The sequence below is a fragment of the Podarcis cretensis genome (genome assembly GCF_951804945.1).
Source record: "Podarcis cretensis genome assembly, chromosome: 14".
NCBI lineage: Eukaryota > Metazoa > Chordata > Lepidosauria > Squamata > Lacertidae > Podarcis > Podarcis cretensis.
This window is the reverse complement of record NC_137183.1, coordinates 31,001,943-31,105,580: the sequence shown is the minus strand read 5'-3', so window position 1 is coordinate 31,105,580 and position 103,638 is coordinate 31,001,943. Positions and strand designations below refer to the sequence as shown.

The 103,638-nt window shown below is 48.5% G+C and overlaps 5 protein-coding genes across 7 annotated transcripts; 2 read left to right on the top strand and 3 right to left on the bottom strand.

Moving 5' to 3' along the window:
- The first annotated feature begins 10,225 nt into the window (after positions 1 to 10,225).
- Positions 10,226 to 48,584, top strand: TNRC6A (trinucleotide repeat containing adaptor 6A). Of its 2 annotated transcripts, XM_079952730.1 has the most exons (24): positions 10,226 to 10,349; positions 12,256 to 12,303; positions 21,965 to 22,055; positions 22,546 to 22,567; positions 27,012 to 27,383; positions 28,464 to 31,100; positions 32,063 to 32,227; positions 32,550 to 32,731; positions 32,886 to 32,966; positions 33,203 to 33,254; positions 34,064 to 34,206; positions 35,281 to 35,430; positions 37,495 to 37,626; positions 38,009 to 38,137; positions 38,225 to 38,320; positions 39,654 to 39,876; positions 41,004 to 41,135; positions 42,246 to 42,404; positions 42,943 to 43,083; positions 43,884 to 43,997; positions 44,219 to 44,437; positions 45,043 to 45,113; positions 45,249 to 45,388; positions 46,377 to 48,584. In XM_079952730.1, the coding sequence occupies exons 1-24, from the start codon at positions 10,345 to 10,347 to the stop codon at positions 46,756 to 46,758; spliced, it is 5,886 nt and encodes a 1,961-aa protein (XP_079808856.1). In that variant the 5' UTR covers positions 10,226 to 10,344; the 3' UTR covers positions 46,759 to 48,584. The 2 variants fall into 2 exon arrangements, with proteins under 2 accessions (XP_079808856.1, XP_079808857.1); XM_079952731.1 differs by lacking the exon at positions 35,281 to 35,430.
- LOC307202624 (uncharacterized protein) lies at positions 47,667 to 66,707 on the bottom strand. Its single transcript, XM_079952758.1, has 11 exons — positions 66,115 to 66,707; positions 65,759 to 66,010; positions 58,948 to 61,212; positions 57,725 to 57,837; positions 57,002 to 57,060; positions 55,624 to 55,772; positions 55,099 to 55,264; positions 54,802 to 54,993; positions 52,177 to 52,407; positions 50,119 to 50,275; positions 47,667 to 49,326 (listed from the first exon to the last, which is right to left on the bottom strand). Exons 1-11 carry the CDS (start codon positions 66,197 to 66,199, stop codon positions 49,252 to 49,254), a joined length of 3,744 nt encoding a protein of 1,247 aa, XP_079808884.1. The 5' UTR covers positions 66,200 to 66,707; the 3' UTR covers positions 47,667 to 49,251.
- An 852-nt stretch (positions 66,708 to 67,559) lies between these two features.
- NDUFAB1 (NADH:ubiquinone oxidoreductase subunit AB1) lies at positions 67,560 to 72,333 on the bottom strand. The gene is made up of 5 exons (XM_079953613.1): positions 72,115 to 72,333; positions 70,870 to 70,992; positions 70,302 to 70,389; positions 68,562 to 68,671; positions 67,560 to 67,734 (listed from the first exon to the last, which is right to left on the bottom strand). The coding sequence occupies exons 1-4, from the start codon at positions 72,298 to 72,300 to the stop codon at positions 68,580 to 68,582; spliced, it is 489 nt and encodes a 162-aa protein (XP_079809739.1). The 5' UTR covers positions 72,301 to 72,333; the 3' UTR covers positions 67,560 to 67,734; positions 68,562 to 68,579.
- A 1,420-nt stretch (positions 72,334 to 73,753) lies between these two features.
- Positions 73,754 to 90,379, bottom strand: PALB2 (partner and localizer of BRCA2; the record flags this gene model as incomplete). Its single annotated transcript, XM_079952875.1, has 14 exons — positions 73,754 to 74,454; positions 75,281 to 75,429; positions 76,032 to 76,119; positions 77,118 to 77,234; positions 77,412 to 77,573; positions 78,746 to 78,831; positions 79,118 to 79,279; positions 80,251 to 80,325; positions 81,819 to 82,560; positions 83,390 to 85,049; positions 86,329 to 86,428; positions 86,908 to 86,967; positions 89,926 to 90,123; positions 90,359 to 90,379. The coding sequence occupies 14 exons, from the start codon at positions 90,377 to 90,379 to the stop codon at positions 74,220 to 74,222; spliced, it is 3,855 nt and encodes a 1,284-aa protein (XP_079809001.1). The 3' UTR covers positions 73,754 to 74,219.
- Positions 90,380 to 90,421: 42 nt separating this feature from the next.
- On the top strand, positions 90,422 to 101,364 carry DCTN5 (dynactin subunit 5). Of its 2 annotated transcripts, XR_013833128.1 has the most exons (7): positions 90,422 to 90,582; positions 91,703 to 91,771; positions 92,396 to 92,514; positions 93,880 to 93,991; positions 99,501 to 99,603; positions 99,743 to 99,923; positions 99,960 to 101,364. XR_013833128.1 is itself a non-coding variant. In XM_079953579.1 (6 exons), exons 1-6 carry the CDS (start codon positions 90,535 to 90,537, stop codon positions 99,838 to 99,840), a joined length of 549 nt encoding a protein of 182 aa, XP_079809705.1. In that variant the 5' UTR covers positions 90,422 to 90,534; the 3' UTR covers positions 99,841 to 101,364. The 2 variants fall into 2 exon arrangements, 1 of the variants encoding a protein (XP_079809705.1); XM_079953579.1 differs by having other exon boundaries at positions 99,743 to 101,364.
- Positions 101,365 to 103,638: the final 2,274 nt, after the last annotated feature.

Below are 103,638 nucleotides of genomic sequence, written 5' to 3'. Positions count from 1 at the left end.
ATTAACTGGCATTATTAAGCACATGGCGCAATGCGCCGCCGTCGCCACAGCAGCGGCCCTTTCCAAGAGCAGCATTCCAGCAGGACAGGGAAATTCTGGGTTCCAAAAGGCAGGTGTTGGAGTGGCTAGCGAGATTGTCAAACTGCTAGGTCCAGGGTTCAGATCCCTGCTCCTCCACAAGGTTTACAGAGGGGCTCTGGGCCTCACTCTCTCTCTTTCGCAACCTAATCTACCTCACAGGGCTGTTGTAAGGATAAAGGGGGGCACTATGCATGTTACTCTGAGCAGTTCACAGCAGGAAGGATGGATTTAAAATGCAATGATGTTTTGCCCTGCAGCAAAGCGGCCACCAACCTGCTCTGTCATGAGCAGAGTTGCCAATTGAGCAGAAAAATATTTTGCTCAGCGGGTTGTTTGTGTTTGTTTGCTTTTTGAGTTGCAAGCCCCACGAGGAACAGTTGAGGGAGTTGGGTATGTTTAGCCTGGAGAAGACTCTGAGGTGACAGGATAGCCATCTTCAAATAGTTGAAGGGTTGTCACATGGAAGATGGAACAAGTTTGTTTTCTGCTGCTTCCGAGGGAAAGACCTGAATCAGTGGATTCAAGTGATCAAAAAAATGAGATTCTGACTAAACGTTAGGAAGAACTGTCTGATGATAAGAGCTGTTTGACAGTGGAAAGGACTCACTTGGAAGGTGGTGGACTCTCCATTGGAGGTTTTTAAGCAGAGGTTGTATGGCCATCTGTCAGGGTGGGATGATGTGCTATAAATGTGGTTTAAACGTATGGTGCGCTTTCATGCACAATCAGTAGCATAGGAAGGCGGGGGTGGGGCACACTGGGTGTCACAGTGGCTGGAGGGCCCGGCTTGGATAGGGCTATCTTCCAAAAAAAAAAAAAAAAGCTCAAGAACTTTGGACGATCTCCAAACTTCAACTTGTTTTCATTCATCATCACTGACCATCATTCACCCCCATTCATAAATGTTTGAAAAGTCCAGGGATGCAGTCAGATGACCAGGGAAACAGGCAAGGCAGGAATCCCACTCAAGTTTGCTTTTGCTTAACTGTCTTTCTCGCCACCCCCATTCTGGAGATACAGTTTTGTGCAAAGGACCTAATGGATCTTAATCTGGAGAACAGGTCGACATGCCCACATTCTCACACAGTGCAATTTGTCAAGCTAACAAGACCCGCAGAGGTACCACACATGATTCATTAGACTGCTATATCTGGAGAAGAGGTGGAGCTCAGTGGTTAGTGGAGCATCTGCCCTGCATGCAGAAGCCCCCAAATTCAATTGTTGGCATTTCCCAGTAAGACCTGGAAAGAGTTTCTGCTTGAAAACCTGGAGAGCTGCTGCCAGTCAGTGCAGACAACACTGAGCTAGATGGACTGTTGGCCTGACTTGGTGTACAGCAGTTTCCTGTGTTCCATAGGTTTATATGATTAACTATGGGATGTACATGTGTGGACTCGCAGACACCTAGGGAAGCATCTGAGAACCTCCTGGTAAGCTGTCTGTATGGATCTCCAAGTAAGATCCATGATCTGTAGTTGAGATTCTGGGTGTCCCCAGACTGCCACTGTTGTTTCAGTAGGGATTCAAGCACCTACCATAATTTTAGGTTTACACAGTTAAAGTGAATTATTAAAGCACCCTGTTGCCCTAGCGCAACAAACCCACTTGAAAAATAAAATAAAAACTATGGTTTCAGAAAAAAGTGATGGAGAAACTCATAGAAAATGAACAAACGGTTGACGGGAAGACATATAAACACCTCACAAGCTCTAGTCAGGATGCAGGACGACTGCTGCTCATTCTCATTTCTCATCCAGCCATTCTGCAAACAAATCAGGATAGATGAGGGATAAACATGTCCTCTAGAGGAGGCCCAAGTAAAAACCAGGACAAATGTGTAGCCGCCATGCCTCTTTCTTTCCAGAAGACAATAATGAGGAGCACTGTGTGAATTTTGGGCACCCTATCTTGAAAATTATATTCAATGAATTAGAGAGAGTCTGTGCGGGGAAGGAAGAGGTGCATGAAGGAACCCCTTTTTATTTTGGGCGCCCCCAATTTGCTTCTGAGCTAATTGAGGGGATGACAGACCAGCTATGGAACATGTGAAGTGCACTGGGTGTGCACAGAGTGTTTCCCACCATCACTGAATAATCACTGCCGGCTATGTTACATGTTTTGGGATGGGTAGGGAAATGGCAGCGATTCCCCCCTCAAATCCAGGCTGCAGTGTCCAGTCCCTGCCTGCAGGAGGCAGCAAAACACCTCCTTATTGCTTGCACATAATCTCCAGTCTTCCTGTGTTGTGTTTGCATGTATGGCTGTAATGCAATTTATTTATTTTTTTAATCATTTTCTTTTACATGTTGCAGCTTCAGGCGCTGCACTCATCTGTGCTTAGAGAGCAGCTGTCCGGGTTTACAGTGGGCATATGGGTACACCTTCACCAGTTGCATAAAAGATCCTGGAGTTTTCCACCACCACAGCTTCACCTCCAACTGCAGCAGGAGGTGGCCATTCAACATGGAATCATAGAACTGTAGAATTCGGAAGGGGCCCAAAGGTACATCTAGTCTATGGTTACCAGATTTTTTTTTCAATGAATAGGGGACACACTTTTTTGTTGTTTTTGAAGCTGAGTAGCAACAGGGAGTCAGTAGTGGGGATGGTGAGGCAAAAGACCCTGGGCCCAAGCACACATGCATATTGTATAAAGATGCAAAGCCCTTCTTTCGCACCCTGTGAAACATAAATGCGCAGTTTTTTCAAAAACTGGGCAACGGTGCACCGCGTGCCTGTGACTTCTGAGCCTTCCCCTGTCTCCTACCCCTCCTTCCCCTCAGGGGAGTCTTGGGAGTCAGGGGAAGATGGCCATTGCCCAGGAGGGGCCAGCCTGGTAGCGCAGTTGGCTCTGGCTGGCTTCAGGAGCTGCTTGCTGCCGTGGTGCAGGAAAAATGGTGGGTGCCATGGCGGAGAGCAGCAAGCAGCTCCTGAAGCCAGCCAGAGCCAACTGCGCTACCAGGCTGGCTCTGGGCTACTGAGGCTGCCGCTGCCACGTTTCCCGGGGACAGATTTGCAAATCTGGGGACGGGAATTTGTCCGGGGACAGATTTGCAAATCCGGGGACTGTCCCTGGGAACTGGGGACGTCTGGTAGCCCTAATCTAGTCCAACCCCCCGTGATGCAAGAATCACAGTACTATGGAATTATTTGACAGGATTTGTGGAGAGTATAGATAGAGGTGGGGGCCCAAGAGCCACATTCCCCTTTGGCCTGTTGTCTGGGAGTCCCATTGCAGCAGTGGTTGTGGTGGCCACATTTTGTGTCATTTGCAAATGGTTCAGTCCCCAACGTCTCCAGCTAAGAGGTTGTGGAAGAATCGTTGAGTTGGAAGGGACCACGAAGGGCCATCTAGTCTAACCCCTGCAATGCAGGAATCTTTTGCCCAACAGGGGCTCAAACCCAGGACCCTGAGATAAAGAGCCTCATGCTCTACCAACTGAGCTATCCCAGCAGTTGGAAGACCCATGGAAACTAATAAACATGACTGACTCAGGCCCATTCATTTCAATACATCTACTCTGAGCAACTGCTGACTACAAACCTCTGTCTTATTTTCAAGCAGTTCTCGGACGCTCCATAGTTTGCCATTCGTTCCGTGCACGCGCCCCCCCCTTGCTCCGACAACCAGGTGGGTTCGTCTGAGATCGGGTAACACCTAGGAATTACTTTCTGCAAATCCTATTACAGAATAAGTGCATGTGGGTGTTTAAAAATCCAAAACGCAAAACGTGCAAGCTTTGGGAAGTGGCTGAGGCATGTCTCTTGTTGTGCAGGGCCCAACATCAAGTACTCAGTAAGAATTTACTTTAAAAGGAAAAAAAAGAAAAAGAATTAACTGTACAGCTAACTTGCAGTACAACTAGCATATGTGTCTACTCAGAAGTCTCTTTGTATTTAATGCATCTAACTTCCAGTAAGTATCATCATCATCATCATCATCTTTAATTTGTATACCGCCTTTCTATCTTACAATACTCAAGGCGGTTTACAAGCTAAAGGGGAAAAAAATGTACATCTTATAACAATCTAATGCAACACAAAAATGTGATAATAAAACAACTTTAAAATAGGCAACCTCCATCAAAAAAGTAACATTCAACAATCATTAGAATAGTATCATCAGCACAGGTTGGCAGCCTAGGCTTTGCTTTAAGCAGGATAACTCTGAATACCAGTTGCTGGGAAACACAAGAGGGGAGAGGACTCTTGTACCCGGGTCCTGCTTGCTGGCTTCCCACAGGCACCTGGTTGGCCCCTGTGAGAATAGGATGCTGGACTAGATGGGCCCGCTGTGTCCTGACCCAGCTACAGGACCCTTGCTGTAAAACCTCCAGGCCCAGAGGCAATCTATCTAGATTCCTAGGTTCAGAGGGACATTTGGCCACAGCAAGACACAGATGCTGGACTAGATGCACACACACCCCCCTTTGGCCTGAACCAGCTGACTCTCCTTATGTCCATATGTTAGAGTTGTCATTGGGGGGGGGGGAATAGGGTCCTTATGCCCTTAACAGCTGTATCTCCACAGGACCAACAGAATATGGCTGGCTTCCCTATGGTAAGCATGAGTTTGCCCAGAGGTTGGGTGGGGAGCACCATGGCAGCCATTTTGTGACTGGCACCCACAGTACTCCTCAAAATTTGAAATGCGCCTTCTGTTCAAAATTTGTCTTAAGCAGAGGGGGAACTGTGTCTTGTTTTGAGAAGTGGTGGTGTGGAAAGTTGAAAAGAGATTGAGACACACAGAGAGGAGTAACTATATTCTGTGTCAATGAATCTAACCCCTGAGGGGAACGTAGAGGGGGAAACAAGAGGAATGTGCAAAGAGGCAGCCCTTGAATGAGGCACATAACTATTATTATGTTCCAAGAAAAGGGAACTCGTTTCTGATAAAAGCCTATGGAAGAGCTACAGATTGATTTCAGAGACTTTCCTTCCTTCCATGCTGTATTTCTCCTCTGCTTTGTTTTCTTCCTCCCCTTTCCCACGAAGAGAGAAACGAACGAATGCCAGCTACTTTAATGTTCATTAAAACAAGATAAATTAGTCGTGCATGAATAACAAGGCCAGTTTGTAAGCTCCTGCGTAGCATCGAAGTGAATGATTAAACATTAGAAATAACTTTCTGATGGTAACTCTGGAATGGATGTCCACAGAAGGTGGGTGGACTCTCCTTCGTTGGAGGTTTTTAGAGAGAGGTTGCGTGGCCATCTGCCAGGGGTTCTTGGTTCCTGCATTGTACGGGGCTGCACAAAATGAACATTGGGGTCCCTTCCAACTCCACAATTCTTTGAAAGTAAGAACTAGGTTTCTAGATCAGGTCAAGGTCCATCCAGCTCCCTGTATCCTGTTGCCAAGAGCAGAAGCTTTTGGGGGAAGCCCATGTGGAAGGCACAACACTGATCACCGTTCCCCTCGTTTGTGCTCGGCAAATGCTTCTGGGTGGTAGGCTGCCCCTGTACATGGAGGTTCTACCAACTGCCATGATGGTCAACAGGACACCCTCCCCTGGGCGGCCATTCTGGGTGCCCATCCTCCTCAAACAGCCGCTAGTGCTACACTTGGGCTCCATGCCAACATTCCTCCGCTTGCAGATGGTGGTGCTGAGCCCAACTGGAGCACACAGGTTCTCCTCCTCCTCCTTCTACCCCCCCCCCCCCGCCGTCTGGGCCGCCTTGGTCTCCATGGCAACCTGCATTCCCTTCTGCGGTGCTTCTTGCCTGTGCTTCCCAGCTCCCCCCCATTTGTATTCTGCTCCTTTGTCTCCTATTACAGGTTGGCAAGTTGCCAGGCCAGGCATCCATTTCAAAAGCAGCCTTTGTTTTTATGGGCAAAATGGCTAGTCAGGAGTGGACAGGAGCAGCAGAGAGGAGGAGGCTGGACATCGCGGGGGGGGGGGGGGGAGCAGGACCACATGCACACACACCTCACCTGCAGCCTGGAAATATCACCTAGACAAGGCAGCCGCCTGGTTAAGGGAAGCCTAGTTGATTAATCCTATGAATTTTAATTGATCAATCCAGCCTTCCCTAAGCTGGTGCCCATTCGTGTTTCAGATTGCGAGCCTCATCAAGAGTTACCGTCCAAAGCCTCTGGGGGCACCAGCTTGGGGAAGGCTGAATGAATCCATCCGTTATATCTGGATAAAATCTGTGTTTTTGGAGAAACAGCTCTCCAAAGGTAGTGCATGTCACTAATTTGGAGAAATGTGTTTTTGTGTGTGGCTGTGTCCTCACAAACACTGCAGGAAATGGGAGGGCCTGGCTATGCATGGAGAGAGTATGAAATTGAGAGTAGAGCATTGCCCTCATCTCCAGTTTGTAGGCTTCCCACAAGCTTCTGGCCAGCCACTGTGAGAACAGGATGCTGAACTACTTGGGCCATTGGCCTGATCCAGCAGCCTCCTCTTAGGAGGTCTTTATGGTGGGAGCAGGGCTACTTAACCCTATCCCTTTTGCCCACTCAATACTGGCCCTCCCAGCTGCTCCCCCCACCCGACCCTGTGCCTTTTCCCCAATTGGGGAGAAAAGCAATTTTGATTTGACTAACAGTCAATCACCGAGCCTAGGACTTGCCGATCAAAAGGCTGGCGGTTCAAATCCCCGCGACGGGGTGAGCTCCCATTGCTCGGTCCCTGCTCCTGCCAACCTAGCAGTTCGAAAGCACGTCAAAGTGCAAGTAGATAAATAGGTACCACTCCAGCGGGAAGGTAAACGGCATTTCCATGCACTGCTCTGGTTTGCCAGAAGCGGCTTAGTCATGCTGGCCACATGACCCGGAAGCTGTACGCCGGCTCCTTTGGCCAATAAAGCGAGATGAACGCCACAACCCCAGAGTCGGCCACGACTGGACCTAATGGTCAGGGGTCCCTTTACCTTTTTAACAGTAGACAGGGAAAGGGTTAAACAGCAGGGGGGGCCCTCCAGCCCTCTCCTCCTGCTTTCAACCCCCCACATCACCTGGAGTTTGGCCCATAAAAGGGAAGGATCCCATTCTCATTTTATCAGCCCTACTTGGGCTCTTCTCCTGTGCAATGGTGGTCAGGCTGGAGATGAACCAGAAACCCACAGGTTCTTCCCAGGCTTGGCTTCATTTTTTTGTTTTGCTTCAGCAGCTGTTTTGACCGCAGCTCAAAAAATAAATAGGTGCACAGCCTGACCCAGACTGACTCAACCAGAAGCATCGCTCAGAAGTAGTGGGATTGACTCCTGAGTTCACAGAACTCAACTAAGATTAGTTTAATCAAAGGACTGGCATGATATTCTGCTTCTTCTCTTTTCTGAGAGAGAGACTGACTCCAGGATCGAGGGCCAGGCTTCAATTCATTGCCCGTGCTTTCTTCAGCTTTCTCTTCTTGGCCCCAGCCAAATATGGGCAGGATTTGGTGTACACAATGAATCACCCGCTGGACTCTAATTTGAACATTCTCTGAATGGATCAGGGGCAACACGAACCTCATGTTAAAATTACGCCCACTGTGTTGTGCATCAAGGACTCGTTGCCACACAACTAATTTAGACACAAATCAAATATGTTTCCAAAAACTATCGGTTTGCTCATGGTTTTTCCATTCTCCTCTCCTTAAGATGCTAGACAAAGGCCACAGGAAATTCACCCCATTCCCTTGATTTTCCCCTATTGATGTTTTCTCAGAAGCCTTGACTACAAATTGCAGACCCAGGAAGATAAAGGAAGGGGGGGCAATGCTTTGATTGTTATGCTTCAAGTGTTCTGTGAATCCTGCGAGTCTCTTGTATTTAAATGCTGTTTTTGTGCCTTGACTCAAAATAAATCAAGCTGGTGATGGCAGGAATTATGTGATCTCTCTGACTGTGGAGCATAAGAGCAGAGTTGTAACTGGAGATAGATAGGCTGAGGAATACACATTTGACTGGTGGCCTCATATTGTGGTTATTCCTTATTAGATTTTTTTTTATCCAGGCTGTTATTGAACTTATGCTTCACTGAAATCAATGAGCAAATATAGTAATGAATTAATTTAAGTCATATTGATTTCAAAGGGATCTAAGGTCAGATCCAGATCATGACCTGTTAACAGCTTGCAAAGGAACTCAAGGACAGCTCAGTTGTTGGGATGCCTCCAGCCTGTCACTAACTTGGAGGAGGGTTCAAAGTGCATACCGGAATTTTAGGCTTGTGCAATTAAAGGAGATTAAAGTGTTCTGTTGCCCTAGCAAAACAAATTTAAAAATGAACTTTTTGCAGTTTGGAAAGTGACAAGAAAATCAGGACAAATGCTCATTGTTGTATAACTGTCCCATAAATAAATCAGAGTGGATGCTCAATAAAGACTGGTCATCATGTAACTTCTGCATAAACTTTCTATAAGCAAATCAAGATGAATGCTCAGTAAACAGGAAATCTGGAGGAACCCTTGGTCTCAGATAAGGGAAACCCACTGCCAGCAGAAATCCCTCCTAGGCTATGAAGCTCACTGACAAACCTTGGGCAAAATAGTTTCTCTATTTCTCTCCCTGTCTCTCATAGCCCAACCTCATAACTTTCACAGGACAGCTGCAGGGCTAAAACACATTCTGAGACTGGCTGGGGCTGATGGGAGTTGTAGTCTAAAACATCTGGATGACATCAGGATCGTGAAGGCTGATATAAACAACGACAAGGCTAATTACACTGAACAGTTGTAATTGCTCAGATCATCAATTGTATTTCTGAACAGCACGAAAAACATCAACTCCTTAAGTTGTTAGAAGCAAAGCATCAGAGAGACAGAGAAATGCTGATAAGATGCCATATCTCTGGCAGGCTTATGGGCAAGAGTAGCTCATTAATGGGGCAGGCAGCAGAGAGTCAGCTTAACTTATCCAGAGGTGCCATCTCTTATTCTCTTGGTGAAGGAGGGAGGGAAAGGGGAGTTGCTACCCTTGACCTAACCTTGACCAACAGGGAAGAACTGACCGAAGGAGTGGAAGTGGCAGGAACCTCGAGGGAAAGTGACCGTGTCATCTTGGGATTTGTGATAGAAAGACATAGTCAAGTGTACACCATGGAAGGCCAAGTTCACACAGCTCAAGCAACAGTTGGGTAGGATGCCATTGGTACACATTAAAAGAGGGAGGGAGGTTATAAAAAGTGAAATACTGAAGGCACAGCCACAAGCTGCGGAGGGTGGGGTGGGGGGCTGAGACAGCTAAAGGAGCACAACTGTGGCGTTAAAGGGACATGTATGGGAGATGGGAGGAAGGCCACATTACCAGGGAAGGGCCATTGCTCAAGGGTAGAACATGTGCTTTGAATGCAGAAAGCATTGGCTCTGTCTCCCGAGGCATCGCCAGTTAGGGCCGGGAGAGAAATTCCTGCCTGAAACCCTGGAGAGCCGCTGCCAGTCCGTGTAGGCCAGGGGTGGCCAACACCCAAGACACTGCGATCTACGCACAGAGTTAAAAACTGCCAGTGATCTACCCCCTTTTGGGGGGCTCAGGTCAAGGTTGTTGCGCTTTTTTTAGGAAGGAGGGAAGCCCCGCTTTTTGGAGGTGCAGGGCTGTTGAGCTTTTTTTTTTTTTAAGGGGAGCCAAAGTTGTTGAGCTTCTTTGGGGGGAGCCAGTGATCTACCAGTGATCTCCCACAGACGTCCAGTGATCTACTGGTAGATCACGATCTACCCGTTAGACGTGCCTGGTGTAGGCAATATTGAGCGAGATGGACCCAAGCCTACCTTGCAGGGTCGCTGTGTGAATAAAATGGAGTGCGGGGAGGGGGAGCGTGTGCGCCACCTAGCGCTCCTTAGAGGAAAAGAGGCGCGCTATAATAAATGCAGCAACTGAGCTGATGAATAAGCCGCTTCCCTACATCCACGGAGGGGACTCTTTTGCCCCTTCTTCCTCCACATTTTTTCTAACACTTCGTTCCACGGCGGATCCGCCGCGCCAATTCGACCTCCCTCCCTCCCTCCCGCCCTCTCCCGCCCGTTGCTAGGGCGCCATGTTGGCGACGACGGGAGCCCCGCCGGAAGTGCTTCCCGTCGACGGGGGGAGGCGGGGCGTCCGCTTCCGGGGCGTGGCGGCGACGGGGCTGCTGGGGAGTCTCCTCCGTGAGGGAGGCTGGAAATGGCGGCGGCTGGGAGGGGGGAGAAGAAGAAGAGGCGGAGGCGGAGGCGGCCGACCCGGGTGGAGCAGCAGCAGCAGGAGGCAGCCGAGGCCACCCTGCCGGGGACCCCCAGGCCGGGGCGCCGGGAATAAGAGGCGGAGCAGGCGACACCCCCGCCGCCCCCCCCCAAAGCACATGCGGTAAGGAGGGGGCGCCATGGTCCGGGTTAGGGGGGTGTCGTTTGCAGGACAAGGTGCAGCCGGGACAAAATTTTCCTCTCAGATATATCTCCCCAGCACCTTAAAAAAAAAAGCCCCTCACTAAACATGGCGCGCGAGGGCCGGGCCTGCCCCCCCCCATTTTGCTGCTGCGCCAGCACTCCGCCTTGCACAGAGCTGCCCGAGAGAGAAATGCGCGCCCCGCCGCCGCCGCCGCCCCGTGCCCGCGCTTTGCGTGCGCCTTCGCCCCGGGGAGGCTGCAAAGCGGTGCATGGCGCCCGGGGGGAGGAGAGGGAAGAGAGAGTGGGAAAAGAGAAAGAGAGAGTCTCCTCTTCTGTTTACTTCAGCTGCAAATGCAAGAAAGCGTGAAAGGGGGGGCCCCTGCGAGGAAGCGGAAATTTCGCTCGCCCCCCCCCCTCCCCGCGCCGGCCCGCAGCAGAGGATGGCGCGAGAGGAGGAGGAGTGCAGCGCAGGCAGCCGTCCACCCATCCTGCGCTCATTGCAGACAGGAGGCGGTGGGTGCCCTTATGCCAAATGAGAAATACTTGCAATGAGGCTGGGGTGCAGCCTGCTCGCCCCAGATTTGCCCAGATGGAAGGAAAGGATGTCTACCCCACCCAAAAAATAGCATCTAAGTAGAACTAAAGGGGTGCATGGGCAGAGGATGTGCTTTCAGTCGAGCTCCCTAGGGTGCATTCTTAGATGGAGAGGAGGGGTGCCCCTGTTGTAATAAATAGCATAAAAGTCTGTGCCACCCTGTTGACCTGACAGTGGCTGTACCCTTAGGATGCCCTCTGTAGATCCCTGCAGGGTGAGCAGCGTTGAAGGGCCTCAATAGAGTACAAGTTGCTGAGCTTTTAGCTCTTTAGCTGCCAGCACCACTTAAGTTCTGAAACACCCCCCCCCCCTTATTTTAATTGAATGAACACTGGTGAGGTATGAAAATACCACCCCATCCATTTGTTGGGCACACATTTGTATACAGTAGCAGCTGCGTCTTTAGCAAAACAGCTGATACAAGTACGTATGTCTCCATGTTCTGTTGCAGGTAGAATCTGGCCTAACCATTAATCCACTTCCTATAATTCCTTTGCTCTGAGCCCAGAGGGTGGGAAGTTACAGCATGTTTCCAACTCAGCCAGAGACATATTTTGGACATATTAAGAGCACTTAATGTTGTGGTTCTATGTTTGGTGCCTAGGCCTCAGTCCCACCTAGGGCAGAGTGTTGCAAGTATGGTGTACCCTACATGCAGTGAATGTTCTTGTGGAGCACATCAAGCAATAGCAATTTCTGTTCTGAAGCTATATTATTAATAAACTTTCTGTTTGCTAATCTTACAAGCTGGTGCTGAGCTGTATAGTTCTAGCTTTTTTGGGACAGGGCTTCTCAATGCATTCCAGCTTTGTCTCTGGTGCTATCTGAGTCTATCCTGTTAGCTGCTTTTGCGGGCCTCACTTATCTTTCACCTGCACCTTCACATTAGTGCATCTGATTAAATGGGTCGTTGCTTACAACAACTTCAGTTTTAAATGTGTCGATTTTGAAGGTGCCACAAAGCTCCTTCCTTGGGTTTTCTTGCAAGCGGTTGACATGGTTGTCTTCCTGTTGGTGCCAGAAATACATGTTGTGCTTAGAACGGGACTGATGAGGGTTTTCAGCTGCTGAACTCTTGCTGCACCAACGTGTGTGTTCGTGTTCACTGCTTTTCTCAACCAGCTAGTGCATATGTATATTTTTATTCATTGCATATTCATTTCTCATTTAACTGTGCACAATAAAACAATCCTTTAAATCATTGGTCAGACAAGTATGCCTGTATTTGTACTTCTGATTTGTTACTGCCTGGGCTTGTTTTCTTGATGGGGATATGTGTGTTCTTTTTCAGAGTGTTGGAAGCTAAAGCTACCAAAGAAGTCGAAAGAAAACTAAGCAGGTAAGTCATAAATAAAAGGGCAGAGAATGAATTGAAGGGCATGTAGGAATTGGGTGCTTAGACAATTGACAGTTTGCGTTATTTGTTTTAAAGAAATGTGGTGAAACCTCCTTACAAAAAGTAATTGAGCAGAGGGGTCCTTTGTGAAGCGGCGTCCTCCACTCCTTTAAATATCTTGCCGAACATATTTTCTTTTGCTACATTTAAACTGTTGCCAGAAGCAAGCAAGAGCAAAAAATGAATGCAGGGTTTGTTTGCTGTGTGTGTTTTTCATCCTTGCCTAGCCAAATGGATTTTTATTGGCTGGAAATCATCGCTGGCCTTGAACTCAACACAAGCCGCATCTTGTGAAATAAACATTTGTTCCTTTCTATGTGCTGTATTAAGGAGTGTGAGAAGTAGCTGCTTGCTAATAGCCAGGGAAATTTGAAACTTCCCATTACTACAGTAGTAATGGGAGTTTACAGTAGTAAACTTTGGAGTTAGCTTAAGAGAATGGGGGGTAAATATCTGACCAAAGTATTTTTCAGTACTTTTGTGCTCCTCCTTTATCTTTGCAAAGAGGTAGACCACTATTCCCATAGTGCAGCTAGGCAATTGAGAATGAGGTCACTCAGATCGAAACCCTGCAAAGTACCGGTACCTGCTCAAGAGCTTTCTGTTTTCTTGCATTACGCATGTATGTCAGATAGTATTCTTTTTGCACTTGTAAGGAACTGATCTTTTAGTGTGGTAGCACCTACACTTTGGAATTCCCTGCCTATTGATATCAAGCAGGTGCCTTCACTGTACCCATTTGGGCACCTGCTTAAAGCATTTCTGCATATGTAAGCCTGTCCAGTTACGTAGATGTTGATGTGTTTTAGTTTCTTTTGCTTTTAGTTATTTTGATATGTCTTTAATTGTTTTAAACTTTTTATTTAGGATTTAAATATTTATTGTATACTGCTTAGTAGTTTTGTAAACTGCTTAAGTGCTATATACATTTCGTTAAATAGAAACTAAAAGCACTTTTGATTAGGGATGCCTACCCAAATATGTTAAAAGTTGACCTGTGTTTTATTTAGTAATTTTAGCTTAACTACTGATTTTAATTACATTCTGAATTTTTTTGAAAACAAATACACCTATTAACTTTTTTTTTAAAAAAAGTATTGCATATTTCTCTTTTTTATACACTATTTACAGTTAAGCCATGTACAGATGGTTAAATAATAGTGTCTAGCCCCACCCAGACCCCCCCCTCACCTTGCCGCACTCTGTGTTTGATAACTGCCCTCCCCCTTAACTGGCCACAATTTGGTCTTAGCCAATAGACAGGAAGTTAATTATTTTAAATGTCTGTATACCTCATTTCAGCTCTAACAGCCTCCTGAGCATCCCCCCCCCCCCCAAAAAAAAACCCTGACTGAGTTTGCAGAGCAGAAATCAAGGCTACTACATCTTGCCTTGGTTTTGGTTTTTTAATGTATAGTAATTGTGATAGTTCTGCACATCAGTAGAAGGTCAAGAAGAGTAGTTTATTGTTAATCTACTGAACGTTGCCATTTAATTCTTAGAAACATAGAAACAAGCATATGAGCCATCACTGAGCTGTGGCCCTCTCTACTCCCAACAGTTTCCAGCTGCCATTCATATTTCAGTACTAGTTGGTCGCTGTAATACTGGGAGGTGAAAAGTTCCGATTCTTGCTACGTTTTGTAATCCAGGGCTGAGCTGATGTTTAATGGCTGCTTGGAGCCTTTCCCAAGTTCACGAAAATAAAATAAATACTTCAACAATAAAACCCATATGCAATAACAGCATGAAAATGAACAAGAGCTATAATGAAAGCATTCAACTTTGCATTGTCACAAGTGAGGAGTAAATAAGAAGGAATATATGTAATCCCTTTCAAGGGAGGTGTTCGTACTTCTGCTTTTGAAGAAAAGCATGCTCCCAGTTGAAACTCTCATCTGCAAATGCCACCAAAAAGGGCCCTGTCCTCCCCACTCCCCAGTTCCTTCTAGTCTCTATTCGCCTTGGAAGGAAGGGCCCACTTTTCTGTCCTAGAAAAGAAAACAGTTGAGAACTCTGATTTATGCAAAGGACTTTGCTCACACGATTCTTGCCGTGAAGCAGGTAGAGAAGCAAGTGTAAAAATGCTAAACTCTCCAAGGATGCCTTTGTCATTGTGAACACAGCTGTAGTTTTCTTGGTCAAATCTGTTGCTGCAGGCGTGTTTAAAGTGAAACTGGCAGTGGAAGGATAGTGTGTTTCATTACAGAAGGATTTTTATAGGGTGTCATGGGACTCCTATCAAGCAAATGAATGGTCAGGGGCCTTACACCTCACTGGCAGAGGGTGGTTTAATTGCAGTATCATTTTTACCCCTCTAATCTATGCGCGCGTGCAGCTAGGGTAAATTTGAAATAATGGTACTGCTTATACTGAAATCACCCAACCTGGCATCTCTGGTGCTAAATAAATAATTGCAACAGAAGAAATGCTGACTAACATTAGAACTTAATGCCATCAAAGCATAACCTGCCGCTGCTACACCCCTATTGGGGTTTAGAAGTGAAACTTCTAAAGGACACGAACTTTCTTTAAAGCAATCAGCACCTTGCTGCGTAAAAACAGTATAATAAATGTTGCATTTGTGGTGAGGATGTTTAGAGTGTGTGACATAAGCTATCTGGCCAGAGCTTAGGAGCTCATGCAAGGGGGCTCTGTAACAAATTTTCAGAGTGTTCAATAATGGTCTGAGTCTCCTTCCTGAGCCAATTGCTGCTGCCTACAGCACTGCTCGTGCTGTGGAGTGGTTCATCATAGACAGGCAGGAATCTTAATGAAACTCTGAGCAGAGTTTCTAAGCATGTGGTCAGATCTAGGGCTGGGCGATAGCTTGTTTTCAATGTTGCAATATATCAGTTAAACATCTTGATATATCACAATATCTGAAATAAGGAAGGAACTTTGCAGAGGCGAACAGGACAATGTCCTGGCAGCTGCTACTACTTAGGGGTCTAAAACAGATAAATGACAATATTATCAATCATCCCACACTCAGTTTCATCAGCAGGCAAGCCAAAATGCATCCCAACAGGACTTTTGGGTTTGGGTTTGGCTACCAAATGGTCCTGTTCAGACAATCCAAAGTACAGCGATGAGTCATAGTGAATAGAAATAATATGGGACTGCCACACTGCCAGCAGGCCTGCTAGGAAGCAGCAGCGGCAGCAGCGGCATAAACAGCTTGCCATGATTGCGGTATGTGTCAGCAGTAGCAGTGATAACCTGCAAGGCCTGGCGGTGGCGGCAGCAAAATCAGTGGTGGCCTGCAAGTCCTCTTGGCAGTGCCAGGATCTGGCGGCAGTAGCAGCCTGCGAGGCCTTGCAACGGCAGCACAAACAGTGGCACAATGTTTTGCTGGTGAGTTATCACAATGTTGAAAACCAGATATCGCCTAGGCCTTACACACATTGTGATTTGCAATATATTGCCAGCTCAAATATTATGAAACAATTATTAGGATGTGAATTTCAAAGCGGTTTTGGATGATATATCACCCAGCTCTAGTCAGTTCTTGCCATTTGTTATGCCCTCTGAAGGCACACTGGCTTCAGAGAAAACTAATGATTTTCCTCCTTTAAGGATCTGAATGAACTCCCTTGGCAAAATATGCTGTTAAGGTGGTGGCTCAACAATTGTGCTTGTGTACTCTGTTTGGGGCAAAAATACTGACGTGTTCATTGAACCTTCAGGAAATTGTCCCCCCTCCCATTAATTTAATAAATGTTTCTGCACCATCTAACTTGACATGGAAACCCCATTGGATATGATTGTCTGACATAAACCCTCCACACTATTTTCTTTCTTAAGATCATTTATACCCTACTTTTGACCCTTTTGAAATTGTAAATCACAGCAAATCACAGCAGGGATGTGGGCACACAAATCCCAAACAGCTGTGAAACATAAAAAAAAGAAGAGCTGTTTTGACATTGACTTGAGCGTGCAAAATGAAACAGACTTGTGGAACCTACTGCCCTGTGTGATCTGACGGTCTAGGAGCTGCTACTGAGAAGGCCTGATTTTACGTCTCAATCTTCCGCATGCTACAAGATGGCAGTACATATAATCGAGTTACTTCTAATGACTGAAATGTCTGGGGTAGGTTTACAGGACAGTGGAAACTTGGCCTGCAGCAGTTAGTGCAGAGATCTGTTGGGATTGCAATCCACAGCTGATTTATTTTGGGTTGCATCCAAAGTAGCTCTCAGTAACACATTCCGTCAGTGCAAGAGTTTCAGTTTGTGCATTGGGATGTCACTCGCCCCTGCAGAATCTTTCCTGGGGTTCCCCAAGACTCTTTAGTAGATTTGGAGAGGGTGCATGTGGGGAGAGAGGGAAAGTCCGTCTGGGCAAGTGTACACCCTTGCACTGACTGGACTGTTAGTTGTATACTGCCCCTTATTATTACATTTAGGTTCCAGCTCTCTTCCAGGGAGCTCAGGGTGGAGCACATAATTCTCCCCCTCTCCACAACATCCCTGTGATGTAGATTAGGCTGAGCAATTGTGACTGACCCAAGGCCTCCCAGTGGCCTTCATGGCTGGGTGGGGATTTGTGCCTTGCTCTGCCAGGTCTTAGTCTGCTTATAGGACTGCTGCCCAAACAGTTCGTGTGCCATCCTTCTCATGAAATAATTTAAAATATTTATTGTTTATTTACAGTATTTATAGCCCCGCTCTTCGTAATAAAACAGAGAAAAACAACATGCAGAAATTTTAAAAAACATATAAACAGGACCAATAAACAACCAGACAATTCTGTTATAAGGTCAACAAGCAAAATTGCAACAACATAAATTAATATTTCCAATTTATTGAAGTACAGGCCTCAAGTTCAGCTGGGTTGCCAGGTAGTGATGTGCAGGTGGATTTGGTGGCCTTCTTATCTCCCTAGCAGCCAGCACAGGCAGTGTTCCGGAACCTTCAAGGTCTTGGCCTAAGTGGATGCTATAAATGACTTCCAAGTATTTAGAGGTTCACCATCGGAAGTTGTGATGAGTCAGAAGGGGCTGTGCAAGCAGCTCCATTTAACCCCTTCCAGTGCTTGGATGCTGCTTGAGTCAAGAGCAACAATGCCAACCTCCTCCTGCCATTATTATTATTATTATTATTATTATTATTATTATTCAGATGATGGCTTACCCCACCTTCCAACTTGATTGCCATTGCTGCTTGACCATAACTTTTGCAGAGTTTCTAGCTTCCCTTCTTCTGGGTACCTTGACTTCCAGTGCAAGTCATACAGACCATATGTCTCATATTCCGCTTCGCTTGCCCCCAAAGTAAGAGTGCTGTGAATGAGTTGGCTGTGTATGGATAGTTTGCTCAGCTCCATTGCTGATTTGCGGGAGTCCTTGAGCCAGAGGTGATTAATGTTTGCTTAAAGGTTTTGTCGTCTTGACCCCAAAGCTTTGAACTAATCATTAGTTGCATTTCTAAGATGGGTATTCCATAAATGCACCAAGCAAAAGGCACATAATTTGCGTGAGGCCAGCTGCCTTAAGGCCTGGAATCTAGCACAGGCGGATGTCTGTTTCAGCTCTTTGATTTGCCCTTTTGTTCTTAAACCGAATGTAACTGATTCTTGGGAAGGTTGGCTTCTGCTTGACACTTTGATGTTTGTGAATGAAATTGCCTGTTGAGCCTTTGTAAACAGACTGCCTGGGTGCTTAAACATACAAAGGGTATTCGAAGGTAAAATGTGAGCTCAGAGGTGTCCAGGGAGAAAGTTTGTACAGCATTTTTGCATCTTATGTGTAATAAACTTGTGAGATTTTGACCGTATGCAGTCGAAGGCAAGCTGATTGAAATTGTGCAAGTTAAAATCCTAGCAAGGCAGAGAGATGGGGATATGCCTGTAGTATATCTCACTTTCAGCAAAGCATTTGACAGACACTTTGTGATAGCCTTCTTGATAAGACAGTAAAATCACGGGCTGGGCTTTTGTTCCCAACCAAAAGCTACCCTCCCGTCTTTGATTTTCTTCTGTGATTCATTCTCTAGAGGTGCAAAGGACATGCTATTTTAAATATTTAACAAGAGTTAAATACAGCTTGATTGTAAATAGAACCTCCAAGACAGGCATGTGCTTGTCCATCTCCATCCGTTTGTCAGGCAAGATCCCTAAGGGGAGACGGGAAAGCATCCTCACACAGCCGCTCTGAACAGTGGATCTCAGTAGAAAAGACCAACACTGCCTCTTGCTTAAACTTATGTCCCGGGATAAAACCCTCAAAAAAAGCTCAGCTTCAATCTTTAAAAAAAAAAGCTCAACAACTTTGGTCGGCCCTCACACGTGTTCACTTCATCAAATCTTGCTCTCTATGAAAAAAGTGTGGGCACCCCTGCTCTAAGAGGTGTATGACCAATATTTAAATGATCAATACAAGACAGTTAAAGGCAGGTATATTAAATATAAATAAAATATAATTAAAATCAACTGCTCAGCTAAAAACATTTAAACACATATCTGGATACATGCCTGAACAAAAATAATTTTAGCAGTGTGGAAAAGAGTACACCAAAGGCACTTTTTCTGATGTCACAGTGTTTCCTGAGTATTGATACTGGTTAAGTATCAAGTGAGAGGCAGTGTGGTGTAGTTTGAAAGCACATCAAGGTAGATAAATAGGTACTGCTCTGGCAGGAAGGTAAATGGCATTTCTGTGCGCTGCTCTGGTTTGCCGGATCTCTTTCAGGTCTATCCTGAGTGTATGCATGCTCCTAGTTTATCTGAAGTTGGTAGAAGAAAAGATTGCTTGCTTAGTTTGTCTTGCATAGTACTGCGATAGACAGTACCTAATTACTTCCATATGAAGATTTATCAGGCTGCAGCGCAAAAGGTGTGAATAGTGTGTGTACATTCAGTTGTCTGGGCTTCTTTGAACTCTGGGTGTGAGCTGATCCCTGGGTGTGGTCTTGTGCAGGCAAACCTCATTATCTGTGGATTAAATCGCCTCCCTATCTGCTTATGCATGCTGCTTTATAACACCAATGGCCCCCTGGGTCCCCACAATTTGGAGTGTCAAGTCTCAAGAGGACTTGAATTGTAATGCAAGCATGATTTGCGCATGCACACGCGCGCACACACACACGTGTGTGTGTGTGTGTGTGTGTGTGTGTGTGTGTGTATCACATTGTGATTGCTTGGATCTATTGACTACTTGGGTAAATGCTACACATCTGTAAAAGGTTTTCAGTGGAGCATATTATGAGGGGGACAAACATGCTTGCTTTCGGTCTAATTTACTGTCCCTGTAATTGCCTTAAATTGAGACTTTGGGGTTGGTTGGTTGCAACAAGATGCGATAATTGAGGACATGTGGCACTTAAGTGGGTCAAAACGAGGCCAATAAAACTAGGAGTAGAATTCCATTACAGCTGGAAGGGCTTCATAAAGCAACAATTGTCAAGCTGTTTGCTTAGACCCATTGAGTCAGGCTAGCGCCATCTTGTGGAGTCTGCTGTGCCTTTTTGTTGACGCAGGGAGCAGACTGACTTGGCAGCAACTTGAATCCCCTCACAGTCCCCACCTTGCCCTACCAGGACCAAGCTATACCTAGCATGCAATCATGTGCCACCTTGCCCAATACTAGCTAATTAGTGAAAAGCAGCCTCTGGAGGCTTGCAGTCTTCAGTGGAGCACAGAGTGAAAAGGCTGCTTAACCCGTCTGGCTGCTTTCTACTCTAAATAACTCCTTCCCCAGCTATGCTCATGGAGGTAAGGGACTTAGCTCACTTAAGGGGAGAAAAGCAGCTGAAAGGATTAAGCAGCCAGCCCCCCCTGCCAATGCCCTGTGATTGCAGCTGCCTTTTGTCAATTAATGCAGGTGGAGTGTCCTGAGGGTGGGTCTGTTTCCTGCTCAGTGATTCACCTTTGTCTTCTTCAGCACAGCTCCATGTGGAAGGAATTGGTTTGGAAGAGAGCCTCCCATGGCAATTCAGAAAGTGATTTCCTGGCCTTGCCTGTTGTTGTTTGGCTTAATGACCCTCTCTACTTCAACGCAATTTTCATATTTCCCCCTTACTTTTAAGGCAGTTATTGTTACGTATCTTACTGTTTTAAGATCTGTCCCATTCCTTTTTCTTGATGTGTTATGGCTGTTACGGAAGGGGGGGGCATGTCTTCTTCACCTTCTTCGCTACAATATATTTGCTCAATTTCTCTAGGACTCCATCACCCCTCCCCTGTCCTCCATAATCCCTCAAGGTGTCAAGACCCTAATCCTGTCAGATGGTCCAGTCAAGCCCTTCCTCCGGGCAATGCTAGGTAACGGGCGATGCATATCTGTGCCATTGTCTTGCCATCACCTGTACTCAGGAAACGTTTATGCATATCTCTTTACTCTATGCAACCCCTACCTTACTGAAGTGCTGATCTATGCAACCCCTACCTTACTGAAGTGCTGATCTGCGCGACCCCTACCTTACTGAAGTGCTGATCTGCGCGACCCCTACCTTACTGAAGTGATGATCTGTGTAAACCCCCACCCACCTTCCTGAAGTGCTGATCTGTGTAATCCCACCTCTTGTGATGTATTCGTGACGTTTTTTGCACTGTATTCTGGGACATGGAGGGAGTTTCAAAAACTCATGTCACCCCTTTCTCACTGTTCAATCTCGCCTTGAACCTGTTGCGCAATAAACTTGGATCTTCTGCTGCTTGCTCCTGTCTCCGGCTGAGCTCATTTTCCTCCGCAGGGACCCACGGACTTAGTCCGATGAGCTGGGTGGCAGAGCAGCCTCGCACCCAGATTTTGCCGTAACATGGCTTTTTCAGTTGTGAGCCTCTCTTAGCGGTACAAAATTTAGTACTGATTTAGTTATTTAATTAATTTGAACAGCAGGAGCTGTAAATATATAGACAAAGTTGTTTTGTGGTTTTGGCAATGTGATGCCTTTAGCTGGGCGAGCTGGTGTCTGCCTTCTCTTCCACACCCAACCTTGTATGCTTCTTGTGAGGGCAGAACTCAAAATATTTCACCATCCTGCAGGCCTCTCTTACCTTCGCTACCTTTTCCCCAAACCCCACGGCCTCTTTTTTTTGGTTGCTAAATTTGGGAGAAGTGGAGGGTTTGTTGTTTGTGCAGCTTAGTTGCCAGCACTTTCTTGCGCTACCCTTCCTTGGTTTGGGAGCCTGCGAGGCACTACAGACCTTCCTTGCCTCTGAAAACCCCTTCCTTTTCAGTGGGCAGCAGTTCCTCCTTTCCCTTGTTTCTAGTTTTGCCTTCGAGTAAGTGTAACAAATAAAATATTGAAGATTAAAAAAAAATTGCGTGACTTGCACCTTGTTAAAAGCATTTCTAGTTCGAATTCAAACTGAATTAAAAAGTGCACGCCATAGTTCTTTGTATGCTTGCAGAATTAAAAGGTATATCTAGGAAGATACTGCTAGGATTATTAAAGTTAGAGTAACAGACATCTTAATGCTTTTCAGTATAGTAGGCAGAACTGGACTTATAATTCCTAGCAAATTAGTGTGGGTTGTATCCAAGTAAGTTTTACCCACAGTAGACCCAGAGTAGAATAAATTGAGGTCCATGCCCCGCAGGGAAGACATTGGCTGTGTGTCTTTGGAGATCTAATTGCAGCCCTGTCCTCCTCAGGGAATTGGTGCAAGAGGAGGAAGAACAGTTGATGGAAGAAAGGAAAAAGAGGAAAGACGACAAGAAGAAGAAAGAAGCTGCTCAGAAAAAGGTGAGTCAGAAACTAAGGCACTTAGTGGGTTGGAAATGCCACCAACTTTGGCAGTTTTGAAATGCGCTTAGGCAGATGCATGGAGGAGGAGATTCTTGATGGCTACTAGTCATGATGGAACAGCAGGAGCATCTTATTGGCCACTGTGAGAAACAGGGTGCTTGACTGGACAGGAGCCCTTTGATCTGATCCAGCTTCAGGACTCTTTTATGGGCCTAAAATGTATGTGTTTGTAAACCTCGCATTGCATGATTATCAGATGTTTTAGCCTTTAATGCTGGGAGTTCTTTGCACATAGGGGGAGAATCCTTCAACTTTAAAGGGATCTGACTACAGTTTTATAGGGAGGAGGGGAGACAACCTTGCTTCATATTTATGTTGAGAAAGGGTGCGTATGCTGATAATGCCCTATAAGCTGCCAGTTTGTGCCCAGAGTTGGGAAAGCAAGTCTCTGATAATCATTAATTGGGTTGTTGTTGTTGTTTTTCAGGCCGCTGAACAAAAAAACAAAGGTGAGTTATTTTATTGTTATTGGCTTGGCATAACTTTGATACGACTCTTTGTCTGGTGAAGAGCTTTGAGTGCGCCTTTGGTGGGCTGGAGATTCCTCCATGAGAAAGCCTACAACCTGGCTTTTTAGTGATGAAGCCTTTTCTATTTGAGACACCACCTTTTTTCTTTCCAGAGGGGCGCATAAAAGAATCCTCACACCTTTGAGCTTCCCCCAGCCCATGTCATGTTGAACACTGAACCCCTATTCTAAAGTACAGGCTGGAAGAGATGAGCAAAGAGCTTTGAAATAGGAGAGGAGGAAAGTGCATGGGAGAGAAATTCCTGCCCCATGCCTTAATTCAGGCATCCCCAAACTCAGCTCTCCACCTGTTTTGGGTCTACAATTCCCATCATCCCTGACCACTGGTCCTGTTAGCTAGGGATGATGGGAGTTGTAGTCCCAAAACATATGGAGGGCCCAGTTTGGGGATGCCTGCATTAACTCTTGTAATTCAAAGCCCTTTCCTAGTTGTTCGAGGCTGGAGAGCAAAGTCCCCCTCCCCAGACCCAGTGGTCTTCCTTAGATACCAGATATTGTTGCACATTTTAAATGCCTGCATTCTGTCTAAAAGCAGGAAATTTGGAACAACATCCAAGGATGTCCACCTGCTTGCACAACGGAAATCTGCTTGTGCAATGTCGCTTCTGGTTTCTTTGATTTTCCCCTCCTGCACCCCTCCATGCACTCACAAACTTGCTCTGGAGGGTCACCAAAACTCCGGAGCAGATTTTTTGGGTGTGGGTAAAGCTTCAGGGGAGGAATGGAAGGAGAAGCCCCACTGCAAAGGCAGACACCCTCTCATGCTATGTTGGCTCTCACCTATGCTTTTGTTTATTGGGGTTTTTTAAAAAAAACTGTATCTTGTACTTAAATTCCTCTTGTTAGGAGATATTTCCATGATAGTACTGCAGATTGCACAAATACATTTGCTCTGCAAATCTTTTGCTGAGCAGATTGATTTTTTTGTGTCCCTTGATGTCTGGAGTCATCTAATGTTTTGTTTCAGATTGCATTAAGTGCAAAGCAGAGGAAAAGAGGGATTTGGGGGCAGTTATAAGACTTGAAAAAGGCTTCCTTTCTTTCAATTTAATTTTACTTTTCTCATGAGTGAAACTGGCTAAGAGTCCTTTTGGCATTATAAGGGTGCTCTGAGTAGTATCTTCCAAAATACTAGGCATCTTAGATCGATTAGGAAACAAAAGCTTTTGTATACTTCTTAAGTATACTTAAGAATGGTGCATTTTGAATAATAGGCTAATTTGCTTCACTTAAGGGTGTCAGACCAGCTTGTAGTACACACGTGCCCAGGGTGGATAAAAATTAATTAACTTTTTAAGAATTAAAGGTGCCGCTTTAATTTAGAAAAGCAACAATAGCCTGGTTTAAAAGAAAAATCTGATCCCATATGTCAGTCTTTTTGGTGGAATTACTTCAATAAGTGTACATAGGATTCAGCTTTAGCCTGCAAGTAAGTGATCTTGCTTAGTCTACTTACATGTGCACTTACATGTGTAAACAAAAGACTATTGTTTTCAAGTGGTTATAATTTTGCAGTGCAACGCTAATATGGGCGGTATTGTAACAAATTCTGGATTTTGCTTCTTGACTTGTAATTAAGGTCCTGCTTAATTACAGACTGCAGTGCTTTAAATATTATAGTGCCTAGTTAGTATGGATTTTGTTCAGGAAGTATGTATACATTTTGAAATTGGAAACCTGATTGAAGACTGCAATCCACAGGCAGCAGGCACAGGAATGCTTTTGAATACCGATTGCTGGGAACCACAGGAGGGGAGAGTGCTCTAGCTCTCAAATCCTGCTTGCAGGTTTCCGACAGGCATCTGGTTGGCCACTGTGAGAACAGGATGCTGGACAAGATGGGCCCATTTGGCCTGATCTAGTGGGCTCTTGATGTTCTTAGGGGATCTTGTACAATCCCATAGCTAGGTCTATGGCACTCACCCTACTTTCAGCAGGCCCTCAATCGGCCTTTTGCCATCTTTAGGATTGCTCTGACAATCACTTAAATTAGTCTTTCTTAAGGTTTACATAAATATACCCTACTGGAGCCTGGTGGCATGTTTCGTTTGTTTGTTCCAGTTGTGATGGATGAATCAGAATTGTAGAGTTGGAAGGGACCCCAAGGATCTTCTAGTTCAGGGGCCGGCAACCTAAGGCCCATGGGCCACAAGCGGCCCACAGGGGGTCATTTAACCAGACCCCGAGCCGCCCATTCGGCAAGTCCCTGCGCGCTGCGCTAAATCGGTGCAGCATGGCGCAGGGACTTGCTTCCGCCGTGCGGGAAATGGCGCAGACACTGGAAATCACATCAGTGCAGATGCTGGAAATCGCGTGCGTACATGCATGCTATCCCCCCCATGGAGGGATTTCTGCTGGAGTGAACCAGCCCAGGCAAGGTAAACCTTGCCAACCCCTGCTCCACAACCTCCTGAGGGAGACCATTCCACTGTGGAACAGCTCTTACTGTCAGAAAGTTTTTTCCCTGATGTTTAATTGGGATCTCCTTTCTTGTCATTTGAAGCCTTACGTTTGAGTTGTGTGACAGCCCTTGAGATATTTGAAGATGGCTATCGTATCTCCTCTCAGTAAACATACCCAGCTCCTTCGACCCTTCCCCATAAGGCTTGATTTCCAGACCCTTGATAATCTTGGTTGCCCTCCTGTGTGCACATTCCAGCTTTTCAACATCTTCCTTAAATTAAAACTTTCTTTCCTATAAAGTAGTATAAAGTGCCCCTTTTCTTATTAAACCTAAAGTTGGTTTCCTTTCACATCAGAACTCCCAGAAAATCTTGCACACTCTTAACTGTGCTTTGGTGAGCCATTGCTCTTTTATCTGTAAAAGGGCAGGTATTTCCTGTCAAAAGTCCCCACCTTGACTCATTTCCTGTTCCTTCTCATGGCTCTAGGGGAGTCAACTGCAGCTATCCATCCTCCCCAGGGGCCTCCATTGGAACTTTTGCATTTTGCATGTCTCATCTTGGTGATATGAAATCCACATGTGCCCTTTAGCACCCCCAGACTGGCAGCTCAGTGAGGCACTCAAAAGGAAAGTACGTTGCTATGTTTGTAAGTGACAGTGAAAGCAGAGAGGTCTAAATGCAGCCTGCTTTGTGCCAAAAAAAGGAGTGAAACCAACACTTGCAGGGTGGTTCTTCAGCTAGTGAAACTGTTTCCTGTCTGCACTGAAGATGTTAAAGCAACTGTAGTTTTGTTTTCATGCCTAAGTGAAGACTTGAGAGAAGAGTTCTACTCACTAACTAGCCCTGTAAAACTATACCCTTCCAGCAGTTAAGTGATGTTTATGCAGCACATTGAATGTGCTTCTTCTAATCTCTATTGTAGAGTTTTAAAAAAAAATTAAAAACAGGTTTTAAAAAATTAAGACAAACAAGGCTTATGCTTCTTGAAAACATGTTCTTTGCTCATCTTCCTTGCTATTAAGTTTAGAGGCAAGTCAAGGGCTGCACAACTGCTTTAAAGTTTCTGTTTAGTTCTAAGAATTTTTCCAGGGAGAATTGGAAGTAGGAAATTGAATGGTTTTCTTATGAAAGTTAACTGAAGCCATATTTGAGCATGCAAGTGTGTGAGCCTGGGTTGCATTGGAGACAAACAATCACTCATCTCTAGTAACTCGTGGACATACATTGGTAATTGAACATGAAGATCACCCCTCAAGTCTGCCTTTCCTCCATCCTTTTTTGCTTTTTCTTCTTTCTGACTACCAACATGGATTGAGTTCCTCCTGGTGCCTGTTTCTCCATGAGATTTGTCCAGGCCAAACTTGTCTTTTTTCCCAGAGATGCTCAAGCCAGCTGTTTATTCTGTTCCTGACCCCTCCGCTCTAAGCCACTGGGGTGCTTCATCATACCCATCATCCCAGCGGTTCCATTGCCACTGGGGAAGGGGAGGGTTTTCCAGCAAGAGCAGGAGCCACCTAGTCTGTCATGTATATAAAGCATACAGTCAAACCTTGGAACTTGAACATAATCCGTTCTAGAAGAACATTCGATTTCAGAATTGTTCAGGTTCTGAGGCACGGCTTCCGATTGGTTGCAAGAGCTTCTTGCACTCAAGCGGAAGCCATGTCGGACGTTTGAGTTCTGAGGAACGTTCTGGGTTTTTGGCGTTTGGGAGCCAAAACATTCAAAAACGGAGCCGTTTGAGAATCAAGGTTTGACTGTATAGCTAACGCCTTTTTAAATCCCTTGTGTAAGTTCTATGTTTTAGAAGTCTTTTTGAGAACAAGCAATTGTGTGTTTTGTTGAATAAATATTTGTTGTTGTTTTTTAAGGGTCTCCTAAAACAATTTACTAACATCTGCTCTTCCTCCCTCTTCTCTCTCCCTCCCCCATCAAACATCTTGCTTTGGGCAAGTGCAGTGCCGGAACCTGCCAAGCCCAGTGTCAATCAGCTATTACCTGCCACCTCCACTGCCGGCACAACCACAGCAACCAGCAGTGTTGGTGGCAGTAATAATGCCAAGAGGGCTTTGGTCAGCAGTCAGCAGCAGCAGCAGCAGCAGCAGCAGTCGTCATCGTCCTTGCCTCGCTACCCACCTCGCGAAGTCCCTCCGCGGTTCCGGCACCAGGAGCAGAAGCAACTCTTGAAGCGAGGGCAGCCACTGCCAGGGATCGCTGCAACCCTGGGGGCGGCATCTAAACTGCTGAACGGCCAGTCCGAAGGGAGTCCAGTAACAAGCGAGCAACCTGCAGTGGGTGGTGAAGGGCAGAGCAGCAGCAAGAAGCAAGCAGGTGAGGTGGCGAAGACTTCCCAATGAAAGGGACAAGTGCCTGTAAACTCTCTGGCTCATTTGACAGGGGGGCTGCATGCTTTGGAGGAAGGCCCAACCTAGCTCTTTTCCATGCTCCTTAAGACCCATTTCGCCTTTCTAAATGTCACAACTCTGCAGAAACCGGATGTTCTTTTCCTGTGCTTCATGCCAAGACTGCAGCTGCAGAACCTGCCAAGGCACAACACATGGTCTCTCTGCCCTCACTTGTGTCACCTGCCTTTCCACACTTGGGGGGAGTGGAGCGGGCAGGAGGAATAATACACTTGCTGACATCAGTTCTTCCTTCACACTTGTGACCAGAGGAGCGCTAGAGAGTTTCTCCACTTAAGAATATAGGACTGTTCTCAATGTAGTAGGAAGGTTGGTGCACCCATTGTGTGACTTAACATTTTGAAGAGGAGCATAATGGGGGCACATGTTTTCTATATGCCAGCAGTTTACTCTCAGAGTGATAAGAGGCTGGATGTTAAGAAGTCTGCACAGACAGCAAGCTGTTGTGGGCACTTGTCAGTTGATCAGAGTGACCAGAGAAGGTGAATGAATCTGGAGCCCTGAACAGGGATGAGTTGACCATTGCGAGACCACAGCAGACCAGAGAAGGCCATAAAAGTCTAAGCAAGAGAGCTCCAGAGCTTGGCCAGAGTTCTTAACAAGAGGGAGGGGCCAAGATGAGCTCCATAGCCAAGGCACTGTTCCACCATTCCACTAGCTGCACTTCAGCTACCAGTGGGATGTGGTGAGACACCTCTTCTATAGATCTTAATGAGTGGAGAAGGGGGAGAGGCAAGTCATTTTAGGTATCGGGGCTCATTTCACTTGTGGAATATATGGACATACCTGTGCCTGCCCTTTTGCTAAGAATATTGCAAGTACCTAAGCCATGTACTTTTGCAACATCTTGTGGTCCTAGTTTTCCAGAATTCTGGAGAGTCTTCTTGCCTCTGTTTCTTTGCTCACTGTACTGAATGTTTCTTTTTTGCTGTACCATTTCCAATGCTGATGATGACGATGTCTTGTCTTCTCCTCCTCCTCCTCCTAGATCTGAACCACAGCACACTAGGATCCCATTATGAGAACTCTCAGTGGGGAACAGTCTCTTCCAGTGGTGACTCCAGCACAAACTGGGATAAAGTTATTGTAGACGGCTCAGACAAGGAGGCATGGCCCTCAATCACCGGCAGTGACGTGGAGCTGGCTTCAGAATGTACGGACACTGACTCTGCTTCTGCCTCGAGTTCTGGGTCAGAGAGGAACCTCATCGCCATGGCTTCAAGGGGCCCGGGCAGTGAAGTGAATGGCCTGCGGAACGGCGGCAGCGGCCACTGTCCTCAGGCCAAGTTTGGCAACAGTAGCAACAGCAATAACGTGGGCAACGGGAGCGTTGGCAGGTCGTGGGGTGTGTCTCTCGGCTCCTTCGTGAGCTCCTGCTCGCCGATGCCCGCCGATGCTCCTAATGGCATGTCGGAAAGTAGCAACAATAGAATGAACACTTGGAGCGCGCTCAACTCATCCAATGGAGGATTAAATCCCAGCACTTTGAATTCCAACGGCCACCGCAGTGCCTGGCCTGTCTTGGAGAACAATGGGCATGCCCTGAAAGGGCCCGGAGGAAGCGGTAGCTGCAGCACAGGTTTAGGTCAGATAGCGAACAATCAGAGTATGAACTCGTCCAGCCTTGGCGGCTCCTGGGCCAGCCTCCAGGAAAACTGTGATCCCCAAGCGAATGGTACAAGGAAGGCTTCGTGGAGTGGGCAGCCTCAGAGCCTTAACCCCGAAGTGAATGGACCAAATAATAATAACACTACTAACTTTATGACCTCTAGTTTACCAAACCCTGCTGGTTCGATGCAGGTGACTGAACCGGCAAGTAGTAATACAGGGCCTGGGGCCTGGTGCGTGAGTGCCAAGAGCAGTCGGCCTCAGCCCCAGGCCTCCTCTCCAGTAATAAGCAGCACTTCCGTTTCTCACCTGAGCAATGGTGAAGCAAAAAATGGTGGAACTCCCAGTACTCTGTGGGGCACCTACAGCCCCGCTTACTCCGGAGACACCTGTTCAAACAGCCAAGCCAATAGCGACACTGTGAATGCAAACCTAATGCAGCCTGGGCTCAGCGGGACCAGCAGCACTAACTTTGAAATCAATGGGGAGAAAGGAGCAGGGGCGTGGGAGGCGGCAGGCGGGGGGGCCAGCACCCAGAATGTGGTGTGGGGGAGTGGGATTGGAATGGGCTCTGGAGGAGGAGGAGGAGGAGGCAGCGGCGGCCGGAGGGGTCCTGCCCAAAGCACCACCTTAGCTGACGGAGAGTGGAACAAACTTCCAAGCAACCCTCACGCCTCCAAGGGCGGCAGCGGGAACAGTAAGAAGTTTACAAACATGCGGAAATCTTCTGAGGAGGAGAGTGCCGCAGTCGACATCCAGAGTTTTGCAGCAATTCAGAATGTGGAGCAGAACGGCGGGTGGACGAAAAGCAGTATTGGGGATAGCGACGGCAGTACCGAGAGCCCCGAGGAAAGATCCGCCACGGAAGGGGCGAACCGCGAAAGGAGGAAAGCTGACCAGCACGCGTTGCTCCAGAGCATAGTGAACAGGACAGATCTGGACCCCCGGGTCCTTTCCAATTCCGGTTGGGGACAGACTCCGATCAAACAAAACACTGCCTGGGACACAGAGGTTTCTTCAAGAGGGGAGAAGAAGACTGACAATGGGACAGAGGCCTGGGGGGGCTGTATGGCCCAAGCCTGCGGCTCAGGGGGCCTCACAGAGAGGTCCAGCTTACATGGCAACAACGCTCCATCCAGCCAGGGTTGGGGCGATCCAAAGTCTGCTACAAGGTGGGGGGACTCCAAAGTCTCCAGCACCCAGGGGGGGTGGGAAGAGGGCTCTGCTTCTACTGCACAGGCCAAGGGCAATCAATCATGGGGGAGCGGCAAAGAGGACAGGTGCTCATCATCGCAGTGGAGCGACCCAGACAAGCTCAAGCAGGGGTGGGGAGATGGGCAGAAGGCAAGCCCCGGGTGGGCAGCCCCAGCTGTCGACGGCTGGGGGGAGAACCTGAGAAGCAATCATTGGGGCGAGGTGAAGAAATCCAGTTCCGGCAGCAGCGACAGCGACAAGTCGACCTCTGGCTGGAAAGAGCTGGGCAAGTCCAGCGCTGCACACTGGGGGGGTGGCGGCGGCAACAACAACGCCAAGCCAACGAGCTGCACAGGATGGGACGAGTCTGCCAAGCCAAGCCAAAGCCAGGGGTGGGGAGAATCTCCTAAGCCAAGCCGCTCCCAGAGCTGGGGGGGAGAGGCACCCTCCAAGCGCCCTCCTTCCCCAGACTGGAGCAAGCAACAAGAGGTGGGCTGCTGGGGGGCACCGTCTGCGGCAAGCAAGCCGCCGGCCGCAGGATGGCTGGGAGGACCAATGCCGTCCGCAGCCAAGGAAGAGGAGCCCACCGGGTGGGAGGAGCCATCCCCTGAGTCCATTCGCCGCAAAATGGAGATTGACGATGGAACTTCCGCTTGGGGCGACCCGAGCAAGTACAACTACAAGAATGTGAACATGTGGAACAAGAACACTCTGAACAGTGGCAGCGGCTGTTCAGACCAGCAGGCACAGGGACTGCAGCAAGGGCTTTCTTCAAGCGCCATGAGCAGCATGGATACTGGTGGCGGCAGTGGCAGCAGCTCTGGTAAGTCTCCATTTTCCATGATCTGCCTGACTGAGACAACCCTCAGGCGCTACTTGCGGGGGGAGGAAGGCTACTGGAGTGTCTCTTGAAAAGCATTGTTGTTTGTTTCGCTCCAAAAAGCTAGCGGGAAGTCCAGAATATACCGTGGCTTCCAGGTGTGGTTTGTCTGGAGAGAAACAAACCATCTTCCCATGTTCAGGTATCACAAGTCAGGCTCCGGCTCATTTCCTGGTGGAGAAACAGGAGCAGGGCAGAAGCAGAGCAAGCACTATATTAGCTGCATTGCACAAGCATGCTGCTCATTTGTGTTTAACCATTGTTTGTTTTTAAGCTATGGTGTAAAGTTGGGTGCAAACCATGGTTTATAAAATTGTGTAGAGAAGTAGCCAGAAAATCATTCAGTGGTACATCTTAGCCTTGTCAAATCAATGAAAACTCACGGTTGTTGAAAGGTCCTGGGAGATTTGCAGAAGGTTGACTGATTTTGGTGTCTTGCCTTTCAAACAATACAAAGATACCACCACCACCACCACCCTTCAGCTGTCTTCTAGTCAATTCCTACTTATATTTTGTTTTAATTGCAAGGAGCAAAATAAGAATTTATATCCTTTTCTGTGAATATTTTGGGGGGGGTGAACAAGTGCCACACATAGCATTTTTCTTGCTCGTTGATCAACAGACATTAATCATTAACACAGCAAATGGGGCAACCCAGTCAGATGGGCAGGTTATAAATATAAATATTATTATTATTATTAGATCATCTTCTTTGAAGATCACTTTGCGTTGGTGGTAGGATAATGTGAGCTTTCCATTTGGTTATAGAACAGCTTTCCTCACAATGGAACTGAAATTGTTACTAAAAACGTCACTAAATTTTCCTTAAACAATCCAAAAGTTAGCCTAGCCATGTGTTGCCTGGCTTTGGGACCAGCTAATAAATGTGAACCTCTTTTTGAAAGGTTGGGGAGAGCCTCTTCCTGCTCCTGTTACTGTAGACAATGGCACATCAGCTTGGGGCAAGCCTGTTGATGCTGGTACGAGCTGGGGAGAATCAGTCGGTGATGCTATGAGTGCCGGTAGCTGGGGGAACACATCTGCTGGGCAGCAGGCTCCTCATAAACCTGGTACGTGCTTTTCTAGGTGGGCTGGAAGTGGGGAACTGCACTAGGGAAGTTGCCAGCTGTCAAGGTCTGGGGGGTGCAGGGAACCAAGGGTGTGTTTGTTTGGAGAGCTGAATTAAGAAGGGAGGCCCTATGACTTGGGTCTGGGAGATCTGCATTCAGATCTCTCCTTCGTCACTGGCTGCTGTTAGCTTGACTCTTGTTCTTTGTAAAATGTGAATAACAGCTCCCCAGGTGATAGTGCTGCGTAGTGGCTATAGTGAGGGCAGGGGGACGTGTTGTATCTGATGAGTAAAAAGTGATTTATTTATTTTATCACAATCAGGACCTAAGTCTATGCAAGTTCCAGATGGCTGGTGTGGGGGCGACATGCCTTTGCCAGGAAGCCATCAGTCGAACTGGGAGGAAGAGGACGACGTTGAGATTGGGATGTGGAACAGCAACTCTGCCCAAGATGCGAACGCCTCTCTACACTGGCCACCATACCCTAAAAAGATGCCTTCTAAGGTAACCGAGTTTAGCTGCAGAGCAAGACAGAGAAAAGCTCCCTCTGCCTCTTAAACTACCTGAAGCCTGTGCCCCATTAAAGTCCTATGTAGGTGTTGATCAGTAGCCATATATCTAATAATGGAGTTTCCATGCTGTTTATGGTTACTTGTAGGGAACAATGAAAAATGGAAACAAGCAAGACGAAACGTGGATCAATCCATTTGTGAAACAGTTTGTGAATCTCGGCTTCCATGTAAGTCCTGAAGTGGGGCGTGTGTGGCAGGGCAAGGACTCATCCCATGGCAATTCATTCTTTTTCCAGCCCTGCTTCATAGTGCCTGCTTTTTTCACTTTTTGCTAAGATGCACTCTGTAATCTTCTGCCTGCCTTCCTGCCTTCCCTCCCTCATGAAAAGCAGAAGGGGTAGCTTGGAGTATACCAGTAAGCAGAGGCAGACTGTAATTAAGCTCCTCTTGGTTATTCCTTTAGAGAGAGTCACCAGAAGAAATGATGCAGAGCAATAAGATGGATGTATCTGGAGGTAAGTGCAGGCATGGGGTTGTGGTGGGATGAATGAAAGGTGACACAAGATAGAAGGGGGTGCAGAGTATCTCAGTGATAGAGTGCTGGCTTGGCATGCAGAAGGCTCCAGGTTCAATTCCCAATGGCAGCATCTTCTGGTAGGACTGGGAAGGACTAGCCTCTACCAGTCCATTTAGACGGGCCAGTGATCTGTCTCGTAAAGACAACTTCCTAGGTTCCTGTTTATTTGTGGTCTTTTAAAAATGGTGTGCATTTCTAGCCCAATTGGCTCAGGCCTTGTTAAAAAATCAGCAATCCCAGTTATCACTTGCGCCCTAAAGCAAATGAAATTGAGAGTATTGTTGTCAAAAAAGACTCCGTTTCACCTGCGTTGTCTTCGCAGGAATTTGCTGTGCACAGTTTGGACTGCTATTTTCATCCTGGCTGGGGCTGATGGGAGTTGCAGTCCGAAACAGCTGAAGGGTGTCAGGTTGGGGAAGGTTGCTTTAGGACAGGGGCACCCAAACTTTTTTCAAAGAGGGCCAGATTTGATGAAGTGAACATGTGCGAGGGCCAGCCACAGTTGTTGAGCTTTTTTTAAGGATTGTTTAAGGATTGAAGTTGGTGAGCTTTTTTAAGGATTTTACACCAGGTCATATATTGCCTCGGGGGCCGGATAAATCAACCGGCAGGCAGGACTTTGGACATGCCTGCTTTAGGAGAACTTTTTGTGCCCGTGGAGTTTAAGCAAGAGGCAGTGTTAGTCTTTTCTGTTGAGATCCACTGTTCAGAGCAGCTGTGTGAGGATGCTTTCCCATCTCCCCTTAGGGATCTTGCCTGACAAACGGATGGAGATGGACAAGCACAGCCTGAATGCTGGAGAGTACAGCCGGGTGATAGGAAAAGGCCCTGGCGCCCGTCCTCAGATTTCCAAAGAGTCTTCCGTGGATCGAAATCCTTACTTTGATAAGGTGAGAGAGCCTGTCTCCTCCCAAGGGACAGTAAAAAAACAATTGCTGCTGTACTCAATAAAATGATTGCTCCTGTACTAAAAAATAAATAAATTGCTGTGTTACTGAAGAGTTGCATTGCGCTCCTCACTATGTCTACTCCAAAGTAAGTATTCTTAATTCAGTGGGGCTTCCTCCCAGATAAATAGGATTCAGATTGCAGCTGTAGTGTGCTTCTGCTTAACCTTTAATTTTAATTCTAGGCTGCCCATCTCCAAATGAGTGAGTGGGAGACTGACTCTGGTGCCTCTAGAACCCAGAGCAGGGGAAGATTCTGAGGGACGCTGATGTGTTTTCACTGAAAATAGTTTGCAGGGTTGGGGGACTAAGTTCAGTGCATAAAATGAAAGCCCAGCATCCTCCACCAGGAGCATCTAATGCTGTTGCTTTTGCTATGAGTCATAGGCCCTTAAGAGAGGAGTCTGCACTCCCCTTTTCTCAATCAGGGTGGGCATCTCAGGAAAGCATTTTTACTTCTGTTGTGCTTAATGTTTGGTTTAGTGAACCGCTTTGAGTTCACCTTCCTCCAACAATGTGACTCATAAATATTATTATTAGATATTCCACAAACTCATCCTTTTGGCTCAGGATTGCTGCTAGCGCAACAGGACTCCCCCTGCTCTGTGTCTGCCAAATGGGCTTGGGAGGGATGGGGAAAGCCCTACAATAGATTGGGGGGGTGGTGTTCCATTGCACTAGCAGCCATCCTTTCACTGATGGGACCCTGACTTCATGCTATGCTGAATACAACCCACTATTATTTTATCAATTTTATTTTTTAATTTTTTTTTGGTAAACTGCTTAGAGGTTTTCTTACAAATCGAACAGTATATAAAATAACAGAGTATCTGCCATCTGCTTAGAGAACCATCTGGCTCTGGACTGCAGTGGCACTAACCTCCTCTCTCCTGTTTTCTGACTTTTTCTCCCCACCCCGTTGATGCTGGACTTGTCTGCCTCTTCCTGTCCGTCTATCCGTCCTGCTGCTTGGCTTGCTGTCCAACCCTTGCTCCTTCAACTTGTCTGCCCAACCAGGATGGCCTTGTTGTAGCAGACGATTCCCAGAACATGCAGTTTATGTCCAATCAGAACGTGAAGTTTCCCCCTTCAAACAGTGCACTACCTAACCAGGCCCTTGGCTCCCTAACAGGGCTGGGTATGCAAAACTTGAATTCTGTTAGACAGGTAAGGCTGTGAGCATCCTCTTTACATGATGTTTCAACAAAGCCATTGGGTACTTCCTCAGATTTTAGCATGCTGTCTCATCCCCCTTGATTTACAGACATTTAGAAAAGATGAATGGCAGCTTAAACCTTTTGGTCCTCTTCCAGTTAGTGCACACATGGTTTTATAAAACCTGCAACCCTCTAGATCAGTGTTTCCCAAACTTAGAATAATCATGTGCCCCTTTCTGCAGGTTTAGTCTTACCGGCAAACCCCTTCTGGGGCAAAGTTCATTTGTGGGTATTTTTCATAATAATATTTTATCTCGACTAGAGAAAATTCTTTTGTGTACCCTTAGAAACCCTTTCATGTACCACACCTTGGGAAACACTGCTCTAGATGCATATTTATTGTAGCCTCTCCAGATCAAATATCTTTCAGGCAGGAGAATCTTCTGTCATCCTCTAGATCAGGTTTCCCAGATCCGTCCTTGGTGCCATACAAAGTGTGTGGTGGCTGCTGTTGTGCTTGCTGGCTTCCCTCCCCCAGGGTTCAGTCATTGTAAAAACAGCCACTGTCGGAGAGCACCTTCCTTCCTTTTCATTTGCCTCATTACACCATCTCCTCTTTATATGTGCCTGTTACTCTCCTCTGCTTCTCATTCATAGTTTCTTTTTAACTTCTCAACCCTCCGACCGCTGTCCGCGTATTTGCAATAGCATATGGAGAACTGAAGGCAGCACTGAATCATAGATTCATAGGTACCCCAAGGGTCACCTAGTCGCAACTCCGCACAGTGCAGGAACCAGACCCTTGGGTAGACAGGGCTTGTGTTTACAGCCCCATCTGTGGGCTGTGTTTGCCTATTTTTGCAAGCACAGGCTTAGCTTTTGTGTTCTGGTTGTTGTTGGCATGTTCACTTTAGTCCAGAAAGGGTGGTTGGGTGAGAAGAGAAGGAGTTGTGCCACTGCAGTATGTCTTGGAGGCTCCCTTCTTCCCTCAGGGCATCCCCCTCATTAACCAAGGATCCTGTTACTGGTGAAGGACCTGGTGGGTTCCCAGTGTCTCCTGTGGCAGATAGATTTATCATACTGACTGGAGTTCCATTGTGGTGCTGTAGCTTGAACTATAGGTTTAAGACATTGTTTCCTAAACTCAGGTCTCCAGCTGTTTTCAAACTACAATTCCCATCATCTCTGACCACTGGTCTTGCCAGCTAGGAATGATGGGATTTGTGGTCCAAAAAAACAACTGGAGACCCAAGTTTGGGAAAAACTGGTCTTAAGACATGGAAGAGCCTGATTCAAATTTCCCCTGAGCTTTGAAAGATCACTAACTGGCTTAGGCAAATCCCAATCCCTTCACTTGAACCTACATCCCACTTCCATCGTAAGGACAGTGTGTATGTGCCCACACACCTAGGCAGTGCTTTTTTTCTGGGGGGACGCAGTGGTACATGTACCCTTAAACATTTTGTGAATCTAAGATTGGCAGTATTTCAATATGAGTAGGAAAATGAGAGTAGTCCCTAAACATTTTTTTTCAGGGAGAAAAAAAGCACTGCACTAGGCATGCTTCCCTCAGCTCCTTGCAGGAGTGCTGGGATGCAGGCATTCTTTTTTGCTTCCAGGCAAAAGAGTTTCAGGGTCTACTAAGAGTCAAGGGTATAAGAATGTCAAAAGAGCTCTGCAGCAGTTGGAGCCTCACAGTGGCCAAGCAGATGCCCCAGTGGGAGGAAGCCCACAAAGTAGCTCTGTAGAATTCAGAGGGAGATGGAAACTTGGTCTTACTCTCTGGTTTCAGGGTGATGCTTGTTTGCCTCAACGTACATCTCAGCTCCAAGCTCACCTTCTTAGAAATGCCGCCTTCCTACCAAAACAGCACTAGGCTGAACAGTTGTCCGTTTCCCTACATGTGCTGAATGCAACGCTTAAGGGCAATGCAAGAAGCAGCTTCAGTAGCCGGCAGACCATACTTTCTGTCACTCCTGACCTAAGCTGCCACTTTATGGTTATGTACTCCTGCTCCTGTCTTGGGAGAGGGTGGGAACAGCTGCTCAGCCCTCTTTTTACATTCTCTCTGCAGAATGGCAACCCCAGTATGTTTGGAAATCTAGCAGCACAGCCCCGGAGTATGCAGCCGTCTCCAGCACAGCCTCTTAACTCATCTCAGCCTAATCCACGTGCTCAAGTGCCTCCTCCATTGCTCTCCCCTCAGGTGAGGCTTGTGAAAGAGAAGGCCTGGCTTGATGTTGGTTGGATGGGTGTGCTAGTTTTGTAAAGACATCCCTCTCTTCAAAAATGATGGCTGCCAGGCTTGGTCCCAATAGCACCTGCCCTGGTACAAGCAAACACAAGTCACATTCTCCACCTCCCACCTCTCCTCTTCTCCCTTCCACATCCCATTACGGGACTCCCCACCCCCAAGTTTTTAAAGAGCTAAGTAAAGGGCCTCCAAGCCAAGCAAGGCTGCCAGTATCTGCTGGGGCAGCTCTTCCTGCTTATGGTGAGAAGGTGTTGGTTGTGTGCGTGTCTCCCTCCCTCTATCCTAGCCAACTTCCAACCTTCATGTCATTGTCATGCTTTCCCCCGCTTTGTAGGTTCCAGTATCCTTGCTGAAGTATGCACCAAACAACGGGGGCCTGAATCCACTCTTCGGCCCGCAACAGGTAGCCATGTTGAACCAACTCTCCCAGCTCAACCAGCTTTCCCAGATCTCCCAGTTACAAGTAAGTGATACACTTCCTCCCCCAACTTTGCTTAGAAAGTGCTCATCCTCCCTGACTCTGCCCTGACTTCTTCCTGACTTTTTGCAGCGATTGCTGGCCCAGCAGAGGAAAGTGCCGAGCCAGAGAAACATGTCCTCTGCTGGGGGTGGCGGCCGCCAGGAGCAGCAGCAGCAGCAGCAGCAGGTAGGGTTTGGGGAACCTTTTTGTTTTCTCTTTCATTTTTAATATTGGTTCTGCCTTCTATTGACCTGAATTGATCGGGAAAGATCAGGTTGAATTGGGTCTTTCTCCGCTGACCCATACATTATCCCCTTCTTCACAAATCTCTTGTTGCCAGTTCAGGGCTGTTTGCCTGAGAACTGGAATATTTCACTGGAACGGTGGACAGCCCCTTGTAAAAGCTAGGGTGCACTTAGCAACGCACCTTGGCAAAATAGGTGAATCATCTGTTGTGGAAGAACTAGCTCACTTCTTGGAAGAACCCAGGGGTTGTAGGTTCGAGCCGCATGTTGGGCAAAAGATTCCTGCACTGCAGGAGGACCCCAGAGTGGATGGGGAAACCCAGCCAGATGGGCAGGGTATAAATCATGAATTATTATTATTATTATTATTATTATTATTATTATTATTATTATTATCAACATCATCCCTTCCAACTCCACGATTCTATGATTATCCTGTTTTCCTTCCTGCTGCCTTCATGCATGGTCAAAGGAGCGTTTCTTTTTTCTCTCTCTGCTGGATAAAGTTATTCTAAAGGTTGTTCTAATCAGACCACTTTATTTCAAAGAACAAGTGCAAGTTCACCACCTATGTTTTGCAGCCCAGATCAAGGACTCGCTTTGTTTAAATATTGTACGTTAACAGTGACTATTTTGCAGGTTGAAAAGAAGATAGGTTTTATTTGCAAATAACAAAATTATTTTCACATCCATTGCCAGCAATACATAGACAACATTATTTAAGATTTCATCCATATTGCAGATTCAAGTCATGTTGGTTGTGTGTGTTTTCTGAATTATCTCTGCTGCTCTGTTTGACTATTACAAGAATGATTATTATGGCCTTTTTCGCTGGATGCTTAAGGTTGTAATGGCAGAAAGTCTGTAGAACATATGACCTACTAGACTGAATTAGAAGTTTAGGATGCCGTTTTAGACAGAGTCAGGCCATCCAGCTCAGTACTGTGTACAACACTGACTGGCAGTAATGGCTTTCCAGGATTTCAAATGGGGGGGGGGTCTACCTGGGCATTGAACCTGGGACCTTCTGCACACACTGAGCAGCTCAGGTGCTGATAACACCAAGGTTGCAGGTTCGATTCTTGCATTGCAGGGAGTTGGATTAGATGGTCCTGAGAGTCCCTTCAAGCTCTACAGTTCCATGATTCTATAGCCGCCTGCTATATATGCTGTGGCTTCTGTTTCACAGCTACAGTGGAGCCACTTCCTAGTTGTGCAGGCCTCAGACAGGACACCTGTCTCAAATCCATTTTTTCCCCTCTCTCTGCTTGAAGAGTCGCGCTCTCAATATGCAGCAACAGATGATGCAACAGTCTTGTCAGCTGGATCCAAACCTACTCATGAAGCAGCAGCAGCAGCAACAGCAGCTGCTTCCATCCCAACAGCAGCTCCATCATTCTGCCATGAAGTCTTTTGTGGAGAACGTTGTGCCCCACGCCAACCCAGAGCTGCAGAAAGGGCCGTCACAAATCAATGCATTCAGCAACTTTCCCATAGGTGAGTGTCCTCTCCACCTCGTCTTATGGCTAATCTGCATCAGGTGACCAAGGCTGTGAGCTGGGTCAGTGCTTGGTCTTAGCCTCTCTCAAAAGAGAGCCAGTGGCTGCTTGGCTAAGCCTCTTGTCTCTGATTCTGCAGCCAGCATTAACAATCCTGCTAGTCGGTTACCTAGCTTTCTTTTGGTGCCTGACTTCACCAGGTTAAAGACATAATTCTCAATCCTCAATGGAAATCCTCAATGGAGGTCCCCCTTTAGGTTCCTCAACGGAAACAGGATTCCCAGTTGCAAGTGAATGTATAATTTAACAGGTTTTCCATTCAATTCCATTGAATCAGCTGCTTTGATCGGCAGAATTCAATATTTTAGTGTGGCAGCACCTACACTGTGGAACTCCCTGCCTATTGACATCAGGCCAGCGCCTGCTAGAAACATTTTTATTTAGATAAGCCTACCCCAAGGTTTAGAATGTTGATGTGAGCTTTAATCTGTATTTAGCCTATGGCTATTTTAACGTGTTTGAAAGTCTAAAATTTATTGTTAATTCCTTCTTATTGATAAATGTTATAAATTGAATAAATAAAATTGTTTCCTCCCAAGATTCAATTTGAATTCCACTCTTCAGTTTGAGGCTTAATTACTAGAGCCTTCTGAAAAGTGTCCCGTCTTGCTGTTTAAGAGCTGCTGCTTCTGTTTTGCTGAGGGACAGTCTCCCAGCTCAAAAAATCACAATGCCTCTTTTGGGACCTGAGTACAGAAGCAGCTGGTATTCATAGTGAATCCTGCCTCTTGACGCTGCCGTAAAACTTAGGGAACAAGTTGTACTACCAAAGTGATTAAGGTTTTAAATGATAATTTTAAGTTATATTTTAGTGATCAAGATTTAATATACTTTTTAAACTGCCGCTATATCTGAATTGTCTCTGTCATACCCAATTGCACTTCAATGTATTCCTGTTGTGTTTTATGATTTTCCTGATATTGTAAGTGACCCAGAACTGGTCTGTGATGATAATAATAAACTCTGCCTCTTGACAGTGAAGTTAGCAGGAGGCCTGTTTTATTCAGACTGCTATGCTTAGCTGAACTGGAGTCCAGGGAGTGTAACCCAATTTCTTCACTGCAGGATTGAACTCAAACTTGAATGTAAATATGGACTTGGGCAGTATTAAGGAGCCACAGTCCCGGCTGAGAAAATGGATGACTGTGGACAGTATTTCTGCTAACACATCGTTGGATCAAAATGCCAGCAAAAACGGTGAGTGGAATGCAAGGGAGGGGGAGCAAAGAGGGCCCCAAACACTGTCTTCCAGGTGCAAAGAGGACCTCCTGAAGATGGGTGCTGCAGAGAGAAGAGGTGTAATTTGTGGGTGTTCATTGTGAAAGGTGGCAATAAAGCTTTCATACCATACACCTTTTATTCTGACTAAAGTAGGCATCCTCAACCTCGGCCCTCCAGATGTTTTTGGCCTACAACTCCCATGATCCCTAGCTAGCAGGACCACTGGTCAGGGATGATAGGAATTGTAGTCTCAAAACATCTGGAGGGCCAAGTTTAAGGAAGCCTGGACTAAAGGATGCAAATCGGTACAATACCTGAAAGGCTGCATATTTTGGATGCTTCTTTTTCTAAATTTAAGAGTTGATTTGGCGCTCAAAACTTTTTTTCCCCAAAAATCCTTTGAGGTTTATGCAAAATGTGATGAGAGTGGCAAGAGGAGAGAAGAGTGGGCTGTGAGTAGGCAGGGGAAATGGACCGGGGGCTGCACAGGGGTAAAATTTTAGAAGACGTCTGAAGGCAGTCCTGTTTAGGGAAGTTTTTAATGTTTTATTTTTTACTGTGTTTTTAATATCCTGTTGGAAGCCGCCCCGAGTGGCTGGGGAAACCCAGCCAGATGGGTGGGGTATATTATTATTATTATTATTATTATTATTATTATTATTATTATTTCCCCAGCCACTCTGGGTGGCTCCTTGCATAGTTATTTTCTCAGAGAGGCCCTTGCATGGTTTGAAGCATAATACCACAGTCACACTGGGGTGTATTTTTTTGTTTGCCAAAGAAAGCCGATGGTCTTGGGAATTTGAAGCAGTTGCCTGCCAGTTTCTGCCCATGCAAGCACATCTCATTCGCCTTGGCTGCCAGCCATAGCTAATTTAGAGGAGAATGAAGACCTTACCCTGGACCAGGATGACACCTGAGTGCAAGTGGGGATGTGACATGCTACACCTTGGCAGGGACTGGAGGACTACTTTTGACTTAACTCAGAATGATGTTCTGAACTGTGGGTGTAAAGGAAGGGGTTAATCTTGTGGTTGCTGTTGGCAGCTCAGTGGCCAAACTGATCAGCAGTCTCCTCTCTTCCAGGTGCTATTTCAAGTGGCTTTAGGTTGGAGGAAACTCCCTTTGTTCCCTACGACTTCATGAACAGCAGTAACTCACCAGCCAGCCCTCCTGGATCGATTGGGGACGGCTGGCCACGTGCCAAATCGCCTAACGGTTCTAGCAGTGTCAATTGGCCACCAGGTGGGTGACTTGCACCAGTCTGTTCCTCCAAGATTTGGGGCCTGGGGCACAGGAAACCAAGTTCTTCCCTTCTTGGGCGGGGGAAGATGGTGGAAGCAACTGGTTGAAGGGGGACTTGAGAAGTCTTTAGGGAAGGGTAGAGGAGATCACCTACGTGCCTTCTCTGGCCGTGACAATAAATTATGGACCTGAGAGGCAGCTGGAAATAATAGTTTTGTGCTAGGAAGTTCCACAAGTTAAGTCTGTGATGGGGAGGAGAAGGAGATGCATGTGATCTTGCAGCTGTGAAGGAGACTACAAAGGTGCTCCTAAGAGGACGCATTTCTCTCCAAACTTTGAAAGAACTCGGGGGAAAGCCCAAATCTTTTTCTGAGAATTATCGGAGAAGGATCAGTCCCGTTGTGAGTTGAAGTGGGTCCCCCATCCCTGCCCTTCCCCTGCAGTCTGAAATAACAGCCTTGCCCCACTGGCCTTCAGCATTCACTCGGAGGCTGAATTGGGCCCAATAGTTCTCCTGATACTTTTTTCAAAATGCTAGAATTTCGTCCTGGTGAGCCGTGGAAAGGTTATCCAAACATCGACCCTGAAACTGACCCGTACATCACTCCCGGCAGCGTCACAAACAATCTGTCGATTAACACTGTGCGGGAGGCCGACCACCTCAGGGACAGGAACAGCGGTATGTATCTGGGAGCAGAGGCTGGTCACTTGAGAATTCTGCACAAAAAGAGCCCCTTCAGTGGTCCAAAGGTTGTGCCAGTTTGTATTTTTCTGAGCTTTTTGTTAACATGCCTGATTTAAGTGGCTTGGTCTTTGGCAAGTCTCTAGAGGAAGGAAATCCTGCAGCTCTTGAGACCTTTGCTGAGTCCTTCTCCATACCCAGCACAAGGAGCTGGCCAGGTCTCACTTGACCTGACCTGAGCAAGAAGGGTTCCCCCAGCCCCTCTCAAAGATTCTTGGTGCTCTCCACCATGGAGACATTCTGGAAAGCCCAGGTGTGAGGCAATCGGGTCCACTTGGATTTTGCACGTCCTCCATTCTCCTGCAGTTGGGTGAAGCAAGCCTTGCATGCTGCTTCTGCAAAACTGCAGCCCTGGTGGAACTCATTAGCCAGTGTGCATCTTGGCAAGAGTGGGAGAAGAGGGCTGGAACGCCATCGCCTTAGGGTGTCCCCCCCCCCTTGAGTAACTTGCATCCAGCCATGGCTTGATCCCTGAGTTGAGGTCTGTTGGTCTGAGCAGTGCTGGGGGAAGAAGGGTTCCTGTGGGCAGGAGAGAACTGAGCTGTGCCTGGGTGACCAGAGCTGCACCCACCTCGCTGGGCTCTGCGTTCCAGTTTGCAGCAGGGTTCAGCCCTGGAACCTGCATTTCAGTGGCTGCGGCGCATGTGAAGAAACAAGGGTGCCTGTCTCTCCCTTGCTGCTGGTGTCCTCCAGGGCTCCTCCAGGGGAGTGATGAGCTGTTGACTTTTTCCTGATAGGGTCATCCTCATCTCTGAACACCACGCTGCCTTCAACTAGTGCCTGGTCATCCATTCGTGCCTCCAACTACAATGTTTCCCTCAGCAGTACAGCACAAAGCACTTCTTCTTCAGGTGAGGTCGGGTGCGTCACACACACCCCGGTGCACAGGCTATGTCTGCCTCCTCCTCTCAGATGCCGCCATGAACTCCTGCTTCTCCACCCAGCCCTTATCTGCCCAGAGTCGTGTGTTGGCCGGATCAGCCCACAGGGAAGATTGGGGAGGGGCACCAGGAACAGCTCTCCTTTTCCATTCTTATTTTTTTCACATGCCTCTGGTTTCCTTTCCTCCCAGCCAGAAACAGTGACTCCAAATCGACGTGGTCTCCTGCTTCCATTAACAACACCTCTCTGGCTCACGAGCTGTGGAAGGTTCCTTTGCCACCCAAGAGCATCACCGCTCCCTCGCGCCCACCGCCAGGACTGACCGGGCAGAAGCTGCCTCTGTCCTCGTGGGAGAACTCTGCGCGGCTCGGGGGCAGCTGGAGCAATTCCGATGCCAGATATACCCCTGGTGAGGGTCTGGGTTGCCTTTGGCCAGGCTGGCTTTTTGCCTACAGGAGTGAGAAAGAGAGGAGGGTGGGGTCTGCGGAAGGAGAAAGAACACCTTTCCTTGCTTTCGGTTCTTGAGGCTGCGGGAGAGCTGCCTTGTCACAGCTGGTAGCATTGCCTGCCAGAAGGGCAACCCAAGATGGTGGCGAGGGGGGCCCTGGAAATTAGGATCATGGGCCATCAATCAGGAGCTGAAACAGGGCCTGAAGTTCAGACCCTCCCTGCACTCTGCACTCTGTCCTCTCTCAAATCTCCTTGCTTCTTGCAGCATCTCCAGAGCCAGCCTTCTGAACTGACTGGTGGCTGGGAACATGGCAGCCTGAGGCCATGGTCAATAAGCTCTGTACCACAGTTACCTTTCTGTTGCAAAGTCACTGTTGCTCTAAAGTGGCTGGTTTGATTCCCACACACGAAATAGAAGCCTTCGGCCTCATTCGCTATGGGATGAAATCTGGCCCTTTACCGGGTGGGGCAGAGGACCTTTTAAAAAAACCTGGCTTTCCCATGTGGGACCTGCAGGCACCTTTTTCCACGACGGCAGTGCCATTTTTCTCTTGCTTCTGGCAGGTTCAAGCTGGGGTGAGAGCAGCTCAGGGAGAATAACCAACTGTCTTGTCCTGAAGAACCTCACACCTCAGGTGAGTGAGGGCACAGCTTGGCCTTGTGCCAGGAGCCTGCAGGGAGGTTTGGGCCCTGTTCCCCTTGCCCTGAGGTCTCAGGCAGGTAGAGACAGTGAGTGATTGTGTGTGCCTCCCCCCCCCCGCCCTATCCAGATTGATGGCTCCACCCTGCGGACACTGTGCATGCAGCACGGGCCGCTGATCACATTCCACCTGAACCTGCCCCACGGCAATGCATTGGTCCGCTACAGTTCAAAAGAAGAGGTGGTGAAGGCACAAAAATCTCTCCACATGTAAGTACGGCCAGAAGCCTGGGAGGGAGGAAATGGGGAGGTGCTTTTCTGTCCTGCTCCATTGGGGTTGGGTGGGTGCGGTGTGCAGAAGGCAAGGATTGGGTCCTCGGGAAGCTGAGAGCAGCAGCGTCTAGCTGGCACACTTCTGTGTAAGCGGGTGGTCCCTTACAATGCCCCTCACTGAGCAGGGCACAGACGTTTCCCATAAGAAACGTTCATCCTTAGGATCGACTCTGTTTTAGATACACTGCTGGAGATGCATTTGCTATGAGTGATGGAGGGCAGGGCATGATTTAAAAGACAAAACTCTTAAAATTGCTTTGAGCACAGGGTAGTCTGAGGGCTGCAGATAGAACTGATCTCCTAGAAACACCAGAACCTGCCTTGGGCTGTGTCACACCACTGGTCCATCGAACTCTGCATTGTCCCCACACTGGCTGGCAGCAGTGGCTCTCTTTTCAGACAAGGGAGTCTCCCCCCCCCAGCTCTCCCTAGAAATGACCTGGGGGGCTGAACCTGGGACCTTCTGCCCTGTCCCTGAGCTACGCTGCTTCCCCTGAAAAATAAGATGCTAGTCCTCATGTTTCTGAATTAAGGGCTGGTCTTAACTGGAAGCTGCCTTATACTGAGTTAGACCCTTGGTTCCATCTAGCTCTGTATGGTCTACTCTGGCTAGCAGGGGTTCTCTGGGGTTTCAGGCAAGGGGGTCTTTTCCCAGCCTTACCTGCAGATGACATGGGGGGCAGTGTTTGAACCAGGGGCCTTTTGCATGCAGAGCAGGTGTTCTACCACTCTCCTGCCTCAGAAGGGCCTGACTGGCGCAAGCCAGAGCCTGAATAGTGGGAACAGGGATGCCTGCTGCAATCTCTGTGCGCGAGGAAGGCAGGTGGGCTGGAGTAGTGGAGGATGAGTCGGGGAAGAGAAGATGCAGCCTGCTTTCGAGGGCTTGTGCCCGCCTCAACCCATTTCTGGGCCTCTTTCCGGACAGGTGTGTCCTCGGGAACACTACGATCCTTGCTGATTTTGCCAGTGAAGAGGAGATCAGCCGCTTCTTTGCACAAGGCCAGTCTCTCTCCCCCTCCCCTGCCTGGCAGTCTGTGGGCACAAGTCAGACCCGCCTGGGGCGCCTCGATGGCTCCCACGCATTTTCCAACCGCAACGACCTAAACAGCCACTGGAATGGTGCTGGGCTTTCAGGAACGGGCAGCGGAGACCTCCACGGCACATCCCTCTGGGGGAGCCCTAACTATTCCACAAGCCTCTGGGGTTCCCTGGGCAGCAACGACACCAGGGGAGGGCTGAGCAGCCCGTCCCCCCTCAATGCTTTCCTCTCCGTTGACCACCTGGGGGCCGGAGGGGAGTCCATGTAGCCACCTCTTCTTCTTTCAGTGAACAAAACTGTGACCTCAAAGCAGCACTAAATTTGGACTCCCTCTCCCCCCATCCCTCCCCGCCAACCCACCCTCCCCACTTGCAGCCTCCAGGGGTCACCTGTGGAAACGGTTACTTCGTGCGCACATTTCCTCCCCTCTTCCCCACCCCCTTTGTTTTAGCCCAAAACATCCCAGTTTGAATACTTGAATCGTGCAGGCCAATAATTATAATGTGAAAAAGTTATAGATTTTACACTTCCAGGATATAGTGCTATACATAGTTTAAAGAAAAAACAAAACTACGTAGAATCAGCTTGCTTTTCATGTGTTCCATCGCTTTTTTATTTTATTTTATTATTTTTATTTTTTGCTTTGTGGATTCATCATCATTGTCATCATCATTCTTACTATTTTTGCAACTTGCTGATGATGGAGTTTGAGCTTTCTTAGGCTTTGCACAGACTCTGTCCTTCTCCCTGCCCCACAATCGTCAAGGTGGGGGCAGCAGCAGCAGCAGCACCTCACGGGTGGCGCTTCCTGGAGGACAGACAGAAGGATGCTCCTTGCTTTGGACCAGGCTGTGCCCCACTATGCCTTGACGCCTGCCTGCCCACCTAGCCGCCACGTGGTGGCCCTCCAGCGCCCAACAATCGAATGATGAGACTGGTACCTAGGATGCCAAGCGGAAAAGCCTTGCACCTGTTTGTTCATGTGGAATTAAACTAAAGAATGGAGCTCTGCAGTTTCTGAAACTGCACGCACAGCTATGACTGGCAACCCGGCCTGCTTGTCTGGGCAGGGGGTCCTGCACTTTCAATAGGCATTTGGTATTTTTGTTTTTGTTTTATTTTGGGGGGGCTCCTGTGTTGGGGTGCTGCCTTGTTTACAGAAATCTTTTATTTTCCTTTTTTTTCTTTTTCTTTTGAGAAACAATGTTTACTCGACCATCACTTAAATATTTTTTAAAAACAAAAAAAAAATTGTGGATGTTAAAAGATGCTTTCTATCTCTGGGAATAACGAGCAGTGTTTGGCCATGTTCCATTTGTGTTTTTTCTATTCCCACCTCCTAAATCTAAGAGCATGGCTCTCAGGAAAAACCAAGGTCCCTACGTAAAACTCCTTGTAGTTTCTTATAGGAAAATAACTTTTAGCACTGATTACTACTTGCTCTGTAAACCTTCTTCTGCCAAAAATTGCTTCAAATCGCTGGAGTTCGACATGCTGTGCTTTCCAATGCTGTCTTTTTAATAGTGTGGGGTGGGAGAGGGGTGCTTGGCTCTTCATCTCTAGTTTCCCCCCAATTTTTGTAAAGCCGGCCCCCTTGTTCTTTTCCTCCTCCCCCTCCCCCCCCTTTGGTGTGGCCCTTCTTCCTGCTCTCGTGACTGTGTTCAGTGTTTAACCTTAAAGCTGAAGTAACTATGCAGACTGTAACCAAGAACTTGGGCTTACAGAATTTTGTTGTATAAATTTTAAATGTTTTAAAAGTTCCTGCAAATACTTTTCTTGTGAAAGTGTTAAAATCATCTTCTCTTTTGCCACAAATGGTGTTATTACCTGAAGCTTGTTTAGTTGGAGGATGAAAGACTAAACAAGGATAAAAAAAAGAAAAGAAACCAATTTTTTTAACTGTGCTGAAAGACGCTCTCATTTCATTGCCTTGATTCTAACTGTTGTGTCTGAAGATGCAAAAGTCGCCAGTGGCTTTTTAACTGTTTACAAATAGAGTGTGATTGTAAAATGTACAGTTTGGGTTGTGTTCTAATTATGAAGTTTCTCCAGATATTAATAAATCATGACATTTTTTGGCTGCTTACCATGGAACGGTCTCATTCGTGATTTGTATTGTTTGTCCGTGTGTCTCCCCTCTTCCCCCTGGACCCTCTGCTATTGGGGCACAGGCAGATTTGCTAGATTATGCTAGGTTAACAAGGGTTTAGTATTTGTGTGTTTCCTTTTAGGGCCAGCTCCCATCTTGACAGGACACTTAGAAATTGAGGAGCGTGTGGGGAAAAAATGCTGGGTTTTGGTTTGGTTTTTTAAACTCTGGCGTTTAATACTTCCATTACAGCAACTTGCACAAAACGAAACAGTAACTGCTCTTCCTCCTCGCCCTTTAATCCAGTTACTTGTCCAGCTTTTTCTGTCAAGGAGATTCCTGTCTCCAAATAGGAACTAACTCCTGCGTCCAAATAGGAACTAACTGCTCAGTCTTGTCCCAGTGTTTGATTCCAGTTCTGTGCTGTTCCTCCCAAGAGTAACTACTCGTAAAAATAAAAATAAAAAATTCAACACCAAACCAGTAAGGCTAGTTTACTTGATGGTTGAGCCTCCTCAAGCCTTTGCATTGAAAACTGACATCAGCCACCTGCCTTGATGGCCTTGCACTGTTCGCAGGGTTCAAAGCCACCTCAATCTCTGAGCTGGTCAGGTAGAAATTAAAAGGTTGGTTTCGAGCATGTTGACACGTCCTGTGTCTGACTGGAAGGATTCAGGCTGTCCAGCTTCTCTCCAGGTTGACCAGCTCCATTCCCTCGCAGTAAGAGTGAGGCCTCTGGGCTTTGTGCTGCGGAAAGGAGAGACAGTGGGGCTCCAGGGATTGTTTTGTACTGGGAATGCCGCAGGGGGCTAATTTGGCTGAAAGGGCCCAACCCCTCTCTCCCCTTCCTGCTGATTTCTATTATTATTTATTGAATTTATATACCACTTTACACCTTGGGGAGGGGTCTCAGGGTGTTTCACAGAATAAAATCAAGATATAAAACCACAAAATACATAATTAAAATAAAAACAACAACCCAATAGCGCCCCCCCCAAAAAAAAAACAACCAACACATTTTAAAAGGGCATAGGATGTACCGTAAATCAGATCAAAGGCCTGGTTAAAAAGGAACGTTTTCGCCTGGCGCCTAAAGGTGCATAATGAAGGCACCAGGCAAGCATTCCAGAGATGGGGAGCCACTGCAGAGAAGGCCCATTTTCGTTTTCTAGGGCCAATGAGCAGATGCCACAATGTAGGATTATTGCTTTATGGGTGAGCAGCCAGACAATTTACTGGTTGTTGCCAAACTGATGGAGTGACCTTGAACAAAAGTCTCTTCTCGTAGTCTCCACCATAATCAAGTTACATGAGCAAATTTATATCTTATACCCTCTGGCCCCCTTGGAGATTCATCATAACATGCAAATAAGGGTTTTTCTGTTTGTTTTGCAATATGGAAACGAATAGTTGTGTTTCATCAGAGTTCTGTGCCAAACTACCCTGTGCGCTTCCATGCCAAAGCGCCACCTCTCCAAACTAGAGACCCACAGCCCAGGGAAGTGTACCTGCTTTCCCCCTGCCCTGGGCCTCACTCACCACTTGCTCCCTGGAGGGGTTGTGCAGAGCAGGGCAAGGGCTCCACTGAATAGGTTCCATGGGCCAGCTGGAGACGGAGACTTCACTGGCCTTCCCGGAGTCTATCATAGGGTCATTCATGCTGTTGGAGCTCACATCCCAATGGTTGTAATGAGCGCTAAAAAGATTGGAAGGAAGATGTCCAAGATGCAAAATGGGAGGAAGCCTTATCTACACATGCTAGACTGTACTGGGGCATTAGATGCAAGGAAACACACATTAAAATGTGGAACACCCAACTCTCTTCCTTGGAAGCCCATGACTTTCCCCGAGGAATGAAAGTAAGGCCAGCATTTTGCCACATCCTACTGAAAAGTGATTTAAAGCGCACCAGGATCAACTACGGTGGTGGTTCAGGGAGAAAGAGTTGTAGATTTTGTCAAATGCCAATGCAGTTCTTCCACTGGCTTTCCACCCACTCCAGGGTTCACCAGAGCTTTTGGAAAAGGGGAAGTAGCACAAGTAGTTGTGCTGCAACTACTGGATGCAGCCCAGTGTCTCTCTGTTGATAAGGAACTACTGCTATGATGCATTCTCAGGAAGGATATTTGAGGTGGTCTGCTTCTGAATAATGAATACCAGTTGCTGGAAGCCACAAGAGGGGAGGGGGCTCTTGTGCTGGGGTCCTGCTTAATGGATTTCCCATTGGGGCATCTGGTTGGCCACTGTGAGAACAGGATGCTGGAAGGGATGGGCCCCTGGTGGCACCCCTTTGGCCTCATCCAGCAGCTGGGCTTATCTTTAAACCCTTCTCCACTTCTTAGCCGTAATAAAATAATGGGATTCAGGCATCTGACCCAACTCTAATCGATGAGATAGTTGGGCATGTGACTTTGACCCTGAATGGTTAAAACCTCTTCTCCTAGTTTCCCCTCTTGAGCCCTATCTCCCCACCAAGCATCTACCCCCACCCAGCAGAAGGAAGATCCATGGTTAGATCAATGCTTGCATTCCAAGATTTGAGGTGGGAGGAGGAGGGGCTGGGGAGAGCAAGCTGAAGGGAGGAAGCTGAAAGTCAGATGCTGCCTTGGGAAAAGCAGCCAAGAAATTGGAGCACAAGGCTGCAGTCTAGCAGTGTGGGGGCTTATCTCTGCATTTCTGCCACCGGTTATCAAACTTTTCCTGAGTTCCTCTTTCCATGGCACTATTAGAGGCCTTTATGTTTGGGGAGGTTTTTTCCCTTTAGCACCAAACAAACCAGCAGAAGTGGAAAGTTTATGCCAGCTGCTTGGCCTCAGGCCAGCCAGGAGGTTAGCTGTGACAATTGAAGGTCAGTCCTCTGGGCTCAGCCTGTCCTTTCCTTGGGGAGTTCCCACCTCCCTGCCCAGCCTGCTCTCCACCCTGTGGGCTGTTGCCTGCTGCTGGGGATCAAGCATGATTTGCTTGCTGGGGGGTGGGAAGTCGCTAAGCAATGGAAGACCTTTGCATGTGCTAGTCTATATGTACAGAGGGCAAATGAAGGTGGTTTGTGCAGCTCATCTTTTAAAAAACAGGAGGATGAATTTACAATTGCCAAACACAGAGGAAGTTGTCTTGATCTGGTCAGACCGCTGGCCCACCTACAGTCTCCTTCACTGACTTGAGAGCGGCTCTTTGGGGTTTCAAGCTGATATATTAAAAAAATGGGCGTTTGCTTTTACAGCCCAACTCTCCATCAAGGGATTCAGAGTCCATTATCGGTCAGAGAAGAATGGATGGAGGTAGGAACCAGTCAAAGCAAAGCACATCTTTATTTTCCTGTTGCAACTGAGTCCCCCGCCCACCCCCATCTTTGCACGGAGGTGAGGCGCATCCAGAAGAAAGGTGTGTACGGTCTCTCCCAGCCCTACCTGCAGATGCCGCTGGGGATTGACCCTGGGACGTTCTGCATGCCAAGCAGGTGTCCCATCACTTAGAAACTTGAAACTAAACACTGTATGCCCCTGTGCCATTACAGCTGCAGTCCTTGACCCCCCTTTTCACCAGAACCCTTCGTGCACCAACCTTTACACCACCCACCATGGCTGCAGTGACGGTTACCTCGGCCGGCCTGTGGCCCCGATGCAGGGGGCATCCTGCGGCTGCTTGCAGTAGCCGTCGGGGCCCATGCAGTCGTCCTGGCAGCTGCAGCAGGCTGTGTCCAGGATCTGCAAGTGCAGCAGTTCTTCCGAGTTGCTGAAGGCCGGGTTGTCCAAAGAGACTGCTGAGGCCAGCCAAGGCTCCGACCAGTAGTGGGCCGAGACATCGTCAAGGCGGCAGAAGCGGCGGTAGCTGGAGGGGTCAAGAGTTTATGATCCCTTATGTTGCTATGAGTCATAGAATCGTAGAGTTGGGATCCCCGAGGGTCATCTAGTCCAACCCCCCATGTAATGGAAATTAATCTAAAATCCTCATACTGTAAATACAATTATTTAAAAAAGCAAAAACAAAACATGCTGAAGTAGCATGTTGTTGGGAAGTCCTTGGTAATTAAAAATTATATGCTGGTGGATGGTAGGAAACCTCATAGCAGTTTAGAAAAAGAAATTATTAGTAAAAGAAATTAAAACATTCAAGAAAATTAAAATGGCCAATATACGCACCATCATTCTAAAAGCCTGAGCAGGGTTGTCTAAACAAAAATGTTTCTAACAGCAGGCACAGAAAAGAGTACAGTGGTACCTCAGGTTACATACGCTTCAGGTTACAGACTCCACTAACCCAGAAATATTACCTCAGGTTAAGAACTTTGCTTCAGGATAAGAACAGAAATTGTGTTCTGGTGGCGCTGCAGCAGCGGGAGGCCCCATTAGCTAAAGTGGTACCTCAGGTTCAGAACAGTTTCAGGTTAAGAACAGACCTCCGGAACGAATTAAGTACTTAACCTGAGGTACCACTGTACAATGAAGGTCCCTGCCTGATGTCATGAGTCTGGGAGTTCCAGACTGTAGGTGCCGCCACACTAAAATATCTATTTCTTACAAATGTGGAACAGGTATTATGTGACACCTGTAACAGTGCCAGTTCTGCAGGTCAAAGTGGGTGAGAGGATGTTTATGGGGGTTAGGCAAGATGCCCACAGTGAGACCTTCTGCCCAATCTTTTCATTCTAGGAGTGAGATTGCACTCTGCATATGCTCAGAGCATAGAAAGGGGACTGTACTCTGCATATGCTCAGAGCCTAGAAAGGGGATTACACTCTGCATATGCTCAGAGCCTGTAGCCAGTGATTCAAGCCTGGAGTGCTAAAGAGCTCAGGCTGAAATGAATCCCCCCCCCCCCCCGTCTCTCTCTCAACACAAAGCTCAGTTACACACTCTCTACCCCTTCACACCCCACCCCCGGATTTCCCTTGGAGTTCAGCCAGAAGCTGCTGGCTGTTTGCTTTTCCCTTGAAAGCAGGCCTGGCGGGAGGAAATAGACCCCTCAGCTCAGCCTAGCAGCCCCCGTCCCATTTCCCACCCACCCACAGCCCCACACTAGATGGAAAAAGACAAGAGCCCTGAGATCTATGGGTGAAGGGTGGTATACTAATCTAATAAATAATAATAAGGAAAAAGCAATAAGTGAACAGTCCTGTGAGCCCAACAAGGCCCAGAGAAAGGGAAGCAGCAGAGACTCAGCACTGCAAACCGCCCCTGTGGGTGCCCTTTCTAAGTGAAGAGGTTAATGAGGAATGTCATGAATAGGGGGGAAGACATCATAGAATTGCAGAGCTGGAAGGGGCCTCTAAGGGTCATCTAGCCCAACCCTCTGCAATGCAGGAATCACAGCTAAAGAAGCATGGACAGGTTGCCACCCAACCTCTGCTTAAAAACCTTTGATGAAGGAAAGTCCTTCCAAGGTCAGGGCCAGATTAAGGTCTTTAGATGCCCTAACCACTTAACAAGATTTGGGTGCCCCTATATATATCCGATTCAAAATACAAAATTCAATTCAAAATATAAACAATAACAAACCATAAAATAAAATTTTATTTATTGAAATGAAAGAAAACCTACAATAAGGATGGAAAATAATGTTTATCTTTGTATACTTTATAGTTGAAAAGTTTTCTCCTACTTTTTTTAATTGCATGGATCAGATCCTCAAAACTAATCTTACCTTAACGCGTACACTTCTGTACTTAGTAGAGATAAGACATCAAGCCTGCCTTGTTGCACAATTGTTCTTTTGGGATTTTTAATAAGTGGACCCTCTGGATAGGAACTTAATTCATTCTGGCGGTCTGTATGTACCCTGAAAAGTCCGCAACATGAGGCGCTGCTTCTGCGCACGCACGTGGCGCGATAGAGCGCTTCTGCACATGCGGCGAAACCCGGAAGTATACACGTCCAGGTTTGCTGCGTTCACAACCCAAAAAGTTACGTTACCCGAAGGTAACATAACCCAAGGATCCACTGTACTTGAACTGAGAAAACGAATGCTCAGCTGAGCAATTTGTGACCGTTTATTGTCAAAAATCCAGCAATGGAAAATGTCTAACCCTAAACCCCTTCCCTTGATGCTTATTTAGCTCCATGCTTAAACCAGCCCTGTTCAAGGTAGTCAGTGCCACTGTCAAGGCAGTGCATGGATTAAACTGGCAGGGAAGGCAGGAAACCAATGGGAGGAGTGCCCCAGTTTCTCTCTCTTCCTTCCACCTACATGGAGTTCAGGAAGGGAGGAGAAGGGGCAGGGTCTCACCTGCTCTTGGTCTGATCCGCTCTGGCCTCCAGCAGCAGCATACGAACCCGGCGGATCACCAGGCCGGCAATGGCAGCTCCAACCACCACCAGACTCAGCAAGAGGCCACAGGCAACCCCCAGCAAGCCCTGCTGGGTCACCTTGTAATCGCAGCGCACCCCCAGGAACCAGAAGTCACTGCCCACGGGACACCTGGGGAACACAAGGGGAAAACCATCAGACAGAGGCCTTGAAGGCAGAGGTGTGTGTACAGGAGCAGAGGGACTGGGTGCAAGGCCTGTGCGCTGTGACACTCACTGGCAGACAGGCATGTGGTTGACGGCATGGGTGCAGATGCCCTCGTTCTTGCAGTAGTCGCGGTGGCATGCAGAGGTGCAGACGGCACTCCCGTCTTCCCTGGTGGAGACACACTCGTAGCCGGCTTGGCAGGCAAAGAGCACGGAGCAGAGGTCCAGGTGCCGCTCTGTAAGAACAGGCAACAGCTCAGTGGCAGAGCCCCTGCTTGGCATGCAGAAGGCCCCACGTTCTGTCACCAGGTAGGGCTGGGAGAGACTCCGCCCGAGAACCCTGGAAATCCGCTGCCAGTCAGCATAGACCTAGGTGGGACCACTGGTAAAAGGCAGCTAGCTTCTGATGTGTCTATGGAAAGCAGCCACTTGGTTTAAAATCTTGAGGACTAGAAACTTGTGGGGAGGGAGCCACTGCTCAGTGGGAGAGCCGCTGCTTTGCAGGTGTGCAGGTTCTGTCCCCAGCGGCATCTCCTGGGCAACTGATGTCGGCTGGGTTGGGAAATGGGCAAATTGCCCGTCAGCGAAAGCTTACCCAGCGTCGTGCTCTGCAGCACCCGGGCATTGCCAACCCAGAGCCCTGGCCGCAAGCGCTCCGAGAGGGATGAGCGATTCAGAGCAGCCCACAAGCCGGGGGCCGCTACCAGGAAGAGGGCATCAAATGCCACCACCACACTCCCGGGCCTGCAGAGAGAATAAGAGAAGCTATGGTTTTCCCAGTAGTGATGTATGGAAGTGAGAGCTGGACCATAAAGAAGGCTGATCGCCGAAGAATTGATGCTTTTGAATTATGGTGCTGGAGGAGACTCTTGAGAGTCCCATGGACTGCAAGAAGATCAAACCGCTCCATTCTGAAGGAAATCAGCCCTGAGTGCTCACTGGAAGGACAGATTGTGAAGCTGAGGCTCCAGTACTTTGGCCACCTCATGAGAAGAGAAGACTCCCTGGAGAAGACCCTGATGTTGGGAAAGATGGAGGGCACAAGGAGAAGGGGGCGACAGAGGACGAGATGGTTGGATAGTGTTTTCGAGGTTACCAGCATGAGTCTGACCAAGCTGCGGGGGGCAGTGGAGGACAGGAGTGCCTGGCGTTCTCTGGTCCATGGGGTCACGAAGAGTCGGACACGACTAAACGACTAAACAACAACAACAAAGAATTGCAGAGGTGGAAGGGTATTCCAAGGACAATCTAGTCCCATGTAATACACAGAAGGTGGCAGCAGAGGCAGCCCCATCTGAGTCCTGAGATACACACACACATACAGTGGCACCTCAGGTTACATGCGCTTCAGGTTACAGACTCCACTAACCCAGAAATAGTAGCTTGGGTTAAGAACTTTGCTTCAGGATGAGAACAGAAATTGTGCTTCAGCGGTGCGGCGGCAGCAGGAGGCCCCATTAGCTAAAGTGGTGCTTCAGGTTGAGAATAGTTTCAGGTTAAGTATGGACCTCTGGAACGAATTAAGTATTTAACCCGAGGTACCACTGTACTACCATTCCTAACACAGGAAGTTTCAGGGTCTAGTCATCACCCATAAGCGAAATTATTTTGCAGGGACAGGTTTGGAAATGTGACTCATGAATGCACCAAATACTTTAGGAAATTCCTTGAGTTCCGCGTGTTTTTAAAGGCCTTCCTGCAACCAGCCTCTCCTGGTGATCCAACTCTGCCATCAGATGGAGCTAGCCAGTAAGTTGCCTTCTTCCCTGCCCACCTCCTGCACCCTCAGAGATTCCTCAGAGTCATCAAGGCCTTCCTAATGTCATCTGCCTTCCAAGGAGCCACCCAGGACAATTTTCAACTTTTGCATTTTCACCTGCTACACAATGGTGTCAGTTATCTTGCCCTCCCTAAGCCCTGGGATACGGCAGACAAGAAAACCCAAAGAGAGAGATGGATGGATGGATAGATACCGGATTGCCTTCACTTCTAGTCGCTGAAATCCTGGCAGAGAATCGAAGAGAGGTGTGACCTTAGAGAGAGAAAGGGGGAAGGGGAAGGAAGGGTAATCAATTAGTCATTGATTTATGGAGCTTCCATCTCCAACCCTTCACCAAAACAGATCCCAGGTGGGTTTGCTAACATGAAATAAATCATGCATTAAATACAATTAAATTATAACACCTGCAACAAAACAGACACAATTTATTTTTTTAAATCCCTCAGGCATTAAAACAATGAAGCATCACCAGTTCAAAATAATAAACTCTAGGAGGGGCTGGAGAACCTCAGACCTGGAGATGAAATGTGGCCCTCCAGTCCTCTTCACCTGGCCCTTGGAACTATCATCAGGCCCCACCCACTTTCCCCAGGCCACACCCCTCATTGGCCCATGCTTCACGCCCTCCTTGAGTGCTTCTGCCCAAGTGGAATGATTTCCTTGTACTCTAATCATGTCTCTTGCTTGCCTGGATGAAGATGAGAGGGAAGGGTGCATAGAAACTAGCCGAGTGTTCAAAGGCCAGATTTGCATTTGCAGCCCCGCCAACTTTTGCCTCTAGTCCCGCCTCGCCCCCATGGCCATGTGGCCCTGGGAAGGTTGACCAGCAGGGAATGTGGCCTTTAGGCTCTAGGACCTTGGGCAACCCAGATAAAATCCCACCCAAGTCCTAGGTAAACAGACACGGCTAACCCACCGTTTCATTGACGCTGAGCACCAGGCCCTGGTACTCGAGTGAGTCAGGGTTCCAGAAGCTTCTGGAAAACTCCATGGCCAGGACCAGCTCACAAGGGATATGCAGGAGAGTGGCTGCAGGAAGGGAGGAGAAGGAAAATAGGACCCACCTCAGCCCAGGGTTGGGGGTGAGGGAAGGAGGGACAGAGAAAGAGAAAGAGAGAAGAGATTATTTAGTAGTGATTCCTGCTTTGTACATATGAGTCTACGATTCGATTACCACCTTCAGGGCCCCAAGTGATGTCAGCTGCCACAGCATGGCAGGATGGTGAGGGTGGATCCACCTGCCCCACAAGTGTAGGGAGCACAGAGGCTGCAGGCGTATAGCATTAAAAAGGAGAGCCAGGAGTCTCTGCAACAGAAAACTTGCTTCAAAGAGGCCAATGGCCACAGCTGTAGCTGGACCAGGAGAATGGGTGTAGAAACTGAGTATTTTTTACAGGTTTTGTTTTCATTTTATGCCCATGCTTGTGGGTTTCCCACAATGGGCACTGGGTCAGCTATTGTCAGAACATGGTGCTAGGTGGGGTCCCGTTTGGCCTGACCAGGAAGTCATCTTATGTTTTTACATTCAGACCCAGACCAGCTTAGTTCCAGCAAGGTGGTGGGGCCTCCTGTGTGTTAAATTCTACCTGAGGATGGCTGGTCCATTAGGGCAAATGGGTACAGCTGCCGTACGCCCAGATTTCCCTTGGAAAATCCTCTGCCAGCCCCCACCTTCTGCCTTTTAACTTAACAACCAATCCAGAGGGCAGCCCTGGCTGTCCTCTTCCTCCTCCCCACTTCTGTAAAACTCATCAGGGAAGAGGAAAGGGTTGAAACTAGAAACAGTTAACTCCAGCTATTTGTGACCTCTCTGCCTTCAGCCTTACCAGGCCCAACAAGCACTACAGAATCATAGAAAGGTGGAGTAGGAAGGGACCCCAGGGGCCACCTAGTCCAGGCCCCTGCATGGCAGGAATCAGAGAGGGGGAAATCCCCGTCAGATGGCCAACCAACCTCTGCTTAGAAAACTCCAGTGAATGAGAGTCCACCGCCTTCGCAGACAGTCCTTTCCAGTCCCCACTAAACCTCGGTTTACCAGGAACTCACCTGCCACAGTACCCCCTCCTAGCTTGCCAACCTTGCCCCCCAGATCAGCTCTGCTTCCCTCCCTCGGTTTGCAGAGAGAGGTGCCCCACTGACCTTTCAGGCGGGGCAGCTGATTCTCTGCCACAAAGACCTGGTGGGCTCTGGGGCGGCCTTCCCTGGGCACGGCTGGCTCCAGTTGCGTTGTGGACTTCTCTGGGGTGGCTGGTGAGAGCCGGGTGCTGGCAACGACAGGTTCCTCCCTTGCAGTGCTCTTTGGTCCTGGAGCTGGCATAGGCGGCTGTGTGTGCCCACTGCTCCCTGTTGGAGTGGCTGTTGTTCGGACAAGATCCTCCAGACTAAGCGGAGAACGGGCAATCTCCCTGATAGAGCCACCTTCGGCTGTGGCGCTGGGCCTCTTCCCCCATTCCCAGCTCCTTGTCCTGCCTGGAGAGGTCCACAGCCGGTGGGTCACAGGCATGGTCCCAGTGGCTCCTATCTTGCTTGTGGGCACAGCCGTTCCAGAGCCCAAACTGGAGGAATTGGCTGCTTGGGAGTGAAGCTCTGGATTCAGCGAAGGAGCTGTGCTCACATCATCTCCCTCTGTAGTGAGCAAGGCAGCCTCAGAGCCCGCTGGGGTTTTGGTTGGGCTGGGAGTCCAGCCAGCGGTGGCACCCTTTCCTTGGAGGCTGCTGGTGCTGGTGAAGGGCTCTGCTGCCTCTGTGGCTTGCCAAAGGGACCCCTCTCTTGTTGCCTGCTGGGTGGGGCGTGTTGTGGCTTTATGAGGGCCCTCCCTGGCGTCACTAGGCACCCCTGTTCTTTCTCTGTAATTGACAGAGACCTCCATTGGAGTGGGGACCATGGTGGGCAAGGTGCCCTCTTCTGCAGCCCCCTTGGGATTAAGCTGCTTTGGCTGTGAGGATGGCTGTTCAGGATCGCCCCCTTTTGTGGGCCAGGTGCTGCCAGGCTCCAAGGGGCTCTGAGATCCAGGCTCTTCTGTGGCTGTGGAAGCCCCGCTGGAGGCAATCTCCGCAGCCGTGAACGGGTCTGTGGCGTTCTGAAACATAGGCATGTCTGCGCTGGTATGGCCACCTGCTCTGGAAGCTCTTGGTTCTTCCATGACACCACCCAGGCCCACAGACGAGGTGAGCAATGTGGACCCAGTAGGGAGGTTGCTGGCAGAAGCAGGATGGGTGGCAGAGTCTGCCAACCTCAGGGGCAAAGCTGTCCCCAAGTGGAAAGATGAGGATGAGTGGGGAGCCACCTCTGTACGATGTGGGGATTCTGCAGAAGTAGGCTGAGCATCCACTACAGGCTGTGCTGCCCTCATGGCTTCTGTGAAATTGTGCACCAGGGCTGTTCCACTGGGGACAAAATTGCCTGTGCTTATGGCTTCCTGGGTTGTCTCCATCGTGTGACCCAACCCTGCCCTGGAACTCGGCGGTGTTGGGAGTGGAGCCAGGGTGGGGCCAGGATCAGAGGGTCCCATGGCACCCCAAGACTCGTGAGATCGGGTTTCTGGCTCCACGCCTGGTGTGCTGCCCCCTGGCCCCTCAGCACCCACCACAGACGGGGCTGTGCTCCAGCCCTGTGGCAATATTTGTGTTGTGATGGTTGCCACATCCTCTTCCTGGGCTGCCCCAGTACCAGCCGCAACTGGCTGTGGAGTGGAAGCCAGAAGAAGGGTCTCCTGAGTCTCTGCAGTGGGTGATTGGGTCTCCTGGGGCCTCAGGCTGCTGGCTCTGGTGGGCATCTTCAGGTCATCTGTAGGGCCCACGCTGCGTGTCTCATTCCCACCCGTCGTAGCACTTGGGGGTCCCTGGCTCTCCGGCCAAGGGTGCTGAGGCTCAGCCTGGGTCTGTGTAGCAGCTTGCACTTTGGAGGCCAGAAGCAGAGAGGGGCTGGTGGACTGCCAGACCTCAGGGGCTTCCTCTCCAGCTCCAGGGCTGGAGGATTCTTCCAAAAGAGAAGAGGGCCAGGAATTTTGACCTGCAGCATCCTTTGGGGAAATGGGCCCAGGAAGCAACGCTGAGAAGGTCACAGGCTTGGTTGTGATGAGGCGTGGACTTGGTTGGGGCAGCCCACCAACCCCCAATGTGCTCTCTTGAGTGGGGAACTGAGTGCCTCTCCCAGTGGCAACTGCTGCTCTGCTTTCTTCCACCTCCGTTGGCCTCCTCGATGTTTCTTCTTGGCTGGCATCAAGGACAGCAGATCCAGTCTGCAAGTCTGGGTGCGACACAGTGGGGACAGCAGCATCAGTGGATGAGGGAAGATGCCAGGTGATGCCAGAGGGCTCAGCACTGCCATGGAGGAGGGTCTTCAGCTTCTTACTGGTGCTTTGCCCTACAGGTAGAGAGTCCTGCAGCCCAGAGAAATCTGACCCTGTGGGGTGGAGGGAAAGCAGAGGCAGTGAGCTCCCTGGGGGGAAGTCGAGGGGTAGCACCATCTTCACTGCCACCCCTACAGGCAGAAAAGCAGAGGCGTCTTCGGGATCTGAGCTGCAAATGTCAGCAAGTGCCCTTTGTTCAACCAGACGCAAGGAGGTTAAAGCACCGGGAGGTACCAGGCAGTGGTGTTGCACTGATGCTACACGCTGGCAGCCCCGGGAGGGTGAATAAGCCAAAGCCCCCCAACCTCCTGTTCCAAAAATGCATTTAAACACAGAGCTCTCTCGGTGCAACTGTAAAGCTCCCTTGTTATTTTTGCAATTGGATGCTGGATGTACAGTGGTACCTCGGGTTACAGACGCTTCAGGTTACAGACTCCGCTAACCCAGAAATAGTACCTCGGGTTAAGAACTTTGCTTCAGGATAAGAACAGAAATCGTGCTCCGGTGGTGAGGCAGCAGCAGGAGGCCCCATTAGCTAAAGTGGTGCTTCAGGTTAAGAACAGTTTCAGGTTAAGAACGGACCTCCCGAATGAATTAAGTTCTTAACCCGAGCTACCACTGTAGTTGTTTATGCAACCTTGCTATATTTATAGCACTGAAGTGTTTTGTTTTGTTTTTGTCTGGTGTTCTCTATACTGTTGTGGTGTTTTGTTGCTATTAGGAAATTATTTTTGCACTTTGATTTTGAAATGCTCTCCTCTTTTCTTTGTTGTAAGCTGCTTTGAGCATGGAAAAGCAGCATATAAGGAGAATGAATGAATGATTTGCTTTTGATCTGGTTTTGCTGATTTGGGGGTGGAGCAGCTGCCCTGCTTCTCACCGGATTTCTGCACCACGCATGGACACCACACACACATCCGGACCGTAGTGACACAGCTCTCAATCCCAAGATGAAGTTGAGAACCGAAACCTTATGCAAGAACATGGGGTGGGGCAGAAATCTCCCCCCAGCCTCCCAGGGGCCACAGCGTAGCTATTGGGTAAGAATGGCTCTGGAGCTGCCATCTCAGTGGCAGAATATTCGACAGAAGCCCAGCTAATAATCCAGAACAGGCACTCAAGACAACCCACCCAGATATTCTGCATCACTCTCTCTGTGTTGCCAAGGCAACAAGCTTTCTCTGGCACAGACCGCTATCTGACACGGCTGGTTCGGAGCAGGAGGCTGGCATCGTGTCTGCTGTGGAAGAAATCCACGTTCTGTATGAGGAACTCCTGGATCCTCTGCATTCATACGCTCACATCCGAGACACAGGACTTGATGGGTGGGGGCAAAGCAGAAGGCAGAGACCCCAGGGAATGAGGAAGGGTGTGCATCAGCAACTGTAGGATAAGTGCCACTACTCTTTCCTGCATCCACACACACAGCTGCGATGTCATCCATCATAGTGAACATCTGGATTCAGGCAGAGCATCATACACCCCATGGTTATCAGTCTCTGATACGCTTACAATGACTACTTCTCGTCTGATTGCCAGTGGGGAAGGAAAATCCTCCCTCCTCCCTCCTCCCTCCCCCCTAAGCAGCCAGGTTGTCCTTAGAGCACTGCATGTCACTCATACAGATGGACTGAGAGAGATAAGCCCAGGCCAGTAAGAGCCTGCGGTATATTAAGTTGGCAGCCAGACCACCGGGCCAGTCTAGGCTGCCCATGACCTCGCTGATTAAGAGCTGAGTGAAACCTTGAAGCCTTTGCCCTCCTACTCTCCACCTAAGGTTGAACAATCAAAGAGGGGCATTGTATCAGCCCTGCGTCTCTTGTCCTGAAGATGGGGGGCAGAATACGGCCCTCCCTGACTATCTGGCCCTCACCTGCCTTGCCATCTCCTCAAGTGCCCTTGAAGTGTAAAGATGTCACTTTGCTTGCCTGGATGGAAGACAAGAGCTGTGCAGAAATATCTGACTTTTGTGTGGCTGGAAAGTAGAAAAGTGGAGAATGGCGGTGGAAACTGCTGTTTTGCCTCTGGCCACACTCACTTTGACCCACGACTGTCCACACCTGGCATGTGGCCCCCAGAAGGTTGCTCGTAAGGCAATGTGGCCCTCAGGCTCAAAAATGTTCCCCATACTTTGTCTTACAGAGGGGAAGGTACATGCCTAGCCACACTCTTCCAAAGGAACAGAGTCACAACACGCTGCCCTCCTCCCATCTCAACCTAGAGATTAGCAACTAGATGCCTGTTGACTACATAAGTGTGCTATGAATTTGTCTGGCATTGCTTTCTTCTAAACACAACCATGTGTCAAGGGCGAGAGCTTGGTTCCTCCATCGACGAAAACCCTAAGCAAAGGTAAAGGAGAGTTTGGGTCACTAGCAAAAGGTTTTCGTTGGGGTTGGTAGGCAAGCATGAGATGGACGTATTTAATCTAGGGATTGTGAAGGAAGGTTAGCCATGGATGGGAACCCCAACGGCTCTGCTGGGATCCCACAGAGGCAGCTGCTTCCTACTGTGGTTCTGTTGCTTTTTCCCTCTTGCATAATATTTCCATTCTACTCAGTCTAGGAATGCAGCTCTAAGAAAGATACCCAGCTCTGGCACAAAGCCAGCACCAACCCCAAAAGACCTGCCTGCAGCTAACTGCACACCCACACAGATACATCCTTGCAGCACCATAAGGTGAGACGATGTCTTTCTGGAGTGGAGATAGGAGTCGAGCAAGGAGACAGGCGGCGGCAAAGGTGCAGATACCTGTAGACAGAGCAGCACCCTGCAGACCAGACCCCTCCTGGAACATAGCAAGGGGGGAGAAAGAAAAGCCATGTGCAGTGCTCCTTCCTGCCCCACGAAGGAGCCACAACCAGCCTCCAGAACATGGCAGACATTAGGAAGAACATGGGGCCTCACAGCCAGGCATTATCCTTTGGGGGTGCTGCCAGGGTAAGGCTTGGGGGCAGAGGTCCAGGCCCCACCCCCAACTTAGCAGAAGGAGCAGCTGGCTTCCCGAAACGCAGCAAGAGCAGCGTGGGACATTTTGAAGCCAGTGAAAAAATGCACATGGCCATCAAAAGGGGATGGTGCTTGTGGGTGCTTTAAAGCTATGAACTCCATTGTCCACAGTTGGAGGCTGCTGTGCTTCTGAATACCAGTTGCTGGAAACCAGAGCAGGGAAGAGCACTCTTGGGCTTGGGTCCTGCCTATGTGTTTCCCACTGGGGCATCTGGTAGGCCACGGTGAGAACAGGATGCTGGACTAGATGGGCCACGGACGTGATCCAGAAGGTTCTTTTTATTTACTTATGTTCTTTTAAAAAATTGGCACCCCCTTCTACTTTCTGCCTTCCATTGTTTGTCATCGCTGCAGCACCCCCTGTGGTGCCCTTTCGGCTTGGTACACAGTGTGGTAAAAGGTAAAGGTAAAGGGACCCCTGACCATTAGGTCCAGTCGTGGCCAACTCTGGGGTTGCGGCACTCATCTCACTTTATTGGCCAAGGGAGCCGGCGTACAGCTTCCAGGTCATGTGGCCAGCATGACTAAGCTGCTTCTGGCGAACCAGAGCAGCGCACAGAAACGCAGGTAACCTTCCTGCCGGAGCGGTACCTATTTATCTACTTGCACTTTGACGTGCTTTCAAACTGCTAGGTTGGCAGGAGCTGGGACTGAGCAAAGGGAGCTCACCCGTCACGGGGATTAGAATTCCCCTAAATCTGCCCCTGATGCTGCTGTCCTACCTTACTAGGCTGTTGTCAAGATTAAAATATGAAAAGCCCCATGAACATTCTAATGCATTAAACAATTACAGTACTGCACATGACCATCATACTTATGTAAGCAGTTTAGCTATTAAAAAAAAAAAATTAAGTGTGGCATGTAAATCTTCCTAAATGATGAGCAGTAATTTATTAATGACTGGGTTTGTGCCAAAATGTTGGAACATCAGGTGTATCTTCCATGAAGCAGGGGACTGGGGAGCTACCCTGTGGCTCCCAGATGATGCTGAGTTCTCATCACCGCAAACCAGCACAGCCAAAAGTCAAGGATGATGATGGGAGATGGAGTCCAGACACATGGGGGGGGGGGTGAGCACAGACAAGCCACTTCAGTGATCAAAATTGGGGTGGGGGAGCCCTGCAGCACCAATGACTCCCAAATTCACCCTCCCCACACCAGCCCCAAGTTTAGACCTGCCAAATCTCCACCACCCACACTGGATACCCGCTGCTGGCAGTTCCAGGCAGGCAACAAGTGGGGGAGGGGGGTCCTCGGGCGAGCGAGACGCCTTCTTGGGGTGCCCCATGCCTGGGGCCACTTGTCTCCCCCAGGGGGCGACCTTCGGCTCCAGCGTCCCCAGCGGTGCCCAGCACCTCAGCCGGCGAAGAAGGGCTGTTGCCCGATTTTGGAGGGCGCTGACAACATCATCCGAGAGAAGCGGGTCTCTGAGCGTGTGCAGAGAGCGCCCTAAGCCTTGTCCACCCCCGGCAGACAGTACCCGGCGGGGCGGGGTCTTCCCCGATGCCAAGGACAGCGAGACCGATGGCCAGCCGGGCGACCTTCTGGAGCCCCCTCGAGGGAAGGGAGAAAAAGGGAAGGGGTCCTTACCGGAGGAGGGGGTGACGGCGAGGCCAGGCTGAGGGGTCCTACCGGCGCCTTGCTGGTCCCCGCGGGGCCGCCGACGCTGCCGCCCGCCGTCCCGGCCGCCCCCCTCGAAGTCCACCTGCAGCGGGTCTGGCAGGGCCGCCGCCGCCTCCTGCCCCTCGACGGGGAGCGGCTGTCTGGGGAGGAGATCCGAGCAGGGGGGCCCCTCGGGGGCGGCCGAGGCGTCCAGGCGTTGCTCGCAGCCTCCGGAGCGCCCTGCGCGGAGAGAGACAGAGGGGGGCAGGAGAGGAGCCCGCGGTGCCCCGCTGTGCCCGACGGAGCGCCCGGCCCACACCGCGCCCCCCTCGCCCGCGCCTTACCTGCGGCGGCCAGCAGGGCCAGGAGCGCCACGAGAGAGCAGCGGAGGCGGCGGCAGCAGCAGCAGCAGCGGCGGTGGAGGTCCATGCTGCGCGCCTGGCTCCCTCCGAAGCGCGCCGCCGTCGCTGCCAGGAAGCGGAGCCCCCCCCCCCCTCCGCCCTGCTCGCCACCTCCCGTGCGCGACACGAGCCAGCGAGCGCGCGGCGGGCACAAAAGGAGGAGGCGGAGAAGCAGCAGCAGCAGCAGCAGCCGCCGCCGCCCCAGACCCGGAAAGCGGAGCCCCCCGGCTTGGAGACGGGAAGTCCCCGCCTGCCCCCAACTCCGGGACGTCCGCGGTGGCACGACGGGAGGAGGCGAGGGAGGCAGCAGCCCCAGAGCTTGCCGGCGCACGTGGGGAGGAAAAGTTGCTCTCTGGGCATCTGCAGAGTGCCCTGACTCCCCACGCCTCCCCTTCGAGGGAGGGGCGTGTGGGGCCGAGAGCAACCGAGGGGGTCTCCTGGTTGCCTTCTCCGGGGCAGGCGCTCGGTGACTTCGACTGACGCCCTGCTCGGGACTTCAATCCCAGGGACTCCCTGGCCCTCTCGGAGCCTCTGTCGAGCAGGCCAGTTGCAAGGAGAGACAGTTCAGGCGCTTGTGGCCAAATGTGGCACACCAGGCTTCTCTCTCTGGCCCTAGGGAGCACACACCCCCTCCCCATGCTCCTTCCTCCTTGGCTAAAATGTGTCCTTGAACTCTCCAATACCTCTGTTTGCGGAGCAGGTGCAGGTGGGGAAACTGTACAGAAATTAGCATTAGTTGCTCTGGCATTAGTGTGCCCATCACTATTATGTGGTTGTCCAGAGGAGCATGTGGAAAAGTGTCCCTGCCCCAACCCCTCTCCCTTGCTTGGAAATCAAGTTGCCTCCACTTGGCAGTGCAGGAGCAAGAGGCCTTGGTAGCTGAGCAGTTGGCCACCACTATGTCCCATCATGCTAGCTCAATGAAGGGTGCGGTGTAGCCTGCCTGTTGCTGGCCCATAACTCCCACCATCCCTGCCCATTGGCCATCATGGCTGGGGCAGATAGGAGCGAAGGCTTCCTGGTGGGCCACAAAACCCCCACACCCCTGCTCCAAACACAACAGAAGAGTAAGTCCCAACAGGACAAAGCTCTTGAATTGGCAGGAACTGGCTACAGAACACATGGGGCTCCAGAGGGCCTTTGCAGAGCATCTAAGCCAGGGATGGGTGTGGAGACCTCTGGGCCAAAGGCTCACAGGACCCTCCCTGAGCCATAGTTTCACCCCTCACCAGCTCAGCTTAGCACATTCCTTGAGTTTTTCTGCCTGGCTGGAATGTGTCCTTGAACTCTGGACACAAAGTCTGGATGGAGGATAGAGAGGGGGGGGTGTAGAAATCAGACACACAATACACGCATGCTTGGAACCAGTGAAAATCAGAATAAAGGAGTCAGTATCAGTCTTTTTATTTTGGAGGCCAACATATATTACACAGCTTTAAATACAGCAGCCAACAGGACTATTCCTCTGAGTGTAATAGTGATTCAATACAGCACAGAGCTTCCATGACACGGTCCCCTCTTCCTGCTGACATCATCCTAGCCCTCAGGACAGAACAGAGTTGCCTGTGGATGGGAGAGGGAGACATGTATGGCTTAGAAACTCAAAAAGATCACTGAGAAGTAACACACAGTGAAATACTTCCTTATAAACTAGGGGGTTCCACTTCCTTTTGACATGCTTTTGACTGATCATAAAGGAAAGAGAGGTTGTTATAGAGCTAAAACTCAATCTCTCATTCTACCTCCACCCCTGGTCACCCTTTCAACTTCCAATGCCAGTTATTGCTGCCTCTCCACTCTGGAACAGCCTTCACTTACTCTTCTTTCAATTTGCCTTGCATTTTATTTTAGAATAAAGTGCTCCCTTTTCCTGAAAAGCTCTAGTCTAGGGGCACTCGGCTACCTAGGCATAATGGGACCTTTGCTGTGCTCCTCTGCATTTGGTAAAATGCGCTAGGCCAGCTTGTAGTAGCCTCAACTGTGACAACGTCACAGGGGGATGATGTTCCCTTAGCACCAGAGTAACTTCCCACAGCTGCGTGTTGCTTATTCCATGAACATGGAAAGGTGGATTACGGACACAGATAGAGGGCTGTGTCCTCAAGCAAGTGTAGGAGAGGCAGCAGGCTTCCAAGGCCTTCCCAAGCAAATCATGAATCAAAGAATCCACTCTCCCAAATAAGTTTTAATGGGGGCTGCTCCATGCTACCCAAGATTCTCTATCTAGCAGAGGCTGATGCCTTTGCATGAAGAGCATGAAGTCCTCCCCAAGACATCCATCTTCTGCTTCCCTTGCATCAGATGCCCTCTGAACGAGGAGAGCATCACTCCATGCAGGTTTTCTACCACAAGACCATTGCACACTCCTTCCAGCAGGAGTCTCTACTTACTCAGCTCAACACAAACAATTATTCGTACACGTCCTGCTTATCGGCAATGTAATCTACAATCTCTTGCGGACACATCAGCTTCTCTGCTTCCACATCAGGGATTTCAAATCCTGAAAAAGATTTGGCCTGTTTAGTCCAGAGGTGAAGGAATCTCAGTCAACAAGACAAGGGATCATGATGTAGTTTTTCAAAGGAGGGTCATAAGGGGTGCCATGTAGTGCAGGAAAGTTAACAGAATGATATATGTCCCCTGGGAGTCAGGGTGTAAACATACAAGAACAGCTCGTAAGCACATTATTGCTTATGAGATTCTCCCGGACACTCCTTTAAGTGCTACTAAAGAGTAATGGGTGGGAAAGGGAATTTAACAGAAGCAATTTATGCAACTACCAAAGAGCATCACTATAGTTTGGGTCCCCAAATCTTTAAGAATGTAGTATAAACAGCGACAACTGGGCAACACTGGCCTGTAAGTGCTCCAACTGGAAAACAGCCTCTACCAAAGGTGTCATGAACTTTGAAGAACCACAAACTCAGGATAAAAGGCAGAAACGTGCTAAGAGGAGGGCACGTTTGGCAAATCCTCATCGTGATCAACTCTCACCCGAAAACCTATGGCCCCACTGTGAAAGGATGTGCGGATCCAGAACTGGCCTCCACAGTCACCTATGCACACACCATATTCATGGAAAACAATTTTACACGGCTACAAGTGATCACAAAAAAGTAGAAGTTTGGGTAACGTACCAGGCCCCTTATATCAGTGAAAGGAGTTCAGCAAGCTGGGATGTGCTAAAATGCATGAGCTCCATCTTTTCCCAGTAGTCTTGTCAGAAATGCAACTGGAGATGGACCACAACCCAGTGGCAGAAACCTCCCTCCCTCTTCTTTTTCTAGATGAAGGTAGTCCCTGGTTCAGCTACTGGCATCTGTACTTAAAAGGATCAGGGAAGCAGCTGATGGGGATGTCTCTCTCTGCTGGAGGCTCTGGAGCGCTGCTGCCAGAGTAGATGATACTGGACTTGAAAGACAAATAATCTGACCTGGTATAAATTCCTACAAGTCCAAATCACATATCAGTATGCAAAGCAGTGCAAGATGGTTGAACCTAAGCAAGGAAGTGGTGCAATGATGGATATGCCATGAAGCACAGAATTGTGGGAAACACCAATAGAGAGAGAAACTAAGTGAGTGTAAATTTATAGTAAAAGTTTAAATATGAGAGGAAAGGGAAATGTGTGCAGATCTAAGGAGAATAAAAGGATTGTCACGTTAAAAGCCTAGTTGGGCAGTTTGTATAATGGTGTGAGTAGCCAACATGGTGTTCTCCAGATGTTGTTAAACGACAACTCACAGCAACCCCAGCCCAGTCAGGGATGATGAAAGTTAACAGCACAGCAACATCTGGAGAGCAGCATGTTGGCTATTCCTGCTAGAATGAACACCCAGACTGCTTTGCCAAAGGAATGCCACAGAGCTGATGTTCCCTGACACTGTGACAGAGACATCAAAGGGCACACCAGGTGGGCTGTTGCCAATGTTATGGACGACGAAAACATCTGCATTCAAGGCCTTACTAGCTCAGATACTCAGAGCAACTGCCCAGGAGTGTTACTTTGTTATGTATTAAAGTCCATTTATTTCTCAATTAAGTCTGAGCTCCACAGCAGGCACACTCTGACCTTGTGACATTCTAACAGGCACATCTTGTGATGTATTTGGACACATCAAACACATTACCAAATTCATCTTCCATTGCCATGATGATCTCCACTTGGTCCAAGCTGTCCAAGCCCAGGTCTTTCATGAAGTGGGAAGTTACTGAGAGCTGGAAGACAAAATAGAAAACCCCACATTGTGGTATAATAGACAATGTCCATAACCATCCAAATAATGTCAAAAGTAAGAAAATAGGGGCCAAAGACTCCAGGGAGATTTGGGTTTTACTACATAGAGGTATTCTCTCCACTCCGTCCAGAACATTGTTCTGACTTTGTTCCCATTACTGGACAATCTTAAAGTGAAATTGTCCCCCCTTTATTGTTCATTTCCTATTTCCTCTTGGTGTCTGTATGCTCACTTGTTTCATTAAGCCAGAGAGACAACTTTCTTCCTATCATCTGCTATGGCCATAACAGATGACCTGTTTGGGCTGGCACAAAGTTTTAGGAAGATAGGGAAGACACCTTTGTGGTTCATTCAAAGGTGCAGTTTGCTCCAGTGCAAAATGTATGTTAATCATACACATGAAGAATCCGGGACTCAAGAAAAAGAGGGTCAAAACAGAAGCTGCAACCCAGTTACTCACTTTTTCTGGATCTATCTTATCATACAGTTTCAGGACGTAAAGAACTCGATCTTTGATGTTATCCAGGGTCAAAGGAGGCATCTCAGAGTAATGACGACATAATTGAAGCAACGATCCAGAGACCTATAGGAGAAGCCAGAGATATGTTTTTCATGATTTGGGAATATCCTCAGCACCCTCACCTGAAATACTAACTCTTTACAGGTGACACCTAAAAAGAACTGGTCATTAAAGCTCCCCAGATATTCATAGATGGAGACACTGCAGTGTGCATGTCTGATTTTGAAACACAGCTCCTGAAAATCTGAGCCTGATAAATCATTCTCAAGTCCTAAAATTTATGGCAAACTAAATGTGCCTTCAAAAAAACAACTTGGGCTGAAAAGCAGAGTCTCAGAATATAATTCCTAGGGATCAGATGCCACAGGAAACTCCAAAAGCAAGGAGGGCAGTGAAAGGCGTTTTCTACTGGGCATTTGCTGCCTTGGTGTGCACACAAAATCTCCCATTTCATGGCGAAGCTCCTTGTGCTTGTGATGGAAGCCCGGCCTACAATCCAGGGCCTGTGTGGTTCAGTGCCCAGAGTGCTGGACTAGGACCAGGGATACCTCAAAGTTCAAAATCCTCAACGCAGCCACAGAGCTTACTGGGCAACATTGGGCTGGTCTCTCTCTCTCTGTTGAACCTTCCTCAAAGGGCTGCTGTGAGGATAAAAGGAGATGGAAGAACCATCCTTGCCACCGTGAGCTCCTTGGAGGGGAGGCGTAGCACATACATAGATTCATTTATTTATTTCATAAAAGTTACATACCGCTTGATTGTAAAAAAACAACGAAATGAGCTTTAAATCTCAAAGTGGTAACAAATGCAAGAATAAACGAAACTGGGACTACCCCACCAAGGAAGCAGCAGCAGCAGCAGAATCATCTCCCCATGGCAGAAGTAAAAAGGCCAAGAAAGGCCACGAGGGGGAGGCACCACCCTCATGCAGCGGGGAGTCGGTGCTGCTTCAGGTTTTGACCCCGTTCTTTGTTGCTATTCTTGATCCAGCTTTAGCTGTGTTAATTAATATCATTATTTTCGGCCATTTGTTGGTTGAAAGGCGGGGTAGGAAAACGATAAAACCCCGAATCTTGCGCGATCCGCTGGGCTGGGTTCCAGACCACCCCCCGAGTCGGGATCGCGGGCGGCCTGCAAAGCCGAACCCTGCGCTGCACCGGACGGGCTCCCGCCTGTGCTCTTCACCTGCGGCGTCAGCCTGGCGGGTCCCGGCGGCAGGAGGGGGGCCAAGAAAGCGAGGCGGGAGGCGGGCGGTAGCGGGAGGCTGAGACGTCCGAGCGGCGAGGAGGCGGCGGAGAAGAAGCTGCGGCTCCCGCTGCAGCACCGGCGGCGGAGGCAGGTGGAGGAGAGCAGGAGGACACGGGCCGCCATGATGACCCCGCGAATGCGCCTGCGCCGGCGCCCACAATGCCCCGCGCCAGCCAGCCCGCTCGCCCGCCGGGCTTCAAGGGTATTGAGGGGAGGCTCCCGGCATGCAGCGCGCCGTGTTTGCATATGCAAAGCAAGCCCCGCCCTCCCCTCAGGCTCATGTGGTGGCTCCTCCTCTTGCCCCGTCCCGTGACTCAAATGACAAGTAACGGACCTCAGTTAATTTCAATGGGTCTACTCCGAGTAAAACTGGAGTAGAATCGATAGCCCTGCAGGCTGCCTCATTGCCCTCTTCCCTCCTGCAGCCCTAAGGTTCACTGCCAGATAGCACCTCCTTTGCATGCAGAAGGTCCCAGATAGGGCTGTGGATATTCTTCTGGTGAACTACTGCCAACCCGGGCAGACAATATGGAGCTAAAACAAAATAAAAATTTTTCCCTTCCAGTAGCACCTTAAAGACCAACTAAGGGACGCAGGTGGCGCTGTGGGTTAAAGCCTCAGCGCCTAGGGCTTGCCGATCGAAAGGTCGGCGGTTCGAATCCCTGCGGCGGGGTGCGCTCCCGCTGCTCGGTCCCAGCGCCTGCCAACCTAGCAGTTCGAAAGCACCTCCGGGTGCAAGTAGATAAATAGGGACCGCTTACCAGCGGGAAGGTAAACGGCGTTTCCGTGTGCGGCTCTGGCTCGCCAGAGCAGCGATGTCACGCTGGCCACGTGACCCGGAAGTGTCTCCGGACAGCGCTGGCCCCTGGCCTCTTAAGTGAGATGGGCGCACAACCCCAGAGTCTGTCAAGACTGGCCCGTACGGGCAGGGGTACCTTTACCTTTACCTTAAGTTAGTTCTTGGTATGAGCTTTCGTGTGCATGCACACTTCTTCAGATACACTGAAACAGATGTCACCAGACCCTTCTATATAGTGAGAAGGTGGGGAGGGGTATTACTCAGAAGGGTGGTGGGATTGGGTGATTGGCAGATAACTGTGATGAGCCTGTTGACGACTCTTAACGACTGCAATAGGTCTTACAGGAAAAAGCAAGGGGTGAGAAGGTGAAAAATGGCTTTGTCATGTATAATGAGATAAGAATCCAATGTCTTTGTTCAGACCAGGTCTCTCTATGGTTTTAAGTTTGGTAATCAGTTGCAATTCAGCAGCTTCTCTTTCCAGTCTATTTCTGAAATTCCTTTGTAATAGAACAGCTACTTTGAGATCTTGTATAGAATGTCCCGGGAGATTGAAGTGTTCTCCTACTGGTTTCTCTGTCTTGTGATTCCTGATGTCAGATTTATGTCCGTTTATTCTTTGGCGTAAGGTTTGGCCAACACTTGCTTTCTTCTTCCCTCCCCATTCCCTTTTCCTTTTCTGTTGTGTCTATTACTTCTTCCTTTTCTATTGGTTCTATTACCATTGTGAGGCTGGGTGAATGGACTGCCTTATCTTTCAATGATACACATACAGCATTTGGAAAATTTTAGGCAATTTATAAGTGTTTAGAAACAAACCCGTCACCTAGAAAACTTTATACATTTTTTGAAAAAGAAATTTTAATATTATATTTAAGACACTCCAGAAAATGTTTTTAACAGTTCAAAGCCTGCCCAAGAGGGTGAACAGTAAGAACAATATATTTTGCACAATGCTGTGCCCAGGGAAGCCCATTGGGGTATGCAGAGAAAACGTTCAAAGTGGATCGTGCCCATTATCAATTCCTGAGACCAGCCTTCTGGGATAAAACTACCATTGGCCCCAGCAGGCATAACTATACTGGCAATGCCAGAATAAACAGAATATAACTTTCTCCTAGGGCTACTTCATAACACTTTTGAAATTGGTTTATTCCTGAAAGCATTCAACTTTTCGGAGAAATGGATCCCCTAGTCCTTACATGTTGTTCAAGTGCAGGAAATCTTGTCCAAATTAACTCATCTAACCAAGCGAGTCCCTCAAAGCTGTTGTGTAACTGTAAATGTAAACACTGCCGTCCTTTTGCCCAGCCAGTAGACAAGTGTCAGTTACAGACCATCTGGCGAGAGACCAGCTCCCTTCAGAGTTGGGGGGCAGCAGAGCCATGCACTGCCCCCAAAATAAATCCCAGACAGCAATGGTTCCAGATGTTAGCACAGCTGCTGCAGAAGCGCCCTTCACTTCACCCTCCAAGTACCTAGAGCCAAAAGCAATATCCAGATTAATGCTGCCCCATAACATAACTATTTTTTTAAAAAAATAAAGTAGAACTAAAATTCAAGAGTATAAAGTCAAAATAAAAAGAAGAAACACAGAGGACTCACATGTTTAAAAACAGATTTAACATTTTTCTACAACTTTATACAAGGCTGTTTTCTTAAAATCACAACAGTGCAGTAAAATCTGGATCCTTAAAAAGCCTGCTTAAATAGAAGTGGAAGTTACAGCATGTTTTAATGATCCTCATCATCAACCAGGAAAAAAAGCTGTTTGTGGAAGAGGTCCAGGATGTTCAAAGGGCAGAGAAGGGGGCAGGCAGAAAGTGGTCTGCACTTGAATGGTAACCCATCATGACACACGCCAGCAGAGGCTTCATTAGGAACTCCTGACATGAAGAGCTGCAGAGGAAGCAGCTCCCTTCACCAGAGTCCAGGAAGCTCCAGTACTTAAAATCAGATTTACACAGGAGGCTGGCAGGAAGGAGGCAGTGCCTTCCCAGTGACCTAGAGCTACAGAAGCATCAACAGGAATGTAGCTCCACTGGGCTGGAAAGAAAGTGGGGGAGGGGAAGCATATGCCTTGAATACAGGACATCCCCAGTCCTTGCTGCGCCCAGTTAACGTTATCAGAGGTAGCAGGACTGGGAGAAACCTCTGCCAGAGAGCCTGGGAGCTGCTGCCAGCCAGAGTAGGAAGAAATGAGCTAAATGGGCAGTCAGATCCCCATACCCTAGTTTGGCTGCAATCTGCTCTAACTGCTGGTTTTATGGGTGGAAACAACAACAGCAAACAACAACAACTTGCCTTCCTGTGATTCCCAGGGGAAGGGATAAGGACATCAGCCTGGCACTCCTCGCTGTCTTGGGGTTGAGCACAACCACCTGGAAGGCAGGGTTCAGCCATGAGTTGCTCTCCTTGGCATGCGGGTGGCTCAGAACTATGAACAGGAGGCCCTGATCCACAAGGAAGGAAAAGCAAGTAGAAATGTCAATTCAGCAAGCAACAAAAGTAGCAGCGACTGGTGGTGGAATTGTGGGGAGGGAGAGGAGATCCCAGGCTCAGGAAAGTGGTACCCCCTTAACAAGACTGTGACTCTGTTTCTAACCCACCTCTAAGACTCAAGGCATGCTGCAGTCTGAAAGCTGCACTGAAAGCAGAGCTTCTGTTAAAATCTCAGATCGGGAAACGTTTTGGTCTGGCTCTTAGATGCCAATCCAGAAACATTTTAACCCAGGGAACAGAAAGCTATATTGATGGAGACTTTGCTGATGCCTTACACTGCAATGGGATGTAGGAGGGAAGGCAAGCTCCTAGGAATGCAGAACTAAAGGGATTTAGGGCCTTCAAGGTCAAAGTTGGACCTTGGTGGTGTCTAGAGCTAGGAAGCTAGTGCAACACAAAGACCAGAACATCAGGGGAGGGCACAGGAGAGGTAAGTGCAAGGGTGCAACTTGAATCCCAGATCCCCTTTTCCCCAAGATGCCTTGCTCCTTGACCCAGCCCAAACTGCAGCACTGTGTATTTCACAGAGCAGAACCTGCTTTAAGAGATATACCGAGTCAGAATAGGCTTTGTGGCAGACAGATCCTGGGTAGGAAGAACCAAGGGGAACCTTCCTCAGCAGCTGCCCAGTTGTCAAGTTCCTGCAAAAGGAGAAAGCAAATGTCACCTGCTCCTGTACAGAGTGCAACAAAGGGGGGGGGGTAAGAACCAAACAGTGAAAATGTTCTGGAAGGCCTGTAAACAACATCTTGATAGACAGGATAACCCCAAGACTAATTGTTAGTTGCTGCAAAAATGAGGTCACGTATGTTTATCTGCTTTGAAGCCTTAGTTCTGATTCAGTTAGGAGAGGAGAGACTTCTCCCGCCGGCTGCCTGTCAGCTACTCCCTTATCTAAGGAGATGGATGTGAGCTGGGAAGGGGCCTCTAAGCCAGGGGTATTAACTGGGCTACTGATGCCAGCTTGTGTAGCTTGCTTTGTGTACAAAGAAGGGCCTATGGCTCAGTGGTAGTGCACCTGTTTTGCATTCAAAAAGTCTTGGGTAAAATTTCTAGCCCCTCCAGGTAGGGCTGGGAGACACTCCCCAGTCTGAAACCCAAGAGAGTTTCAGTCACTTCCAGGTTTCGATCGTTTGGGAGCCAAATGTTCGAGAACTAGGCTGTTCAAAAACCAAGGTACAACTGTATTAGTATTATTATTAGTAATAGTAATATACCACTCCATACCCACAAGTCTCAGGACTGTTCACAGGAAATCCACTATCAATCATTACTTTCTGGGCTTGCCAAGATTAGCATGTTAAAAATATTGTTTCCACCCCACCCCAAAATTAAAACAATATAACACAAATGTATGCTGTTGAATTACCAAGTCTTAATTTTAAAAAATAATTTTAAAATATTTAAAGTGTCCTTTACTAGCCTCCTCTCCCCACAAACAAATATTTCCTCCCATGTGACTGGGGGTGGAATATACGTTTATAAAATTGCAGTGTACCTTTTTTTCTGGTTTCCTTATGAAATATAAGTCAAACATCAGAGTCTCATTAATTTAGGACACTGGGAAGTTTTTAGATTTAGATTTAGAGAAAAACTTTGTTCTGGCAGTGGTGCAAGTAAACTCCATACAGATGCTTACCAGAGCACCAAGCAATCTGTGGTAGTCAAGGCAATTAAAGCCTCCTCCATCCCATCAACTTCAGCAAAAGCCAAAACAGTCTCTTCAGGAGGCATCAAAGCCTGCCTCTCCTTACTCCTAGAAACAAAAGAAACCCCCAGGGATGTTGAAACCAAGCTGAAAGAAGTAGAAGACTTCTCAAAGACAGCAAAACACCTTTTGTCTCTGCTGCTGCTCCAGGAGATCAGTGGACCACCCCCCCCCCCCACACACCAACTTTCCTTTCCCACTGCTGCTGCCACCGCCACCTCTCACCTTCCTGTATCAGAGAAAGAGAGAACTTCCACTTCTTGGTCTTGGAGTGACCCACAACTACTGACCAGCCTCCTATTCTTTAGTCCAAGGACAGCATTTACGTTTCCAGTTTTGATGAGGGGTTGCTTAACACAGCCATCTTCAGAAGAATAAAACAAGAACCTAGAAGAAAAGGTGACATGTTAGCTTTTGGCCCCGATTCCAAGCATGTTTGTAATCCCTCCCTTATGTCAACGGCACTTACTTCGGCAGGTATGCTGAGAACCTTAGTGTATTGGTAACATCTCTGTGCTACCATGCAAGAAAAACAGGGTTATTTGACAAGGCAGTCCTCATAATTCCTTGCCTCTGTCTTACAGTATGTACTGTGAACTTCTGAGTTTTGGGTGTATTTATGTTCACTACAAAAAGGGTCTGCTATGTTCGGCTCTTTTACAGAGCACTGCAAGGAAATTCTGTATTTCTGCTTCTCCCAAAGGCCACGAAGTCATTGATGGGAGGTTTCCTGTGTCTTTTTCTATGCACAACTGTGGTAACTCAGTAACCTGTAGCATCACTTGCTGAAAAGGTAAAAGGTAACTGTACTGGTCTGTAAAAATCCATTGCAAAATCCGTATTAGAGCAATACCTTTATTAAGCCAGCTGAAATGTCGGAAAATACCGTGCAAGCTTTCGAGTTCTCCAAAACTAACAACATAAAAAAGGCCCTGCTAAAACGGATCAAATACCAAAGGCCCATCTTGTCCAGCATTATAGAGGCCAACCAGATGCTTCTGGGAAGTCCACAAGGGGAACCTGAGTGCAACTGTAGCCCTCTCCTCACTTGTGATTCCAAACAACTTGTATTCAGAGGATGCTTCCTCTGAAAGTGGAGGTAGAACATAGCCATCATGACTAGTAGCCATTCATGGCCTTATCCTACTCTTTTAAAGCTATTCTAGTTGGTAGATATAACTTCTAGGAGATCTCCATCAGGCTAGATGGCAAGCAATGCAAAGTGGGGTAGGGGGAGAGACACAGATGAGGTGCATTTGAGAGTCTGCACACTATTTTGTGACATTTCAGCCAGCCTAACAGAAGTACAGTTGGTTGAGTTATTAATACCCAAAGAGCAGGGCATCATGTTATAAGAGGGTCAGTCTCACTTCTCTGCAGCAGCACTCAGAAATAACCACAAAGACTTAACTGTCAAGGTTCCTTCCTCAAGGCCACAGCGGTAGAGCTGGCCTCTACTCAGAGCCCAAAAAGCATTTTTAAAGTTACACTTAAGATGCACAATGATTATGTTGTGGAGGAACACACATTTTGGATCTCTGAAAACAGGCACAACTCACCTGATCTCTGAAATCTCCAGTCCTCCCAATGCAACACACACTAGGCTCTGGATACCTGGAAGAGGGACAATCTGAAAGACCGGAACCTGGGGAATCAGAGAAACAGGAATCAACTCTCTTCCTCCTCATCCGTGCTCCCCCTTCCAGGACAAGAAGAGCCTGGCTGCTGGAAGAGGCCAAAGGGGGCCCATCTAGTCCAGCATGTTGCTATCCCAAGGGCCAACCAGATGCTCCAATGGGAAGAAGTCCAGAGCCAGTTTTTGTTTCCAGAAGTTACTCAACGGCAACTGCAGCAAGTTGCAGGTGATAGCCACCATGGGGCAGACCACACATATTCTATTTCAGCAGGAGCAAAGACCCCTTCTTTCTAACCTTTGTAAAGTGCCAGGTGTGTACAGAGTCCCAGTGGCCAGACTCCAGGTGCCTCCAGAGGGAAACGGAAGCCTCACAAGCTGTCACAACACACAGTGCTGTGAAGTCAGCGGCCTCCCACCACACGGTGCCCACGTCCACCGAGCATGAGCCAGAGCAGCTCTGTACAAAACAAGAGAGAAAGAATCAATAGGGGGCAGGTGGGTGGGAGGGAAATGTTGCCAGCAGAGGCAAATCATGTGCCACAAAGAGCTTCCAGCAGCAGCAGCAGCAGCAGCAGCAGCAAGGGATTGGTGCTCCCCTACACAGGGAAAAGCAGCTTACTGGACATGTGCAGGCACCAGACCAGTGGCTAGCTCAATAAAGGGACCGAGGCTCAAGCTTGTCAGGAAAGCACCTGCACATCCAGGCCTTCCTCCCAATATGGACCAGATGTGGTCTCTCAGTGCTTCACTTCTAAAGGCCTTTCCCCTGTTCATGCCAGATGCCCTGACGACGACAAGTACTTGAACCCGGCTAATCCTGCCCTTCCGCTTCCTTCCCACCGCCTGAGACTGAAAGGGAGAGCACACATGGGCACCCAACCACAATACTTCTGGCCTCTGCACACACACACACATGCAAAAAACAACAAAAACAGCATTCTTGGCACTATCCTGGAGGCCTGTCCTAGGAAAGGAGAGAGTGAAGGGAGGATGGAAGAGAAAGGAGAGCACCCAAGAGGGTGGGGGCCACTGTGCCACTCCTCTCAACTCCACAGGCAAGTGGCTATCTGCACCTCTACAATATTTTGTTACGTATTCATAACCATTTCTGAGCCACTTAATTTTTTTTAACCCGTAAGCAGTGTAAGCTATGTACAATATAAATACAATATTCATTATAATGAAAAACCCAAACCAATAAAACAAAATAAAAGCATATAAAAGGAAAAATAAACAAAAGCCTGAATCAGTCCTAGCAAGCCTGAATAACATTGTTCATGCAGGGCCTAACCTCCAGGGGGGAAAGGACACATCTGTGTCCAGAAGTAGGTAGAATCGGAACAAGGTGTTTAAAAAAGGGGGGGGGCAGACATGCATTTACATCAATAAAGCACTTTTTAAAAAAGTGACATGGTTTTCTTCTTTGACCTTTAGTTTTGAGGTCATCTGCAAGCTCCCTTTTCTCTGGCTGTCCTCCGCTGGGTCTTCTACGGTCACTTCGTTCTGCGATAAAACATCAAGGTAATAAAATGAAGAACCATATGGCTTCCGGGCAGCAGAGTTCCCACCTGCCTCTTAAGCGCCAGGCACCTGGAGTGCTAATAGTAGGTTGATAAGCAATGCAATAATTGTTAATTAGTCAGATAGGTACTTTATGTTTGGCTAGATTTGTTTGGTTTTATTTAATTGGAGTGTACAGAGTTGCCAAAACTGTAAGTGTAATGTTTTAATGTATCATATATTTTGATGTTAGCCGCCCTGAGCCCGGTTCTGGCCAGGGAGGGCGGGATATAAATAAAATTTATTATTATTACATCTGCAGAAATGTGATTTTGGACAGACAAGGGTACCTAAGCTTGGCTCAAGCACAGTTGTCCCAAATCAAGATTCCTGGAAGTTAAGGTAAAACATGAACTCTCAATATTCCAACCCCTTGAATGAGGTGGAGAACCTTTGGTGCTCCAAATTTTGTTGATCTGCAACTTCCATCATGCCTAAAGGGGATGTTGGGAGATGCAGTTCAGCAGCATGTGGAGCGACAGAAGTTTCCCACTCAAGGTAGGCTATACATCTGTACCAAGGATTTATGCATGAAAGATACTGCCTAAGGGCGGAAGCTTGAACTAGGCTGCCTTCTTTTGGACGCAAGGGTATTCCACACCTAGTAGGCTAAAAACCAACAGTGATTTGCCCCTTGCTGGGAATGGTCTTGGAATGCTCATGAACATTCTACCTGCTCAGGGATAAGGTTTCACCCACAGTACCCTGGCAATTGATGCAGCTTCTGTGAAAGAAAAGTCGATCTGGCTGGGAAAGGTGGGGGGACTCTCACACAGGGCTGAATGACGGGAGAGAGGTGTTGGCAGAAACAGGCTGAGTAGGCAGGAATGTTGAGCGATGGGTAGCTAAGGGGACCCAAGTGAACTCCAGGTGACGGTGACCAAAGAAAGGGGGCACAGTAGGCAACAAGAACCTGAGGAATGGGCAGAGGCTGAGGGATAAAGGGAGGGAGAAACAGGCAAGACATGGAAGCAAAGAAAGGGAAAGACGTAGAGAGGCTGTGGGAAACTTAGGCAGGGCCAGAGAACAGGGAGTGTCATGGAGTTCTGGAGGCAGCCAAGAGAAAGGAAAGAAAGAGGTACACAAGGGAGCGAGTTTTGATTATAACTGCAGTTCCTGGAAGGTCAAGCCTGCAGCTCTGACAGAAACGCCTCCGCTTTCTCCTTGGGAATCCCAGAGACCTCTACAATTATGACCAAAAGCAGAGAGCAGTTGGTACTACCCAGCAAGAGTGTGCGATCACTGATTGATAATTACAGCAGAATGTGGGTGGAGTGAGTAATAATGTTCAGCTGCATTTTTAGCTGCTCTTTTGTTTTATTGAACACTCTTAATTATATAACTTGTGCTGTAAATATGATGCTCTGCTCTTGTTGATTATTGTTTGTACACTGTTTGGAAAGCAGCACAGAAATTGTATGAATAAACCAACCAACCATAGGCTCCTCTGCTCTTTCTTCCTGTTTGGGGGATTCCTTGTAACACTCAACAGACTCGCCAGCTGACAGCAGCCTTTCTTCAAAGCTGGCCACGTCCTCATCAGGCTTCCAGCTCTTTTCCTTTTGGCCTTGTGACCATGAGGGCATCCTTTCGCCACCTCCCTCTTCTTCCTCTTGCCTGCTCCTGGGCAAGGCAGAAATACCTGCAGAGTCCCCTGGCTCAGGGCTGGCATGAGCTTGCAAAGGAGATGCACCAGGCGTGCCTGGCAAGGCCTGGGAGGCTGGGGTTGCCCCCAAACGGGGGAAAACTGGGGTAGGCAGCTGGGACTCTGGGACACCCTCCAGGGCTAGAGAGAGGAACAACTCAGTTGATGGAAGAGCTTTCCGAGGGAAGCCCACTGGAAAGGGTGGCTCTTTCTCCAGGGAAATGGGATTCTCTCCTAGTGCTGAATCTTTCTCAAAGCCAGCCCCACTAGTGTCCTGGAGGCACTTGGCTGATTGGCCAGTGTCAAAAGTCTCCGGCGGATTTACAGCACAGGCTTTGAGCTTTTCCAGTTTAAGTGGCCCAAATTCATCTTCAGGTAGGTGGAATTCTTGGAGATCTAAGCCACAGGGCAGCCATTCAAGACTGGACATCTTACTTCTCTTGCCGTGAAAAGGAAGGGGCAATTTGGGATAACCTGTCCCAAAGAGGTAAAGTGAAGTAGGATCCCGAGATTCCACAGGCAGGCTGGCCCTTCTACCTGCAAACACAAAAGAGAAACAGCTTAGCCTGTCATTCACTGCAGTCGTGAGGATATTGCTCTAGAAGGGCTCCTGGGATCCTTAAAGTCACCCTGCTTCAAATTAGCAGCAGGAGACCTGTTGGTTCGAAACATGCTCTCAGTTGTCCTTTGCTGAACCACCTAGATGCTCTAAGCTGTGAACTCCCCTGCATCTCAGGATTCTCCTGGAAGAAATGGACAGATGCAAAGGACCTGTATGCTTCCAGGTATGTTTTGAAAAGCCTTGTCTTCTGCCCCCATTCCCCAGCTCAATAAGGCCCCAAAACAATGGGGAAATATCAAAGACCACCAAGGAGCCTGTAAAATGAGCATATTGTGATCAAGCTGGAAATCTAAAAGCCCTCCCCATCCCCAATTAATATGGGGCACAATCAATCAATCAATCAATCAATCAGGGAGCTCTTCTTGTGTGCCAGCTGCACAGCACCTCCAACTCACTTCAAAGGGGGCCAGTCACAAAGAACTTCCTAAGGAGATCCTGCAGGTCAGCCCACCCACCCACCCCCATGAAAATACGGCACCTAAGGGAGATTTCTCAACTTCCCTCATGGGGAGGGGTCTCCACTGAAGAAGCTAAGCCAGTGTACGCAGGAAATGAGCAAGATATTCCCGAGGGGATATTTACTGAGGCCTTTCATGAGAGCCATTGGAGAAATTGGTGGGCACTGTGGTGCCCACAAATACTGCATTGGCAACCCTTGCTCTAAAGGGACCAAGTAGGAGCCCCCTCCCCAAGCTGCCCCTGGGTGATAAAGCTGAACGAGCTCTGGGTCCAGGGGTCACATACCTCGGGATGCTCCCCTCCGCTTGCATTTCACAGAGGCAACTAGGGGTGCATAGTGAGGCAAGGGGTCTCTATCCACTTGTGCCGGATTGACCGCAGTGTTGTTCCAATTCCCAGCCTGCTCAGGAGACCCACTGTCAGGACAACATGTCTTGTCATTTTCTTCCAGGATTCCCATGAAGCTGGAGGGAACACTGGCCTTTGAGTTCACCACCTGTGAGACATGGACAGTCTCAGGGTTTGTGGAAGCAGAAACTGCAGACTCTGCCAGCCATTTTCTGCCACTCTGCTTGGATTCCACGCTGCCACCAGATGTAATGTAAAGCACTGTGGCTTTGTCTTTTCCATGGTGGTTTTCTTTCCTTCCCTGAGCTTCACTTGGCACAAGAGAACTCTCAACCTTGGGAATTGTCAGCTCCATGTTCTCTGCTGGGTCCTCCGCTGTGCAGGACAAGGCCTTGTGATTAGACCTCCCTCTCAGCCTTCTCTTTCTTCTGGGCTGCACTAGGCCTTCACTCTGTACTAGATCCCCGCTGGAAGATGTGCTCTCGTTAGAAAGAGACTGAAGAGGAGAAGTGCCAGGGCTGGCACCAGAATTGGGAAATGGGAAAGGAATAGCCTGTCTCTGCTCACCACTTTCTGTCTGCCCTTGGGAGGACGACGAGGCTGGATCTGTGCTCTTCTCCTTGCACACAGTTCTCTGTCCTTTCCTACTTTTGCCCAGCTGGGTTTGAATGACGGCCGCCAAGTTCACCTCCCTCTGTTGACTGGACATTCGCCGCGTTGTCCTTACGTAATACTCAACAGGAAACAGGAGCCCCTCAACTACTGTGCAAGAGCTCAGCACATCCTTAGCAGGTGTGGCTGGAGCCCTACCCAGGAGGGGAGATCCAGTTTCTTCAAGCTGATCCCCTAAACCCTTTCCACTGGGCTTGCTGGTGGGAGTGTCACCGCCGCTGAGCTCCAATTTCTGAGGTTCCTGGCATTGGCTGCCTTCTTGCTGCATTCCATGTGTATGAGAGGCAGCCTCAATGGTCACAGCTAAGCCTGCAAACTGGCCTGCGTCCTTCTCCATCTGTGGAGATTCAATCTGCATGTCTGCAGGTGACACAATATTCTTGAGAGCTGGACCTCCAGAGCCATCAAACAGGCCTTCCTCACAAAGATGCTCAGGTGAAGATTCCTGGTTTTCACGCGACAGATCATGAAGAAAGGTGGCTTGCCCATATGTTTCCTGTAAACAATCCAGATGCAGCAACACAGGAGAAACATTGCTGCCTCTTCCTTCTTCAGCTGTGTTCCCTGAGGAGGCCACTGGGATGCTATGGTCCATCCATAAACTGTCACTTCTGTTGAAAACTGGCGACCTGGAACCCTGGGAGCTCTCTGGCTGGGGTACCACATTTCCCAGAGGTGCATCCCATGTAGATTCTTCTCTCTCCTCCAAAGCCAAAGATGCTCTCTGTTGCACTTTGGTTCTACTTCTTGACAAACTATTCTGGTTTTTCTTAAGAACAGGACTAAAGAGAACCCTTTTGCGGTCCTGGTTGCTACACGAAGAACTCAAGTTTCCTAGCAAGCTGTCTTCTTGGTTGAAGGCCTCAGGCTTGAAGGTGACTGATGCAGCTTTTGCAGTGCTCTTCTTTGAACAGCCACCATCTGTGAAGGAAAAATTAACAGCACTCTCCCATCAAGGAAGCACACAGCACAGCAAAAAGAAGCACATTTTAATCAAAAAAGTTGAAAACTACAAAGGCAGTTTAACATAAGGCTGTTTCACTTCCTAAAGAGTGGAGAGCAGATTTCAGGCTTGACAAATCTACTTTCCTAAGAGATATGGAAAATAAGGTTTTGAAATAAGCAAAAACTAATGGTGAGGATTTGCTGAATTAATAATTTGAATTGGAATATAAGAAAGGGAGGTATGAGGAGGTCCGGAAAATAAGTTAAAAGAAAATAAGTAAAGGGAAATTCTATGTGTTTTTAGTTGTTGTTGTTGTTTTGTATTTTTGTATTTTTGTTGTTTCTTTTTTGTTGTCTTACAATGTATTATTCTGGAAAATTTCAATAAATATCTTATATATAAAAAAAGACAAATCTACTTTCCTGTTTAAAAAAAATTAAAACCCAGAGATTCATCAAACAGAGTCAGGTACAAAAACCACTTAGAATTAAAGAATTCAGTGCTGAGGAATTTCTTTTGAGCACTAGAACTGAGCTCACAGTCCTTGTACAGTGGTACCTCCGGTTATGGACGGGATCCGTTCCAGAGGCCCGGCCATATCCCGAAAAGTCCGTAACTGGAGGTGCCCTTCTGCGCACATGCCACATTTGCAACCCAAAGTTTGCGTATCCAGAGGGATACATAAGAAGAGGTACGACTGTATACAAAAAACCCGCTTCTGGTTACACATACGTATGGTATTTTCTTCAGATTAGCAATATGTGGGAACATAGAAAGCAGTATAACTAGAGGAACAGCTGTATAATATCAGAGCTTTATAATATAAACTGGATTATATTGCATCAGACCATTGGTCAATCTGACTACTGACTACACTCCTGGCAATGGATCTCCAGGGTTTCAGGCAGAGAGTCTCTCCAAGTCCTACCTGGAGACTGAATCATGAACCTGGTGAATTCAAAGCAGATGCTTTGCCACTGAACTGCAATTCTTCCAAATGCAGAAACAACAGAAGAAAACTTAATTTAAGTTTTATGGCATCTCCCTGTAATGGTCTCACTTAGTCCTCAGCCCAAGAGGCCTGCCCAAGAGGCCTGTCTAAGAACAGCATTGTGTGCAATAATTACAAAAAGTGCTCTGCCTTTTGGGAAAGGTAGAGTGAGCCTATAATACAAGAGTGAGAGCCATGGAGCAATGACTTCATCAGGACAGATAAACACCCAAAGAACCATGGATCTGCCTTTCCAGGCTTACCTGCAAGGTCCCCCTCAGCTTCCTCTTGCATAAGCAACAGGTTTTTCTCTGCAACCTTTTTCTTGACATAGTTGTTCACCTTTTCAGCTCTTTCAGCACGCTACAAAAACAAAACAAACAAGGGTAATGGGAAGACCGGCGCTTAATCAGATGTGCTTCCATTTTCTGCCAAAAATATTATTATTATTTATTAAATGTTTATATCACTCTTCATGAGATGATCACAGGGGAGGGGTTACAACATAGAAACACAAAAATACACACTATAGTAACAAACAAAACAATACCCCCCCCCCCCAGTTTAAAAGGCCATAGATTGTTTAATTAACCAAGGCCTGGAAGAAGAGGGATGTTTTTTGCCTGGCACCTAAAGATATGTAAGTAAGGAGTCAGGTGAGCCTCCCCAGGGAGCACATTCCACAAGCGAGGGGCCACTGCAGAAAAGACCTGCTCTTGTGTTGCTGCCCTCAGGACCTCTTGAGGAAGCACATGGAAAAGGGCCTCAGGTGATGAAACATCTTCCCCAACTGAAGAAACCAGTTGCTTATAAGTCCTTGGCAGACACTATTGTTTACTTACCTGTAACCTGTGGAATGTTTTGCTGTATTCTCTTTTCAATAAGGCCAACTTTTCTTTCAGCTGGAAGACAAAGATGTTACAAGGTGGTCACCACAAGTTGTTTTAAAACAAGGTTTAGGAAGACAGCAGCTACATGAACTGCATTGCCAAACACTCGGTCTTGCTGGAGGAAGGAAGAACACAAGAATGCACACCAAAACAATGTACTCAAAATGAAGGGTTCTGTGTAACTTAAAACCGCATCCCCAACAGTATAAACTGGCCTCCCTCAATCTAGTGCCCTCCAGGTTTTTTGGAGTGCAACTCCCAACAGCCCCAGCCAACACAGCTGTATGATGTTGGGGCTGATAGGGGTTATAGGCCTAACATCTTGAGGGCACAAAGTTGGGGGAGGCTGGTTTAAACAGATCCCCAAAAGGAGTACATAGGAAATTGCCCTGTTGTTGTTGTTTAGTCGTTTAGTCGTGTCCGACTCTTCGTGACCCCATGGACCAGAGCACGCCAGGCTTCCACTGCCTCCCACAGTTTGGTCACTCATGTTTGTAGCTTCGAGAACACCGTCCAACCATCTCGTCCTCTGTCGTCCCCTTCTCCTTGTGCCCTCCATCTTTCCCAACATCAGGGTCTTTTCCAGGGAGTCTTCTCTTCTCATGAGGTGGCCAAAGTATTGGAGCCTCAGATTCACGATCTGTCCTTCCAGTGAGCACTCAGGGCTGATTTCCTTAAGAATGGAGAAGTTTGATCTTCTTGCAGTCCATGGGACTCTCAAGAGTCTCCTCCAGCACCATAATTCAAAAGCATCAATTCTTCGGTGATCAGCCTTCTTTATGGTCCAGCTCCCACTTCCATACATCACTACTGGGAAAACCATGGCTTTAACTATACGGACCTTTGTTGGCAAGGTGATGTCTCTGCTTTTTAAGGTGCTGTCTAGGTTTGCCATCGCCTTTCTCCCAAGAAGCAGGCGTCTTTTAATTTCGTGACTGCTGTCACCATCTGCAGTGATCATGGAGCCCAAGAAAGTAAAATCTCTCACTGCCTCCATTTCTTCCCCTTCTATTTGCCAGGAGGTGATGGGCCCAGTGGCCATGATCTTCGTTTTTTTGATGTTGAGCTTCAGACCATATTTTGCACTCTCCTCTTTCACCCTCATTAAAAGGTTCTTTAATTCCTCCTCACTTTCTGCCATCAAGGTTGTGTCATCTGCATATCTGACGTTGTTGATATTTCTTCCGGCGATCTTAACTCCGGCTTGGGATTCATCCAGCCCAGCCTTTCGCATGATGAATTCTGCATATAAGTTAAATAAACAGGGAGACAATATACAGCCTTGCCGTACTCCTTTCCCAATTTTGAACCAATCAGTTGTTCCATATCCAGTTCTAACTGTAGCTTCTTGTCCCACATAGAGATTTCTCAGGAGACAGATGAGGTGATCAGGCACTCCCATTTCTTTAAGAACTTGCTATAGTGTGCTGTGGTCGACACAGTCAAAGGCTTTTGCATAGTCAATGAAGCAGAAGTAGATGTCTTTCTGGAACTCTCTAACTTTCTCCATAATCCAGCGCATGTTTGCAATTTGGTCTCTGGTTCCTCTGCCCCTTCGAAATCCAGCTTGCACTTCTGGGAGTTCTCGGTCCACGTACTGCTTAAGCCTGCCTTGTAGAATTTTAAGCATAACCTTGCTAGCATGTGAAATGAGTGCAATTGTGCGGTAGTTGGAGCATTCTTTGGCACTGCCCTTCTTTGGGATTGGGATGTAGACTGATCTCCAATCCTCTGGCCACTGCTGAGTTTTCCAAATTTGCTGGCATATTGAGTGTAGCACCTTAACAGCATCATCGTTTAAAACTTTAAGTAGTTCAGCTGGAATATCATCACTTCCACTGGCCTTATTATTAGCAGTGCTTTCTAAGGCCCATTTGACTTCACTCTCCAGGATGTCTGGCTCAAGGTCAGCAACCACACTACCTGGGGTGTACGAGACATCCATTTCCTCTATGTATTCTTGCCACCTCTTCTTGATGTCTTCTGCTTCTGTTAGTTCCTTTTCACTTTTGTCCTAGCTCAGAAATTGTCCTATCCAGCTCAGTAGTGTCTCTACACTGAACAGCTGTGGCTCTCCAGGGTCTCAGGTAAGGGCAGCTCAACCTAGAGATGCTGAAGGTGGAATCTGGGACCAGCTGCACACCAAGCAGTTGCTCTACTGCTAAATTATGGACCTATATATGGGCCAGTGGCTCTCCGGGATTTCAGACAGGGGTCTTTCTTACTCCCACCTGGAGATGCTGATGGGAACTGACCCTGGGAGTTTGTGTGTGCAAAGCAAGTGTTTATGTTCCTTCCCTACAAAGTAAGATTCCATCTAGCTCAGTACTGTTGACACTGGCAGTGGCTCTCCAGGGTTTCAAGCAAGGGTCTTTCTGACTCCCACCTGAAGATGCCGGTGGGGACTAAAAACAGACTTTTTTTTTGTATGCAAACTGGAGTGAGAATGTTCTTCCAAGCCATGATCTTTCTCAACCTTGGGTCTCCCGATGTTCTTAAACTACAACTCCTATCATATCTGACCCCTCGCCATGCTGGCTAGGAATGATGGGAGTGATAGCCCAGCAACATCTTGGGACCCAAGGTTGAGAAAGAATCCAGTCCACATGGTTCTAAATAAACAGCTGGTTTAAGCAAGGACATAGGACGCTGTCTTACACAAAGTCAGATTATTTGAGTCCATCTAGCATGTACTGTCTACACTGACTGGCAGCAACTCTCCAAGGTTCCCAGCCCTATCTGGAAATCCCACTCGTGGGGCCTTCTGCGTTCAAAGCAGATGCTCTATACCGCAGAGTGAGGGCCTTCTCCCCTGTCCCGCCTCCTGAAATCTCCACTACAGAAAAAGAGAGGGGCGGGCCTTCCTTCCCCGGCTGCCAGGCCAAAGCCCCTCTCTTCAAGAGACCCTCCGGCCCTTTCCTCCTCCAAGCCAAAGCCCCGCCCTCGCGGCCCCTCTCGCCCGGCGCCCACCTGGGCCTTCTCCTGCGCGTTGAGGGCCGGGAAGTGGCCCCGCGGAGGCTCCATATTTCCCGCTCTCTGCCCGCCACGCACCTCGCGCCAGCTGCGCCTGCGCAGTAGCAGAACCAGCGAAACGGCGTCCATGGAAACGCAAGATTCGCCAGGAGCGAAGGAATGTCTCTGCGCATGCGCCTTGTCAAGAAACGGGAGCTAGCGCCATAGAGACGGAAGGTAGAGCGGCTCGTTGCCCCTCCCGCGCCGCTATCACCTACCCACTTAATATTGCGCTTTATTCTCCGCAGCTGGGACGCCAGAGCGTGCCAACAAAGGGATGTCTCTAATCAGAGCCGAATGTTGAAATAAGACAGGGCACCAGGGAGAATAAGGCAAGGGAGGAGAGGAGTCGCCTTGTTTCCAAACAGAAACCGGAGGTAAACGTATTTACGTCACTTTCGTCTTCAGTCATTGGCTGGCAGTGTTTGGGGGCCTCCGGGAAAGTCTGCGCTGATAGGCTGCAAAGTCTACGGCCCGCGGGAGGGCGGAAGTGGGTCGCTTGTACGGTAGCCCCGCGGGGACAATAGAGTCGGGGAGCCGCTCTGGGTGTGACGCGGGGGCTTCGCGATGGAGCTGAGCGAAATGCTCTACAACAAGTCCGAATACATCGAGACGGTGCGTGTCGAGTCAAGGCGCTAGTCCTCTTTACCGGGGAACCAGGCCTGTGGGAGTGGGAGAAGCACCGCCATGCCAGGGCGCTCACCTCAGAATAATGCATGAAACGTATGGAGGCAGAGCGGAGGCCACAATTCGTTCGCTCCCTCCTCCCTCCCCTCTCCCCGCCTTTTCTTCTCGCATGCCTTGTTGTTTTTTTTATTTTAAGGCTGCGGGCGGGGGCCGCCTTTTTTAAAGGGATATATAAGCCGCTCTGAAAGGCTGCGCCCATTTTTTTGCCTGAAAAGCAGGATGGAAAGTGTCTAAATAATATAATAGCATCCGAGTGCGGGTTGTGATGGTGAGGTCTGGAAGGGCCTTTGGCTAGTGCCTGAACCCCCAACCTCACTTAGCTCCAGAGGGTGGGGGCATGCGGTGAAGAGTCCTATGCCATGATCACTGTACACGGACTAAGGTGGCCCTCTAGGTACCTGGCTCCTAAGCTGGCAAAGGCTTTGAAGCAGACTTCCCTAGCCTGGTGCCCTCTGGGTGTTTTGTATTCCAAAGCTGAAAAGGTAATAGAAATGGCTATTTGGAAACTAACCAACACCTAGTGAAGCAGGTTCAGTACCGGCAATGTGTGTTTCCATTGGCTGTTCCCAATTAATAACCAGTTACCATGAGCAGGAGGAGGACTGTTGTAATTCATTGGTCAGTCCCTGCCTTACATGCAAAAACCCCAGGTTCAATTCTCAGTTTCCTTGGGGTGGCTAAATAGAGAGCTGCTGCCAATCAGTGCTGAGGGATGTAGGACAATTGATCTGACTTGGTATAAGGCAGCTTCCTATGAGCTTATATGCTATTGGGTTGTGTTCATGCAAAGCTGCTAAGAATTTTTTTTAATGCACAGTGAAATAAAATAATAGCACAACAGCACTTAATTATATCAAATGAAACACACCCACTCACCCTTGAAGTCTGAGAAATATTTAGAGGCAGGCACCCCACATGTAACATTATGGTAGTTAATCTGGAGGCCATTGGGTTACAGATAACTATGGCCTTTTGGTGCTTTCGCCCAAGTCCCTTCTCTAAGAGCTTTGTTTTTGCTAATCATTTCTGCCTTTCTTTATCTCTTTAGGCATCTGGGAACAAAGTGAGCAGGCAATCTGTGCTGTGTGGAAGCCAGAACATTGTGCTCAATGGCAAGGTGAGAGGCCCTTGAACTCCAGAGGCTGCCTATGGGACAGGGTAGGAAGGGATTGTAAGTGCAGTGAACAGTTCATGGCCTACTGATAGATTCAAAGGATGGAAAATAAGACCTCTTGTTCAGGTAGACCAGTGATGCCCAAAGTGAGTGGTGCTGCTTCCTGGGGGGGCAGCGGTGGGATTACCTGGAGAGTACTAAGAGGCAGGGGGGCTCTTGAGGTGGGCCCCTTCAAGTGTGTTGATTGCTTATTTACATTGACCAGGCTACAGCAAACTATGAAACACCTTTCTTCCTTCATATTTCAAGTTTTATTGCTCTCATCATTTTCAAAGCCATTTCCTAAATTTATGTTTTAAATTGTTTCTATGCTTTTTTTTAATTGTGAACTATCTAGGGAGACTCTTTAATGCAGCATAAAAATACTAAAATAAATAAAAGATAATCTTGACACTGATTGCACCAGGGGTTGGTTCTTACAGCAACCAAGGAAGACGAACCATTTAGTGTGTTGTTCACATTTACATGAATCCCATCTTATTTGCATGTTTCTCAGGGTCCCATCAGAATGCCGTCCTGCTTTGAGAAAGCTCCAAAACTGCAGTAATTCTCTTCTTTCCCATTCAGACAATTGTCATGAATGACTGCATCATCCGAGGGGACTTGGCCAATGTGAGAGTTGGGCGCCACTGCGTGGTCAAAAGCCGAAGTGTCATCCGTCCACCTTTCAAGAAATTCAGCAAGGGGTAGGAGTTGCTTGGGACAAGGTGGGAGGGCTTCCTTGAAACAGGGTAGTGCTGAGTTTTGAGTTCAAGGAGCTGGGTTCCTTAATAAACATACAATCATCTAGATTGATAATCCCACTGCTCAATTCCTTCAGCCCCTCCTTCCTGTTCCTCTTGTTCAGCAAATGTCTCTTTCTCCACTTCCTCAAATTTCTCAAGTTTCTTTTCTTGTTCAGCTGTCTGGACTGTGGACAAAACATGACTTTGCTCTAGCAATTTTCTCACGAGAAAAGCAACCTCGTCCAGATCAGCTAGTATTTTCCGACCTATATCCATTCTTGTAATGTCCCTGAACCCCCTCTAGAGGGATTCTGGTTATTGAGTATTCCTTACACTTCCAGTCCAAAAATCAAGTTGACTTGTTTCAGTTCTTCTTTATTTTCAACAATTTATCACTAAATTGTAACTAATGTAACCAGCAAAAACATCAGAAACAAAGTTCTCTATTTTTTCCAACTTTGACAGCTAGTTTGACAGCTGTCAAAATCTTCTATGTCTCCTCAGCAGGCTCCTCACGCGGATCACTCCCGGGTCCCGGGGGGGGGGGCACTTTAGTTCCCGAAGTTAGCTCTTACCCTCCAGCACAATTACTTATACTATCAATCCGTGCAATTAATAACTTTATCCAATAAAAAGGAGATATTCTCTCAATCTTAATTATTTAGTCCTTGCTTCAATTTGTTTACAAGACGGGGAGACGGACTTCCTCTTTGCGCCTTCCCCGATCGTGCCAGATTCAAACAGAAAAAAGCTTTCTTTTATAGATCCAATTTCCGTATTACTCACAGGCTTTTTACTTTAGGTCCAAATGTTCAGAAGAAGAATTCAGCGCTCTCCGACCATGGCATGCGGCTTCCCTCAGTAGGAGTAGCAGTCGACTCTCAGCACCACGCCTCTCCCCGTCCTCCGTTCCGAAGCCTTTAAAAAGGCTCCCTCTTGGGTCGGGGGGGGGCGCGAATGGTGCCCGCCGAGTCACCAGGTCCACAGGCTTCCGCGCCTTTGGTTTCTGAGGGTCCCTGCGTCGCAGCTGCGGCAGGACCCGTCTCCTACTGAGCCAGTTCCCTCCGGAGCTCGGAGGGAATCCGCCATTAGGCGATGGCGCTAACCCGGAAGTTAATCTTTGTGTTCTTCCTTGCCAATCCCACTTGGGCATTGGTAGCTCCTGGGCATGCTGCACGTTGTTTGATCAAGCTTTGCAAGTCATCCTCACCAAATTTGTTACAGTTCTGGGGCTTCAGTGATTAGATTTTATTTTATTTTTGGTGGGGTAGGTGTTGCTGGCTATAAATCTGCCCCCCTCAACACACATGTATATTTCTTCTTCAGGGTTGCATTTTTCCCTCTGCACATCGGTGACCACGTTTTCATTGAGGAGGACTGCGTCGTCAATGCGGCTCAGATCGGCTCCTACGTCCACATAGGCAAGAACTGCGTCATTGTAAGTGTGTCTCCCCTTGGGCATCCTGCAAAGTTTATGCAGCATAACAGTTCCACTTAATTTCAGGCAGTTGCACAGGGGCCAAAAGAACCTAAGAAGAGCCTGCTGGACCAGGTCAAAGGGGGCTCATCTAGTCGAACATCTTGTTCTCATAGTGGCCAACCAGATGCCTGTGGGCAACCAGAATTTTTTGGCTCAGAATCAAGTTTTACGTATTTACTGCATTCATATGCGCCTTTCCTCCAAGGAGCTCAAGGTGGACTACATCATTCTCTTCTACCCTGTTTTATCCTCACAACAACAACACTGGGGAGATAGGTTAGGCAGTCACCGGCCCAAGGTCACCCAGTGAACGTCTTAGCTGAGTGGGGATTTGAACCCTGGTATCTTCCAGGTCCTAGTCTGACACCAACCACTACACCACACGGGCTCTCTAGTTCACCCTGAGGTTCTTGTAAGCCTGGATGCCTAAACAGATTACACCACAGTTCAAGATCCACGCATGCACCCATTCAAATGGAACTTCCTGGCCATGTCCGTGTTTGGCTGGGGAGGCAGGCAGAAGCTGAGACCTATTCATATGCCAGAGATTTCAACTTGTGGAGTGCAGCCTTCTGCTCCTGGTCAGCTGCTTGCTGTGGCTGCCAAACTCCAGTCCCAGCTGCTGTGTTCCTCTCTTGTCTGCAACAGTGCTGGGCACCAGCTAATGGCAGGAGGGTGGGGTCATGGTGATGGGAAGGGCTGTGGTTTGGCAGCTCTGTCAAGAGATTTCTGCTGCTCACCTAGCAGAGCTCCACTTGGGACAGCAGCAGGAGTTTGGTCTGTGCAGTTCTTTCTGTGTTGTGGGGAGTGGGCACAACTTCAGACGGAGGGAACTGAGAAGCAGACCCCAACTTCTGTATGCAATGCAGATGTTCTACCACTGAGCATTGGGGAAGGGCCATAGCTCATTGGTACAGCATCTGCATTGCATGCAGAAGGTCCCAGGTTCAATCCTCAGTAGCGTCTCCAAGTAGGGCTGAGAGAGATCTCTGCCTGAAACCATAGAGAACCATTGCTTCCAGTCAGTGTTGACAATACTGAGCTAGATGGACCAAGGGCCTGATTCAGTATAGGGCAGCATCCTATGTTCTTATGAAAAAGTTATTGAGTGAATATGTGTGCATAGTTCTGCACTGCACAGGATGAGTAGCATACCAGTGAAAGGGCTGATAGCCAAATCCAGTCACCCCCTGTCTTCATGCCTGGGCAACCCCAGGATATGGGTAAAAAACCCCAGCAGAGTCCACTCCTTGTAGAGATCAGAGAAAAACACACACACAGGAAGCAGGATTCTATGGTATGAGTTTTACTGAGGCTTAAATTCATACAGGAACTTACTAGATTCCCAGTAAGGCAAAATCTTTGCTCCAAAAACGCATCCAGAAGCAAAATCACACAATATATATATGGAAACAAAAGTAAAGAGCAGGATGAAGGACAGAAGATAAACTGCCCAGCAGGCAGGGGTATGTGGGAGCACTGAGGCAGTGACCTTGACTAGATAAATGCAGCTGCAAGCTTGTTCTGTTGTGAACACGCTAGAAAGTTCAGGAAGATTCTAGTAGATTCTACATCCATAAAGCATCCATCCCTGACAGTTAGAACCTCTCTATGCACCTAACCCTTTCTGAACAAACTTAATGAAGCCATTCCCAATTAACAGCCATGGGGCTGTATCTAACTAACTCCTGTTCAGGGTAGACCCACTGAAATCAATGAACCTAAGTTAGTACTGTAATGTCCATGACTGGTAATGGGTCTGCTCTGAGTAAGGCTAACATGGGGTACAATCCAATGATTCATCAGTGTGTGAGAGAAACACAATTTGTCTGAGAGAAAAAGGAATCATATCTGTGTAATGTGGTTAGCGATATAAGATACACCCATACACCTATAACACACAATTTCCATGGCTGAGTGTAAGAACATAAGAGTCTGCTGCTGGATCAGGCCAGTGGCCCATCTAATCCAGCATCCTGTTCTCACAAAGGCTGAGCAATTGCCTATGGTAAACCAGCACACAGAATGTAAGAGCAGCTCTCCCCTCCTGTTGTTCCACCAACTGGTATTCAGAAACATTGCTGCTTCCAGGTGTGGAGGGACAGCATAGCCCTCATGGCTAGTAGTCATTGAGAGCCCTCTCCTCCATGATATTGTCTAGCCCTCTTTTAAAGGGCCTTCTTGGCAGTGACACCCTCCCTATGGAAAGCCTTCTCATCAGATGTCAAGGAGATAAAGAATTGCACAACTTTTAGAAAACATCTGAAGGCAGCCCTGTTCAGGGAAGTTTTTAATGTCTGACATTTTATTATTATTTATATTTTTCTGCGAACGACCCAGAGTAGCTGAGGAAGCCCAGCCAGGTGGGCGGTGTATTATTATTAATAATAATAATAATAATAATAATAATAATAATAATAAATTATTTATATCCTGCCCTCCCCAGCCAAAGCCGGGCTCAGAGCGGCTAACAACAGTAAAATGATACAACATTCTAAAATCATTTCATTGTAAAATCAGTTCAAATCAGGTTAATGGCAACCATTGGGCTAGAGTTCTGTGAAGAATTGCCAGAGGAGGAGGTCAGGCTGTGCCTTGGCCAAAGGCCTTGTGGAACAGCTCTGTCTTGCAGGCCCTGCGGAAAGATGTCAGGTCCCGCAGGGCCCTAGTCTCTTGTGACAGAGCGTTCCACCAGATCGGAGTGGCAGCCGGAAAAGCCCTGGCTCTGGTTGAGGCCAGCATAACCTCTCTGTGGCCTGGGACCTCCGAGATGGTTTTGTTTGAAGACCGTAAGTTCCTCCATGGGACATACCAGGAGAGGTGGTCCCGCAGGTACGAGGGTCCTAGGCCGTATGGGGCTTTAAAGGTTAAAATCAGCACCTTAAACCTGATCCTGTACTCCATCGTAGTAGTATTATTATTATTATTATTATTATTATTATTAATAGTAGTAGTAGTAGTTATCAAAGTTGGTGGCCATCTTGCAGTGATATAGCTGTGAAGCTGTACCCACGGGACTTGTTGACAACTTGCCCGAGTGCCTGTCGAGAGATCCCAGGAGTCTAAGCCCCAATTGTTGCAACCTCCTCCTTTGTCTTTCACCATCCAGCCCTAGTATTAAAAAAAGTCCTGCGTGACTCAGTGTTTGCACTTTAAATGCCACTTGGCTCCCCTGCTCTTTTGTCAACGGTCATTGCATCGGATCTCTCCTGCCTGCGCCCTCTTTGTCAAAGTGGCCTGAGCTCAAGCGCCAGCTGCTCGTGGGGGCTGCCCTGAATAAGCGCTTTGTTCCCAGAGTTGGCACCAGTTCAGAGCCCCTGGTTTGTCAGCCTTGCTGTTGCTGGGAAATGTGAAGAGGACAGCCAGGATAGCTTACCTGAACAAGATACCGCTGTGGTTTGGCATGTGTAGAGATACCTGAGGAGGGGGCATGTTTCCTGGACACAAGAAGAGCCTGCTGGATCAGGCCAAAGGAAGCCCATCTAGTCCAGCATCCTGTTACCACAGTGGCCAACCAGATGCCTGTTACGGGAAACACTTAAGTAGGACCTGAGCACAAGAGCCTTCTCCTCTCTTGTGTCTCCCAACTTTGGAGGCAGAGCATAGTCATCCTGGCTAGTAGCCATTGATAGGCCGCCCCTCCATGAATTTGTCCAGTCCTCTTTTGAAGACATCCAAATTGGTGGCCATCACTGCCTCCTGTGCGAGTGAGTTCCACAGTTTAACTATGCACCGTTTTGAGGAAGTTTAACTATGGGCCATTTGGAGAAGGACTTAGTTTTATCCGTCATGAATCTTCCATTCTCCATGAAAAGTGGGGCAGACTGTCAGTGCCTCTTTAAAGAGAGGGCACATCCAGATCTCCCAACGGAGTCTTCCTGGTGGGAATGATTCCCCTCTCTGGCAGCCAAACCAAACAACAAACTTCAGAATGAGGTAACTCGAGAGCTCTCTGAATCTCTCCCACGTCCCCACCTGAGCAAACATTGTTAGGTTTTTATTTGCTGAGAGAACAGAGCTTCTGGTTGTCCGGGGACTGCAGTGTGTGGGACGTGACTCCCGCTTACCTGTCCCAGAACCTGCCTTTGGCACCTAACCTGAGCAACTCGGCTCCTCTCATGCCCAGGAACTGCAGCCCAGAGGCGTCTGAAGCGAAAATACACATTTGCCAGAACAGTAAAAGATCCGGTGTTCATCGCTACGTTTTGCTCACCTGCTCAAGCAGGTTCTCTGGGAACTTCAGCTGGAGGGGGGGAGCTGTGTCCCTCAGATGGAGTTGGACTATACTGTAGTTCCCATTAGCCTTGACCATCTGCTGCATTGGCTGGAAGTGATGGTTTCCCCACCCTTGAACTAGAGTGTGGTACAGAAAAACATAAGACAGGCCTGCTGAATCAGGCCAAAGGGGGCCTATCTTTTCACAGGGACTAACCAAATGCCCCAATGGAAAGCCCACAAGCAGGATCCAAGCACAAGAGCACTCTCCCGGTGCTTTCCAGCAACTGGTATTCAGAGGCATCCTGCCTCTGACAGTGGAAGTAGAACAGAGTCAGTGGCTAGCAGCCATCAATAACCGTCTCTTCCATGAATTTGTCAAATCCTTTTTTAAAACCATCCAAGTTGGGGACCATCATTGCCTCCTGTCGGACTAAGTCCCGTAGTTTAACAATGCAGTTATACACACACACTCTTGGTGCTTTTTCATATCTTTTTATTCTTTGCTGGGTGGTCTGCAGGCCACACTAAGCCCCCCTCTGCCTTCCTCCCAGCTGTTCCTGTTGGCTGTTGGCTCTCTGTGCCATGTGTGGAAAGGCTTTGCCCCCCCCCCAGATGTTGTTGAACTACAACTCCTATCAGCCCCAGCAAGCATGGCCAATGGCCTGAAATGATGTGAATGTTAGTTCAACAACAGCTGGAGGACCAAAAGTTCACCCTGCAGCTGGCCAGGTGCTCCTTTGTTAAAACGTCTGATAAAGCCAGACATTTATCTCTCGTTCTTCAGGCATGCTGGCTGTGCACGCTCCCCTGATCCAAGCTCCCTGCACATTGCTCTTGCTACAGATACACAGAAGGGGGGGGGGTGAGCAGCAGTTTGATTCCCTACCCAAAATTAGCACTGCAAACCACACACAGAATTGTAGAGTTGCAAGGGAGTCCTCTGGGCTACCTAGGCCAACCCCCTTCAGCACAGGTATCACAGCTAAAGAATCCTTGACAGATAGCCATTCCAAGCTCTGTTTAAAAACCTCCAATGAAGGAGCGTCTGCAGTACTCAGAAGGAGTCCTGTAGTGCTGCAGTTGGTGAGATTGCCAGTTAAGAACAAAACCACCCACTTGGATGCAGTTGAGCATTGGGCTGCCTGCTGGCCCTTTAAGCCTGGAAATCCAGGTCATGAGTGGCAGGTGGAAGGGTGGGAACCTGGGGCCTGTTCTAATTCCAAACTGACTTGTGGTACATCCTTTTTAGGGTCGCCGGTGCGTCCTCAAAGACTGCTGCAAGATCCTTGACAACACAGTCTTGCCTCCGGAAACAGTGGTCCCACCTTTTACCGTCTTTGCAGGCTGCCCAGGTAAATGGGGGTGGGGAGGGGGTGGGGGAGGCCTGCCCTATAAAGTTGTGTGTGCCTTACTCAAATTGGGACAGTGGCCACACAGCAAAGGATGTTCCTTAATGCCAAGCTGGCTGCTCACACTCCACTTCACCCCCAGGGCTCTTCTCCGGAGAACTTCCCGAGTGCACACAGGAGCTGATGATTGACGTCACCAAGAGCTACTACCAGAAGTTCCTGCCTCTCACCCAGGTCTAGCCGTCTCCACCTGGCCCTCCCGTGGCCCTCTGCAGGAGGAAGAGTGGGAAGGAGCTTCGGTGTGACTGGCGTGGCTTGTGAGAGTCCTGCAAGCAGCTGGTTCCAAGCCTGACTGGCAGACTCTGCAAGAAGCTGCCTTGTGTAACACCATCTTCCCTTCTTGGGCATCCCCTTCATTCCTCTGCCTCACACCCTTGTCCACGATCTGGACTGTTCTGTCCCATATGGGAGGCCTTTTTGTGCTGACCACCATAGCCCTGCCACTGACCAGCCTGGACTAACCCCACTGTCTACTCCTTCGCTTGTGAGAGACTCGCATGTTATTTATCCCTAGATCCAGGGTGCATTGGAATGTGAAATGGGCAGAGACAAACCTCCTGAGCGGGAGGATGGCCGGCCAGCCTACAAGTGAGGGGGGTGGGTCTGTGTGCTTCTGCTGTCATCTCCCCCCACCCAACACATTCCTAATTAGAGGCCAATGTGACCAGAGGCCACTCAGACCCTTTCCTCCAGGCAGGTGTGTATGTAGCCTCCCTCCCTGCCTGCCACCTTCCAGTGGGAAAGGTTCTGCTCCCTGCCTGGACAAGATAAGAAAGTGGTCATCTACTTGGCCCTTGAGGGCTTCCCAGCAAGCCTCCATCTCCACTTCATACGACTGTTGTGAAGGGGGCATGCGGGGGGGGGGCATGCGCTGTGACCCAGATCAGACAGTCTGTCCAGATTACCCCTTCCCTTTATCAGCCACATATTTTTCAGGCAGCGAGAGATATGTGACTCAGAGAAAAGGGTGGCACTGAGGAGGTGACCTGGCACTTAGCAGCAGCAATCCACTCTTGGAACACATGCCCTCAGCAAGCAGCTGCTTTGACCCGTTTCTTCCTGCAGGGGGCAGCTTTGTAGAGGTTGTTTCAGAGTATAGGGCCTGAGTGCAGGCAGGAGGTGGGTGGCCTTGTGGATTTTGCACAGGGGTGGGGGTCCCTGCACAGGCTTATGATTGGGGGTAGTACGTCTGGAAGGGCATAGAACAGGGATAGGGGTCCCGTGGTCCTTTAGAAGCTCCTAGACTCCCAACTCCCACCTTGCCTGACCATTAGTCATGCTGGCTGATGGGAGTCCAGCATCATCTGGCAGGCCACAGCTTCCCCATGGCTGGGTCATCTGCAAGAGAAGGTTGTGAAGGAACCAGCTTCCATCTGGGGATGCAAATGACTCCCACCCCTGACAGACACGCTCTGCTGATCCTTTGCTTCTTTCCAGATCAAACCCCCAGTCAGTTGGTTTGATGGCTGTGCACATCCCTGGTTCCCTGAATGTTGGATACAGGGCCAGCAGAATGGGAGCCAGGCAGGTGGGTGTGCTGCTTCTTTTCATCTGTTCTATGGCACATACAACTTTGCCACCCATTAACTAGCCATGTCCTCTCCAAACACAGACGCCTGGAGGAGCTGCTGTTAACCATCGCGTCACTGTCCACCTTGTTTATACTTTGCTGTCTACAAATTAAAATCCTCTCAAGTAGGTCAAGTGCTTTGAAGTGGTAATTTTCCTCCAACAAATCTTCTGGAAACAGAGCGGGAGGCGGGGGGAGTGTCCCGCTGGCATCACCACCCACTGCTTTGGCAAGGGGCGGGGGTGCTAGCTGCACCTCTCTTTGGTGAAATCTCCAACTGCTGAATAAATGGGGCTGCTCAACCAGCCACCCAGACTAGCCCAGCCCAGTTACCTGTAAGTGATTCCACACATAGAATTCTAGAATTTGGGAGGGACCTCAGAGGTCATCTAATCCAAATCCCTCTAGCGAAGGAGAGTCCACCAGGGGACTCTGTTTCCTCTTTGTGTTTAAAATGGCCTTTCAAAGAGCTTTTGCAACAAGAGATGCCTGTGTCAGCCTGACCTCCAGAGCTGTTGGCATGGCACCAAAGGCCATGTGGAGGCAGTTTCCATCCACCAGGTCTGTGTTTTCAGAGGGTGGCCTTGGGATACAAATCTCAGTGTAGGCAGGAGGGCTTCTGCCTCCAGTGCTGCTGCCTGCTGCTGCTCTCCTTGATGCCAGCTAAGGAGGGAAAGGATGAGCGCCCCCCGGGTTCTTTGTTCCAGGTCCTCCCTCCCATGTCAAACAGCTGCACATGGTGGTGAACTGGTTTGAGCCTGTGCTTCCTGAAAAGAGTCCACTTCGGACCCAGTGCCTGAAACGGTACAGACCCAAGGCCCAGCAAACTTATCATGGGGCTCTACCAAATATCCTGCAATGCAGCAAACTCCTCTTATGTTCTGCCTTATTTAATGGCCTCTGCTGCAAGGCCCGCCATTGGAAAAAGACCATCCTTAAGGTGGCCAGGATCAAAGCTGCTTGGGGCTTTAACCCCCCCCCCAATCCAGCCGGGTCCCACAAAACCAGCTTTGCAAATGGAGGGGCTCTTTGCCAGCTGGGTGGGACTGACCAGTTGGGTGACCCAAACTTGAGCAATGTCAAGGGCTCCTTTCCAGCTGCCCAGTTAACCAAAGAGTTCTCTTAAAAGCCTAAAGCTGCCAGCAGTGTGCCCAAAGGCTCTCCCAGTTGCTCAATGCAATCTTTCAACAGCTCACGAATATCTCTGTGTGTTCCCCCCCTTAATCTCTCTGTGTTCTCAACTGAACATTTCCTGGACCGTGCAAGTGATAAACGGCCGGATTGGAGGGCTGGCCCTGGCGTGTCCCATCAGAAGGGCTGAGAGCACCTTTGTCTCCACCAGAAGCAGACCTCTTGCTGCATGCTTGCTATATCAGGGCTGATAAGGGCCGCTATCCTTGAAGGTGGCTATCAGGGTGAAGAAACCAGAATAAACAGTTGTGAAATGTGCAAATGCGACTTGTGCCGAGCTGGGCACACTCTTTGCAGAAAAACTGGACCAGGCTGGAACTGAACTGCCTAAGGGTGGCTGGAGGAACATTGGAGAAGCTCAGCTCCCAATTAAAATGAAAAGTGTAAAATGTGAATCCTGATTTGCAGGTGGTTGGGCTAGATAACCCCTGGGGTCCCTTCCAGCTCTACAATTCTATGATCCAGCCTTTCCCTGCAGTAATGGAAGAGCTGATGCCCTTCAGTGAGCAGTCACTAAGGATGGGTCCTGGAACAAGGCCCTCAGCTGTAGCCACCTGACTCGTTCTGCATGCTCTCTCCCCCTCTCCCTTACCTGTCCCCCAAGAACCCCATGCTGGTGTCCAAGGAATTTAGTTCCACAAGAGGCTGCAGTGGCAGGTGGAGCTTGCAGACAGCAGTGGCAACCCAAAAATGGATGGCAGCAAAGAAATCATAGAATTGCAGAGGCAGCCCCAGGGTCATCTAGTCCAATCCCCTACAATGCAGGAACCCAGCTAAGGAATCCCTGATAGACAGCTATCCAACCTCTGCTTAAAAACCTCCAATGACGTGGGGTGGGATGCTTCTGTGGTCTTAAGGCAGATCCATGCTATATATTTAAAGCATATTCAATGTAAAATCTTGGTATCTGCAGTTTCTGCCTCACAGAGCTACCATTTCCAGCACCCTTAGCAAACTGTATCTGCCTAGATTCTTTGGAAGAAGTAATGTACTTTAAATGTGTGTTGAATTGTAGAGTTGGAAGGGACCCGAGGGTCATCTAGTCCAACCCCCTGCAATACAGGAATATGCTTTAAAGGTATATTGTCAAAAGGCTCTATTCCCTTGAGGGTAAATCTGTTGTTCTCTCCCATGCCACCCACATGCACTGGCGGGCATAATCAGAGTCCGAAGGGAGTGATGAACTCTTTTCCTTCCCAACCAGCAGGCTGCCAGGG

Bases quoted from the DNA above. Each gene is read 5' to 3' on its own strand.
- TNRC6A (XM_079952730.1), top strand. The intron at 32,967-33,202 runs GTAAGTCCTGAA...TTATTCCTTTAG, and splicing joins TTGTGAATCTCGGCTTCCAT to AGAGAGTCACCAGAAGAAAT. The intron at 34,207-35,280 runs GTGAGAGAGCCT...CTGCCCAACCAG, and splicing joins GAAATCCTTACTTTGATAAG to GATGGCCTTGTTGTAGCAGA.
- NDUFAB1 (XM_079953613.1), bottom strand. From the start codon at position 72,300: ATGGCGGCCCGTGTCCTCCTGCTCTCCTCCACCTGCCTCCGCCGCCGG. The intron at 70,390-70,869 runs GTGAGTAACTGG...TTTGTCTTCCAG, and splicing joins ATAAGATAGATCCAGAAAAA to CTCTCAGTAACTTCCCACTT. The intron at 68,672-70,301 runs GTAATGTGTTTG...AATCTTTTTCAG, and splicing joins GGCAATGGAAGATGAATTTG to GATTTGAAATCCCTGATGTG.
- DCTN5 (XM_079953579.1), top strand. From the start codon at position 90,535: ATGGAGCTGAGCGAAATGCTCTACAACAAGTCCGAATACATCGAGACG. The intron at 90,583-91,702 runs GTGCGTGTCGAG...TTATCTCTTTAG, and splicing joins AGTCCGAATACATCGAGACG to GCATCTGGGAACAAAGTGAG. The intron at 99,604-99,742 runs GTAAATGGGGGT...CTTCACCCCCAG, and splicing joins CGTCTTTGCAGGCTGCCCAG to GGCTCTTCTCCGGAGAACTT.
- LOC307202624 (XM_079952758.1), bottom strand. From the start codon at position 66,199: ATGGACCTCCACCGCCGCTGCTGCTGCTGCTGCCGCCGCCTCCGCTGC. The intron at 61,213-65,758 runs GTAAGGACCCCT...TCCACCCCACAG, and splicing joins CGCCGTCACCCCCTCCTCCG to GGTCAGATTTCTCTGGGCTG. The intron at 57,838-58,947 runs GTCAGTGGGGCA...CCCTTCCTGCAG, and splicing joins TCAGCTGCCCCGCCTGAAAG to CCACTCTCCTGCATATCCCT.